Below are 139,585 nucleotides of genomic sequence, written 5' to 3'. Positions count from 1 at the left end.
AAACAAACCAAGAGTAACTGCAAATAAATTTTGCAGCTTGGAAAGTACAGAAGCCCCCTAAATGTTCAGGAGAAGACCTGGAAGAATCTGACTTAATAAGTTAAGCCAATCTATACCTGTATCATACTGAATTAAAACGCCCAAAAAACAGCCAGAAATTTTCATTTCCACACTTATTTGTTAAAGGTTTCATGAGAGGGTGAAAAAATAGGATTCACTTGATGGTTTGCCTTCTTCATGGAAGAACAGCTTTCACCTCCTTCCTATCTGCACCGAATGACTGGCAAAACAAAAGATAATAAGAATTTGCGTCTAGGAGTAGTGAAAACAAGAGCAAAGCAAACAAGACGGATGGTTAGATGCTCACACTTTTAGATACTATATCCAACTTAAATGGATAAAATAAGAAGCTACTTACGAGTGTACACAATTTTAAGCAAACTCAAATGGGGTCGGACCAGAATATTAAGCATAGTTGGATATCTAAATTTGACTCAAATAGGTGTAATACACATTGATACCATAGTTATTCCTAGTAAATAGGTCTGCGGAAAAAAAATGATGTCAAATGGATCGGACCTTGAGAGACTAACGTGTTAGCCCAAACAGAATTATCAAAACACCGGCCATCTCGGGTCAAGCACAGATCAGGTTGTGCTCGACCTCCAAGATGAACCGGGCACCGGTTGGGAACCTAGAATGATCCATAACCATTATTTGTTTAGAAAAAATTATGAGTAAATGAGATGGCATTGTGGGCTAGACAAGTATTGCTCATGCTAGGGCGAGTACTAAGCCTAAGCGTGCAGCTGTAGTTCATGCGCGAGCTCATACTAGCCTACTGTTTGAGACAATATGGGTCATATTCGGCACAATTCATGTGAAGCCATTGCAAGCCGAAGGAGACCTGATAGCATTATGTTTAATTCACATTAGATCACCATGCAAGTATTTCGGCTTACCTCCACACCGAAACCTTTCACGTACACATTGGTAAATAGCTCGGAAGGATCAGGCATAGGACTCTCCTGAAAATTGAGGGAAGAGAATGTCATGATCGAGAGGCAAATGCTATAACCAATTCCCAGTGCAGCAGGCATACCTTTGCTTCAGCAATGGCATCATCTACTTGCTTCCTGACTTCTTTCTCAATGTCCTGTTAAACATTTGTAATTTTGTTTTGAAAAAAGAACTACAGAGATTCATTGAGAGAAAATATGACTATTTTTTTGTCTGAAGTTCTTCTGGGGAAAAAAATGGAATACCTTGAGCTCAGAGGCTGTGGCTAGCTCGTGGGACAATATCAGCTTCCTAACTCTTTCAATGGGATCGCGCTCCTACCAGTGCAATCAACAAACTTGGTGAGGTGAAAAATAGATAATACAATGAGTAAGCAGTTCCAATAGATGGCTCAGATCTAATGAACCTGTCGGACACCAGAAATCTCGTCACGTGTGCGATAAGTGCTTCCTGGATCAGACATTGAATGCCCATGGTATCTGTATGTATCCATCTCTAGAATCTGTAGGATGAAAAAAGGAAGAAAGGAAAAAAAAATGTTAAAACAAGCTTATTGGTTACTATGAATCCTGATAGTAAATGTATAATTACAGTTAACTAATTCACATTTTTGGGATGAAAATAAAATGGATACCTGCAGTTTGTTCAACAGAATGGGCAAAATTTTATACGGCAATTACTCTTCAAAGAACACAAATAAAATAATGTAGAACTATTATGAAATGAGATTTTGATAAGCATTGTTTTGTCACAGAGATCCTAACTGCAAAACAACCAGAAAGGATGACAATGTCCAAAATCACATCGGTGTGCAGTAACTTGCATAAATAGAGGACATAAACCATTCAAATCAATAAGTAGATGTTGAGTCTACATACCGTCCTTGAACCTTAATAGGTAAGGTTCAAAGGATCCTGAAGGAGGCAGGAGATGCTGGAGTGGAACAAACTCAAATTTGATTAACAAAATAGGATTCAACAAAACTGTAGATAAGATAACAAGAGGTGAAGTGCCCATTCGCTTTGTGCACCAAAATGTCATATTTCCTTTATCAACTTCAAGTACAGATATTATTTTCATTGGGCTTAAAAAACAAAATGTCTAGAACAAACTTTAATTTCTAAGAAGACAGTATTTAATAGATGTGTGGACAAGAGGAATGGAAGTATGAAACAGGAAATATGTAACAAGTTAAACATACACATTATGGGAAATAAAAAGGCATGGTGCCAGCTTTCTAACGCAGTCAAAGATAGACTAATTGACAGTTTCATGTTTCATCCCTACGAAGCACAAAAGAAAAAGAATTTGATAAACAGATTGTAGTTAAATGCATCTGAAGAAAAAATTCTACCTCTATGCCATTGATGTAATGTTATTATACATCAGTTACAAGATTCTCTGAACGTATGACAAATCTTTCCAGCTGAAATTCGGAATGAAAGATTGATCTCAAAAGATGATACTCACCATAGGTCCATTTTTCAGAGCATACTCCTTTGCAAATTTGGCAGCTTGCTTGACAGCCAGAACATCCATTCCATCAACCTGTTCAGACAAGCATTGTATTAGAGTAAGAAAATCTAATACCAAAACATTGGGTTTTTATAATATATTCTTTAACTTCAGACTTTCACACGAATTATAAACATGAGATTCAATGTTTCATTTGCTAGCTTGCTGCTACATATAAAGTGACCCATTTCTTAGAAAAAGAAAGTTTGCAGAATTCAGAATCTGACCTAACACACTAAAAGGGCCTTCAGTGTTCACTGTGTAAAATAGAAGATAATCCTAGTCTATCATTAGGGACTAGTGCACTAAGGATATTATAAAAAAAATGCCAGTCTGCTTAATCATGTGCCACAAGGCACTTCCTTTTCCAAAACTACACCAAGGTGGGAACACAAACACAATTTTCATGAAATCCTATAATTGTTTGCTTGGTTCAGTAATCGGATGCTCTTTCCATGTTTCCTGAATCATTATTGCAATTTAATTTTGAATGGTTAATGTCTATAAAAAAAATATCTTTTTCAGTTTAATCCTGCCAGAACTTGCATAGCTAAAACAATTGGAGGAGATTTTGAACCACCTAGAGTGACGTTCAACATTTGCCAATTGTGTCTCAACTTTCAAATTTCAAGAATCTACATAACATCTACAGCTTCGACTCTTGTTGCAAAGCACCATGCATCTTATTATCACATTCAATCAGACCTAGAGTTGCTTCTTTCTTTCCAAATTCACAAACTCTCCTCCTCAAATCCATTTTCATTAATAAAATGAAACCTATCCAACTCTTTAAGAAGCTAAAACTAATCAACTTCTGAACAAATATATCAGAGTTAGACACCTGAATTTTGATAGTATACATATTATTGGATAGGGAAGAAAGTACAGATGGATACTTGTAAACAAGCACCTCCTGTAGCCAGCTTACATATCAAATAGTTCATTGCTAAATTTCATAAATTTCAATGCAAAGACTCAAATTATATGAGTATATAAAAAAAATCAATAGTAGGATAGCCAATCTACTGCTAAAAGATAGATAACTATGTATAATATGAAGCTGGAAAACTAATCAACTAAACCATTTCAAGTATAATCAAATAACCAACCAATAAAACTACTTTACAAAAAACATATCGTTGTTGCATCAAAATAGATAAATGTTGATTATTTGGCTATCATAAAACTTGGTAATATGAAATGAATGAATAATTGAAAAAAAAAATAGATTATTCAAAGATACATATGCATTTTGAGATTATGCATAGAATTAATGGTAGTAGAATCATGAGGGCTTGTTGGATATTAACATTAAAATAGATTCCAAAAATCAATCAGCATTATTATCTTTGATCTAATTCCACTTTAGTAACTTACATAGTTTCGATGTCGTATTTCATTATCATTCAGGAAATAACTTCTTGTTGTTTAAGAACCAATAATTCACAAGGCAGTACATAAAAAAAAAGAGGGAGTAAAAGATAGCACAAAATGTTTGTGAAATTGTACAACAGATTTAATTGCTACAATGAATAGAGAAATGAAAGGAAAATAACGGATTCAACGATTATACCTTCAGACCAGGGACATAATCGCCTCGTTTATAGTACGCGGGGCTCTTTGCAGCACGCCATTCAGCCGTCCCCATGCCATCTACAAAGAAACACAAGAAGCAGATCAGCCAAATCCAACAAGACGCATAACAGTTTTACTTTTATTCGCATATCATTTTCTACTCACAATGATTGTTCTCGCAGACCAAGATGGCCGGCAAATCCCAAAGCGCCGATATGTTAAGGGCCTCAAAGAGCTGCCCTTGGTTGGCAGCCCCATCACCATACAACGCAAAGGTCACAGTTCCCTCCTTCAAGTACTTCTGGGCGAAGGCGAGGCCGCATCCGAGCGGCACCTGGGCACCCACGATCCCATGCCCGCCGAAGAACCCGGAATCCTTCTTATAGAAGTGCATCGATCCGCCTTTCCCCTTGGAGCACCCGGCGCGGCGGCCCATGAGCTCCGCGAAGGCCTCGACGAGGGTCCCGCCGCGGGCGAGGTAGATGCAGTGATCGCGGTAAGCGGTGATGATGGCGTCCTTCTTGGTGATGGACGCCTCGAGGCCGATGGCGACGGCCTCCTGGCCGTCGTAGAGGTGGCAGAACCCGCGGATGAGCTTGGACTTGTATAGCGAATCGGCCGCGATCTCCATGCGGCGCATCAGGGACATCTCCCTGAAGAAGGAGAGGAGCTCGGAGGGGGTGGTCTCGACGGAGCGCGAGGGCGGGTCGATCTTGTGGCCCGTGAAGGGGACGCTGGTCTCGACGGTAATCGACGGCTCGCTGCCTGCGGACGAGAAGGGGCGGAGGAGGAGGAGGGGGTGGCAGCGCCGGATCGGCACGGCGGAAAGGCGGCGGACGGCGGCCATGGAGGAAGGTAGCGGCGGATCTGTGGAAAGGTCGATGCGATTGGAAAACCAGAAGCAGCAACGAAATTGAGATATTTTTTGCAATTTATTTAGAGAATAAAAAGAAATATTCAGTTTGCACACCAAACTTTTCCGAATTTCACTTCGACCCTTTTAATTGGCATATTATAAGAACTGATTCAACTCCGTAAAAAAATCCATATCGAGATTATTTTATATAAAAAAATCTTTACGAATTATATAAAAAATATTTATATTTAATTAATTCATTTTTAAATGATTAAAATCATCGTGAAATTATTATAATAACCATTGGCTGACTACTATTAATATTATAGCCGCTAATAAAATTTTAATTTTACATATTATAACCACTACAATCATAAGATGAGAGTGTTTTTGAAGCCAGGCAATATGCATCGTAACCAATTGCACTTTCGCGATTTACCTCCTCACAGATGGTCGTGGGACCGACCGTGTGGGGCCGCTAAGGTGGCGGATCCACATTTTTGTAGAAAAGTATTTTTGATGCCTCCTAAACATAGCTGAGTTGGTTACGACGCAGCATACTTGCAGAAGAGGACAAGAGTTTGAATCCTACAAAGTCAGTCAATACCCTCTTGCATCGTGACCAACTACAATTTATCGATTTACTTCCTCACAGATGGGCGTGGGACTGACCGTAAAGGACCGCTAAGATTTTTTTTCTACCTTTTAAAAGAGTATTTTTGATGCACCAAAATATGATTAAGTTGATTATTATAAGACAAAATTACTTAAAATGGATAAAGATGAAATATTCAAACTTTAATTTTAGTATATTTAAATTAAAATTATATAAAAATAATTAGAGTTTGATTCAAATTTAACTTGTGAGTAACTTGTGAACAATTAAATAAAACATTATAAATTTGAATCCGACTTGAAAAAATTAGTTCGAGTTTGATTCAAATTCATAATCTAAAATATGAATCAAATATTTTTTGAATTGTCTCATAAAACTCATGAATAAGCTCGATTCATTTGCACCCTTGTTAAAGGCGACATCTTCCATAACCTAATCCTTATGGTGTTCCACAAAATATATTCTAAAAATAGAGAGGTAAAATAGTATTTTCTAAACTCCAGGCTATTAAATGAAAATTTGACCAACTATTGTGATGCAAACTGGCGTCAAAGTACCCACAACACCACCCAGGCGATCCTGGCCGTTTATGTAGATTTCTTCGCCAGCGAGCTATGAGTTTAACATTGGGTATAACCGAAGGAAGAATCTGAAAAAAAAACTACTTTAAAATAAAATATTCAAATAGAAAACAATGGTTGGTGACGTTTGGGAAGCTTTCCAAGGTTTCTTTTTCTCCATTTATTGTGTTTTAAAATTATTTTTATGAAACTATTATTTTTAAAAAAATTTGCATATTTAAAGTTTAAAACAATCTACATTTGATACGTTCCTTGAATTCCTATATTTTTTAATATGTATGAAAGTATAAATTATATTTATAATATCATTTCATAAATAACTTAAAGAAAATTAAAGTAAATTTAGGTAGTTCGAGTATTCATGGTAGCAAAAGTGGAACCGGTATTCATAAACCACATGGCTAGCGCAAGGGAGGGTATTCATAAACCACATTTATGTGCAAGCTCATGCTATTGATCAAAGGCGAGCCGAATATTATTCTGTCCGAGTTTTAGTCCGAGGGAATGACGGATATAAAAAAGAACTACTATTTAAATTTATTATAGAAAAAAATAAAAAATATATGTGAGAAAGAAAGATAGTCCGGAGATTTTTGATCAGCTCAATTATTTTCAAATGATTCCAGATTCCATCTTTTATAGAAGAGAATGAAGAGTGACCTTCGGAGTATAATTAAATTGTTACGATGAAACAGAATTATCTCCTCACAGATGATCCTCGAACGAGGAGTGTTCGAATTCTCAAAAGACATATCTATTCCTTCTTCGCCCAGAAGACACTAATACCACTATAAATCTCAAAAATAAACCTCAGAATAGATTCTCATTCAATGCACAAACTATGCCATCAGAAAAATTAATTAATTATAATTACGATGCAATTTAACTTCTTCCGCGTAGAGCACGAAATCCGACCGTCCAAATCTCCACTCACGAATCTCCAAGCCATGGATCATTCCTCAGCACGACTCTCAAAGCACGCGGTTCAACTCGGCGAACCGGCGACTCCATTTCCCCACCATACCCGATCGGACCGGTTCGAGCGTCTTTTAATTAGCAAAGCTTCCTCTCGTGTCTACTGTTCTCCCGATTCGTCCGTCTCCAAGTCGAAGCCCGGCGACTAGGTCGGCGGTCGCCTCTCCGTCTCCTCCAAGATCCCGTCCGGTGTTCCTTTCTGCTTCAGATCTCCGTCTCCTCCTCCTCAATCCCCCCTTCTCTGCCTCGTCGTCTTCGATCTGCCGCTGGGGTTTGGATTCCAACCCCAGATCCGGATCTCGTCGCGGCGGCCGATCGGAGTCCCTTCCGGACCCCGCCGCGGCATCTGCCGGTATCAGTCAGGGTTTGACCCTTCTTAGCTGTCGAGATCCGTGCCTTGCCGCCGCCGATGGAGGCGTTGGAGGAGTTGAGCGAGCTCGCGGACGCGATGATGCAGGCCTCCGCCCTCCTCGCTGATGAGGACGTCGATGAGGGGTCGACTAAGAGGCGGACCTCCACGTTCCTCAACGTCGTCGCTCTCGGCAATGTTGTAAGCGCCTTCTTGACCTAATTGATTCCAATCGCTTTTATTCTTCCAAGAGTAGGAAATGGAATTGGTTCGACAGTCTGGCAGAAGCCCAGTTTCAAAATTCTATTTTAAGTATCTGATTAATACCTCAGGGGGCTGGTAAATCAGCAGTGTTGAACAGCTTAATAGGACACCCGGTCCTGGTATGTTGAGTTTGTAATTGCATCACTAGTATATTATTTCTTTGTTATCTCTTGCCTTCGACTTTCTGTCAGTTAAAACTGGTTTTAATTGCTTGCAGCCGACTGGAGAGAATGGTGCTACTCGCGCCCCTATCAGTATTGATCTGCAAAGGGATAGTTCACTGAGTAGTAAATCAATTGTCTTGCAAATAGACAGCAAATCTCAACAAGTCTCTGCAAGTAAGATTGCAAATCCTTGTAACAACATTTTCAATTTATCTACAATCACAGTTTGCATCACTTGCATATCACCTACTGATGGTTGGGGTTCAAAAATTAGATAATTCTTTACCATGTACTATAGTATTTGGGTTTTGACATAGTCTTGACACATTTCTATGTTGATCTAAGGTGCTCTTAGGCACTCTCTTCAGGACAGACTAAGTAAGGGAACTGGAGTTCAAGGTTCAGGAAAGGGCCGTGCAGATGAGATATATCTGAAGCTCCGTACTAGTACAGGTTATATATATATATATATAAATTTTTCTACTGATTAGACTTTCATGGTTTTTATGAAGGAAGCTTTAGGCATACTCACGGTTGTGTTTTCTTTCTTCCCCAGCTCCGTCTTTAAAATTAATCGATCTTCCAGGTTTAGATCAGAGGTCAATGGATGATTCTATTGTAAGTTGCAATTTATAATTGTGAAGTTCTATTAATTTAAATTGCATTCAGTCCCAATTTTTTTCTTCTATTTTTAATGTTTTGTGGATGTGGATGTAATTACCTCCCTTTTAGGTCAGTGATTATGGTGCACGCAATGATGCAATATTGCTACTTATAGTGCCGGCTGCTCTGGCACCTGAAATCTCTTCTTCTCGAGCTCTTAGACTGGCTAAGGAATTTGATTCAGAAGGTTTGTAATGTTTGCCTTTGAACATTTTCCTTTTTTACAAACATAATATATTGAAGATTAACTTCCATGCGCAGGTCAATGACAACTTGTATTTTTCTATTGACATCTTGTTGTAGTTCTCTTATGAAAGTCTTGTCTCCTCCTCTCATTTAGGAAGTAGAACCATTGGCGTTATCAGCAAGATTGATCAAGCTGCTGGGGACCAGAAAAGTCTTGCAGCAGTTCAAGCTCTTCTTTTGTCTCAGGGGCCACCCTCTACTGCTGATATTCCATGGGTTGCTCTGATCGGTCAATCTGTTTCTATTGCTTCAGCACAAGCTGGTTCTGTTGGATCTGAAAATTCACTTGAAACAGCATGGAGAGCTGAGACTGAGAGTCTTAAAACTATTCTTACTGGTGCTCCACAAAGTAAGCTTGGAAGAGTAGCATTAGTCGATGCACTTTCCAAGCAAATTCGCAGTAGAATGAAGCTGAGATTGCCAAATCTTCTTTCAGGGTAAATTTTATTTATTTTTTTTGCTTTCACTTGTGAAATATTATTCGAGTGTTTATTTTTGGGTGAAGTAATTAACTACAGATGCCTGTGGTGGTGGACAAATTTCCCTGTGTACTGTAAAAGAAGGAAAACTTTCATTACGGTGCTACTATTTTACTTGATGTATATCTGGTTTGCTTTGCTAATTCTTTGAATAGTTGGTTGGCACACCGAAGGAAGCAACTAAATCAATAGGGTCCAGGTGTGCAATGGGTTTGGCTAGAAGAGCTATCCTATTTTATCAAGTGCTTTGGGCTTTTTGAGTCTGACAGTTTTGGCACCATAGATCCCTGGGATCCCTAGCTTGTTTCCTTTATCGTGGCAATGAAAGTGGGCTGGCTCTTTTGACTTTCAAACACTTCACCTGTGTCACTGTGACCACTGCAGTTTTCACTTTCTTTACAAGCAGTACGACGTTTGAAGCTGTGATTGGGTGGGCAAGTAATATTTTTTTACCAAGATATCCTGCCTGACTTTGGGGCCACCTGTGACTCAACCACTTTCCTCTTTGGCATTACATGTAAAAAGCATGGTAGAACTAGTACACATTATTCTGGCATTACATCTGCATTACATGAACTAATGCAGATAGTAGGTGGATTATTTTTGATAATGATAAATTATTCCTGTTAGCCATCTCCTTTTGTTATTACCCTTTAACTACTACTTCCCATTGTAGATGTGTAATAACTTTTGAACTGTCTCCATTAATATGGTATTATAGGTTCGGCCAAAAAATGCACCAATTCTAATAACAAAATTGTATTTTTTTTTAATCGGATATTTGATACACAGTCCTCTGGAAACATGCCCCAAATTGTTTAACCAATATATAGTTACGGAACATTACTATAATAATTTATAGGCTATAATAATCATTATAAAATTAAGAAGACTTGACTTCATTAGAATGTGTTTGAGTTCCCTTGACTAACTTTGACTTTCTTAGCCTACATACTTCCATCACATTACCAGAAATGCTTGAGTTCATATTAATGACATGTATATCTTATTGTGCTTATCAAGTGTCACTTGAAGCATTTCTTCTGTGTTCTTGCTGTCATTAATAAAATTTCTACCTTTTTTTTTTTTAAAAAAAATCCTTCTACAATGTATTAATTTTAACATGATACTTGCAGATTACAAGGTAAGTCACAGATTGTGCAGGATGAGTTGTTTAGACTTGGTGAACAAATGGTGGAGAGTGCTGAAGGCACCAGAGCTATTGCCTTGGAGCTTTGTCGAGAATTTGAGGACAAATTTTTGCAACATGTTGCGACCGGTGAGGTCAGTAATCTTTTTTTTTTCTTTTTATATATTAGGTTGAGTCTGCTCTATGATTAGGTTTTGTCAGTTTTGTCACTAGGCCTTTACCTAGGTGCTCAAGCCTGTCCAAGTTTGAATTCCTCAATTGAAAATTAACTGTCTGCAACAAAGCATTATTAAATCTATGAATATGCATCTGAACATTATTATATCTATGAATATGTTCCCAATCTATTTGACTCGTCAGTTTCCTATCAACTTCTACTCCTTGACATATAGATTACTAAAGTGGCTTATGATTATTTATTCTAATCATTTTTTGGTGTTTAGTTAGTGTTATTAGTTGAAATATTTTTCTTAATAACCACATAACTTTACTGGGGCCTCAAGTGATAAAAGATCTCAGTGTTTTAGAGCAACTAGCATGTACAAGTGCTAGGATGCATAAAGGCTGGCTCATCATTTAGATATTTTCTTGGAATTTTGCAATGCTTTGAACCATGATGTTGTTTGTATCTTGAAATCTCCTTATCTTTTCTAAATCAAAATATGCCTATGCCCTTCATAATTCCCAATGCTTTTGTGATTTATTGGGAAAATTTTGCTAAATATCAAATTGGCTATAGTAAGTTTTCTTTACTTTGAATATGTTATTTGGGTTAAGCTTTCCCTACCAATTTTCTAGGAATTTAGTTATTGGGGACTACACTAACATGTGATATGAGTTTATCTGTGCACAGAAGCAAAACAACCTCAAGTTATGTTAGAATTAACCCTCAATTATGGATGTGGGAGCCGCCTTGTTAAACATGGTGAAGACATTTGATAGACAAATACAGAGTGCCAAAATTGATTAGGAACTTGATCTGGACGACTATATAACTGAACCCTTTGAGATAACACTGATTGCTTATCAATGAATGTCTTGCTACAAATGATTGTGAATCTCATGCCTCAGGTTGAACAAATAATCCAATCTCTTTTAGTAACTGCTCCTTGACATATATAAAAGCCAAGCCCTTGTACAAAATTGGTTATTCTATTTCTTATATTCCTTGTGGGAGAGAAGCCATTGCAGAAGAGATCCAAAGGGTGCCATGGTTAGATGTTATACAGTATGTCTTGTTGTTGAATCCATTTCCTAATGCCACAATAAGGGAAGAACATTGTGGGAGTCAAATTTTGTTGTTTAACACTCACATTTAAACTTTCTACTAATTACTGCAATGGGCAATCAGTTTTTATCTTAAAAGTCTATAGATACTAATACAATAACATTTTTTTAAAAAGCAATTTTTTTGATGTCATTTTGTAACATTATATGTTTGTTGTATAGCACCTTTGGGTTTCTTTTTCAGGGTTCAGGTTGGAAAGTTGTTGCAACATTTGAAGGGAACTTTCCTAACAGAATAAAACAACTTCCACTGGATAGACATTTTGATATCAACAATGTCAAAAGAGTGTGTACTTTTGTCCAGACTGTTAATTCTGTTTTATTCTTCAGTGTATGTGTTTCAATAAATTAATTGCTCTGTATTGACCATTCTGCCTTCTAGATTGTGTTGGAGGCTGATGGTTATCAGCCATACTTGATATCTCCTGAGAAAGGTTTGCGATCTTTGATAAAGGGAGTACTGGAACTAGCAAAAGAACCATCACGCCTTTGTGTTGATGAGGTAAATGGTCCAAGTATTTTATGCTTATAATCAAGCTATTTTTTCATTGAATTATGGTCAATCTCTTGTTGATGTAGTCTAAGCTTTTTGCTTGATGCTATATAAACCTCATGCAACTTAATTGAAATTTGATTTTTTTTTTTTCAAAATCATCCATGTGTTTAAGTTTTACTTTGTTTCCTTAGTATACTTTTACCTTTTTTCCCATCTGTTTTGAGTCTGGCATTTTCCTTCTTCGAACTGGTAATTACTAGAATTAGAAGCTTAACAACATTGTTGAAGCTCCTTGATTTTTCATACCCATGCTTGTTAGATTTGGGTGCCACCTTTGAATGTTAGATCATGAGCACAATGCATGAATTAGTACAACAGACTATTCCGCAACTTAAGTTGCATGTGATGCAGCTTAGATCTTATTATCATGATAGGCATCTATCATGCCATTACAACATTTGTAGTAGTTTAATCTTATTCTTTGTCTGAACTTTATGAAATAGGTCCACCGTGTTCTGTTGGATATAGTTTCTGCTTCAGCAAATGGTACACCTGGACTAGGTCGATATCCTCCTTTTAAAAGAGAGGTAGAGTGCTATTAATGTTGCTTTATTTGTAGACCAAAATGTATCTTGTAGTTCTTTTCTTATCGCATGATTCTCTTTCTATGGAAAAGGTGATTGCGATTGCATCAACTGCATTGGAGAACTTCAGAAATGAGGCCAAAAAGATGGTGGTTGCATTAGTTGATATGGAGCGTGCATTTGTTCCTCCACAACATTTCATTCGTCTAGTTCAGCGGAGGTATGTTTGTTTTTATAACGTTTCCAGTTCTTGCGTTTGGTTAAAAAAAATTTGAACCTATAAATGAAACAGGCTTCCATATTCAGCTTTAAATTTGTTGCAATTTTGTCTGATTCTTTTTTGCTTTTAGTTTTAAGACTTTGAATTTGATAATGTTAATTAAGGTTTCTGTATTCAACTATTTTTTCAATGATATGTTTTTTATGCATTTTTAAGCTGCTAGACTTTGAGTAATCATCTTAGCTTCTAAAGCCTCCAATTCAATTTCTGACTAATCTGGTACTAACAACTAAAGAGTAACACTTTGGCTTACTTGATTCTTAGTTTCTGGTTTTCCATTTTTCCTTAGATGGTGTTATTTGCATTCACATGATAACTGATAAGTCCAGACATATAAGCTCTTTTAGTCTGAAGTAAACACAGCTAGTCCTCGGAAGTTGGTAAATATGATATCTACAAGTTTTGATGTGTCTCAATCTTATAATTACTTGATTGTAACTGCGATCTTCTGATGCGTCTCAATCTTGTAATTACTTGATCGTAATTGCAATCTTCAAAATTGTTCCCAGAATGGAGAGGCAGCGTAAGGAGGATGAGCTGAAGAATCGATCATCAAAGAAAGCAAATGAAGCAGAGCAAGCCATCTTGAATAGAGTAAATAAATAAATAATTTTCTTAGTGCCATATCTTTTGCAATGTGTAATGAGTTTTTCCTTTTCAAATGTTTTGTTGTTTCATCATTGACTGCTTCTGTTGCAAACCAGGCATCAAGCCCTCAACAAGGAGCTCAAGGTGGTAGCTTGAAATCAATGAAAGATAAATCTAATCAACAAGACAAAGAAGCCAAAGAGGGTTCGACATCCACCTTACAGGTTGCTGGACCTTCTGGAGAAATAACAGCAGGTCCTTTACCCAGTTTCCTAGAATTTCTCCATTATGATTTGGACAGATTCTGCAATGATTTTTGGGCAAAAGGTTTTTCATGTGTACTAAATATATACTTGACATAATTTCATGTGTCATGACACAACTTTCATCATACTTTAAAGGTACGTTTGGTCACCTAATGGAATTGACAAGAGAATGACAATTAGTCATGGGCAATTGAACAGAGTAGGGATAGAATTTGTATTTAATAGTTTGATTTATGGAGAGAATGAATGCTTCATTCACATTCCCATGACAAAAATATCCCTACAACTAAAACTTGTATCCTAATAGACTATTTCTAATATAACCAGAAAAAAAATCACAGGATTGATTAAAGGAGTAGTTGAAACATTAAGAGGGAATAACAGTTCTGTAAAATTAGTATCAGAATTGTTTTATTTTGTAACTAAAGTAGGAATTACTATTCCTTGAGAATTTATTAGGAATCAGGTTATTCCTGCGAACCAAAAGTGATATAGATGTATTTCATTTGCTTGTCTAATTGGTAAAAAAATATCAGTTCATGGAGTTGCTTTTGTGAGCATTTGAATATAATTGGGTTAAAATGTTATACTTTCTAGCTGTGCTACCAGCAAGTTGTAGGTTCTACTGCTTCGATATTATGCAGGATTTTATTCAGGTTCAAGAAATTTGCATTCACAATTAATCTCCTACCACATTACCTTTAGTCTTACAACAATATGATATTCATTTCTCTGCTTTTTTGCACATTAATCTTAGTTATTGAAGCCCTTCCTCAAGATCCACTTTTTTATGGAGTCATTTAATTTTTTGGTTTTTCTCATTTAGGATTCTTACTGAAGAAAAGTGCCAAAACAAATGGCTGGAGCAAGCGATGGTTTGTCCTCAATGAGAAAAGTGGAAAGGTAAATCCTACTTCTTTTGTTACATAGTTTACAAATTATTTGGCATATTGGCAATTATTTATAATTGTGTTCTGCATTGCTTTATGTTCAGCTTGGATACACAAAAAAGCAGGAGGAGAAGCATTTTCACGGGGTCATCACTTTGGAGGTACTGATGTTTGCTTTATCCTTCTCTTTTACAGCTTCACTTACCAAAACAAGCCTTTCTACTATCACATTATTTTAGGGCCTGCTCACTGTAGAGAAATAAAAGAATAGAAACTAGAGAGAACAGAAATTGGGACAGCTACTTGACATGATGTTAACTTGTTTCTTCCTGCCATTTCTCATCTAGTAAATACACCCTTAATGGCATGCTATTTTTGACGAAGTGAGATGGTTAAGAAATTATACTTGTTTTGTGTCTATAGCAACGTAAGTTCATTGTTTATAACACCCTTATAGGGAATGTACTTGTAGCGTTTTTATAAATTGAATTACATCTGGAGAGGTTTGTGCCTCTATATTTCTTCAATAAAATTTGAAGCATGTTAGCACTTTGCTTTGACAAGTTTACAATTTTTTTGTATTTAGGGAATTTAACAATATCCATTTTCCCAATAAATTAACAACAATATATCTGATAATAAGTAGTAACTTGAATATCCTTTCAAGCACTCTCTTCTTGTATAGGATTGATTAGGAGAAATTGTAGAAGCAAAAAGGAAATTGGATCAGGTTGTGTGGGCCTACTGCCACTGTAGAACTGCTAATGGATGTGAAGTATGTCGTCTACTGAAAACTTTCATGTTATAGAGTTTAACGGGCAACTATCTTAGAAATATTTTCATAAAAAATATATTTGAGCTATATTACGAAAGAATGCAGTGAAATGGAGTTGTTTGTCAGGAGAGGTGGTTACTTTCAGCGAAGTTAAATATTAAGTTTGAATTGGATATAAAAGGTATTTTTGATGGTATCCACTTTTTTTAGATGGGCAGCAGGTTTTGTACTTGGAAGTCTATCTAGCATGAGTTCCCCACTGTAATGACTAGATGCTAATAAACATATATGTAAAAGTCTGTGCTAGATACATGTAGGACATGATGCTATATCTGCTTACAGTGTGAATCTTTTTACTCTGCAGTAATCCTTCCATATGTTTTGTTAGCATCCACATGCTTTTTGCTAATGAGTACACATGTTTTTTCACCTGCAGGAATGTAACCTTGAAGAGGTTCCAGATGAAGAAGATCCTCCCAAAAGTTCGAAGGACTCCAAAAAAGCAAATGGAGCAGAAAAAAGCCCAACTCTTGTCTTTAAGATAACTAGTAAAGTTGCATATAAAACTGTTTTAAAAGGTAACTTTACAATAGTAAGTAGTAGACATATAATCCATAAGTATGTAATACCCAAACTATTTATGACATATTGAATGGACCATTTTGTCAGCATGCCTTTTCCTTGTTATTGATTCATGAATCTGTTGCTCGCAGCTCATAGTGCTGTGATTTTAAAGGCTGAGAACTTGGCTGAGAAAGTTGAGTGGATGAATAAGATAGGAAATATCACTGGCTCAAAAGTTACTTCCTCAAAGGGTGCACCTGAATCTGGAGTTACCCCAATGAGACAAAGTCATTCTGATGGTTCACTTGTAAGTTCTCAGATATAAGCGTGTTCCTTCTTTACTTGGAGAAGAAACTAATGGAACAATATTATTTGGATGAAAGAAAATAATGTACTCATATGCTGAAGGCTATAGCATAACAAGCATAACAATGAATAGAAAGATATTCCATGCAGGAGTCTGTTGTGTATTCTAGCACTCACACACATTCTGAATCATAAGTAATTTTTGATGCCATTAGAAAAATACATGGTCAGATATTTATCATGACTAGTAATTGTCATCTTCGAGCTATGTTTTTCTCAACTATATGATTTTTGTTCCTCCATGCAAGACTTTAATTACTCATTCATTTTAGTATTCTCATCTTTGCTCTGTTAACTTTTTTTGTTTTTGCTTCATAATAGCCCGATATATCAAAGACATTTGCATGAATTTCATGGAGGGATATCTATCTTTGTGAAAGAGTCAGTCCCTGAGATGCTTTACTGTTGAACTCTTTTATTTCACTGAATTGACAAGTCTCACATAGAGTTTCCTGTAGATATTGATACATTCTATGGAGAAGATATAATAATGGTGTATGGTGATTAGGAAACTTCAGTAACACAATGCATAGCTGTGCATTGAAGTCTCCGACTTGATTGGTCATTTAAAACTGTACAATTTGTTGAAATCACTAGGAAATAAAATCTTTAGGTTCAGCCTGGTTTGTTACCAAGTTAAAACTGGAGTAACACTGTGAGTTAAATAGCAGGCAGTATTATCCCATATGGGACGGAACTTCACTGAGATAGAAACTTGCTGAATAAAGTTACACAAAGTATTCCATGGGAGGTGGAGCTATATATCCTAATAATACCTAGATTACCAAGCTTGCTGAATAAGTTTATGCAACTGATTTCTGTTATATAAATTGTGATAGTGATTACAATCAGGCAGATTGCTGAAATATGAAGGTTCATATTTCGCTATCACAATTTTTCATTGTTAAGAAAAATATGGATTATGATATGCCCTTTACAGTGCTTATCCATTTATGTGCTCACATGGCCATGTTCTTCCATTATTTTGTGCTTCAAATGCATATGCTGTACTCTTGATCTTGTTATATATTAGATCCCAAACTAATGTCAGACAATTTTAGGACACAATGGTTAGAAGGCCGGCTGATCCTGAAGAAGAACTTCGTTGGATGTCCCAAGAAGTTCGAGGTTATGTAGAGGCTGTCTTGAACAGTCTTGCTGCTAATGTACCAAAGGTAAATGTTGTCTATGGGCTGCTTTGTCTTCTTATTTGAGATATTACTGGTCCTTATCTTTCTCTTCTGATTGATCAGGCAGTTGTGCTATGTCAAGTTGAGAAAGCTAAGGAAGATATGCTGAATCAGCTATATAGCTCAGTAAGGTTTGTTCCTTGCCATTCTTCAATAATATGCTTGGAAACTGTTGTGCATATAAAAATTGATTTATTTTGTTGCCTTTAATGCTGGAGTATTTATCAGATGGTGGGTAAGTGGTATCACTTGTATACAAGTGTAGGTTGGTAGGCTACACCTTTTATTTCCATATTGATAAGGAAATGATTAGGTGGAAAGTTAACTTCATTACAGTGGTTAATCATGAAATATTTGGAAATTCTCACTAGTTATCTTGTTTTTCCTGATGGAAGTCTTGTTGTGAAGGTTGTTATGACCTAAGTAAACCCATTCTCATGGATGGAGCATGATTTGCTTAGCAAGGCGACAAACCCATGGTCCTATAATGTAATACTTACATAGTTCATGAACAAATAAAATGCTAATATAGAAGCATGGCACCGTCACATTGTTCTGATTGCAATACACAAGCTCTTGCAATATACATCGGAATGCAGATTCTCTTAGGTTTTAATGCACTTGTGATCAAGCATATTGCAGTCAGATAAAGCACAACTAAAACATGATCAGTGCCTTTTTCTGTGAATTTAATTTTCATAGTTCACAATCATGATTGAGATTATATAATATGCAAGTTTAGTGGATGTAATCCTTTTCAACTGATTTGTATTCTTTGGTCTAGTGCTCAAAGTAATGCAAAGATTACAGAACTACTCCAGGAAGACCAAAATGTGAAGCGTAGAAGAGAAAGGATTCAAAAACAATCATCTCTCCTCTCAAAACTTACACGTCAACTAAGCATCCATGACAACAGAGCGGCTGCTGCTAGTTGGTCTGATGGTAGCTCGGCGGCAGGTAACTTCCTTTAATGGGTTTCTAGGTGCATTAGTTAACCTCAACTAAATCATACTACCAATCCCAGGCTTCACAAGGTGTTAAGTTTCATCTTTTGGCTATTTCATATCTTGCACATCACTTTCCCAACATGTACTAGGTACTAGTGTTAAATTGAGCAGTTTAACATTGATTGACTATTTGATGGTTCGGTTGGTTGAACTAATATAAACTGGTTGATCAAAAAAATGATATCATAAATCATTTATATATTTATAAATGTCAAAACATACATTATTATTAAACTAATTCATCTATATAACATAATACATGTAATGATGTAAAGTGTTAAAACCTATATGAAATTCTGAATCATTGAAAATATTTATAAATCCAATTTAACTTTATTCTGCTTAAGATGAGATTTAGAAATAAATTATGTTCCTTGCAGTTCTACAAATTCCTGATTATTCAGCTAAAACAATCAGTTTTTTTTACCAAAAAAAATCGTAAATATTTTACTTTTTTTTGTTGCCATTTCCAATCTTAAGCATTGATTGTGACTTGCTTGGCTTCCAGCTCCTTGGTTAATTGATTGAATCTACTGATTCAATCTGGTGGATCCAACAAAAAACCATTGACTTTTATATAAGTTTAGAAAAAAATATAAAAGATTTTGATAATGTAAATATAAAAAAGATTATATGCAATATATATTCAATTGTATCGAGATTAATATTCACAGTACATTCATATTAAGCCTTATTCATCCTCGCAACACAAACTACATGTAGAGTCTTAATAAAAAGCTTACTAAATCATTGAAAATTAGTAAATGAGTCCATTTTAACCTATTGTGCGTCTGCTTACCATGATGTTTTAAAAACATAGGTTCCTTTCAGTTCTGGCAATTTGTGATAATTTAGCTGATTATTTTGGTTCTTATCATTTTGCAATTCCCAATCTTAAGCATTGGTTTGGGCCTGCTTGTCTTCCAATTCCTTCGTTAATTGATCGAACCAACAGGGTCGATCCGGTTCCCATGTAATTCATAGCTTAATCTATCAGATTCTTTCAAGATTTGTTTGCAAATGATCATGTTTGTACAAGCTGCAGAAAGTAGCCCAAGGACCAATGGCCCCGGTGAGGATTGGAGATCAGCATTTGATGCTTCGGCAAATGGATCAGTAGACAGCTCACACTCTGACTCATCGAGGTCCAGAAGCGGCAGCAGTCGGCGGCATGGCACCCCAACCCAGAATGGCGATGCGAATTCAGGAGCAAACTCTGGTAGTCGTCGTACCCCAAACAGGTTGCCACCAGCACCACCGCAAAACAGTTCAGCCGGATACAAATACTAGAGTCGAATGTCGTTAAGTATTCCTCTGTTACTTGATGAACGCAACATCTTGCAATATATATATTCGGAGTGGATTCAAGGCGCAGAGGAACAAAGTGGAGCTATAGAATTAATCCCCCATTTGTCGACAAATTGATTTCTATATTCATAAGCCTATATATAAGTATTGTACGTGTGGAAGGGGATCAATATACTGCATGGATTTAGTGAGGTTACCTTTGTTTGTGATGTCATTTCCTCTTCATCAACTTGTTGATTTGTAACAATTTGTTTTTGCCTGTCGTAGATCCATCACACATTCCATTGTATTTAGAAACATCCTTGTATGTAAATTGTTGTCCGCCTAGGTGTGTCGTCTGTCTTTCTTTTCTCATGTGCATCGACAACATTAGGGACAATACTTTGGACATGGTGCTGATTGACTGGACCGAGGTTGGTGCATTCCAGCCAGTGTTTAGTAAGCCCTTGGAAACTCTTGTCTGACCCAAGTATCTGATTTCATGACTAAAGTTGATATTGGTGCAGATCTGAGTCCTAGGGACTATTTCCCATTCCCATTGTAGATGGGGGAAATGCGTCAAAGAGAAGGAACGACTTGAAACTCCTTCACTACCTTTTGGTTATCGGTTACATCCAAAGGTGTTTGGAATGACAAAATTGAAATAGGTATTTTTCATTTTCTGATTTCCCTTTTATTTCTCCATGTGTGAGTACTCAGCATTGCTTCCTAGATATCAGTTGGTTATGATGGAGTAGAGTTGTTGAAGTGGACAATAATTGAATTTTGACAAAATCAATTCAATGTCTTCCTCTATGATGGTTAACTGTAATTTTTTGATTTATCATCTCAAGTCGTGCGATTGACTATGTGGGATTGTTGAGATGGTGGATTTATTTTTTACATGAAGAGTATTAGGCATTAAATTGTTGGAACATGATTGAGTTAGTTACTATGAGGTAGATTTACTATAATGGATAAGAGTCGAATCTCGATGAAGTTGAGACATTATTTTCCATAGTAGTGATTAATTGTAACGTTTTAATTTACTTTTTATAGATAATTATAGGATAAATCGTATTTATAGATAATTATAGATAATAGTGTGAAGCCAAATATTAAAAAGGTGAGTTTCACTGAAATAAGAAGTATAATAAAACCAAATACTAATAGAATTTTGTTCGAGTTTCATCAACCATCCCCCTCTCTCTCTTTTCTCTCTCTCTCTCTCTCTCTCTCTAAATATATATAAAACTTCTGCTCGATCTCCTCTTTCATTTCGGAGCAGAGATCAGTTCACAGAAGGTTCGGAGAGGATCTCCATGTTTCACAGACTTCATCTCTGCTTCATCCTATCAACTACCAGATTCCTGGACTGCACCAACCACAACCTCTTGTGTCATCTCGGGCGGTGCTGCGGTTGTGGTGCTCCACCCCATCCGTCGAAATAGGCTGTATCGTGCCGTAGTCGCTGGAGCTTCTCTGAATTCTTCGACATGAATGCATACGTCTTGCGCGGGCTGTGTGTCTGTGTTTCCAGTGGAGGTGGTTCTTCGTCAGGGACCGCTAAGCTTTCCTGCAAAGGCCACACATTGGCCTCTTGTCCCTGTTGTTGATTTCTGGGGTGTCTAGGCGTGTGCCTTCTCGATAAGATTCGACCAAATATTGGAGCAATAGAAGAAGCAGCAGATGCAGTGAACTCCTTTAGTGAGGTGAAGAAGCTTTCTTCTTCTTCTTCTTCCTGCCTTCTGGTTTCAGTTTCTGGTGGAATTAATGGTCTGAGTGATGATTCAAATGGCGACTGAGGACTCGCCGAATAGCTGCTTGTGGTAGTTTTATCTTCCTGAGAGAATCAAGTCAAATATCACAAATTAATACTAGATATGTAAAATAAAGAACTGAAAGAGAATCTTGACACAATGGTAAAGTTGTTGCCATAAGCTAGAAGTCACGGGTTCGAATTTCGAATACAACCTCTTATCAACTTTAACAACTTGCAATGAGCGAACTACATAAGCTCCTAGTCAGCCTAACCGAATTCATTTCGTACCCATCCAATTATGTTCCTGAATCTTGGTTTAAACCTAATGAACATATTTGACAGACGACTTTCAATATGTTATAAAATCAACCATAACATGACTATAATTTTATCCATATCATCACAAAGATAGATAGGCCCATGGAATATGATTCCCCAATAAAGCATATAGCACTCCACAGAAAGAATGAAAAAATAAAGGTTATGATTCTCAAAGAAAGGTTGACTTGTTCTTGGCATTCAATTTATTATCATCAACCGAAAGCATGTAGGGTCCCCAGTGGCTTTCCAAAGCTATATCGAAAGTATGATTTGCGCATGTACTTGCAGCATATACCTTAGTTGAGTCACTATTGTTTTGTGCCAACATCTAGTAAACTTGATATCCATAATTCACACATTCATAGTTAAGAAATGAAAATGCGAATACTAACATACATTTGAAGAAGATGCTATGGCAACCCATCTCCGCTGAACCAATGCAAGCATGTAACCGAAGAAAGCAGCAGCAAACAGCATTGCTATTCCTGCAACAAATTTAGTCGTCACCAAGTCATCTTATCGAAACCAAACCCTCCTAGTCCCACCATATCAATGTCATGGATCGATGAGTACTTACACATACTACATTGTGAAAAGAGGAAAAGATGACACTTAGCAATTGAAGCTCTACCTAGAGAAAGGCGAGCTCCATACTGGTCGGCACAATCGTCAAAATTCAACTGAATCTCCCTGATTGCCTGATTTCCTCTGTCAACCACCAGAAGAGAACAGCTGCTACTGACATACACTACCTCAAAATCCTCAGAGAACTTTGCATCTTCAATATGCAGACCTATTCGGCCCACTCCGTACGACTTCCCTATAGCTATTGTTGTAACACCTATCCAAACATACAATCCATTGTTAAAATGTAGTTTAACTCGTACTTCTATTTGTTGCTCTAGTTTATTCTTTTGGTGTTTACTATGAAATCCTGAACTCACCGGAATCACTGATTTTCCTAATTGCTTTATTCTTTGCGTCGGCAACATAAATGTTACCCTTGTCATCAACTGTGAGTCCTTTCGGATGGTTCATCCTTGCTTCGCGTGGTTTCCCATCAACATGGCCACTCGATCCGTAAGCTGAACCAGCAACAAGCTTAGGTCTGCTGTCTGTCCCGACGATTCAGAATAACACCAAAGAGATTTAATCAGTCAACACAGTATTATACAAATGGAAAACAAATAAGAGCTTATTTAGAAACAATCACATTCAAGAACATATCTAGAACAAAAATTTCAAATAACTAAACTACAAGATTATAAAGTTTTTGTCACATTCAAGCTCGACAACATGTTTAACTAATATTTTACTCCTTTGCTAATGGAAGATGATGGCACAATAAGATCAACAACCATCAGACTTTTTTGATGTTCTTCAGAACATTTCACATCAGCGAATTCACACACGAGTTTTACACAAACCATTTGGAGACTTCCTTACCTATGTTACTCGTACTTGGATATAAGAATCTAACACGAGTGTGGATTCGAATATTGAGTGTCCAACATATCGATGATGAAGAGTCCAAGTACCAGAGATCCTTAAGACAGTTCACATTGTAGGACATACACAAGTGCTTAGTGTTCATGTGGCTCTTAAGGAAGATCCACTTGCTAAGGACAATTTTTGCTAACTTCTTCGAGGCAAATTTTGCGGGCTATGCTGTAGTCGAATAGGGGTCTCATCGGCATGGAGTGAAAGTTGTTTGGCAAAATGGCATGGTTGCTCACTACAATTTACAACAAGTAAGCTAGTGCAATTATGAACCAGGTGTTTTAGGTGGTGCAATGGCATGCAAATGGTACTTGAATAATCTTTATCAGGATGAAGAACACTCACATTTCGACAAGGGCAAAGAAATTTTGTAGATGTTGCTGTTCTCGGAATCCAAAACCAGAAGCTCCCCTCCCGGCATGACTTCGACGGAGAACGGCTCGATTCCGTGCCGACTCCCATCGAAAACAGTCTCCACGCTGTATCCACTCTCAAACTTCACGTTCGGGCGGCTCGAGATCGCTGATCAATCCAAAACACCAAATCAAGCAAGAGCACACCCCCAAAAAATCAATATGAGAGGAGGCGATCCTACCGATCCTCGAATCCGTCGTCACCGACCAAAGCCGCCGCAAGAGGGCAGACAAGAGATTGGAGAACAGCAAGCTCGCAAACCCTAAAACAAGGCAAAACAGGACGATCAATCATCAACCGGGAACACATGAAACCCGCAGAACACCAGAATCGCACTCACTGGCTGGGGAAGCGGCAGAGGCGCAGCAAAACCCCCCGAAAAAGACGATCGAAAGGAGCAACACCAACACCTTCCTCCGCTCCATCACTTCCTATTCGCCTCGAACAACAGGATTTTTTTTTTCAAAAAAAAAAAAAAAACAAAATCAAAACTTGCTGCGATGATGAATCAAGGGACTCTCTCAAACGCTAATCGATGCATCGGTGCCTGTTGTCGATCCGCCTACTGCATCGCTAGCTCTCGGGCAATGAGACGAGGGTGAGGCCTCCCCCTCCCTCCCCAGTAGGAAGAAGACGAGGAGCGATGGAGAAGAAGAATCTTGGCTTGAAGGTGACAGTGAATGCGAAATTAATGGCGAAAAGAAAAATAAATTGTTTCCTTTTTTTTCCCATGAATACGCGATTTGTTATTGATAACACACGGCTCGAGGCAATTGGATTAATAATAATAATAATAATAATAATATTATTATTATTATTATTATTTTAAAATATAATTGAGTTGGTTATTACAGATTTATTGAAGGTGATGTCAACCTTTATAGAGTATAAAGATGATAAAACTCATGATAATATATTTTCTATCAATGATTAATTATTAATTTTTTAATATTACTTTTGATCTATTTCCTTTTTCATAAGCCATTTATATTCTATTAATTTTATGGATGATAATAAGGAATACCCTTGAATACTTCTTCATATTCTTTCTTTTCCTAACTAATCCAATTTTACTACTATATAAATAAAAATCCTTTCAATTCCTTCAATCAGTTTATATGATTTTTTTTGTTTATCTTACAAAAGATCAAATAAATCAGATAGTAAAATAATAAAATTCTAAAATATATTTCGATACTTCTGCGTAACTATTTCCCAAATAATTGTGAGATCAAACCATGAGTTGTGATTCCAAACCAAAGCAAGTGGTTGAACTAGTCGTAACCTCGTTGCTGTCCTATTCTTTTTGGTTGAATTTCATGAAGTCTTACTTCATTTATAATATATATTCTTTTGACTTCAATTGTATATATACACGATAAAGGTAATCCAAAAGAAAAGAAAAAAAGATCGAGTTCTTTTTTCTTTTAGTACTTAGGAGTCATGCGAGATAAAAGTCTCATGCACGATTTTAAATGAAAGAAAAAAGTGAATTTTTTTTTAAAATTGTGACTCTTTTATTTTAATCATTGCTTTTCTTTCTATTACTTCAAAAGTAGTTGCTTTAGCTTAAGTCACATAAATTTTTAATATTCTTTTTTATTTCTCATCAAACGAATGACATTTTCTTTTTAAAAATCCTAACTATTCTTAACATGATATTAAAGGGTCTCATTATTCAAACAAGCACAATTCCACGATCAAATGCAGATAGTAATTATTGAGTAATTCAAAGTTGACACTTTCTAATGGGTATAGAGTATTTCTAAATTTATAAGATATTTTTAATATTTAATTTCTCTCGTTTACTTCCTTTATCTATTCTATTTATCCATGAGATAATCTTTTAGCTCTAAATGATCTCCTATTTAACTTTTTTAATCCATTTTTAATTTTAAAAATATCAATTTATTATGATTTATAACGATAATTGGGATGAATATAATTATGCAATTAATTACAATCATGATAATTGATTGTATGTTATTGATATCAATTTGTTAATAATTTAAATAAAAATGTGTATATAGACAATTATTTTAATGTGCAATATTTTAAAATTTATAAAATTAATTTATTGTTAATTATAAACATTATCTGCACAGTAAAGTATGGTTATTAACGCTCTTTTAAACTATTAAATGAAATAAACAATAATATAAATTAACTATATTCCTTGTATTTTCACTGCATTGTCTAAGATTTGAACTAGGACTCGAATAAGATACAGAATTACAGATATAATGATATTAAAATAGATGTACAATCATATAAGAATAAGTAAAATAAAAAATAAAAATATTTTTAAAAAATCAAAATTAGACCTATTTAAAAAAATTATAATTAGATAAGCTATATTTAAGATAATATAAATATATATTTAGACAATCAATAAATATCCTAATTAGACAACCTAAAATTCTGATAAATATGTACATCAAATAAAATTAATAATAATAAAATTTAATTAATAATAATAAAATAAAATTTAAAATTTATTTAAATATAATAGAAAATAAAATTCAAGGACATAACCAGATATATATAACCGACCTCAACTAGTAATATAAAATTTAATTGTTATTGTTGTAGTATTAATAGACTAGTAGTTATTCACCAAAACACAAAAAAAAAACCTAAAACTTATATTTAAAACCATATCCACATTCTCAAAGGAAAGGTAGGCACATGAACATAAGGATTCTTCCAAAGTCATATTCACTCTTACCGGAATGGTGCGACTAAGAGACCCGATTAGGCGGTTCAATGACTCGAATGGTCCACCTTGATCACCACCAGTGCGACCCGGCCCAACCATAAGCAAGTAAGCAACATATGAAATAGTGATTAGTACCCCTAAAAATTTAAAAAGTTGAAAAGGAGAGGGAAATGAGACGACATGGATCACAAAGTAATATCTGTACAGAGTTCCACAGAGGGCCACAAAGAGAGGAGCAACAGAACTTGTTGTGGAAACAAACACTTCTTACCTCAAACCATATTTGAAGCAGCATTAACTTGTAGGAAAATCAGCGGCAAAACCCGTTCTATATATATGTGTAATGGGACTAGCCACATGCTCGAAATCCATGAACTCCTTTCAGTATGATCGTACTATGCCTCAACATGCAGATAACGAAATAACAGAGTGAAACTTCCACTAGAACTACAAAAACTTCCCTCGTAATGCTTTATTGCTCGTAATTATATTGGTGGAGAGTTTTAACACCTAATCAGTTGGCCGTGTAAGCACCTGTATAGCGTGTTTCATTCTTCACCATTGTTAGAATCAACATGGGCAGTAGTAGCTCCACGAATGAGGCGGCGAGGGTTCCTTGTTTGAGTATGATGATGTTCCTTGTACATCTGCCTGGGAGCATGGTGCCCTTGTGGTTCTTGATCTATGTTCGATTTCGACCTGTGGTATGTATTGCTTTGCTTCCTGTAAGGATCAACTGGCTGGTATTCAAAATATGGAGTGCTCCTCCGTTGGTCTTCTGTTCTCTGAGCATTTGATTTTCCAGAAGTATGCATAAAATCTCTGCCCCTATATGTCGGTTCCTGCTCTCTGATAAAACGCCCATTGAGATGTCCATATCGGCGTGGTGGAGAAACTTGACTTTCATACTGAGCATTCACGTCGCCAACTGGTTTTCTGATATGCATCTGCTCCACTGGTGGAGCAGAATTACGAGACTGATCTTTCTGGTCCAGAGTGTTGCTACCTTCATTGCTCGGGTAGTTAGTCCCAGTGCCAGGATAACTGAACTTCTCAACTCTTACATCATGATAGAAGTTTCTTTGCCCTCCAGTGCCCTTACCTTGGTGAGAAATTTGAGACTTGGGTTTCCAGCGAGAGTGAGACCTAACATGTTCACCAACAGCATGCTTACCATTTCTCACATCATTTTCACTTGTATCTAAATTGAGATGACTGTCACCATTTTTATCATTTGTTTCATTCTTGAAATTTTGATCTTCGGAAATCCCATAATTGCTTCCTGTAACTCTGTGAGTTTGATGATGTTTTTGCTTGCTTCTCATCCCCTGATCTTTAGTCGGGGCAGGAACCACGTCTGAATTTTTCTGCATGAAACTGTCACCACTCTCCCTGTCATCAGATCTTACCTGTTCTGGTAATGGTAGATGCTGATGGGAAGGTTTGTTGAAAATTTTAGTCCCATCAGAAGGTTGCACATTTTCATTTGGAGTCTGTGAAGGAAAAGCAGATTCGGCTGAACTCCTCTGACGCCAAGAGGCGTGAACCCTACCACGCCTGCCAGGCCTATTTTCCTCTGCCTTCTTTGTTTCAGCCCCAAAATCAGATGAGCCATCAAATTTGCACAGCCCGACAACTTTGGAATCCAAATGAGGTTTCTCGGGCATGTCCTCTGGCTTCATTGTTTCAGCCCCAAAGTCAGATGAGCTATCAAATTTACACAACCCAACAACTTTGGAATCAAAATGAGGTTTCTCAGGCATGTCATCAAACGCCATTTGATTGTCACGGGTTAAAGACTTTTGATTGTCTCCCTGCTGCAAGTATTCTTTGGCAACAGGTTTAGGAACATATCTCTCCATCTCAGCCCTCTTTGTTTTTGTACCACTGATATCATGTCCAATCTGTTGCGACAAATCAGAGATATTTCCCATTGTACTATTCTGCTTGACTTCCTCCGGTTGCTCAATCTTATTTGCAGGCCTTATAGGTGCCCAGACGACAGTCTCACCTCCATGAACCTTGTCAGTACGCCTAACCGACTGATAGTTTCTTGTCATCTTTCGAGATGGATGGGGTCTCCAGTGGCTGCTCATCCTACCCTGTACTTCATCAACAACTTTAGAAGACACTTGGGAGTTTACTATGCCATCCCCAGACTCCTGACCTCTACTATGGTCAGCAGAAATTCGGGCAGGAACTGATGAAGTTTCCATATCTGGTGGTACAGGAATAGTCGTAGGACTTTCACTTGGGCATTCTTCAATCTTTTCATTTGAATGTATTGCTATGCTAGAGCCAAATAAAGTATCATCCTTGTTTTTATTCCTCAAGTTTCTATTATTTTTCTTCTTCTGGTGCAGAGAAGGATCCCCATTATGCGGCAATATATCAACACTTAACACAGGTGCATTGACTTCAACAAACTTTTGTGAGCTCTCTTTCTTTTCACCAGTAAATTGCTTCTCGTTTGATTTACTCTCGTGTAAAGCCTCATCAAGATGCTTTGATCCTGCATTATCCCTCATCATTGACTTCTCACCTGTGTTTTTATCCAGTGAAATTTTCTGCCTTCTTCGGTGTCCCATCTGTCTATGCTTGGAACCACTGGAAGCATTAGACTGTGAACTGTCTTGGGCTGCAGCCACTGTGGTATTTGTATGATGCTCCATTGAAAGAATAGGTATAGTAGCAGATGAATCTCGTGCAACTGTTTCTAGAGTATGAGAAACAGAATTTGGAGGCAAAGAAACTACTGATCCAACGTTGTTATAGTCGTCATTATTTGCCTGTAGTAGCATATCAGCTGCAGGGAGGGTAACATTTGAAGCTGTATCTACTCCAGCATCTTCTGGCTGATGCAGAATATGACCAGCGGATGATGAGTCATTTGACTTAGGTTTTGTGCTCGGTGCTGAGCGTCTGTTCTGTTCTTCCAACTTTGCGGGAGCTTTGGCATTTTGATCCCTTGTCCTCTCCTCCTCTTTCTGTAACTGCTTTGCACGTTGTGCAGCTAACTCTTTCAGTTTAGCACGCTAAGCAAGGAAAAGGATATCAAAAACATTTATCCATACACCAATACCATTTTTCAAAAAGACAGAAAGAAAATACAATGTTAACTTTTGATCAAGATTCAGACATGATATTCTATTCATACATAATATATCTAATATCATATGGTACTGATGACTCATGAACCAACCAATTTATTAAGATCTTCCAAAGTACATCACTTTTACCTTGCAAAAGTCTGGGGACACAGGAACAAGATGAACATAAGCATAGTTACTATAAATAAAAATGGAACAAAAACTAGAGAATTTATCAAAATGAATGTCATCTAAAAACAACATACTCAATTGTAATGAATAGTTTCACCTACAGTTGTAGCTTATGTTCTTGCAAATGCCTTTTATTTCGCATGGGATTTCAAATATATACACACCCAGAACAGAATTTCATACTTGCCCTACGAATTCATTCATAAAAGTATTTTCTGAAAAATAAATGGATACGAATTTATCTATTTTATTTTGGAACCAAAGGTGCTGAACTATATAAAATTATTCATATGAGCACACATACACAAAATTTTATAAATGGCATCTAATTTGTACTTAACAATTCCAAAAAAATGGGGAGAAAACAAAAGAACAAGAAAGATGGGCCATTTATGGGAAGCATTTAGCAGTTATTTGTCAACTATACATGGAGGCCATAAGTCACTTTGATAAATGCACTATGAGTCCCCTTCATTATGCAATCACAACATCTAACCAAATTAGAGAAAGACACTGACCTGGTTTTTGTGATCACGTGAATCTGAATAGGCATCTTCTGTGATGTTTTTTTCCATAGGAACAACAGAAGAGTCTTTGTCAGATAATTCTCTTGTTCGACCACCATCAATTTGATAATCTAACATTGAGTTGGAACGATAATCACCCCTACCTGGAGTGGAGTGGGTTCCTTTTGAAACATGAGAACCTGCTTCAATTGGAATGAAATCAGAGTCTGACTGCCTAGAAACAACTGTTGAATCGATGGCATGCATTTCCAAAGAATTCCCTTCCAAAGAATCTGGGATAGAAGTACTCCTCCCTTTGATAGAATGTTCAGGCCTTGCATTGGCAACTTTTGGTTGTTTTAATCTCTCTTGTTTAGATAGCAGTTCTCCAACTATGCTATGGTTTTCAGAACTTCTCACTTTGCTATTTAAGCCTTCTATTTTTTCAATCAGTGCAGTATTCTTTCTTGAACCTGTATTATGCTTCCAATCGTGAACCGCTCGAATTGCAACAGTTGGTTCTCTCTTCAATATTCCTTCAGATGTTCTACGGGAATTTTCTTCCAAACTAGAGATAACAGGATTTGAAGGCTGAACCATACCATCAACAGCTACCTTCAGTGATGCTTGGTGATCAATTTCCAGATTCATGTCATTGGCCATGTCATTCTTTTGGCAACCTGGAGACAACTCGCTCTCCTTAGATATGGATTCTTCAGGTTTTTCAACATGGCATTGTGTCGAAGTAGGTGATAGAGTTCCACCGTGCACTTTCACTTGTGGACCATTTTTTGCTATGTCACCTTGTTGTTTTAGCAAAACCTTATAGGGCCCTTGAAAAGGAGTATGAGCTCTGTTAGATGGTACTTGTACCTCCGCCCTTTGTGTGACATCTCCACCAAGATTATTTCGATACTCATCTGAGGTTATGCTGCTATTGGATTTAGGATTTTTGAAGAAACTTGGTTGAGTAGCCCCTCTTGTCGAAGGAGTCTGTTGTTCACCAGAAGTGCAAAAGCTTGCTTGATGATAGCTATAATATCCATCATAAGGAACAGGTGTATGATAGGGCCCAGGTAAGGCAGGAATAACAGGTTGACTAGAAAACATGTATGAATTAGGCAGCAGTTGAGGGTGATACGCATCTCCAGATGTAGATTGGTACTGACCAGACCCAGCACCTGGCCTTGGAACAGCCTCTGAGTTGGATGGCAATGGATGAGGATAGCACACAAAAGATTCAGCAGGAAAACCACCAGGAGGCCCTGCTGGGCCATAAGGACCAACTAATGCCCCTCTGTACAAAACTTTGTCGGGAGCATGAATTCCAGGACCATGCCAAGAATCGAACAGAGCAGGTGCCAATTTTAAGTTTTTATGTGGCTGTGCCTGCTGAGAATTATTATTCAATTCTGGGTTATGTGAGGCAGCAATTCCATAAGAAGTCTCTCTCCCAGTTCTAGGAGCATCAACATCCTCTTGATCCATGCAGGCATCTTCTCCTGAGTTCACAAAGCATATCTTGAGTCCGATTATGATAAGAATAGACCACTTAAAAAACAAGCAAGCTAATGCATCTTCACCCACCATGAGGAGATTTCAGACTTTCATTGGATCTCAGAGGACCAGAAGATGCATCAGTATGTTCTTGGAATGTTTGACCTGCTAATCAGAGTTGTAAAAGATAGTATAAAATGTTGTTAGTAAAAGATACAAAATCAGTAATATTTGTTTTCAATTGTATTTTTGCATCGAACTAAATTGAGGTTGGAATAGAAAAACAAAGCAAAATCTGCTATCAGCCAACAACAGAATTGATTAATTTTTTTTTTCAGACAAAAAAAAAACAGAATAAGATTTGATGAAGTATGATATGGCCTAATTTATAAGCTATAGAACATTTCAATCATTTGCTTGAGTCAGCAGAGTTAACCTGTTAGGCTGTCAAGGTATTATTACTGTACCATCCAAGACAGCTTTGTGAAATTATGGAACACACCTAATACCAGCCCATATAAAAAGGTTAAAATCTCAGTATGTTATTCACATCAGTAGGAACTGAATCAGTATGGTGCTGGAGTATTTAAAATTTCAGAACAACACCAATCTGAAAGATCTGTTGGATCAGTAAGGTATCAGTACCGTGCTGCAATTTCACTTAATAAGGCCCAGCATAGGCCATGGCATTGGGATGGCAGATTACATCCTAGACCGTGCACCTTGCAATCACCCCATAACCTCATCAGCAAGAATTTGATCAACAACAAAGAAATACTGCTAACCTGGAACGAGCTAACAATTTTGATGAACCAATTAACAGGTAAGCTGTTATACTTTCCATCATCGCTTGATCAACAAGGATCAATAAAGATCCCACAACAATGACTGCTTCATCTACTTCCTCTTCACCTTCATTTAATTCTTCTATTATATTAATTGCTAAGAAAATGATGTAACAAAACGATAATAAGGTGTGATAGTACCTTTCTTGTCCATTAAAAAGGCAACCATTCAAGGTGCCCATAATGGTTTCTGTGCATGGAGGTAAAATTCAAAGTTGGTGAAAAACAGATGAGCCGGGAGAGAAACTCTTCTACTTTATCATTTGTAGATCAATTATACCTTTTATTACTTTCACTTCTACAATAACTTTAGCAAACTCCAAACCAATTAAATCCTTCTTTAATTTTTTCTGGTAGTTAGCAGCTTAATATCACAAGAATACCCAATTCATATACATGTATTATTTACTTCAAACACCTTAGTTGCTCTTGAATTATCAGTCAAGAAATGAGTAACAAATCTGAACAAGAATCACTATTCTAAAAAGCAGTCTAGGCATTTGCCTAGACTGAAATGTAAGGGGGCCGCTTTGCCTAGTGATTGAGCAGAGCAGTCCCTTTATGCGACTCCAAATAGTAGTCTGCCTAGTTGGCCCAGGCAGGCAGTCCAGGTGTGTTTATATATATATATATATACCTTAATTACCCACCACATGCCTCTCCTCGCTTGTTGTGTTTTCCTCGTAGCAATGTGAAATACAATGTATTTAGTTGCTGTTATGTGTTCATTTATTAATTATAGCTTGTTTACTTGTGATTGTAACTTTTTTAGATTGATTAATGCACTATATTAGAGATAATACATACAATACATTTGATGGTGTCTCATACAACTACTTGATAAACATGGTCTGAAACATTGTAAAAATCATTAACGAATTCGTACCCTCACTATGTTTAAACCTTTGGACCAAAAAATTTGTAAAAAAGAAGTCAATTTAATCAAATGTTTGTCCACATATATACTCACACACATTTACCAGCCTTTTTAAACCTTGATAATAATCTGGTAAAACCTAAATGAATATAAAATAAATTGCACTTCACTACAGAATCTATCACCAATATTAGGATATAAAATTGGTATAAATAATATAATCCCACAATGATAATTATAGTAAATTTAAACAACTAACCAATTATTCTAAAAGCTCCAACAGTTAAAAAAACGTGAAATTTTATGCATTTACATTTGTGTTACTCTCTCTATTATGTGTGGGTCGCTCAATATGTGGTCTAATGGGGTATATTTGAGTTCAACAGAACTCAAAGTTAATCATCATCACAAAGTTAGTCACCACTGTCAAGGTTGACTGCATAGATCTTCTCCCTCCATTAAAGTATATGCAAGGATCATCTTCATCATTCAATCGTATTTGTTCCAACTATTTGAGTTTGGCTGCAAGTATCTTGTCCCCATTCTATGCAAGATATATTGCTAATGACATGGACCTCTTAAATCACATAATTTGATTGGCTAACCTCTTGTCTCTAAAGTGCAAACTCATAAAAAATAATCTTATATTTATATTGTTGACACTTGGATTATGAGATTTAAAGACAACATAGAAAAAAAATACTCACCTTGCTGACCATGCAATTCATTTCTTTTCTCAGAGCCTAGAGTTGGAAAATCACCAGAACATAAGGAAAATTCGTGATTTATTGATGATACAATCCCCTAACACATATAAAATCAAGTTGAATGTCAGAAGAACAAAAAATAAATTTCAAATGAAGAAAAATTATAATTTTTAAAGCACATTAAAGCATAAGTACAGATGTAACCAGAAGGTTCATAGAGACATGTGCAAAACAGATTGGAAGAAAGGAGATAGGGAAATACCAACTTGTCAGCAGTTTTTGTAGAACCCCATGCAACTGCAGGTTCTGGTACATTTTCTGCAAATCGAGACAACTGGGAGCTACCTGGCCTTGTTTCTGCACTTCGAGGGCGAGCTGCAATAATTGGCCTTGTTTCTGCACTTCTGGGACGAGATGTAAGCACTGGTCCCTGGTGTGAGGGTGATAATCCAGATGCAGTTGATGGGCGTGAATTTGAACCCCATGCATATTGGGAGTCTAGGGATTTATCACTGCCCGCTGTCGATGGCCTCGTTCCACTTCCACCAGATGATGGGCGGCTATTATAATGACTGGGTGAACCAGTACCTCCATCTGTTTTAGGTGATAGTAGAGTTGATGAACTCCACACATTTGAGGTTGATGAAGATGATCGACTTCCCCAACTAAGGGTGCCCCTGAAATATCAATCAGCAATCGCCATGCAAGTAGAATAAACAGTGCATCCCTCCATCAGTTTTAGAAGGGGAAAATACACATATGAGGAAGCAATAGGCTCACCTTGGAACAATCTCCACATTTGGGTCGAGACCATTGTTCTCCGACCTTCAAAAGTGGCCAAAATTTAAATAGAAAAAACTATTAAAATATAAGTACACAAATCTAACCAAGATACATAAATAAAATTATAAATTATAGTGATAATACATTGTTACCTTTGGCTAGGTAAATTGATGGGTTTTGGCACTTTGCCTAAAATAGTCATGCCTGACTTTCGTCCAGATGCCCATCTGAAAAGTACCATTAAAAAAATTTGCAATGATTACTGACAAGTAAAAAAATCATAATGTTTTGAAAATAACTAAGAATATTAGATCATCTTGATTACCATGCCAAAACTACAAGCAAGACTTTAAATGCAAGATTTCAACATGCATAGTCAACAATACACAAAGATGTTATGGTCAATGGTTTTGTCTACTACCCTTCTCTCTCTCCCCAAGTCTTTCCCAGAGACTAGAGGCTCATAAATTTTCAGAGTGAGGGCCATATAACTCAATTAGGTGGTTGTCCTCCTATCAACCCTGAAACCAGAAAAAAGAGTGAGGAGGTTGGAGGAGAAAATTAGGGAAGCAGAAGAACCAAAGAAAAAAGAGAATAAGCTTTTGTGAGGAGATTCTTCATCTCCAAAAATTACCACTTAAGACATTCTTGGTACACCACCTTTGGAGCATGAAAAGAGGAAAGGATGGAAGGAGCGGGAAAATAAAGTAGAAGGTAGACACCATGGCAAGAAAGAAAGCATATCAAATGTCAAGATAAATGATCTGGACTACGTAAGATCTCTCTTCAAGTTTATCTCTTACATTTATAACAGTGACCATTGAAAAGCATTGAGACCATCATAACGCCTACTGTCATTTTTCAATGTTCCATGGAGATAGTAAACGGGGCTACACTTACATACAACAGTTACAATTTTCTCCAAATATTACAAAAAGTTTTGCACAAATTTGCTAAAAGTCTTCTATCAAAGATGAAATAGAAGGAAAATGTTTGAACTTGAAATGGGAACTTGTAATCAAGAACAAAGATTGAATTGAAATCACAAGCAATCATCAACCTTCGATCTCCTGACAGGATATTTGAAGCCATATGGTAATGGGCACTCCTGGATCATTGAAATGAATGCCAATCACTACCTGAAAGCCAAAAGTCCAAAATAAACACTTATTCTAAGAATGCATCAAATGGCTTGATTCTTTAAGAAAATTAGTCAAAGATTCAATACTCAATTGCCCAAAAACTTATGTAGGTATATTATAAAGATATTTGAGCAAAGTAAACCCATCAAACAATGATGTGATATTGAAATTTTTCTATATTACAAACAATTGAAATTGAAGACGGGACACTGGTGCACCATACTGCTAATAACATAAACGGATGCACTCTGTACTGACACTAAACTCACTGTTCATGATCACAAGATGGATAACAAGAACAGCAATGGGTCACCTCCCTATGTTTGCTTAGGATAGTAAATGCTGGCATCATCAACATCAAGTCATTTATATCACCAATTTGGAGTCGGTTACATATCACATCCCTCCCTTTAACTCTGAAAAGTCATATCATTAGCAGTATTCAAATAAATTAAAATATTTTAATTGCATTAAAGATTTTTTTTCATTTACCTCTATGCCTTACACACTAATAGATTACACTCTTCTAACAAAATTGCTCACTAACAATACCTCTCTAAAAACTATTTTACTCCCGTATAGTTTCCAATACATGATAATGCCAGTAAAACTAAGCCTATCTGCAAAGATAATTCACATCAGTAAACCAAAAACTGTAACATTAGAAAAGAAACTTACCTGATAAGTAAGCTAATTCTAAACATTATGAAACAAAGAAGAATAAGGCTTTTGTGAACTTTTGTATTGACCTATAAAATAGCCTATTTCCATATTTGCTTAAAATTGCATGGGTGAGATGTTCTCATTTATCTTCTCCCAATCCAAGATCCATGACCCATGTAAGTACATCGTGAACTACAATGCCATCCTATGCTGAGGAAAGAATAGTATGCAAGTAAAATATATAACAAAAGTGGTTAAAATCTGGTTTAAGAATTACACACACAAATGATATGTTTCAGTACAGCATATAATCCTGTAAAAGTTGTCTTCAGTAGTAATGAACTAGAATAAATATTTTTAATATATATATATATATATATATATATATATATATATATATATATATATATATTCATAAAATAAACCAAAGTGAAATTAAAACAAGAGCAATATGTATTAAATCTCACACTCTCAATCAGGGTTTAGAATGTCCCTGCTCAGCCATTATAGGTGGGTAACTACAATGCCATCCTATGCTGAGGAAAGAATAGTATGCAAGTAAAATATATAACAAAAGTGGTTAAAATCTGGTTTAAGAATTACACACACAAATGATATGTTTCAGTACAGCATATAATCCTATATATATATATATATATATTATATATATATATATATATATATATATATATATATATATATATATATATATAAAATAAACCAAAGTGAAATTAAAACAAGAGCAATATGTATTAAATCTCACACTCTCAATCAGGGTTTTAGAATGGCTCAGCCATTATAGGTGGGTACTGAAGGGATCTACATAGCTACCACGTATGTATATGCAATCTATAAAGTAAAAAAACTTATTTGGATTATTTAAACTAATATAAATTACATTAAATTGATATAAAACCCTAAGCTACCCAAGTTAGTAACTCGTATCTTGTAACTATTACTTAAACATTTATTTTTCAAGTGATAAAACTCAAATATCAATATAGCCATTTTTAATACTTTAAGGCAGTGGAGATAGGTCTAAATTTGGGCATATCTTTTGCCACCAAATTGTTTTATTTGGATAGTACCCAAAATATTTCATCCTGTAACAATGGTTAAATAGTGGTTTGGGCAATCTTTTGCCAGCAAAATTGTTTTATTTCGATATTACCCAAAATATTTCATCCTATAACATGGGTTAAATAGCAGTCCAATGCCAAACTCAGTGATATGTTTAACTGATACATATCACATATTGTTTAGATCCTTACAAACAATAAAAAAAATCTTTTCAGTGCATGTAGATCAAAATTGAACAACAAAGTAAATATAAACTTAGATCGAGGATCGTAGGCGTCAAATAATACGATCCCCCAAAATCGTTACGGAACTAAACTTTTTTGGGGAGAACCCTAGAATAGAAAATCGATACCTCCTTCGCGTGACGGAGTGCGTAGCGGGCTTAACGGGTTGGTTTCCAGAGGATCGGAGCGGCGGCGGGACGACAGTGGCTTCAGAGCCGGCGGAAATCGCCGCCCGTGGGAACGAGGAGAGAGAAAGGTGAAGAAGAGGAGGCGAGTGGCAACGGAGAAGAGGAAGGAGAGAGAAAGCTAGGGCAGAGGATGATATAAAGCGACTGGACCACGTGGGCGATTTTAATTTGTAGGAAACCTGTTTGGTGATCGGAATGTAACAGGCGGACGAAAAGGTGTGCTCTTTGTATCGACGCACGAAAGCTGCGTGTTTTGCGCACTCCAAGGGACTCGTCTGTCGCCACGTGGCCCGATCACTGAAACGTACTCTTTTAATTTTCTCTTTTTTTCAAATTATTATTTTCAATGAAAACTTATCGATTCGTAGCCTTTGTATTTTTTATTTTTATTAAAAATAAAATCTTCATATTCTGTTTTTTTTAAACGCCTCTAATTTAAAATAATAATAATAAACTAATTTATGAATTAATTTACATAATAAAAAATACTGGATAAAAATTAAAAGAAGTCTCTTTTATTGGAATCAAAGACACCACACTTTCATTTATTATTGAACATTTCATTCTACCATCGTTTATTTTATTTTTTAAATTATTTTTATTTTTTTATACTATGGTAACACCTGCAAAATAATAATTATTATAAAATTATAATGGTTATGATATTATTAGTATTGATAAAAAAAATATGCACTATAACTGTTAAAAAATAATATTATTAATATTATTAGAAAATTATGCATTATAACGGTTTAAAAAATAATATTATTAGTATAGATGAAAATTGAATTATCTATATTATATCAGTTATAAAATATTAGCTACTATAATTACGTAATAATTATTAATAATTGTGTAACGATTATAAATTTATTATTAGGATTACAATCAAAGTTCAACATTTTCAATACATAAAGAAGATTGTAGATTTATAAAATGAGAAATATATCTATTGGTATTAGATTTTTTAGATTAAATTTAAAAATAAAATCATATAATTTAGGCCTAGTGGATAGAGATGTCAACATGTTAACCTCTTCACAGATGATCATGGGATCGATTGTGTGAGACCGTTAAGATGACGAATTTTACTTTTACATAAGAGAATAAAATAGGGATTAAGTCAAGGAAAACTGATTGTCAAGGAGTTAAAATATTAAATGGATACATGAATAAAATAATATAATGAAAATTAAATAAATTAATTCAAAATTACAAGTGGAGAGGAAATTCTATCAAAGAGAATTGGACTGCTCGTTGGCAATGGGATGGTGAGTCAAAAGATCTGGAAGGTTCTAAGACTTTTCAAAGAAAGAAAAAGAAATTGATGAACATAATCGTATATGCTCAGGTCAAAGCTCCATCCACTTGGACAATTGATTTTTTTTTTTTTAAATAATGACTACATGAGTTGAGAAGTCTTAGGTTTCTGAACGATAAAATACAATAAATTATTTTTTTTAATTTTCATCTTTATTTATTATATTTATTTGTATCCTAATCCATATCGAATATTTAACTTTCATCCTATTTTTTAGGATATGATATTGTCCACTTTAAATCTAAATTTTTATTTAAATCTAAATTTTTATGATTTTATTTTTTTTAAATTTTATCTAAAAATTTCATATTAATAAAAATATCTTCAATTTTCTTTTTAAAATAACGACTACATGAGTTGAGAAGTCTTAGGCTTCTGGACAATAGGATGATAATAAATTAAATTTTTTAATTTTTATTTTCATCCTTATTTATTATATTTATCTGTATCCTAATCCATATCAAATATATTAACTTTCATCTTATTTTTTAGGATCAATGGAATCAACTGTGATATAATATTGTCCACTTTAAATCTAAATCTTTATGATTTTATTTCTTGAGTTTTATCTAAAAAATCTGGTATCAATGAAAATATCTTCAATTTTATAAATTCATGATGTTCTTTATATATTTTCTTGTTGAAAATGTGAATGGAAACAAGGAAATGAAAGGATGGAGAAGACCCTCATATGGAGGAGTTTAGTCCCACATTGGTAGTTGAGGGGCAATTTGGTTGGTTTATAATGTATCATAAGCATGGATGTTGTGAATAAATGCATCGGGAGAGGCTCTCTTTCACGCGTGGATGTGCAGAGGTGCAAATTCAGGGCACAGATTGCACTAACCGCAAGACGACTCGTGTGCATGTGTGACTTGTGCGTGTCAAATGTACGATCGATCAAGGCATAATTTGCTCAAAATATCTTTTATTTTGTAACGTATAAATTAATGGACAAATTAATTACCTAGCGTTGTATATAAAATCGATATAACTGTAAATAACAAAAATGGAATTTATAGTAAAATATTATATATATTTTTTCCACCCACCAATTTACTCCCCTACATTTAAGGGAATTTTGGATTTAATCAACCTCATGCATTAGTGATTAGACTTTTCTAAGTGGACTTTGACCACCAAACTTTGACTTAATCAAGTAAGTCAACGGCAATCACTTAAACACTATTCTAGAAAGGAGTCTCTCGAGTAAACCAAATCTCTAATAGCAAATAGATCCTCGAAAACTCTTCTAAATACCCTTTTAACCCTGAATTGGTTTAATTTGTTTTGATAATTTGTTGGAGTTAAATTTAAATTTATAATATTTTATTTGATTGTTCAAATTAAACTTAACTTAAAATTATTCATATTAATATCACATGTATTTTCAAGCTTTAACTCCAAATATAGAGGTGTTAATTTAAATGAATCGGATGAATTCAACCCAGGTTGAAGTAAGAATATTATAAAAAAAAAAAAAATTTAATCCGAACTTGACCTGAATCCAACTTGAATAACTCGATTGACCAAATTAAAAAATAATAATTATTTTTTCTAATAAATTTTTATTTTTATCTCAAATATGGAACTCTATTGTATCCCAACAGATCCGTCCCACATAGCACCGCATAAACTTACTCTGATATCACTGTTAGATCCGATGAAATTTATATATATTTTTACAATGATACGATATTGTCAATTTTGGATTCACACTCTTATGGTTTTATTTTTAAGTTTTACCCAAAATGTCTCGTACTAATGAAATATCTTTCATCTTATAACTCCAGAATATTTTTCATGTATTTTCAATATAAAATTTTGAGTGTATCCCAACAATACTAACTTCCATTATTGATATACATAAAACATCTTAATTTTTTAAATAAAATATATCATAAATTTAGGTCAAATCAGATCCATCCGAATCCAACCTAACTCAAAAATAATCAATCCGAACTCAACCCAAACCCAAATCAAAAAACTCACAATCCTAATTCGATATTTTTCACATCGACTTAGATCTGATTGACGGATCAGATTCATTTTTGACACCCCTACTCCCATATCGTTTGCATGCCTATTTCTTCCTCCCCTCCTTCATTTACTCGCATCCACCAAAGTAAACACGCCGTAAAGCGTACGAGAAACTCATTGCCCCCTGAAAGATCAACCGTTGAACCTCCTTTTCTTGCCCCCGGAGCATAGCTGAGTTGGTTATGACGCAGCAGAGTTGCAGAAGAGGGCAATGACAAATCTTGACAAAGTCCAACATCCTCCTGCGTCGTGACCAACTGCAGTTTCTCGATTTACCTCCTCACATATAGTAATGAGACTGACCGTATGGAGCCGCTAAGGTAATGGATTCCATTTTTTTCAGAAGAATTAAACCTCTTTCTTTTCACCCTAACAACCATCCACTTCTCGAAGAAAAGAGGAAGCAGACGAAAACAGAGGATGAAGTCAGCCTTCAACGCCTTCTTTATTTGACACGCGCACACAAATTCCAAATCCCTCTCGTTTCCACTCTGTTTACTTTTCTTTGCTCTGCGTTGCCATCAGCGTGGAAAGGAGGAGGCGAGTCGCTCGGTGTTGGAAAAAACAGAGCACGAGCAGCGGTCCTTAAAAGGCTGCCGCTGGCCTCCGCCACAGATCCACCACCACCACCGCCACCGGGACCAGGAGAAGATGGAGGAGGAGATACGGAGAGGGCAGTGGACGGCGGAGGAGGACCACTTGCTCGTCCAGGTGGTGGCGGAGCACGGCGAGGGCCGGTGGAACGCGCTGGCGAGACGCGCAGGTGAGTCGACTCGCTCTCTGTTTTAAACTTCAGTGAAGGGTGAATATTAATTTTCGATAACTTTGAGGAGCAAATCAAAATTTATTTTATGTTGCCCCTCGCCGTATGCATATCTTCAAAATACCCCTGTGATTTTAGTTTTTGCCAACAACCTCCCTGAATATCACGGAGAAGAACAGCTGACGCCCCCGGGCATAGCTGAGTTGGTTACGACGCAGCAGAGTTGCAGAAGAGGACAAGTGTTCGAATCCTGGCGAAGTCAGGCAATACCCTCCTGCGTCGTAATCAACTGCAGTTTTTTGATTTACCTCCTCACAAATGGTCATGGGGTTGACCGTGTGGGGCCGCTAAAAAAGTAGAAAACGGAGAAGAACAGTTGACTCCCATGATTGAATTGATAATTATGAGACAGATTTATTGAAGTGGACAAGGATTGAATCTTAGTGAAACTGATATAATACAATCTCCTAGTAGTTAATTGTAGTTTTATAATTTATCACTTCATAGATGAGAGTCAATCCGGATGATTTACTCAGGTTGATTTCGGACTGTAGACTACACTGATATAGTACCCAGCTATTTTCTTCGTTCATTCAAAATTTTCTTTCTTTTGCTCATAAATCTAAAATTTTTTTCTTCTCTGACGTTGTTGAGCTTAGCAAGGGTGGTTCCGCTTTTGATCGTGGGACCGATCATGTAGAGCCGTTCAGTTGACGAACTCTGTTTTTTTTTTTTTTTGTTGAAACAGAGAAGAACAACTGAAATTTAAATTAGAAACTAAATGAATAAGTTTAAAATTGAACAAGTTTAACTATTCACATAATCATATCATTTATGACTCATAAATATTATATTTCTCGCTAGCTGGATTGAATCCTAAATTGATAAAATAATGGGAATGTTTTTAAAAATGAGTATTTATAAGTATTTCACTTTAAATTCAATAATAATAATAATGTTTTCCATTTTTTTAAAAATTTGTGTTATTTTTATTTGAACAGGATTGAAACGCACCGGAAAAAGTTGTAGACTTCGTTGGCTCAACTATCTCCGCCCTGATGTTCGCCGCGGTAACATCACCGCGGAGGAGCAGCTCCTCATTTTGGAGTTACATTGTCGCTTGGGAAATCGGTAATTGTAATTTATTATTTTCAAAAAAATAAAAAATGTTTACTTTTACCCTTCAAATTTTTATTCCTTTCATTCACCTCTCAAAATTTTTTTAAATCTTATGATAGGTGGTCGAAAATAGCTCAGCACTTACCAGGAAGGACTGATAATGAAATCAAAAACTATTGGAGGACTCGGGTGCAAAAGCATGCTAAGCAGCTCCGCTGTGACGTCAACAGCAAGACATTTCAAAATATCGCGCGCTTTGTTTGGATGCCGCGGCTCCTCGAGCGCATCCAGGCGAACAACAATCGCACCGCATCAACGGCCTCCGTTGGCTCATCGTCGATAACTTCATTAGAGGAGCACTCAAACTTGACTAGCCCTAATTCGACCGTTGTGTCGGTTCGAGAAGACCAACAAGACGATAAAGTAAATAAGGAGATGACTCATGATGATTTCCCTATCGGTTACGAAGAGGAGATTTGGGACATCGAACAAGGTGGATGGACCCTAGATGATCTGTTAAGTGAGTATAATACATGGGGCATCGAAGATTGGTAGTGTTTCGTGTGACATAAGACATCGTTCTTTGTTATCTCTCATCGCAAATCTCAGCAAATCTCAAACGAGAAATTTAGGGTTTGATTATGATTGATCACTTTCAAAATGTAATGACGAATTTACATCGAGTTTGTACTGATGGTCTCTTTGATTAGTAGTAGCCACTAGACTTGGCTTTGATCAATAATAATAAAATAAAATTTATTTAAATATAAATAATAATATGGTAAAATGTTTCTTTTATTATTAGGGTAAATTAATGCTTGCTTTATCCAATTTACCAAGTGGTCCTTCACATCCTCAATATTCACGATTAGTCCATTTTACCAAGTGGTCCCTCACATCCTAATATTAATTTTTGGTCCTTGGATCGAATAATTAACACATCAATTTTTACCTATACGAAAATGATATTCATGAAAATAACAAATTATTGTTTCAAAATGATTCTTTTATTATTATGGTAAATTATTACTTGCCTTACCCATTTTACCAAGTGGTCCTTCACATCTTTAATATTAACTTTTTGTCCTTTGATCGAACTAATCAACCCATGAATTTTACCTAAAGGAAAATGATATTTTTTAAAATAACAAATTATTATTTCAAAATGATTCTTTTATTATTATGGTAAATTATTACCTGCCTTATCCATTATCCATTTTACCAAGTGATCCTTCACATTCTTAATATTATTTTTTGAGACGGATAATCTTTCTCTGATTCATCAATAAATCCAAAAGTATGAGTAATTTTTTAAAAGGTAGTCAACGTGTTAAATTTTTTATTTCATTAGAAAAAAATATCATATAGCGTACTATAATTGGGGTTTAAATCGTAAATACTTGATATCCTATTGAGCACATTATACATTGTTCATGTTGAGATCGCTTGGTGGACGTATCACCTGTCATGCAACACCACGATGGATGTCGTGAGGAGGAAGAAGATGGTGACTCCAAGATTTGCAAATACCAACATCGTGAGAAAAAAAGTCAGGGGCATCCTTGGCTCAACCACTCTGACACTCAAAATGGTTTGACACCTAATCCAATATAGACTATCTCTTCATCTCTGACCTAGTAATCGTATTCAATCTGTCATACATGCGGTCTAGTCAGTCGACTGATTTGCTCCTTCGACTAGATTTGAGGGGAGACCCATGTTATGGGTATTATGATTTGACCCGTAAAGATCAATTTTAGATCGGGACATTTGTCAAACAGAAATATCAATTATTATTAAATCCCACCAATATTTCAATTTCAATTTTTTCTTACAGTGATCTGAATTATTTTCTTTACTTATTCAACTAATTAATTTAATGAATATTTCATTAAATTAATATATTTTAAAAAATATTTCATTAATTTCTCATAACAAGGAATCTTATATTTTGTTTAAAAAAGAGTTCAAGTTATTACATAAAACATAAACAGCAGCAGTTGCTTTTTCAATTCCCTCCATTAATTTTCTTAATTTTAATTTTATTCCCTGAAACATATCACAACGCTTCACTTCACTTGTTGGCAGTGGCCACCACCTCAGAAGCTTGCTCCGGCGCCGGCGCCGGCACTACAGAAGAAAGCTTCATCTTCTCTATCTCCTCCTCTATGTTCTTCTTCTTCTTCTTCTTTTCCTCCTCGTCCTCCTCGAGCTCAAAGGCCGACCTCTCGAAGGTCTTGAAGAGCCCGGCAGAGACGGTGAAGGTAACCTTCTCCGGTGCCTTATCGGTGACCGAGATCTCCTCCAGCGTCAGCCATAGCAGAAGCTCCTTCACCTTCACGCCGACCACCTTCTTGATCTTGTTCTTCTCGACGTAGGCAGTGATCTCCGGCGCATAGGTCACCTTCCTCCCGATCTTCGTAAAAACATGCTCGATCTTTCGCTCTTGCTTCAGCCACACAAACCCGGTCTCCTTCTCGTATCCACACTCAATGATATCCCTATCAAAACACACAAACATACGACCACAAAGGTTAAAAGTCTTGCGTTCTACCAACTGAGCTACATGAATTATATTATTTCAATACCTAAGAGGAAGGAGGCCGCGGGGGAGGTTCACCTCCTGAAGGAGGAACTTAGACTTCTCCCGGCAAATCTCATCACCGTAATAAACCTCCGACTTCGCCTTCAACTCGTCGGTGATGACAACCGCCATTGTAGTCTCTATAAGCTTAATTTCCTTCTTTGTTGTGTTTCAATGTTTGTGTGTAGTGAGGAAGGGAGCTCCATATATAGAAAAAATATATATATTAAATAAAATTTAAAAAAATATTTATTCGAAGTAAAGAATTAAATATGCTTGGATTCCTTCCTCTTAAATGAATTGGTTGGGAAGCAATAAGAAGGTCACTTAAACGGTTGCCTTATTAATTATTTAATAAATAAATATATTTTTTTATTTTCGAGAATCTTCTAAATAAGTCATATTAATTCATCTTTTCGAATGAAGTTAACTTAAACTCGACGATTATGCATTCCCTCGAAGAAGATTGAAGAAAAATGGTGATAAATAAAAATGGAGGGGTAGTTATGCAATTAAGGGGAGTAGTTCGCGAGGTGTCCTCATAAATGAACGACACGTGTAATGTTTTTTCCCCTTTATTATTTTCCATCTTCTCTCGAAGTAAACACAAAATGTAGGCTTGGAAGTAAATGCAATCGTAGCAACTCCACCTACCCAAGCTACCAATTATGTTTTACTTATTTTTTATTTTAATATTATATTTTAAAATATAAAAAAATTATTTTTAAAAAGTAATTTATATAATAAAAGTTTTGGGAAGTCTTTCAAAGTCAAAATTAGCTCAAGTCAAGATAAACTAAACTTGAGTTAGGTCAAATCAATTTAAGTCAAGCTCAGGTTCAGTCAGACCAACTTTGAGTCATGTCAGTTATTAATACAATACCTCAAGTCAATTCTATCCGAGTAATATTTAAATTTAGCTGAGGTGGTTACGACGCAACAGATTTACAGAAAAGGGTAAGAGTTAGGGATGACAACGGGTTTGGGGGTTCGCGGGGAAGCCTTCTCCATCCCCGTCCCCGAAACCGAAACCCATATACCATCTCCGTCCCCATCCCATCGGGTATCATAATTTAAATACCATCCCCGTCCCCGTCAGGTTTCGGGTATCCAGCGGGTTTCGGGGATCCCCGCGGATTTCCGAGATCCCCGCGAGTTTTGGGGTGGTTTTTCCAGTAGATATTTTCATTGGTATCCCCATATCCATACCCATCCCCGTCTTATTTTTTTAAATATTAATATATATATATAATAAAATCTTTACAAAATAACATTATAAAACCAAACATTAAACTCTAAAACAAAACATTATTTCTAAAGTAATATTCCCCGTCGGGTTGGGGGATGGGAAAGGAGAATATTTGAAATACCATCCCTATTTTTCGAGATTCGGGAATTCCCCATCTCCATCCCTGCTTTCTCGGATTTGAAGATTCCTCGATCAAAATGGGTTCGGGGAACGGATTCCCCATCGGGTCCGGGTCTAATTGTTATCCCTAGTAATGGTTCGAATCCTGGCGAAATCAGACAATACCCTCTTGCATCGTGACCAACTGTAATTTCTCAATTTACCTTATCACAAATGATTGTGGGCTCGATCGTATGAGGCCGCTAAAATGGTGGATTCCATCTTTTGTAAAAAAGTTTAGTCTTTCCAAATAGGAATTCTGATTTGACTGAGTAGTCACTGAAGCGTCCATCACCATGAGAGCATGGTTGTTAAAGCGCGGGAAGGAAAGTCCAACTGATGAGAAAATAAATTAAAATAGATTTAATAGCCATCTTCATTTTAATTTTATATCAAGTAAATTAAGAAAATAATTTCATTTTCCATACTAATTGAGAGGGTTAGAAGGGCAACGAATTTTGTATCAGATGTGATGTAGTGATAACATATTTTAGTAAATAAAATAATTAATTAAAATTTAAATTGTAATAAAGATAAATATTTTAGAGATCGATTTATATAAATTAATGAATCTACTTATAGTAGACATTACCTCCAATCTAATAGAAACCTCTAAATCATTTTTTTTAATATTCATATTTTTATTGAGATTTATATCGTAATAAATATTGAAAAAAAGACTAAAAATATTTTTAAAAACATTTTTTTAAAGCCTTCTCATTTATCTGTTGCCTCCACAGGAACCTGTTTTACCCTATCAGTTACCAGCCTACGATTAGAAGTAGCAGTGGGGCTCACATCCGAATCGGACTGGATAAGAAAGCTCCGGTTGCGGAATGCCGATCTATCCGCACGCACCTTTTCTACGCGGTCGTCCGCAGCGATAATAAAAAATAAAAAAATAAAAAAATTTTTTTCCTTATTTATCATTTTTTATAAAAAAATATAATTTATACAAATATTAAATTGCTTAATCGATTAATAGATTAATAAAAAAATTATCAATTAACTTATTATAATTTTTTTTTTAATTTTAATAAATTTTTATGAACTAGTAAACTAGTTCTCTTTTATATAAACCTACCTAGCCCACGATGCGGTCGCTTCCTCACTTCGAATCCTCCGCCTCCTCCAACGGACTCCTCGAGGTTTGCTTCCGATCTCCTCTACAAATCTCTCCCCGATCTCTCGCCGGCCCCAAAACCTTCCATCGCCGCCTTCTCTCCGCGAGTTCTTTGCTCTCTCGATGGCAGCGTCGATCTCGCTCTCCCTCTCCCCGGCCTCCACTACCAGATCCAGTCCCGCCGCAGCCAGGCTCGGTGCCGCCTTCCGCAGCAACAGCCGGAGCTTCTGCGGTCTTCGTAGGGAGGTTTTGCCCCTCCGGTCGGTTGGTTCGGCGGCCTCGCGCCGGATGATCGTGGAACTCGCCCGACATCGCGCCGCCACGATCGTGGCTGCAGCTACGAACAACGGGAAGCCTGCCAAGTTCGATTATGACCTCATCATAATCGGAGCTGGCGTCGGTGGCCATGGAGCTGCGCTTCACGCGGTCGAGAAGGTACTATAGTCTTCTCTGCTGATCAATTGTGAGTGAGCGTTAGTTGTTTGTTACATTCCATCTGAGGCACTCCGTATGTTTTGAACTTAGAGTCTCTTCCTCCGAGCATTCGGTGCTTTATCTCTCAATGCATCGCCAAAAGTAGCTTGTCTTACCTGCAATGATTTCGTTGTGTGATCTTATGTAAATCGACGCTTTGACATAGTCGATTTTTCTGACACCTGTAGTGTAATCAATGCGCTTCTTTTCTGTGTTTATGACCTTTTACCCACTGATGATGGTGTTCCATGTTTGGTGAGTTGTTGCAATTCATGGTATTTGAATCACACATGAATAACCCGACAATTATTTTCAAGTAGAAAATAGTCTGTAGAGAAAATTACCAGTAGTAATGGTTCTAATTGAACTTCTATCGCAGTATCTGATTCTGCTGCTTATTTCACGGCCAAATGAGGATTCTTAACATCTGTGACTGTAACTGAACCATCAAATTTATTTGTGTTCTCTTGAAATTCCGTAATGACACTTATTGTTGCTGACTCACTCATGGAGTTCTCTACATATGCTTAGCAACGTGGGTTATTACCTTTACTAGGAGTGCAAAATAATGTATTTGTTTTGCAGGGTTTGAAAACTGCCATTATAGAAGGGGATATTATTGGTGGGACCTGTGTAAACAGAGGTTGTGTCCCATCTAAAGCTCTACTGGCAGTTAGCGGTCGCATGCGTGAATTCCAAGATGAACATCATCTGAAGGCACTTGGTCTACAGGTATTACAATGTTTCTTCTCTCAACATGGAACTGAAGTCCCCTTCAACAAGAAATTGACATAAATGTGGTTACTATTGTATAATATCAATGTCATGTCACCTGAATGCATTCAAACCTACATTAACTTTGTAAAACTTTTAATAAGATTGTTCCTTTATCTTTTGAATTTATAGTTCTAGAGGTCTTCATTTTCGTTTGCTTGAAGCTTAAATATCTTAGAGAGATAAATGGTGTGACAAAATTTATCTGTTTTTCACCTTTTTATGTTAATATTTTGCTGATGTCATCTCACTTCTCTGAAAAAGGTTGCCTCTCCTGGTTATGATAGACAAAGTGTTGCTGATCATGCAAACAATCTTGCCTCTAAAATCCGGAGCAACTTGACTAATTCATTGAAATCTTTAGGCGTTGATATACTGACAGGCTTTGGCACTATTGTGGTAAGTTTCACATGCTCAATGTGAAACCTTGTGTTTTTTGAGTAAATATTTGAACCTGTTGTTTATTAATTTACCTACTATTTTCACCTTCCATAGATCTGTTGGTTAACTTAGAACAACATATCTCAACCTTACTTTGTTTTAAATAGATAATCCTGCTTAGTTACATAGCAAACAAACAAGTAAAAAGTGAGAATTCTTTCAATCGAAGGAACTATATAAATGACGAAAACATATTTCCACTTCTCTATAATTTTCATCGGCTTAATATTTTTATTCATTTTCTATAGAAGGTCTGTTATTAATCTCTCATCAATTTAGCACCATTATCTAAAAGAATATACAGAAATCAAATGGTTTGTAAAATTTCAATGCCTATCCCACAAGCACTGTAAAATTATGAGAAGATATATTTACTTCACTAAATTTTTATCGGTTTGATATTTTTATTCATATTGATTAGAAGGTCTTTGCTTCATCTGGACATTGTGGTGCCATTAAATAAAAGAATATGAGAACCAAAATCAAGTGTCCATTGTTATTGATATCTAAGGGAAATCATATAATATTTGCTCAAACTGGCCTTTTGGCATATATTTGTTTTAGCTATTCATTGCAATAAATCTTACAAGAGACAGCAGCTATACTGCATTTCTGCTCGCATGCTGTGTTTGTTATTTGTCAGCTTTGATTAACTTACATAAAGGTTCAGAACACAAATATCTTGTATAGAGATTTAGATTGGCAGTTACAAACTATATTATCTGTTATATTGATAGCAAACATGGTAGTGTTTCCTTTCTAGCTCTTATCTTTCTCGGTGGTTTGCATTGTTGCCTTCACCAGAGAGTTGTAAACTAGGCTTACTGATGTTCTCAGGGGGCACAAAAGGTGAAATATGGAAAAGTTGGGTTTCCAGATACAGAAGTTACAGCTGAAAACATAATAATAGCTACTGGATCTGTTCCTTTTGTACCCAAAGGCATTGAAATTGATGGTAACTCCTTATCTTCTATCTTTTTTGTTGGTAATTAGCCAATCATATCTATACACTCAGATTATAACATGTTGTTCGGTTGGAGAATTTCCAATGAGATGTTTACTCTATGTTCCTTTTTTCAGAAGTGTTGAACTGATTCTTTTTAGTCACTTTGATTAATCTTGAATATTGTTTTTACTGTGGAAGCAGCTTTTAATTGCTGCAACGTTATGATATTCCTTAATACAACTGGTGAACCGTTGCTCACTATTTCATTTTTCAAAAAAAAGCTAGTTACTCAGAAGTTGTCATTAATTTTTAACTTGCACACTTGCACTGCTTTTTCCAACTCAACTAAAAGAACATCTAGTAGACTATATCTGCAGATTCTTTTCTGCAATTCATGACACTATGATAGCAATTAAATGCCACTGTTTCTTGATGTTGAACTTAACTTGTATAACAACCTTTCTTTCCTTGTATCTTTCCTTGTTTCTTGGCTGATATGACATTTCATTTTCTTAAACATCTTTCATCTTCAAACCTACTTCAATGGTCGACTTGGTAGTGCTTGGATACACTGTTCAACTAATTTTGATCTTTGGTAATATGTGCAGGGAAAACTGTATTTACTAGTGATCATGCACTCAAGCTGGAATGGGTGCCAGATTGGATAGCTATAGTAGGAAGTGGTTATATTGGACTTGAGTTTAGTGATGTCTACACTGCCCTTGGTAGTGAGGTATTTGCATTTTCAGCTTCCCCTTTCTATGATTTTTATCAGTTGTTTCTATTCCTTGGTTGATTCTTTTAGTCCCAACATTCATCAGCAAACAAGTCTTAGCATACCCTATTCCCACATTCCCACATTTACATGCTCTTTGTCTGAATTAAGGTGGTTCCTTAGTACATGACAGATGCTTCTTAATGTTGTTGGTGCTTCTACTAGCATATTGTCTTTAATAAGAAAGAGGTTCATATCATAATTCACCGGCCACTGTTAATGTTTCTTCACTCAACTAGACCTTTGTATGTAGTGGGTCCATCAAACAACCTAAGATTTTACAGATGATGTGTGCTATTAAAGTTTATTCCAAGGTTTGTTTTATTAGTGAAACAGCTAGATTGACCAAATATTTATGTACTTCTATACAGTCCTATCAAAAACATAACCTCATCTTTATTTCTCCTTTGGTGCAATGCTCCACCTTCATTAGTTCCATCAAACTTGTATCAATTTTAGTTTTTTTTTTGCTTGGAACACTTCTGATTCAGTTTTTATTTGTATAAGGTTACTTTTGTTGAAGCTCTAGATCAGCTAATGCCTGGATTTGATCCTGAGATAGCAAAGCTAGCTCAGAGAATTCTCATTAATCCTAGGAAGATTGATTATCATACGGGTGTATTTGCAAAAAAGGTTTTGGTTCTCCTTTCTTAACCTTTGTTCCGTTTGATTGGAGATTTTCATAGGGTTCTTTTGGTTGGAAGTTAAAGCATCAAAATTTTGGTTTTATATGTTCTTATAGATCACACCAGCAAAGGATGGGAAACCTGTTCTTATTGAACTTATTGACGCCAAGACGAAGGAACCAACAGATACTTTAGAGGTGAATATGTGCACTTTCAGTTTTTTTTATTACTTTTTCATCTGTCTCTTTATCATAATGTAAAAAAATTTCAACGCACTATCAGACATGGGCTTTACATATTTCTGGATGAAAGTAGCACTATTATGGACTTGATTGGTAAAAGAGATCTCAGTATTTTCGATGGATTGCCTTCTTTTTTAAAAAATAAATTCCTCTAGTTTGGATGGTCGTTTAATATTAGACAGTTTTTACTCAAGCTATATGTTACATGAGAGTCCTCAGCCCCTGACTTAGTAATAAGCTAGTCCATTCAATGGTTATATCCTTACTTGGGAGTCATGATCTTAGCAATAAAGCAATCGCACGACGGGGAAAAGGCCATGACCAAGGAATATCATTAACCAAACTCATAAAATATTTTTTAATTGATCTTCTCCTTTCACTGACTCATAATAAGCATCTTCCTTTTTTCCCAAGCTAACATAGATGGCGTTGTAATACTTATATGCACTCCAAAAAACAGATTATTGTGAGTGTTGGCTACCTTCATGTCATACCAAAATAATACATATCCGAAGAGAGGGCAAATTATGCAGAAAGGGATATGTACTATGGCATGAGTTTTTAGGGGCGAAAACAATGATGGCTTTTCAAGGCATACCTACCTTTATCCCAAACAATTACTTGATCCATTTAGAGGTTGCCTTTGTTACTTAGGAAGTCTCTTTTCAGAGTAACAGATATTCTATGTATAACTTTTGCTTTGATGTTGTAACTAACTTGCCTTTTCTGCAGGTAGATGCAGCAATGATAGCAACTGGAAGGGCGCCATTCACAAAGGAACTTGGCTTAGAAAACGTAGTCTTCAAACTCGTTGATCTTTATCAAATAGGAGGTAAAATATGTGGTTTTTGATGTTCTAGTATGATTTCCAGGTCAATGTAGCTACTGTACGTGGGTTTGTCCCAGTTGATGAGCACATGCAAGTAACAGATGCGGATGGCAATCTGGTTAGTTTAGCATTTCTTCCAGAAGAGTAATACATACACTTTTAGATGTCTATAGTTTCATATTGCATATAACCCTTGGTCTGCAAAATTCTCCATGTAGGTCCCTCATTTATATTGCATAGGAGATGCCAATGGAAAGTTGATGCTTGCTCATGCTGCCAGTGCACAGGGGATATCGGGTACCATCTCCTTTCAGAGTATAATTATTGTTCATAGTTTTTAAACTCTTGCAGTTTGATATCATTATGCTTTGAACACAGTTGTTGAGCAAATATGTGGCAACGATAATGTGCTTAACCATTTGAGCATTCCTGCTGCATGTTTCACCCACCCTGAGATCAGTATGGTTGGACTCACAGAGGTAAGCACAACTTAGATATGGATTTGAAATAAGATTTCAACATCTCATCAGTGTCTCTGGTAGATTAAATTACATGAGATTTATCATAATAGAAATCAACCAACTGTTTACTGAGTAGTAGTAGCACCTGGCCAATGCCTTTCCCTGATATCTCTAGTTCCCAACTATTACATTGATGCTGACATGTGGAATTTCAAAGAACAATTTGCTTGCTTCGGTAAAACACCAACGAAATGAACCATAAAAACACAGAAATCTAGATTTGCCAGAAGGTATTGGACCTAGACAAAGGAAATGTTGAACTGTACCAGTTAAGTTAGCATATTCAATTTGTGGTTTGTGAAAATTTAATATTGCACGACTTACTTTTGCAGCCACAAGCAAGGGAGAAAGCTGAAAATGGTGGTTTCCCGATCAGTGTTGCTAAAACCAGTTTCAAGGCGAACACCAAAGCTCTGGCAGAAAATGAGGGGGAGGGGCTTGCTAAGGTTACCTTCTGTTCCTTTGTGAATTGAACACTCTGTCTGTATTCCGAACTTGTTCCATGTTAGTAAATGTTTCCCTGGCTTCTTCACATTTTGATTCCGCGGAATCGAGCCGAAGTGTTACTGCCGACACAGTCCATCTGATTTGCGACCTAATTTTTTTTTTCATAAACCTCTTAACTATTAACTTTTTTTTTTGTGTTTTAAACAATCAACTTAGAAAATTAGAACTTTGTTTCCTCTTTCTCACATTCCAACAAATTACAAACATGGAAAATTTGCTGTGGATTCATGATTAACTTGGAGATCTTGTTTGCTTAAATGCAGTTAATATACAGACCTGATACTGGGGAGATTCTTGGAGTACACATCATAGGGCTGCATGCTGCTGACCTCATCCATGAGGCATCAAATGCTATTGCCTTGGGAACAAGATTACAGGTAATCATATTTTCATAATCTGACTCATGATTTTAATGATAACATATTAAATTGCTCTGATACAATTATTTATTTTAGATGTTCAATGCATCTAAATAACTAACAACATGCCATTTGGTTCGACTATTTCGACAAACACATCATTTAAACAGCTAAATAATTAGTTCACAGTTGAATGAACCTTAAAGATCATTTTCCTACAATGTAAGGACCACCAGAACTCGTACACTAACACCACTGTATGTTTCGAGGATTAATTTACTTTCATATGTTTGACAATTAACAGCCAGATCTTTTGCGAAATGGTTGTGAAGGTTTGTTGATAATCATATTGTATTTAAATCTTAATATTAATCTAGAATCCATCTTCTTGAAATAACTAAGAGTTCTCCGAAAGTGCAAATGTTCCATTTGAAGGTTCCCAAAAGAACCGCCGCTTACAGCTTGCTTTATCATAGCGACAAACATAGAAAATCCTCACATGTAGCCAGTGAACAATCACACCAACTTGTTTTCTTTGTTTTGTTTGCAAGCCAAGCCAATCCGATTTACTCAACTAAATCAAACTATTATTCTAAATCCCAACAGGACATTAAATTTGCTGTTCATGCACATCCAACCTTATCAGAAGTTTTGGACGAACTCTTCAAATCTGCCAAGGTATGTATCCCAACTTGTGATTCAATTATCCAAACCGATGAAATAAAAAAAATTACTCTTTGATATTTGCATGCGTAAATTCTGAAACACTATTTTTTCAATTTTGTTATGTCCAATAACACATTTCCTTAGTCTTATGGATCATGTGTTAATCTTAGGATCCAGAATCTCTGGTAGATAACACACTTATAGTTCAAGAGGTAGAAAATTTTGTTCTACTACTATTAAGACTAATATTATTTATCAGGTTAGTATTTGTAAACCTAAGATGGAGATAAATAAACCAACAACAATAAGAAAAAAAAACAAAATGGCATCTATTTTCCATTTATCATCAAAACAATGTCCGTCTCATCCTACTTTTATTTTAAAAAATATTTTTATTTTTGGCGATGTTATGCCAATTATGATAATATTATCTTGTAGCAATTATGAATTGTAACCACCGTAATATGGACATTTCATCCCTGATCAACATTGATTAAGATTATATTATAGCAGTTACAATAATATAGACATTTTATCTTTGATCAATACTAATAAATATTATATTATAACAGTTATGGTTCATAGTTGTTACAATTGTGTAATATTATATTTAAGTCATTTTTGTTAGCCGTTATGGTTTAACATTGATTAAGATTGTATTATAGCAGCTACCATAATACAGATACTTCATCTTTGATCAATCATCTTTTATCAATATTAATAAATATTATATTATAACAGTTAGGGTTCATAGTTTTTATAATTGTGTTATAATGACTTGTAATTGCTATAATAATGTCGAAAATAAAAATATTTTTGAGAACAAAATTAGGATGAGGTAGGATGATGCATTCTGAATGTTATGATAGTTCACTGCTGAATCCAATCGGGTTGGACAAATCTTACTGAGAAACATTAGACAAACTCATTCGTGAGACATTTAGTTCCCAAAAGACTGATTCAAAAAATTAAAATAAAAAAAAACTACTTCGAGCTTTATTAATATTTGGGTCCTTGTTGCTTGCTTTTGCAGGTTAATTCTGGTGTTCTACCTTCTGTAAACGAACCAGTTGCTGTATGATCGATGCGATGGCAGGAGCTAAAGAATTTTTCTTGATCACACTTTTTTTTTTTCAAAAAAAAAAATTAACTTGATCCAAATTTTGTCTCTGGATTCTATTGTTGGCATCAAGGCAGCTACGATGGTTTCATTAGTGTTTTTTTGTTTCTTTTTTGGGTTATTTTGCTTCTATTTGATTTACTTTTCAATGGCTAAAGCTGAACATAACTGCGAATGCTGATAAATAAAAAAAAATAGAAAATTAAATCTTTGATATTGTTTTAAGTTTTTTTCCTTACTCTTTTCATTCGGACTTAGGATCGAGATATTGGTGGATTTAAAATTTTTATCATTTACACATGTATAAAAATAACTCAATATAATCTTTAGAAAATGATTATCACAGAAAATTAAATGAGGTTTTTTTTTAGATGTCGTCATCCATAGATAGAGGTATTTAAATCATTATTATTTAAAAATAATAAAATCTTCTATTTTTGATAGGATATATATAATATGGTTTTATTTTGATCGGATATAATATGGATGAATGTGAAGGGGAGCCTTGGCGCAACGGTACGGTTGTTGCCATGTGACTTAGAGATCACTAGTTCAAATCCTAGAAACAGTTTCTTGCCAAAGGTAAAATAAGACTGCGTACAATGGATCCTTTCTCCGGACTCATGGTGAGAGCTTTGTGCACTGGGCTGTCCTTTATAATATGGATGAATGTATCAATATTTAAATTTAATTGAGGAGCATAGTAAGTTTTTCTTTCTCAATCTTAATGAGCGAAGAAGCAGAGAGAAAGTTAGCAAAGGGAAAGAGTGGAAATTTGGAAAAAAAAAATTAATATTTTTATTTTATATTGTATGAATAAATTTTTTTAGTTCATATTTTTATTGACGAGAAGAAAATATCACTAGAGAAGATTAGGATTGTAAGATATCAGAGAAAAATAAATTAAAAATTTTATAAACTAATATACATAATTAAAAAAAAACCTTTTTATGTTTCTATTTATTGGATAAAATTTAAATTTTTGATTAGAGAATGAAATGTTTTATCATACGAGTCCTATTTTTTTTTATTCTCTTAAAAAATACATACATAAAAATATATTTTAAAAAAAGCCAATAAAAATTAAAATCCTAGGAATAAATAATGATCTATGTCTAAATGACGATCCGTACACATGCCAACCATCTGTTTGGGTTTCTTTTGTTTCTGTCTGCTATCCTCGGGATAATGGTGCAACGGTAGGACATTCGGGTTGTGACTTAGGGACTTACGGTTTGATCCCCAACTACGATGTATTTGCAAGAATTTTCTTTCAAATGGAGAACGCAATCAAAGGATGCTGGGCATCTGGATTGACCGCCGTATGCGCTTTCCGATTTACCCTGGTGGTCGATGGAAAACTTCCGTAGGATCGGACCGACCACCCCAGGGATTGAGTCCATGAGACTGACTAGAATTTATCATTTTTTTTTTGTTTCTGTCTGCTCATTATATTGCATTGGATGCAAATGCTTTTGGGCAAAAATTAAAAAAAAACTTTTTCTTTTCTGAATCATCATATCTTATGCAAAAACGTAAAATTCATCATCCAACGACTTCACATGATCAGTCCCACGATCATTTATGAGGAGTCTAAATCATCCGATCGAGTCCTAAAATTCATCATCCAACGACTATTCAATGTCATTAATTATTTGAATACCACGTTACTTTCAGGATATAGTTGAGTTGATTACGATAGAGCAAAATTATTAAAGTAGACAAGGGTTGAATCTCGACGAAGCCGATATAATGCTCTCCTCTATCGTAGTCAACTGTAACTTTTCGATTTATCTCCTCATAAATAGTCGTGGAGCCGACCGTATGGAACCGTTGAAGTGGTGGATTCCACTTTTTGCTAAAATGGATTTCGAACCTTGATTCTCGAAGTAATGTTTTTCTCCATAATGGTCAATTATAGTTTTCAATTTACCTCTTCATAAATAGTCGTGAGATCAACTATGTGAAATCGCTGAGATGGCAAATCCTATCTTTTGTTACAATAGATTTCAAACTTTAATTACCTAAAAAAAATTACTTTACCTCCTACCACTATATTATATCTTATGAGACGACAAATTCATATTGTAACAATTCACAAAGGGGAGCTTGTAGGCTCGATCGGATGATTTAGACTCCTCATAAATGATCGTGGGACTGATCATGTGGAGTCGTTGGATGATGAATTTTACGTTTTTGCAGAAGATATGATGATTCAGAAAAGAAAATTTTTTTTTTGAATTTTTGCCCAAAAGCATTTGCATCCAATGCAATATAATGAGCAGACAGAAAAAAAAAATGATAAATCCCAGTCAGTCTCATGTACTCAATCCCTGGGGGTGGCCGGTCCGGTCCCACGGAAGTTTCCCACCGACAGGGTAAATCGGAACGCGCATACGGCGGCCAATTCAGATGCCCAGCATCCTTTGATTGCGTTCCCCATTTGGAGGAAAATTCCTACAAATACGCCGTAGCTGGGGATCGAACCGCGGGTCCCTAGGTCACAACCCGGATGTCCTACCATTGCCCCGGGGAATTAATTTGGGCGTCGAAATATGAATTAATTGAAGATAATAACATCGAATCATGTATTTGAGCATAGTTATGTTAAGGAATTGAAGAAGGAATCCGAACATCATAATATCGAAAAATATATTTGAGGATTGTTATTTTGTTTTACAAAAGAAATCACATGCAAGCACCATCCTAAGTTTATCCCGAGCCACTAATTACAAAAGAAATATTTTTGATAAAAAAAATTAAAAGACGGGTGCCATTTTGATGATAATAATAATAAAAAAATACACAATGTTTTTTTAAGTAGAATATTATCCCATTTAATAATGATAAAAAATAACATATTTGTTGATAGTATTAATTTGTATATGTTAGTATCTAATGGGGCATTTGTATAATTAATAAATATATATGATCATCGAATATATTAAGTCAAAATTTATGATCTAAATTTTATTTAGAATTTGACTTAAGGGCATAAATGTTATGAATTATAAATGTGGATATCATTTATAGTATTTCTAATTTGATGAGGGGTCAAATTAGAAATATGTCAATCCTTATAAGGGGTTATGGTCCCCAAAAGGTAGAGCGACAGAATTGTTTCGCTGAATCCCCATCGTCAGAGAAACCTAAGGAAACCTAAAGAATTCTGCACCTTTTAGAAGATCATCCTCGACTGCTATCGATGGATTCCGGTACGTTTCCGAATTTTTACTTCTTGTTGTTTCTTAAGAATTGGATAGACAATGCATGCGTTGAAGATTTCTCGACATTAGAGAAATAGCAAAACACCAACAGTATATTCTAAAGCAATTAATTTTGGAAATTTAAAATTCTATTTTTCCCCCTCATTTGTTGGGATGTTTTTCTTCTTTTCCTAGTTTGCTTTCCTGCTCTAACAGAAAATTAACTACTAAAGCTAATAAATATTAAAATGATTTGATAATTATTTTGAAAATAATTAATATTAGATAAGATTCAAAAAATATAACTCAATTTCACTATATAAATCTTTTGGTTGGGAAAAAATATTTTATTTTTTAAAAGTTAATTATTTTTGTACTTTATATTTGAATTGTAAATTTTTTAAAGTTACTTTTTGTGTTATATTTATTTTTTTTCTATAATTAATGTAATAAAATACCATTCTAAGTTTATCCAAAGCCACTAATTTCTTTTTCAGGTTAAAACTCTTGTAATTATGAAAACAAATAATATTTTTTTATCAGACTAATAAAATGCAATCAACAATTAATTAAATATTTTTATACAATATATACTAATAGATTATTTAACGAATTTAGAACAATTTTTCCCATTTATATGAAAGATGAAAAAAAATGGATCAAATTATTTTACACACTCCAAAAAAAACCCTAAATATTCAAATTAATTCCATTCACTATAACTTTTCAGTACTAAAAACATACTATTGAAAGCACCATCAAAAGTATCTTTTTATTAAAAAAAAATAAATCCACTAATAAATGTAAAAAAAAATAAAAAAAAATCATCTATCTCCAGAATTAATAGATAAATTCGATTATTAAATTCTAAAACAAAATTCTTTTATACATCTATCAATGTATTCCTCCATTTACTGGAGGAGATATCTACAGACAACAACAACAACAACAAAAAGGCCAATGATACAACAGTTAAGAGATGATATTTTAATAAAAAGATTGTTTGCTATTATTTAAATTCCTCACCGAAAAGGATGGAAAATAGGAGAACTCTGAAGATCAAACAAAAATATGGATTGAAATTATTCGACATCGCCTGGAGATGCTAGCAAAACCTTTAGAAGATGATGTGCAAGTTACATTGATCACTTGAAGTTGTATGCCCTTTTGGCAGATTCAAGTGTGTTGGATAGAAGCATAGCTATCGTCATTGGACCAACTCCTCCGGGGACTGGCGTTATAGCAGATGCAATTTTGCTAACCTCCTCGTAGCACACATCGCCCACCAATCGGTAGCCTCGAGGGCTTTCCGGATCCTAAAAAACAACATAGGCAGAAAAAAATGAGTATGATGATTCTAGTTTTTATTTCCACTATAATTTCTCAGATGAAATAGTTCTAGCATAAGAATGTATTCCTCTTTTGTCAACACAATCTAATGGTTTCTAGTATAAAGATTACACTCATGTCAACACAACCAGATTCGATTCCGACAGGGTTATGCGCAAGAAATCAAATACGAGGATATATAGATCAAGTGAAAGTATTTAACAGATAAAACAGTGAAACGGCATATAAATATCAGACCTACCAATGATAATAGCAATGACAAACAACTGTTTGGTTTTCATCATCTTTGGCAAAATCAAACCCCTAAGCACTCTTAAAATGCTCATGCATTTTTTTTTTGGTTTTAAATTATATTCTGATAGTTTTGGTTATATATTTTAGTTTCGCCTATGTCCTTGCATCCTGGCTAAATAGCCCAGACGAAAAAATGGACCAATCGAGTGCTAGGCAGGGCTATTCCTCAAGTAGATTATACGGATAATACATTGGTTTAGTTAATAAATAATTTGTTCTATGAAGTTTCATGAGCCAAAGTTGAAAATCATTCGTCATATAAAAGATAGTCGAATTGACTCAAAATATGTGAGCATCAGTCACAACACGCAAGGCATAACAGAAGCTAGTGAATGTATAAACAATGTTGCCGATAAAAGTTCATGAAACATCATAGATCACATACACTTCAATTACCAACTAACTGTTTCAGCTAAATACCAATATATAGGCAAAACAATTCAAATAGGCAAGAAATATTGACATGAAAAATAGCTGATCATTGATCTAGGTATTTGTAGCCAAAAATATAAAGATTAAATATATTGACATGAAAAATAGAGAGACAGAATCAAACCAACTGCGAAAGGGAATATTATTTCTAGGCTCAAACAATATAATTGCATACCTAAAGAACTCAAAGTTGTCACAAGTTCAAAGGTATATCAAGTTCAGAATGCAAAAAGTAAATAACCAAAATTTAAAGTATCTTACGTCAACAGGGTTTATTCCGACATCAATCACAGTAGCCCCTGGCTTTATCCAGCTGCCTCTTACCAAGTTAGCAACCCCAACAGCTGAAATAACAATATCCGCTTGCCTTGTGATTTCCTCAGGATTTTTAGTGTTGGAGTGTACTATACTAACAGTTGCATTGGCTTTCTGTTGATTTGAGAAATAGAACTTTAGTAAGAGAAAAAATGCAAGATACAAAAAGAATCTTAACAACAAACACAAGGATGTTATATGGTATTCTGATATTAGTGTGAAATGCAGTACTTGCAAAAGCAATGCAGATGGCATTCCAACAATGTTGCTCCTGCCAATTACAACAGCTCTCTTCCCCTTGATTTCGACTCCATACCGGTGCAAAAGCTCCATGCATCCCTTGGGCGTACAAGGAACAAACAACGGGTACCTACGTTGCATGGCAAGACGACCTATATTCAATGGATGGAAACCGTCCACATCTTTCTCAATGTTTACAGCACCCAATATAGTCTCCTCGTTCATATGCTGAAAAATTCAGATTCCCATAAGCACAGTAGTGCGAAAACAAGAAAAAGTGAACAAAAGAAGTACTTGATAAAGAAATGTGTCAAGAATTATGCAATCATGAATTGTTTTATCCACATGAACAATTAACTTTTCAAGGTCTATCAAAGAACTGGCATTGCCTAAAAGAACATTGCAGAGTTCACAATATTTAGTGTATAAAAACTAACAAACAGTTAGCACTATATTGTAAACTGTAGATCATGAAACATACTTTTGGGAAGGTCATTCAAATGCATACAAAAAAAAAAAAAGAGAAGCGTGGCAACAAGCATTAGTAGTTCAGAGAGCATACACGGGGAAGGGGCAACTGAACGAGAATCCCATGAACAGATGAATCATTGTTGAATTCTGAAATATGCTTGATCACTTCTTCCTCAGTGGCATCTTCAGGCAAGTTGACCTCCAATGATTTTATGCCCACCGCCTCACAAGCCTTCTTCTTATTGCGGACATACGTCTGCGAATCCTTCCTCGAACCCACAAGAATGACAGCCAACCCTGGAACATGGCCGGTTGCGGCCTTCATCGCAGCAATTTCTTCAGCGACTTCATCTTTTACTTGCTTCGAGATCAGTTTGCCATCAATGACCTTAGCAGAAGCACCAGAATCCATCGCTGCTACTGCCCCAATCAAGGAAATATCAGCCTAAAAATAAAGACAGAAAAATGACATTTTTGAGGCAGATCACGAACCGAAGTGATCCAAAATTTACCTCCGAAGACGGAAGATGAACTCGATCGCCGGCACAAGGTCAAACGAGTAGGGATTGATTTGGAGGGAAACGGTGGGAGAGAGGGCGGCGGATGGCAGCGGAAAATCCTGGGGGCTGCCGCCAACGCACGGAACGGGAGAAGGCGAGCTGTGGCGGAAGAAGAGAGATCGGAGAGCAGTGACGGCGGCGCCATGGTGCGCTCCAGCGAGAATTTAGGGCTTCGCTTGTGGTCAATAATCAAAAAACGCTCCCTTATTTATCATTTCCGGCCTTTATTCAAAATCCCCCCTATAATCCTAAAAATTAAAACTTTCAACTTAATTAAAATTATTATATTAAAATATTTTTTATTAAATTAATCAAAATTATTTAAATTTAATTTAAATATAGTTACCTCTATAACTACTACAATAATATTAGAATAAATATATAAAAAAATTTCTTTTACGAAAATGATAATAAAAATGTAATTTTCATTTTTGCCTAAAAGCTTTTGTGGCTAATTAACTCGACAAACTCTCAAGGGCTTCTATAATTCATCTTGCTCTTTCTCTTCGATAAACAATCTGTTTCTGTTGAGATCTACACCAGGAAGCTTCGACCGTCTTCTTCAGCACCAAGGCCCTGAAGGACTAGGATGAGATTAGAAAGAAGGGCTTTGAAGGAGTTCCTGCAAGAACGGAGATCGTGAGATGGAAGGCCAGGGGTGTCCTGGCGCGACCACTCCGATGCTTAAGTCAGTTCGTGAGAGGGAGGAAGGAAAAAGTGAAAATGGAGAAGCTTGATATGTGAGATTGCCTACCTCTTTCTGATAACCAACTGACCTTTTATATGGTTTGATGACGTTAGGTCACATCAAGGATGTGACTAAAGTCCCATCAAGGATGTGACTAAAGTCCCATCGTCGTTATGAATGTGTCAGATAATAGAGTATAGTCAGCACTGATGTCCCATCGCTGACTTGCATTTAAGGAAGTGTGTTCCAATATCTTTTAGAGATTTGCCATGATGAGCTGCAGCAGGGTCAGGAGAACATTCACAACCGTACGATAGGGGAGTGATCTTTTCCAGGACTAAAATAAGAATAAGAAGGGGTGATGGAAGTTGATCCGGCTCGGGTATGGGCCATCAAGAAACCGAGCCGAAGGGGTAGATCTCCCGTATGCCGTCTCAACCCGGTTCTGGAGGCCATTTACCCTGGAGGGAGCCTATATCCGACAGGACCCCTTTGAACACCGAGAGAGCAACCCCAGAGAGGAAGGTCCGAACCGCATAGAATCAACTCGAGCTATAGAGACCGCTCCCAAAAAGAGGGTCCGAGCCGAACTCGAATCTACTACAATAATAGGGTTAGAATAAATATATAAGGCTCAAATTTCTTTTTTAACGGAAAGGGGATGAAGCCGCGCTAATAAGTCCAAGACCGTCAAGCATTTTTCATTTTTGCCTAAAAGCTTTTGTCGGGCTTGCAAGGTGGCTTCGGGAGGCTCATATGGGTGGTCAAGGGCTTCTATAATTCAAAGTCTTGCTTCTTTCTCATCCGATAATAACAATCTTATGCTAGTAATCGTTGTAATGATTGAATGTTACACCTATCTCACATTCATCACGATCAAGGACGAAGTCAGAAATTTCATATTGAACAACGACGACAGATGTATGAGGTGCAAAGAGGTCGATGGAAATGATAGACAAGGTTGATACATAATTGGTGCGCTAACAAAGACAAATGCAAGTAAGGCGAGTAAGGAAAATGAGAGTATTCTTGTCTTTTCGATTCTTCTCGCTTCTAAATCATTATTATAAAAATGACATATTTAGATTATACTACATCATAATTAAACTAAATAATTATAAAGGACAGTCTAATGCATAAAATTTTTATTATTATAAAATCTTAGAGAAGGATCAACTCACATTAGAACGAGCTCCCTATTAACCATAATAGAGAGTCATTCCTTTTTATTTTTTATTAAAAAAATGAAATTATTTTATCATTTGATAATGACTTTTTTTAATATATATATATATAATGTAAAATATAAATAAAGAGTGGAATCATAAAGAAGTTATTGCAAGATTTTTTTTATAGTAAAGGGATAAATTAGATTTTTTACTTTTTTGATGTGACATATCAAGATATGATATTGTAGAGCCAAAAGACTTTCTCACTATTGAAGATGCTGTTAGATCAGGGTGGACCGAGGGGCAGGAAGTATTGTACACAGTCTTATCCTATATTGTAATAGTATATTTTTATGAATCTTGAATTCATCCTTTAGACTACAAAGTCACACGTTATAAATAATTTTATGATCAAATTAAACTAATTTATATTTTTTTAAATTAAAATATAGATTATTTTTATAATTTTAAGAGATAAAATTATTGTTCACGAGCTATTTAGGTGGGGGAGGTGAGGAAAGAGGGGGGATGAATCACAATCATGAATAACCTAACTGACAAACTCTATAATTGCAACACATGCAAGGGGAAGGAGGAGGTTGACAAAAAATAGTGACATAAGTCAAAAAGATTGCGAGGAAAATATAAAAAAATATACAAAAATAATAAGTATTTTCGCTCGAAATATCACAATTCGTCGGCTCTTTCGACCTCTCAATTGGTTCTTCACCTCCTTCATCGCATCACTTTGTCATACACGAGCCACCCATGAGGTGGCACTTGATCCCTACTCGCATCCTCCCCTTTCGATGCAAAGCTCGATCCTCCGAACCTAGTATTGATTGAGTAGTCGAAGCTCGAACCAACGAAACAAGTAGGGATCGAGTAGGTAGGCTAAGTGAGAACATTTCCCCGTTCCATACTCTAGCAATAGTACTATCACTATAGCGATGTCGATAACTTTAGCTAAGGTCATTTTCGAAATTAGGTCAAAAAATGAAGGGTATGCTCAATATAAGACATTGAGGAAAAGAACATTACCACCCCACCTTCACTTAAGGGTTTTGGATGAGTCATCACTTTTTTCGTGGGTCGGGAGTGGGCGATCGATCGTTTGAGAGAGGAACTTCGAACTCCGAGGACATTGTGCGGGAACAATTTCATGTTACTCACTTACGGAACAATGTTCTTGGGTGCTCTAAGGAGGGAGTTAGTTTAGGGTTTTCAACTTGTAGCATAATGTGAGTTCAAAGGAAAGCAACTCGATTCAATCTCGCAACAACATTTGAAACACATCGGCCATCGAGTTTGATTCTTGATTCATTGTTTGATGAATTTTGAACTCTTCCTCGGTTGGTGTTGACGGGTCAATCAAGAATATGGTCAAGTAAATCAGTCGGCCCCAATAGATTAGTTGATCCAACAGACTAGTAGCTAGTCCAAACAAACGAGGCAAGTCGAATAAGACAATTAGTTTTAGGTTTAAGTGGATCGCATGTTATCGTTAGGCCAATCAATCTGAACAAGTTGGTCTAATAGAGTAGATCGATCAATCCAACGGACTAGTGGATTTGAGTAGGTTAATTGGTTCGAGTGGACCAACCGAATTAAACGGAGCGGTTAATCTAATAAAAAATTGACTTTCATTTCATCTTCAAATTGAAAACTCTCAAAAACTAACACAGTGCATGTATACGATGTTTGAATAATTAATGATCTTGAAGTGTCATATCAAAAATCACCTCTCTTTCTGAATTTATTTGATGGATGGAATCGTTCATACCAAATTAATCGATATAAATTGAATAAAAAATTAAATATTTTAATTGAGATTAAAAATATCTAGACTAAGTTCATGATGATTGAGTATTTTATTTTATTTTTTTTCTGATTATTTTTTTCAGATTGAAAAATAAAAAAATCAATAAATTTTGACGGACCAAACATGACCACAATTTTTATATCACAACAGTTTATTTTCTGTTTCTTTTTTTTTTAAATTAATAAAAAATATTATCCGAACGAAAAAGACTTGTCAAAGAGCATGTGTTCCTCGAGGACCATCAAGCTTAATCAACTTCTCCAACTCAAATTTAATAAATAAAATTAATTAATTAATTAACTAATTAGAAGAATTTTCAAAATTCCTCCACCGTCTATCTTCTAGTAGCTTTTTCAAAATAATCCTTCATATTTATTGGCTTGTTAAAATGCCTCTCAAAATTTGATTAATGTCATTTTATTGTCAAAATGGTTTACTTTTAAACATGTAAATGAAATGTTCATAAGTAAGAATTTATTTATAATAAATTATTTTAAACTCAATTTAATTTATGTCAGTTACTTACCTTTCTATTATAGATGAATAATTAAATCACTCTTGGGACATAGTTGAGTTGGTTACGATGAAGCATAGTTACTAAAATGGACAAGAGTCGAATTTCGACGAAACTGAGATAATGCTCTTCTCCGTCGTGGCCAACTATAGCTTCTCGATTTATCTCTTCACAGATGATCGTAGGACTGACCGTGTAGGGCTACGCTGTCTGGAAACGGCGTTTAGACTGCCGTCCCCGTTTCTGAAACGCTGGGAAACGTTTCCATCCATGGAAACTTACAAGAAACGGCCAATGGACGCCGTAGCGGCGTCGGGGCCAGGCGGCGCGACCGCAGAGCGGGCACTGGCAGCGCTAGAGCTCCTCTGCACAGTCCCGGACGGCGCCGCGGAGGTGCGGAGCCACCCCGCGACAGCGCCGGCGCTAGCCGGAGCAGTAGAAAAGATGACAAGGAGGGGGCGGGAGTACGCCATCGGGGTGATGGCGGCGATATATGACGGTGCGGAGGCCGGATCAGCACCGATGGAGGTGGGAAGAGCGGTGGTAGAGGCGATGTAGGGGGATTGCAGCGCCCGTGCACGGCGGAAGGGGGCGCAGCTGCTGCGCGCACTGCATGAGAGCGGACGGCTGGTGGAACGGTGGGTGCGACGGAGAAGACGAAGGGGGTTCTTGTACGTTTCCAAAATATGGAAACTTCATTATTGCCGTTTCTCCGTTTCCGTTTCCGCATTTCTCGTTTCTCATCTCCAAGTTTCCAGACAGCATAGGTGTGGGGCCGTTGGAGGTGGCGGATTTCATAAAATTGATGAATAATTAAAGGCATTTTAAAAAGGTAAATAGCAGAGGGTATTTTTAAAAATGTTCTAATTATTTAACTAATTAATTAAATTACAGGTATAAAAATGGATACTTCCCCTTCTTCTTCACCTTCCTCCTCCTCCTCACTTGGCAATGGAATCCGAGGGACTTCTGCGTTCCACGGAATCCCTTTGGGAGCCCCAACTCTCCCTCCACCGCCGGACGCCCACCTCGCCGCCCTCTCCCGCCTCCTCCCCCTCCTCCGCCTCCCGCTTCAAGCGCGTCTGCGTCTTCTGCGGCAGCAGCTCCGGCAAGCGCCTCAGCTACCAAATCGCCGCCATCGACCTCGGCAACGAGCTTGTACTCACATCCTCCTCCTCCTCCTCCTTCATCTTTCTCATCCCGAATCGCCTCCTAAAAGAACGGTCGATTTCAGGTGCACAGGAACATCGACTTGGTGTACGGCGGCGGCGGCGCCGGCCTCATGGGCCTCGTCTCCCGCGCCGTCTTCAGCGGCGGCCGCCACGTCTTGGGGTCTCTTTTGAAATCCCATCTTTAGCTTCAAAATCCGATCTTTTCCATCAGAAACTGATCCTCGCGCCGAAATAGACTAGTTTTCGCCCTCAAAATCTAATCTTTAGCATCCAAATCTCACGTTTCGCTGTTTGTTTCCAATAATGCAGGGTGATTCCTAAGACTCTGATGCCCAAAGAGGTACCCAATCTTGTTTCTCGAACTCGAATTCCGGTGGCGTTTTCTCTCGTTCGCTTTCTGATGTTTTTTCTCCGGCGAGTTCAGATCACAGGAGAGGCGGTGGGCGAAGTCCACGCGGTGGCCGGAATGCACCAGAGGAAGGCGGAGATGGCCCGGCAGGCCGACGCTTTCATCGCCTTGCCCGGTGAGCTCCTCCTAACACTCTTCTTGCTAATATAGACCGTGCACTATAACTGGACCGGGCCGGCCGGTTCAAGTGACCGGAATTAAATTATCCTTCATAATTAATAATTAATTATTATTATTATTATTCACTAATTTGTGATTACTCTTGGAAGAGTAGGTGGATATGGAACCCTAGAAGAACTACTTGAGGTGATAACTTGGGCTCAATTAGGGATCCATGACAAACCGGTATGCGTTTAATTTTCGATATGCATATCAATTGTTGTTTGAGTTACGATAAGTAATCTCGATCGCGTTGGCTTAACAAGGTTGGCTTGTTGAACGTGGACGAGTACTACAACTCTTTGTTGTCATTCATTGACAAGGCCATTGACGAAGGGTTCATTGCTCCGACTGCCCGCCACATCATTGTCTCAGCGACGACCGCCCAAGAGTTGTTGTCCAAGCTTGAGGTTAAGTTATAAAAGGGCAACTACATAGATTCATAGACCCCTTACGACAAAGAATTCTAAGTCTATGCCGTTATTCGATTTGTTTGCAGGATTATGTCCCGAGGCACGAGAGTGTGGCACCGAGAGTGAGGTGGGAGATGGAGCAATTAGGGCTTTCTAGTAAGATAGGTATTGCCCGATGATCGATTGAAACTATATTCCAAGTATTTTGACAAGTACAATCTATTTGTCATTTTGAAAATACTATATATCAACATTGTAGAAAGCTAGATCAACATATCTTTTCACGATACGAGCCAACAGAGCCAAGATGCTCACCATCGAACCTCGAGTGGCTCTGCAACCTTAGGATCATCCATGACCACCATCACCACCACGACTATTGTTTGTTAGATGTGTTACAAGATTGAGATTCTCCATGTGGATCGAAAGTCTCTCCGTTGTGAATGATCAAAATCCTACTCGAGGTTGATAGTCCGATCTCATGTGCAAATCCGATAAGTCATGGCAATTGCTAACCCTTAATTGCAATAATGGTGGCTACATGATTAACTGGAAAAATCTGCCACAAAAATCAAAAGAAAAGTAAGCAACAAAAAGAATCTATCATGATTTTGTCGACTATCAACTAGACCTAATCAGGGGCCGAGTCTTAATCGGACCCGATCTGGGCCCGTAACCGGGTCAACTAGACTTAGATTGACGGTCCAATCTCACATAGTGACGATTCGATCTCACATATAAATCCAAGAAGTCATGGCAGTTCATAACCCTTAATTGCAATAATGGTGGCTACATGAATGACAAGAAAAATCTGCCACAAAACTCAAATGAAAAGCAAGCAACGAAGAGAATCTGTTTGCCGACTATCACCCAAGAGAGGTGCTTATTTATAATCTTTCATGGATAAATAATTTCATGCGTTAATTAATTATTTAATAAATTTCTTTATTATATGATTATTTTTAATATATCATGGTCCAACAATTGTAAATAATTTTATGAATTTATAAATTTAAATTTTTAATATAATAATTTTGAATGGCAACAAATCGTGAATCGTAACTGTCTTAGACTGTTAAGATTAAGAATCGATCAGTTAGAAATTGTCGAACTATCGGTTCCAAATCGTGATTGAGATCTACAATCAACCTTTACTCTCCCATTTCAACAAAAGGTGGAATCTGCTATCCCAACGGCCCCACACGATCGGTTTCACGATCGATCATCTGTGAGGAGGTAAATCGTAAAAATATAGTTGACCACGACGGAGGAGGACATTGCCTTGGCTTCGTCAAGATTTGACCTTTATCCATTTCAGTAACTTTGTTTCGTCGTAACCAAATATCAAATATGTCCCTAGGATAACTTTTACTCTCTTAGCTAGATAGTTTGATGCATAAAATTTTTATTAATAAGAGATTTAGAAAAAGAGTCTAGTGTATATACTTTTTGAATTAGACTCAAATTCATGATTTATAGATTACACGATAATAATTTTATTATTGTATCGAGACTCCAACTATTAATAAATAAATAAATAAATAAAAGCAACATGAATGGCAAAAGATTTTTAGTAAGCTTTAAATCTGTAGGAAAAGAGAGCATTATTGAAATGCAGGCCCCATAAAACGTTTTAAATGCCAAACAAATTTGTCTGTACCTATGAATAGAGCTATCACTCATTCAAAAAATCTGAAGCACAAGTAGCATGAACACAATTTGACTAATGAAGTTGATGTCGCGCCGCGGCCGCACCTCCTGCCCCGTGAATTCCTCGACCAGTAGAGTCCTTGCTTGTTACCATCCGAGTCATCTCTGACACGGACGTCGATGATGACCGACATGACTCGGTCAAGTCAGCATTAAGTTGAGAGATGAGAGAAAAGAAGAAGAGCTTATGTGTGCGCATAAAAGAGCTTACCTTCATCTAAGGATTTGTGAGGCTGATCGTATGAGACCGTTGAGGTGACAGATTCTATCTTTTGTTAAAGTTTTGAGGACATGAATAACTTTAACAAAAGGATATTTTGGATATCAAATTAAAAAGTTGCACAATCTTAGAACAACTTTGTAGAGTACAAAAGTATATTTCAAGCATCAAATTAGGGATGAGTATTATTTTGATAATTTTTGAAAGCAGAGTGTATTTTTGACAATATGGATAATTAGGGTACCCTTTTGATTTTCTGTCAAATTTTATGGCATGCTTACAAATGAACCCTTCGGTGTTCATTCAAGCATCAAAATGAAGTAAAATTTAATCGTTTTGCCCCATTTATCTATTTTTATTTATCCTTCAAATCTTCTGATCCGACTAATCATGGAGTTGATCGGTTTGGTCCGACGAAAATTTTTCATCGACCATCAGAATAAGTTAGGAAGCACAGATGAGTCCTGATGGACGATTGACGGGAAAAACTTATGTGTCTACCACGATGTGCATTCTTTTTAGTAGTTTTTGAAAGCTTGAAAGGGCACACCACGATGGTATTATTTATCGTTCTCGCTCCATAGGTGGTAGGGACTTATGGATATGCGACTCCAGATTACATAGAGACGGGTCATCTCATGACTAAGAGCGATGTTGGAGTTTCGGAGTAGTCCTATTTGAAATGCTCATGGGTAGGTAATCACTAGAGCAAAAGAGATTACCGAACAAGTAGAAGTTGTTGGAATGGGTGAAGGAGTTTCCGGTGGAAACTAGATAGTTTAGCATGATCATAGATCCAAAATTGAGAACCCTAAAGAGCGTCCAACGATGGACAAAGTCGTGGAGTGCTTGAAGAGAGCCACACGAATGGAGTCAAAGGAAGAGCTTAGTTTTACCGATAACTCAAACAAAAGTAGAACTAGTGCTCTTTCAACAAGAAGATAAATGAGAAATATAGCAATCGACTAATGTTCAAAATAATACTTTTGAATATTTAGACAACTTCATAAGTATAGAAAGAATTCTATAAATTCTTAATTAGAAGGGGTCTAAGTGAATATTTACCCACCAATGGGTAATTGGGCTCATTTTCACTTATTGGGCCGGCCCAACTCGTCCGGTTCAAGAGTGCGCTGAGTCGACTGTGTTGTTGCTTTCTCGAAGACTCGCGACATCTCACGCGTGCCCTAGCGCCTTCGTCGCGTTGGTCGTCGCCGCTGCGATCCTACCGCCGGCGATCGATCGCCATCCATATTCGACCGTGCATCCGCATCAGCACAGGTACCTTCTTTTTATCCACTAGAAATTTTCCCCATCACAAACTCGCCGGATGACGCGGTCGCAGTTTGTTCTCCTCTCTTTCCCTCTCTCAGCTCCTCTGTGCTTTTGGAGTTGAACTAATCAACTGCAGATTGGAATGTTTAATGTGGATACTGTTCTATCTGAAAATGTTATTTGCTATGACCTGGAATGCACTTTGGTTTTTGTGTGTTCTTGTTGTTACTGTTATTAGAAAGCATTGAGAAGGGTCATTTTGGTGGAAGATTTAGTGTTTTTAGCTATGTTACTGCTGTCACTCAACAAAGATGATAGTTTTGCTCACATGTGAAGGTGCGAGGGTTCTGAAGCTCAAAAAGGGACCAATTTGGATCAGAGTTGGGCTTAAATAGAAGTTCGACTTGGAAGAAATGGTTCGCTCTAGAATACACAATTGACATTTGAAGGAAAGAGGTTTGCCTGTGGCTCATGGGGTGACCTCTTGAACGCCCTCCATCTAGAAACCAACCATAGGAAGGAAGCATGACCTATTAATAAATGTAAAGGGGGTATATACTGGGAGTTTGAGGGAGTGGCATGGCATGGCAGATACTGGGGCTTTGTAAAGGGAGGTATATACACCTAAACAATGTATGATGGCATGGTGATATGAAATACTCGGACTCAACCCATGTGGTCATGACAAACTAAAGTTCTTGCTCTGGAGCAGGAACAGTAGTTGGTCAGCAGCTCTTGTGGCCGGTGGCGACCCTGCAAATGAGGCAAAAAAAGTTGCAGGGGCAAAAAACTGCAGTAGCATCTGGAGCAACAACTTCAACAATCTAGACCGTGCATTGGAACTAGGAAAATAGGTAGCAAACCTTTTTCAGGTGCTGATTGTCGGGCTCGGAGCCAAAGATAGATGGTATATTCATACTCATTTACAAGGACCCTGAAAAAAATTCAGATGCACCATCAGGTTTTCTTGATCTATTATGTGTAAAATGTACAACATCCTCATGAGATGAATCTAATTAATGACACCATGCACCATCCACATGTATGATCGCAATAAATGAAAATGAATTCTCCCACATTTTATTTTTTAATAGAGAACACTGTTATATTTCAAAGTCTCTGTTATTCTGAGTATCTGTCTTACGAGCATCATCCTTTTTAGTCTCAATATGCCTATGTAACTGGAATATTTGATCGATATCAACGTCGCTATATAACCATACTTGTGTATGCTCTATACATTAGCTTGATATTTGAAAGAACAATTATCGTATCTAAAATTCAAATGCATCCTTTCCCATTCCCCATCATCCTTATGCCATACTCCACTATTTTATCCTGAATAACTAATTGTGGTCCGATAGTGCATTTAAATATTATTGTTGTAACATATCTTCTATATCATGCATTGTAATTCTTTCCAATAAAACTAGATAGCAATCATGAAGTAGGATATCATTTTACACGCTTGAAGTACAATACTTGATACTCTAGTCTTCATATGAAAGTTGTCATCAGTAGGTTGCTTTGCATCTAACATTAAGTGCATGCTATTGTGTGTTTAAGGTAATCACAACTTGTGACACAAGCTTTGGCCAAGTTTTTTTTTTTTCCACACCAACTATAGGTTTCCATTGAATGTTTCTGGTCCAATCAGGCAATCTCTTATTTAGTTATTGTTTTGTGGAACATGGAGATATGTGTTCCATGTCTTTACTGGCATTTATGTATGCATAACAAGTATGGGTTTGAGGAAGTGGAAACCATAACATTAATGCTATGTTTTCAACACCAAATTAGCCATTCTTGTTTGATGACTCATTTGGATTCTGATCTATACTTTGTGATTATTTCTCTGGAGGATACAACCCGACACTCCTTTCTCATCTTGTTTAGTTTGAGAACACTGACTATCTTTCATTACTTTGCCACTTGCTTTCTCATTTTCCATAATCCTATATTCAAGAATGACTTATTTATTTGTTAAGTCCCGAAAATTTCATTGGAAAACAGAGCTACATTTGTCACCCTGTTGATGTTATTATTACATCTATCATTTTCACGTAAGCTTTCCTCTGAAGATTTGCATCTTTATGCATTTTAACCTTTTCTTCTAAGTTTTTTAGAAATTTAAATATGTCTGGAGTTGTTGAAGGCCAGAATCGGCAAGGCAGACCTGCACTTCCTCCACCACCCAGAGGTCCTCCTTCAATAGCTCGCCTACGAGAGCCTGTGGACCGTGAGAAGGTATAACCCCTTCTAGTTGATCAGGATTTCTTCAATGTTGATGGCTCAGGGAAATTATACTAACAAGATTATCCTTCATGTATCAACATAACATTTGCCACCAAAAAAATATATCTACGAATTTGCAAATTTTATCGATCGTTGGACCTCATTTATTATTAAATTGTTTGATACTAATACATTTGATCTTTCTATTCATATCCAAGTTTTATGTTTGTGCCACTGTTCAACTAAGATTTCCTCCCATTTTATTCATTGCAGACATGCCCTCTTTTACTTCGAGTATTCACGAAGGTACGTGAACATTTGTGCGTATATATGTATGTATAGTATGTATTAGAAGGCATACATTTTACTTTTGTCCATCCATTTAAGATTCACACAATGAAAAATTTTCTTGCCAATCTCTCTGATGAGCGTTTTGTAATGTGCAAATGGTTCTGGCAGAGTGGTGGCCACCATCCGGCAGAAGATTTTGCTGCGCGAGGAAAAGAACCAAAAGATGAGGTCCAGATTTATACATGGAGGGATGCGAATCTCCGAGAACTTACTGACCTTGTAGTGAATTTTTCACTATTTGATCTGGTTATTGATTCTTAGTCAGAAACTTAAACAGTTTGATCAATTTGGCTATCACTTAATAGGTCAAGGAGGTTTCTCAAGAAGCAAGGAAAAGAGATGCCAAGCTCTCATTTGCGTTCGTCTACCCAGATAAAAATGGCCGTTTCGTGGTGCGACCGGTCAGGAAAATCTCTCCATCTTCCTTTTGTTATCCTGAAACATGTCTCGTTGATTCAATAGATACATCTTGAATTGTTCGTACTTGTTTTCGTTTTCGCCATCGAAGGTGGGCATGACCTATTCCCACGGGAATGGCAGGCGACTGGACGATGCAAAGACTCTCGCCGAACTTGGCTTTCAGGTTTGTTGGTTCATTCGGCAAAGTGTTCGAATCACTGACTTTCTTCATTGCTAATCTGTTTTCGGTTGTTTGCATGTTTTGAAGATTGGAGACTACTTGAGTGTTGCAATCCTTTAGAAGAGACTTTGTTCCCCGAATGGAATTACTTGTCTTAGCAGATGAACTTCTTATGGTCTTGTTGATTGTTTACTTGAATTGCTCGCGTCGGTGATGTTTCGTGCTCGACTTTCAAATTCTAAGGCTTGTTCTTCGGCCTTTAGATCGCAAATACCTTCTTGTGAAGGGAAATGAATATCGATAGTTGAGGCTATCAATGTAACCCAAGATCAACCAGTTAGGTCAAGCCAGTTCTTTGGTGATGCATGTGGCATTGTGAGCAAGAGATATCGCGAGGCCGGTACTTGTTGTGTCGGTCGACCGGCCGGTCCCTTCCCGGTTGAACTCGGAGAAGTATACATGTTGTGTTCGGTCCAACATTGGCAACCTTGAACAGGTAGTTGCCCCCCTCTAGTGTTTATATGATAGGGAATTAAACATAATTAATTAAAACTATAAAAAAACATAAATCTTAATAAAATTTATTAATTGCCTTATAATTAAGCAAAACATACACGTACGGAATGATAATTAAGACGAGTTTATTACACATTGCTTCGTAACTGCAATAAAACACACCAAATTGCAACTTCCGTAGCCAAAATAATGGCTCCATATCTGCAATTAAAACATTAAAAACAGATTAAATTTGGATTAAAAACATTAATCACACTAATTAAGTTTTGGTTAGAATCTTTCATGTGGTGGCCCATAACGGAATCCAATGCCAAGCACCATTCCCCGGCCCCACTCTCTCTCTCTCTCTCCTCCGTTCATATCCGACAATATATTTCAAACTTGTCAGGAAAATATAATCTTTTTTTCAAAAATATTAAAAAATAAGTTATAATATTTATTAATATTTAAATTAATTTTCTTATATATTAAATAAAATATAACATTTTATAACATTTTCATAATATCTAAATCAAATATTATATTTTAAAACATCAGTTTCATCCGAAATTAAACAACTTAGAGAATTTCATATTCATTCTAAATCAAAATTAATATACTTTTAAAAATTTCTTTAACATTTATTTGAAATTGATAGCGAACAATAAAATTTTAAATTAATAGAATAAAAATTTTAAAATATACTATCAATTTAATTTATTTTTCTTAATTTAATCTATCAAATTTAAATTTATGAGAACATAAATATATTAAAGAGAGATTCTCAAAATTCTTTAAATTTATCAATCAATTTTAGACAAAATATACTAATCGACTTATAGAAAAAAGGAGGAAAATTTTGGGAATATGATACGTGATTTGAGTAATATCGAAATTTACTTATGCGGTTAACTAAAATACCGAACAAAATATATGGTTAATTACCAGTAAATGGAGCTGCTCCTTTGGACATCTGCCTCGGTTGCCATATTAATATTCTCTGGGTGAATCTTCTTCTTCAGCATGCTCGTCATCAGCTTCTCACAATCCACCCAAAGAAACATGAGTAATTAATCAAAATTAAATGCCAAATAATCTAAAAAATCACAATTATATGATTAAATAAATATAAAAAATACTTTCTGTAGCTTGTTGTTCTTGTTACTGCTGTTCGTGCAGGCTTCTGTTTCCATATTAATATTCTCTGGATGAATCTTCTTCTTCAGCATTCTCGTCATCAGCTTCTCACAATCCACCCAAAGAAACACGAGTAATTAATTAAAATTAAATCGCAAATAATCTAAAAATAATAATTATATAATTAAATAAATATAAAAATACTTTCTGTAGCTTGTTGTTCTTGTTACTGCTGTTCGTGCAGGCTTTGATAGTGTCTCGTGTCTTCTTCTTCTTAACATGGTGCAATCCCTTGGTGCTATTGTTCTTGCTTCCTTTGTGCTCCTCCTTCACAATCGGATCGGCCGCGAAGAGGTCAGCCAGAGTCGTCCTCTTGCGCTCTCCTCTCTCTTTGTCTTCCCTCAGCAAAGGCCAATCTTCTCGCAACAACTTAGCCTCTACTTCGATAAGTGTTGCCACCTTTTGATTTCCTTTGGCTTCTCCTTTCTTATTCATCGGCTGCACTGGTTGTATGACCGGTGTGGCTACTTCTTCTTGTTGCTCTTTCTTCGATATCGGTTGAATTGGTTCTTCGATATCGTGGGGTAGATCATGAAGGAAGGGATCTTCAAATTGCCCGAGTGTGCCTATGGAGAGAATGCCATGGAGCATGTCGTGGAGGAGGAGAGCTTCCTGCTCCTCCACCACCATTCCCTCTATCTTCTCATCCTCTTCATCTACAACAAGTCGATCGATATATATCGTGATACCGAATAAGTAGGATGCACGAGGGGACGAGAAATGAACCTTTTCTTTGAGGGACTTGGGAGTATTCGGCGACGACAGGGTGCAACTTGCGATGCATCCAATCGAATAAGATCTGTTCATGAAATTTATGTGATTGTTAATGCAAAAATGGTTGGAGAAATCGATAGAAAATCGATAATCACCTTCATCGATAACAATGAATGAGGACGAAGAAGAAGTAGTACGTGTATGTAAGACTGTGCTTAGGTTGGAGGGGGGCTAAAGGCCTAAGAGGGGTTTTTAAAGGAGGTAGTGAGGAGGGGGGCAAATCATTGAACCGAACCACCTCTTCGGTGTGAGGAACTTATTCCCTAAGGAAATGAACCCCAGATGATTCGAACTTTACTCCTGTGTGACAATTCTACCACTCGAATACTAACTCAACTACACTCGTGAATACTATTTTTTTGAGAAGAAAAAGGGATATATTTATTTTTTCTATTTGGATAGTCGAAAGTGAAATTCTTCAAAAGAAAAGAATAGTTGATCTATTAAATTCATTTTACACCATTTGTTTGATATGTTTAAGAGATATTAGGTATGATGGTGGTCATTGGGTTATCATTTCTGAACTAAAAGATGATAGATGAGATGAGTGGACGAGTTGATAGGGTGGCTCGATTGAGCTCGATCGGTTAGCCGTGCAAATTAGGTTGGCCAAGTGGATAGGTTAGCTTAGGAGTTGAATAGTGAGGTAGGCGGTTAGGACGAGTAGGAGGTCGGTCGAGCAAGTTGGGTCGTTTGTGCCGGAAGGATTGATGGAGATGAGCCAGCCACCTAGCTTGCGCAAGCAAATCAAGCAAAGATAATGAGTAGATCGAGTTGGTTTAACATGTTGAACCAAATGTGTTAATTGGTCACCTTGCACTAATTATACTAATTGTGTTGATTAAGGTTATCGAAGTAACTAGATATCGGCGAGACCATTAATCTAATCGAGCCTAGATTGATTAGGCTCAAATCAATTAAGGAAGGAGGGTTAAGTCTATAATTAGGTTTGTTGAGCCAATTTATCGAGTTTTGTCTAGTAAGTCTAATACACCTAGGTCAGTCGATTTATTCGGTTTCGTCAACCATCTTGATTGTTTCCTTTAGCCAAATTGGTCCACATAATCTATCGACCACTCGGTTCAACTATATACGCGAACCCGAACCTCTAACTTTTGGTCGAAAGTCCTTTAGATGTAGGCAAGCTTTCGTGCTTTAATTTAAAAGTACGAAACAAGTGTAATGAGAAGAATAGTTCTTAGTAGTGAATTACACTCGGTTTCACGAACTCAAACATTGGAATGGAATCACTAACGACACGATCGATTCCTACATCGCGTAATATGATTCTACCCAATCGAACTCATCACTAGACGAGATATGTGCATTATATTGTAAGTCGTTGTCTCCCCGTAGAAAAGATTGGCGAATGAATTATTAGTTTTGTCGAAAGGCAAGCAAGTGCTAGGTGTGAGGGAAGGGTGGTCCTGGCCCTTTTGGTTGGCCTCTAGTTTGGCTCGATCGACCGGTCAAGATTCGAATAATGATAAATGGGGGAGGTGACTAGAGCCATGTGATTAGGTGGGACCTGGTCAAGTCTAACTAGCTCGTACTACTTTAATGTTTCTTTTGGTGTTTACAATTTTAAAATCATCTAAATGTTCAAACCTTGCGATTCACTAACAGGCCATACACTGGTCACCCAATGATTTTATTTTAAAAATATCTTTTATCCAACGTTATTATAGCAGTTATTGGTAGCTACTACGATGTGTAAAAGCTACTTAATAACTATTACAATATGTAAAAGTCACTCAGCAACTGATATAACGTATTTAGGGTGAGTTTATGATTTATACTATGAAGAAATTATTAAATAACTGTTATAAGATATAGAAACTACTCAGTAGCTGTTACAATTTATTTAAAATGAGTTTAGAAGTTAGGATTGTAAGAGCTATATACTATCTTTTATAACTGTTTTATAGAGCTACTGAGTAGATTCTACAAGTTGTAGAAGCTACCAATAGCTGCTATAATAGCGTTGGGCAAAGGATATTTTCAAGATAAATTCTATTGTAGCAGTTACTGGATAGTTTCTATACGATATAAATACTAAATCATAAATTTATTTTAAATAAATTGTAACAGCTATTGAGTAACTTCTATACATTATAGCAGCTATTTGATAGCTTCTATACATTATAGTAATTACTAATAGCTGCTATAACAACGTTGAGTTAAGAAGTATTTTCGGGATAAAATTATTGAAGAAATGTCCATTTAATTTTAATTAAAAATGAGATGCTCACCATTTGATTTTTGCCCTTGCTTAAATATTGTATTTGAAAATTTTAGGGTTCATAGAGTTTTAAGGAGCATTTTTGAAAAATAAGATAAATTAGGAGTGACATCAAAATTTTCCCATTAATTAATCACAAATATCAGTCAAATATGCCACGTGTCAACTCATGCCCATGCAAACTAGGGCCATTGTCCTCTTCTCATGGGAACCTAAAAATCACTAAATTAGGTTAAATAAAATTAATATAATAAATTATTATAAATTTGCCTCAAATTTATATAAAAATAACAACTCTTTAACCTTAAATTCTAATGCTCTATTTACCCCGAAGGATGAATACTAAAAGAATGAACCTTGGCTAGCTTGGTTTACGACGAAATGAACGAAAGAAGAAAGAAAGAACGATGAAATGAAATGATGACATTTGGCTGAATTAGGGCAACAATATGCTCGATAGGTCCATGGCGTTTAGCCACTGTCACACTTTTGGTTGCAAGACACAGGTGACCACTCCACTACCTTGATCAACAAAGCCTAAAGTGAGATATCGCAACAAAGAACTCTAAATGAGAAGGGACGATCGGCCACGGGCCCAACACGATCGGTCTCGGGCCAACATAACACATAAGTAGGTCTAATAGACTTGTGTCATGCCTAACTTGATCAGTTCATTTAACGCCACAATGACCTTGTGTGGCAAGGTCATAAAACTTTAATCCCACATTGCTACTTCTCTAGTGCAATTGAAATCTTTTAAAAGAATGTTCAATATGTAAAGAAGCTTATCTTTTTCCTAAATTTTCAAGCTAAGATCAAGTGTAGTATTGAGTCAAGTTAAGTTGCTTTAGATGTTATTTAACTTTTAATTAGATAGTTTAAAATTTATTAATTAATAAAAACGATAGATATAATTCATAAATTTTATTTTTAGATATTATTTGTATTATTCATCGAGTTCATAGTTTATGTTTATTAACTATCATTTTCAATTTTATTTATTAGGTTTAATAAATTGATTAAGTTTTTTTTTTTTGAAAAATAGTTCAAATATAGATCAAATAAGAGAGGTTAGACCTCTCAAATGTATATTCAAAAGACCGATATCATAACCCAGACAATACTAGCTGTTGAGCATACACATGACCTATCACACAAGAAATTACATCAAATCAATGACACCACTTACATCAAGACATCATAATCCCACATGTTCACACATCACAACACTTGCATGCACATCTACGGGCCATACAAAGCACCATGGACCACAAAATCAATTTCATCTCAGGAACCAATGGCGGAGCCAGCCCGGGTGATTTACCCGGGCTGATCTCCGACGGTGGGCTATGCCGACGAGCTCTGAGTTATTTTACCTGGGCTGGCTCTTCTATTTTCTTTAAAAAAAAAATTTCTTACGTAAATTTAAACTGTTTCACCGTGGAGCACCCGGGCTATAGCCCGGGTAAAGTAAAACGTGGCTCCGCCCTTGTCAGGAACAGAGCCACCAGCAACTTGGATGCTACTGTGGCTTGAGATCTACAAACTGATACACATGGACCTACACCTTATAAAAAATCCAATCAAAATTCGGGATAATGCCTTGATAACACCTTCGATTTCATACCTCTCATATATAGTATATCAAGCTAAAGATGTTGAAGTAGCACGTCTTGATTTTCCATCACCTATTCTTGTAATGTAGTCTAAGACATGTTACATCTCCTCAAAACAAAACAAGTAAAATTAATTAAGCCCCCCCCCACCAAATCTTACATAAAATTTAAGTTTAAATTTTATTTAATTAAAAATTAAATTAGCTCTGAAAAATTACATGCACTTGCTAATTCTAACAAATAATTTAAAAATATACTAATAAAGTAATTAAGATTCATATTTTTTATATATTAAATTTTAACTAATTTTATATATTTTAAGTTAATATATTTCAATCATTTTTTGAAAGGGATTCTAAATAATTATTTGGCAAAAATCTTAAGATCATTTCTTTTATTAGAATCGTTAAAGAGCACTTCCTTTTAACGCTCCATTCCGTTTCAATATATTTTATTTTTATAAATATTTTTATTTTTATATTATATTATTATAGTAATTATAAGATTACAACGGTTATAATATAAATATTTTAATTACAATCAATATGGTAATAATATTAAATTATATTTTAATTAATATAAATAATTTATTTATATAAATAATTTATTTATAATCACTCTTTCCTCTCAATTCCAAGTATTTCAATTACAATCTTCCGTCCTCCGCCAAGCCTCTCCTCTCGATTCCTCGCCCTCTACCAGACTACCCTTCCCGGCACAGTTAGGCCGAAGGGAAAGAAAGGGTAAATAAGGAGAGGGAACTTTGAATCTTATTTGTAAAGAAGTGAACGAAGAGGAGGGAAGGGTAAAAAAGGATAAGTTTTCACCTTCCTTACTTATGAAAAGAGAGATTTACTTACATTCCAATTTGAGGTATAAGGAAGGGAAATGTAACTTTAAATATCATTTATTCCAATTTTATTACTGTTTTAATATACTAATTCTTAAATAATTTATTTGGTTTAAAATTTTTAAATTTCTCTACATAATCTTTTCACTCCTTTCTTACGCTAATAGATTTTTATAAAAATATATGTAAAAATACGATTTATCTTTTATCGTACCAAAGTATATAGATTTTATATTTTATTCTTTTTTAAATTTTTTATTTAAATTATATATATTTATTTTAGTTGGTCTCACAAAATAGTTTTGATTAAAAAAAATTTATATTAATTTAATGAATTATACATATTTTTTTATTTATTTAAAAAGTAAAGATATTTTTATAATTTTATATATTTAACTTTCATTCTCTTTCCTTTCCTCCCAAACAAGATAACACATATTACGTTAAACCTTCGCTTCCTCCCAAACAAGGAACCATCGACCGTGTCGTTACCTACTAGACCCCTGCCCAATGGATTTTTGCTTTCCCTAGATTAAAACTCTAGACCTACAGGCTAAAGTACTAAAGTTCCTTAAATCTGGTAACTTTTATTGTAACGACCCGGCCCGTCCGCTCAATAATTTTATCTCGACTCCTATTTTTCTGTGGATCATGGGCCGTCGATCATCGACCGTGTCGTTACCTACTAGTTAGAAACTTAGTTACCAAATTCAAGGAACTTTAGTACTTTAGCAGGGGTGGAAAGATCTAGTAGGTAAGCACGGTCGATGGTCAATGGTCGATGGTCGACGGTCCATGATCCACAGAAAAATAAAAGTCAGGATAAGTAGAATTTCCACGGCGCCCTTCCTTTCCATCCCTTCCCCTCCCTTCCCCCTTTCCCTTCCGCCAGGAGGATTCGGATGCGCGGCTAAGGTTAGGGTTGTTTTCATGTTCCTCGATGGGGCCGAGGTTTCTAGGGAGGGAATGGGCGGCGCGAGAGGACTCGGGGATCTCCCGGAGGGATGCTTGGCGTAGATCGGCATGCTGGCGAGGATCTGCCTCACCTTCCGCGGCGCCCAGTAGGCTGACCTTGTTTGGGAGGCAAAGTTTCCGGCCGGGGGACCAGAATTCTCGAGGAATGAAGCTTTTCAAGAGGAAAAATTCGCTTTGCTTTGTCGTCCCAATGCTTTCATTGGCTCGAACCTGGTACGAGAATTTCAACTTTTTCTTTCCCCATTTTGATCCTAATTTCGTTCAAATTTTAGTTTGTGCTTGTTCATGGGAAAGGAGTGTTTTTTGAAGTAGAATATGAAGCAAAAACTTTATCTGATATGCATTGGCACAATTTTGTTGTTTGGCAGGGTTTGTAGGATTCTTTTATGAAGAAAAACAGATGTTTGATTTGTATGTCAGTTTCTTCCTAGGCATTGTTAATAACATGAACCAATTAATGGAGACAATGGAACTTTGCCCCTACTCTTAAATCTAAGTAAATGTCTCACTTGCTTCCTTTGCTTTAATTTGTACATTTGCTGTGTTATCTTATGTTCTTATTTCAAGTATTGCCAACACTATCTAACGCTCTGTTTGGATGAGGTGAGAGAAGGTTCATTAACGAAAGGGGAAGGAATGGAAAAGAAAGGAAAGAGAGGAGAAGTAAAGTATTTATGTTCTCCTTGTTTGGAAGGGATTTAAGGTAACATGTGTTACCTTGTTTTGAAAGAAAGAGAGGGGAATACAGGTTAAATATATAAAGTTATAAAAATATTCTCACTTCTTAAAAAAGACAATGCATGTAAAAAAAATTCTATTAGTATTGCATGTAAAAGCTGGGATATGGAAGGTCCTAAAATAGACAACAACATGCTTGGAGGAGGAGGAGGAGAGAAGAAGAAGATGATTAGAGTTACCTGTCTTTGTCCTCTTGAGCTTTGTCCTCGAAGAGATTTGCAACGAGAATTGGCGCCGACGTCGTGAAGTACGAGCGGTTGAACATTGAGCGGTGACGGCATGGGTTGTGTGAGGAGCGACGGTGCAAAAATGAGATACCTAAACAAATGAGTTAATTTAGGAATTAATATTTTAAAATAGGGATAAAATTAGAATAAAATATTTTTTTGGTCCTTTCGCTTCCTTACATTATAAATCAGAGTGTAAGAAATTATAATAATTTATGAGCATGCAAGGGTGAAGTTTATCTTTTTCTTCCCTTTTCCTCTTTAACTCACTCTATCCCAAACAAGTTTAAAATTCTCCTTTCCTTCATTTATCCTTCCCTCTCCTTCCCTAACCTCTTCCCAAACAGAGCGTAAAGGTTGCGTTTACTTGGAGGAGAGAAAGCAGGATGGCAATGTAAGAAAAGAAATTTATTATTTTGTTTTCACTCTTTTCCATTCTGCTAGTTTGCTTAGATGATTTCTTTCCTTCCCTTTCTAATTCGAAGTAAACTCGGCTTAAGTCTTTCTTTTACTTTAGGATATCCACAAAGTTAATATACTCTTCTTGGTAGCAAAAAGGTGGAACCGCCACCTTATGGTCCCGGCCCCACAAGTGTGAGGGAGTACTTCATTTTGACCTTTTTCTCATCATGGCTAGCGCAAGGGAGGGCTTTTTAATTCACGCAGGAATCGAACCCAATGCCTCATGGTAGCAAACTGCCCTGCGCTAGCCATGTGAGCAAGCCCGCGGGGGCGAACTGGATACAATTGTACTTCAACTCGAAATATTATCGGAGTTTTCATCATGGATTTCATTTGTAAAGTTTAATACCAATACAGCCTGAGTTATTTATTCTGTGGTTTTTTTTTTGTATATCTCGCTTTCTCTTCGTTCGTCCATGTGTTTTTAAAAGATCATTTCAACTGTATGAAGAGTTGGAATTGGTATTGTTCCTGTTGAGATCCGCTTCTGGATGCGCCGACTCTTCTCAGCACCTCGCTTAGACGAGCTCAGACGAGAAAGGGATCGCGGAGCTTCTAGGACCTGCGCTCACAACAATCGTGAGAAGGAAGGCCAGGGGTTGCCCTGACATGACCACTCCGATGTCTAAGTTAGTTCGTGAAGGAGGAAGAAGAAAGCTAGGATGAACAGCGAGAATTGTGAGATTGCATACCTTCCTCCAATACAGAACCAACCTTATATATAAGTCTGGGGAGTCATGTCACCTCATGAGTATGATTGGTGTCCTCTCACCGGTATGAACTTGTCAGAAGGCATGATACATTCAGAGTATATATCCCATCATTAACTTGTATCTGAAGGGTCTTATCACGTACATCTGTCAGAGCATTACCATGATTAGTTGCAGAGGTAGCAAGGGGGCATTCATAACCGTATGATGGTGGAGTGGTCCCAGGGTCAAGACAAGAAGAGTCGAAGGGAGTTGATTCGGCTCGGGCGGATGATCCCGAGTCGAGGACCTGAATCGGACATTGGCGAGAAAGTTGACATAGAGCCGAATCGGTTCGGGAGATCCGTCTCCCTGCCGACTTGATTTGGTTCAATAGGGTGATTCCGCGTTGAGGATTCGAGTCGGCTTGGTCGATTCGAGAGTTGAGGGGAACCCATGCGAGAGGATTCGGACTCGCGCTGCGGAGGGCTTCCCTCAGATACCGACCCGACTCCCCCGACTCGGCCCACACAACTCGACTCGGGGAGGTCCACATTCTGGGTAATTCGGTTCGATTTGGGCTCCGTGAGTCAAGCTGTATCGGGTCCGATAAACTACTCTCGGACTTGACTAAGTTCGACCCCACTCTTTACGACCATAACGGGTATAAAGCTTTCGTGTGTCCTTTGATGATTTCTATAGGCTGCATTTGCAAAACATTATATTTTTGCGAAATGTTCCATATATCAATGACAACTTATGTCGTGTTACTTAGCTCTTCATTCACTTGGTCAGTTATTCGAAACCAAACAAAAAATTTTCAGTTTGGACAGGATCAAACTGAAACAAAATCAAAACTGATAATTTGTGTACTAAACTGATAGGCTGTTCTTATTTTCTGGTATCGATAGGTTTGGTTTTTCGTTTTGCCAGTTATCCATGTCCACCTCTTGTTCCAGAGACTAAGTAATGGAGGCATGTCGCGCGTAGTACTCTAAAGAACCACTACAGAACCATGTTTTGCTTGTTTACTGATGCTCTAACTGAAAGACACATTAGTTTCAGTTGAAATGGTGTAGGTCCGATTCGACGACACGTCAGACAAGAGACATGACTCCAGGACTGGATGGCTTGGTCTCATGTCTCTTACTCAGGAACTCCGACTCAGTATTCGGCTTAGGTCGGGATTCTATATCCGATTCGGCATTCGGTTCAGCTTGGGATCTCATGTCCGACCTCTCTGAAAGCTTAACTCCAGTTCGATATCCGCCTTCGAGCTCCGCGTTCAAGCTACTCCACCGAGTCTCCTCTCGATTGTATCATACTCTGTCTTGGCCTTGAGGCTCGAGCTCTCTCTATCGCTCATGCTCCACCCCCTTAGTGTCATATGCCACTCTCAATCGACTCCATTTTGTTCAGTCCCTTATTTAGTTGGACAGGTTGTCGCCAGAAAGACGCATGCAATCATACGGTAACTTATCACCCCATTAATGTAGCATGATAGCACAATCTGATATCATATTGGTATGGGTGATAAAATTTTCATTACTGCAGCAGCGATAGGATATTCTCCTTACTCAGATGAGACATCTCTTCTGATAAAATCTCCACTCAGAAATAATCTCCTTAATTGAGATAAGATATACGTCTATAAATCTTTCCCTCTTCAAACGAATACAAGTATGCACACAGAGACTCACAAACGCTCATTCTCCCCATATTTTTCTTCTCCTTTTCTAGTTAAGGAGCTGACTTGAACGTCAGAGCCACTGAGCCAGGACACCTCTAGCCTCCATTCTTACCGTCTTCTTTCTCTTGCTGTGCAAAGTTTGGGGGCGCGTCAAAGTTCATCATCCTTATCCTTTGTTGCACGTTGGTACTACTTGGCTGTCAACCTACAAGTCAGGTGGTTGGTGACTCATTCGGGAGACGATCTCAACCGGAACAATAATATGATCGATTATACACAAGTAGTTGGATATCTACGTGGGCATACTGATCTTGCTAGCTTTAAAGAACCCTTTTTTCGAGTGTTTGTTCCACAAGCTGTCACTCTGTGCCTTCATCAGTCGTATAACTAATGCTTTCTTCACTTTATCAGTGGTTTTGATGGCAATGCTACTTCTTCATTTGTATTCAGCAACAACTACACAGTGAGTCATCTTTGTGGCGAGGGATTAACCTCCGGAGGAGGATGATGATGTTGACCTCTCGACTAAGATTTTGCGATGGCGAAGGTGAACTTGGGAGTATAGTTCTAGAGCACCCGCTCAAACTCTCGAATCCCTTCGTGACTAGGGACTTGCCACATGAAGGTATGAAGCTAGATGCTTGAGTTATTAGAGTACTCATCTAGTCTGAGATCTAGGGATGAGTTAACTCTTGTCGGATCTGTTTTTTCTTTTCTCAAGTTAGCTTCTAATGAGTCAGCTTTTGGCGGGTCAATTTTTGGCAGATCGACTTTTGACGAGTCAAATTCTCTGAAGGAGATTAATAGGAGGTTAAAAGAGAGGTTAAGGTGTATCTTGGCATGACCTTTCTGATGCTCAAGTCGGTCGGGAAGAAAAACAAGATAAAAAAAATAAAGAGATGAAAAAATAGGGAAGTTAAATTTTTTATGTATATTTTTTTCTGATTTATACTATTAGGGATGAATAAAAATTCGATTAAACGGAATAAATTTAAATTTTTAATTATTTTAAAATTTTATTTTTATTTTTTTAAAAAATTAGTTATATTAATTAATTTAATTCAATTTTGATTTTAAAATTTTTTTATTCAAATTAAATTGAATAAATTAAAATAAAAGAATAATTAATAAAATTTTAATTAAGTGAATCTATCATATCTTAATTGATAAATTTTTCATAATATTTAAAAAATTGATTGATTTAATTTTTAATTAGATTAATTGATATCTTATCAGTTGTGTTTATTTATTTTTTATTTAAAAATTTAATTGGTTCAATTAATTTAAAAAATTTTGATTTATTTTATTATGATTAATTTAGTTTGAATTAATTTTAATCGATGCCTCTTAGATGCCGGGCCGGTTACAGTTCAAGCCCATTGGAACCGGCGGACCGCCGGTTCCAACAGTAACAGCCAGTTTGGGTTTTTTTTTTTAATTTTATGATTTTTTTTAACTTTAATACATTTGTATATATTATCAATACATTTTTATATAAAATATATTTATTTTTATTTAATTAAATTATAATTTAATACGTCGTTGCTGGAGATCCCGGGACACAAGCGCATATACTCACCACTGTTCTACAATGCTTTTTGTTTATAAAATTAATATAATTATATATATACTATATTTATATTTATTTAATTCAAGTCAATTTTAAGACCCCGTTGATGGAGAACGAACACGTAATTCTCACCGATCAAAGACGTAGTCACTCACTACTGTACCCCAATGACTTTTATACATAATTTCAATACGATATTATATATAATATAATTATTTCAAATATATTATAGTACGCGATTGGTGGGGATCAAACCCAAGAGTTCCGCATGAGAAATGGATACAGAGACCACTATACTACAACATTTTTATTAAACTTATTCAATAAATTTATTTATATATTTATTTCAAAATTATATTTACATGTCGTTAGTGAGGATCGAAGCAGAGAAAGGAATACACACCATTAAACTATATCAACTTTTCTCTCTTTTTTCAATATTTCTTTTATATAAATTTTAAATTTTAAATTTTTTAATATAATAATCTTGAACCGTCGCGAACCGTGAACCGGCGGTTCCGAACCATGAACCATAACCGTCTTGGGCGGTTAAGGTTAAGGGTCGACCTGCCATGAACCGTCGAATCGGCGGTTCTGAACCGTCGAATCGGCGGTTCTGAACCGTCGAACCGGCGGTTCTGAACCGTCGAACCGGCAGTTCTGAACCATCGAACCGTCAGTTCTGAACCATGGTCGGGTCTAGTTGTAACTACTCCGTTTTGTCTACTCTTGATTTTCCTTGGGCTTATTTAGTAGATGACTCAGAGACACTTGTTACAGACTCGATCATATTGAACTTGGGTGAACCAGCTTCATCTACACTGAGTTCTTTGTGAATCAGACCGACTTAGATGAAGTCCCACCATGAGACAAATTCGACAGAACTGGTCTGACTCGGTTCGAGCTCGTCATGAGTTAAATCAACCTAACTTGAGCTCCGTCTAATCAAGGCCTATATTAACGACCGTCGGTCATGCCACATGTCATCCATACTCTTGTACCTCTTGCATCTGTTGCAAAAGTTATCTGCGTTAGGATACATAGATTGTCACTTAGGTACTTATGATTTAATCCTCAGATACGATGTATTTGTAGACTTTTCCTCCAAACGAGAAACGCGATCAAAAGATACTGGGCGTCTGGGCTGGCCGCTGCGTGTATTTCCCGATTTATCTTGGTGGCTGATGGGAAACTTTCATTAACCTAATAACCGGATCGGTCACTTCCAGAGATAGTCAATGAGGTTAACTGGGATTTATCTTTTTTTTTTTTTTACAAAAGTTATCAAAATTAATTTAGGTTTTCGTAGCATCAATTGTGTGTGAATATTGTTTAGTTGAAGATCACTATCGAACCATTAAACATTGATGACTTTGAAGTTGATTGTGCGTTGTCCACCTAACTAGAACTTCTATAATATTATTATTTAATTTTATATATATATATATAATTTAAATATTCAGACTTCGTTCCACAGGTAGATGGAGTCAAGGGCGATAACACCGATGATCCCTCTCCTTTTCTTTAATTTTTAATATAAGAAATATAAAAATAAAAAATCAATCAAATTTGAATATTTTTTTTCAAAACTTGAATTTGAATATTAATATTGATTTTGCATATCCCTAGTTCTTTGAGTATTATGGAAATATATTTAAAAATTAGACATGCCACGTGGCATTCATATTAAAAATGTGTTTTTATATCAACGTGTCGCAATTTTAACCTAAGTTATTAAAATATACAGTAGTTTGACTTTAAATTTTACACGAAATGATTTTTAAGAATTAATAATTTTATGATTAAATTAAGATAATTTTATTTTACATTATAATTATTTTTAAAAAGAGATTATTATTTTTATAGTAATTTTAATTAAATTTGCGAAGATTTTATTTATTTTTGCCGACGAGGTAACGGAACTGCCGACGGTGGGACCCGACCATTCAATAGCGAAACAATGTAGAGGTACCCGAACTGACCCGATGCCACGGTGTAGATCACGTGTTCCTCGTTCTGCCGTCGCTTTTACTCTACTGGATAGGACGCATGGGACCCAGAACACGTGTCAAATAATGAAGCCGCCTTATCAGGTGGTATTGTTACAGCAGTAAGTACGCATACGCCGGATTATTTGGATTTTCCTTTTTTAATTTTTAGATAAAAATATATTAATTAAAAATATTCTTAAAATTATTCTATACATAAACGATTTGCTAGAAAATCGTTGTAGTAACCATTTTAAAATAATTTTAATTAAATTTAAAAGATAAAAATTATTTTAATATGATAATATTTGATATTTAACAATTGGATAAAAATGAAAGGAGCTTTTATTATTAGATGACGATTTTTTTTTCTCCTTGTCCAACTCTACTAACTACTTTTGTACAACTATATTTTCTTTTATATTATTATCTCCTGTGTATTAAATTCTGAATTGATTGTGCATTTGTATAAATATTTTAGTAAAAAAGTAAAATCTGTCATCCCAATGACCCTATACGATCATCCCTACGATCATTTGTAAGAAAATAAATTAAAAAACTATAGTTGGCCACGACGGAGGAGGACATTACCTCAGTTTCGTCGAGATTCAATCTTTGCCACTTCAACAATTTTGCTCCGTCATAACCAATTCAACTATGCTCTAGGGGCAAATAAAACTGACGAAAGGAATAAAACTGGCGAAAGGCATTTGTACGAACATGATAGTATTGTACCTATTATAAAATTGTAATTTTATAACAATTACAATTTTATAGTTACTGATACACTCGGATGATGATACTTCATCAAGGATAAAGTCATAAGACCGGTTCATTTTTAATATTAAGAAATCTTAAAACCGATTCACCCAAAAAATAAGAAAAATATCTCAAAATATTTCTTAAATAAATATTTCGGAATCTTCCTAAGAAACTGGAACGAATATCTTATAATATTTCCTAAACAGATATTAATATTTCGGAGAACTACTATAAAAAAAGAAACCTATACCCATGGATACAGGTACGTGCACATATCTATCCTAATTTCCTCAAGTCATAAAATTTCTTCCTCATGCTGAATCATAACTTTAACGTCGGAGTGACTTACTGAAATCTAAACCTTAAATCAGCATTATAATCACAATCCACGATATATTAACCGAAACAGTTACTATAACATGAAATTATCTTGTTCAATAATATTAATAATTATAAAAACTGTGTCATTTTTCAATGGCCTGGAAAAAAAATAGGAGTGATCATGCGATGGGATGATAAAAATTAAAGAGTATTTTTTTTTATTTTTACCCTTAATAAATTAAATTGATTTACTTTAAATTTAAATTAAATTGATTTACTTAAAAAAATGATAATCCCAATAGTCACATTTCTGGGGGTGGGTGGCCGGTCCGATCCCACGGAAGTTTCCCACTGACCATCAGGGTAAATCGGGAAGCGCAGAGCTAATCCAAATGCCCAGCATCTTTTGATTGCGTTCCCCATTTGAAGAAAAATTCCTACAAATACGCCGTAGCTGAGGATCGAACCACAGGTCCCAATCCGAATGTCCTACCATTGCACCATTGCCCCGACTAAATTGTTATAATTCGGATATCTTACCGTTGCACCATTGTCCCGGGTTGATTTACTTTAATACATTATAGTAGGTGCCTGCATAACTCATAACAACTACAAGTTCTAATAAAGACGCAGGGGTGTAAATGAGAGCAGAAACTTCGAATTCATCGCCAGTTATAACGTGGTCCAGGTAGTTGGGTACGCACGTTAACAGGGAATATTCCACTAGGGGCAGCAATAATTTAGTTATTCAATTTTTAAATAAATTCGATGGAAAATAAGAATTGACTTTTGAAAAACTATGCAAATACATCGACTTTTTAACGTATTTGTCAAAATACTTTTAAGGTTTTAATAATATCATTTATGACAAGGACAAAAAATTTATTATCATTTATGATTTTTTAATGATTTTTAATTTTTTTATTAATTCAAATATTTAATTTTTCTAATTTAATTAATTTTAAAGATGATAATTATTACTAGATAAATTTGAAAAATACATATAAATATTGACATGATACTTTAGCGTCATAAATAAAAATATCAAATGTCATCCTTATCTCTTATTACTAAGCTGTCAATTTGAGGGTTCAAATTACAATTTTTTATCAATTTATTTTAAAATAAATTAAGATAGGTTGATCCGCCTAGACCCACGGGCTATGTGGATTGCCTGTGGCGAATTGGGATTGAGTCCGCGTAGTTAGAAAAAATTTTTTTATTTAAAATTAAAATAGAAAATTCAATAACTAGTGGTCTTGATTTATTTAAATTACAATTTAAATTTAAAATTTTTAATTTGACTTGTTTAAATTGTAATCCAAATTTAAAAATTTTTAATATATTTTTTTAATTTTTTAAGAAGCTCTGTATATTGAACCGTATAATCTGCAATCCACTTTCAGTTGGATTAGGTTGGAGATTTTTTAACCTACTAAGTTAGTGGATCAGCTCATTCCATCTTGCTATATGATAGATTTTTTTATGGATTGATCCACCTCATTATGAGTTGATCGGTTTGACTGTGCCAATATCTTTTGAAAAATATCAAAATAACACTGTGTATTAATATATTTTTCATCATGAAATTAATTGATTAAATATTTTTTAAAATTTAATTTAATTAAAATTATAAGAAGTTGTTTTCGATATATTCGAATACGTGATCTAACTTTTTAACGTATGCGTCAAAATACTTATGAAGGTTTTAATAATGTTTGTTAGTTTTTATTTCGTTGATAAAATATAATTAAAATGTCCATAGAGATATAATTTAATATACAATAAAAAGGGCAAAAAATTTATTATCATTTATTATTCTAACATTATGTAATAAATACGAGCTAACTACACAACGTGTGAAAGTTAACGAACTAAATATTTTTTTAAAATTTAATTTGATTAAAATTATTATACATAAAGTATTTTTATATTAATATAAGATCAAAAAATTTTAAATTCGATTAAAATAACTTTTATTCGATTAAAAATGCTTCACTTTAAAATAATAATAATATTATAAATATTTTAAAATAAATTTGATCATATTAAAATAATTTTATTATATATTAGAGTAGAAATTATAATAATATTAAAATGTTTAAAAAATATTTTAATATTAATAAAATATTAAAGGGTAGTTTTAAGAATTGCCAAAATTTTAGAGGTGTTTTAACATTATTGCTAAAGAGGATTAGTAGATAAGCTGCGACGATTCGCGTGACTCGCCTGTCTCGTCAAGCCCACGAAACCCTTCCCGTTCCTCTGCTTCTCCTTCGTCGGCCGGCGACCATGGCGGTGGAGATGGCGACCATGGCGGCGGCAATTGGGGTATCCATCCCGGTCCTCCGGTTCCTTATTTGCTTCGTGGCTACCATTCCGGTGAGCCTCTTATGGCGGCTGGTTCCCGGGGTGCTCCCGCGCCACCTCTACGCGGCATTCTCCGGGGCGGTCCTCTCCTACCTCTCGTTCGGCGCCTCCTCCAATCTCCACTTCCTCATCCCCATGGCTATGGGGTACTCCTCCATGCTTCTCTTCCGACGCTACGCCGGCGTCATCACCTTCTTCGCCGGCTTCGGTTACCTCATCGGATGGTTGGTTTTCAAGCCGATTTATTCTCGATCTGTGCTCAATTTTGGTTTTGGATCTGTTTTTTTGTTGTTGTTTGTTATTACTGATAGAAATTTGGATGATTGGGAGTTTGAGATTTGATTTCACGAAAAGTCTCCTCTGACCAATCTTCTAGAAAGGGGGGAAAACTATTTTGTGTGTTTGTCTTGGCACCAGATTGAAATACGATCTGAATTATTAATTTTCGATTTTTTAGCTAATTTATTTCTCAATTTCCATGCAGCCATGTATATTATATGAGTGGCGATGCGTGGAAGGAAGGAGGGATTGATGCAACTGGTAGTTACTCATTTGATTTTAGTTTGACGCTTCATTTATCAATCATATGTTATATAAGTACTCTTTACTCTTTACGCTATAGGGAAATCCAAATTGAAAACTTCATTTTTCTAAACATTAAGGAGTGTGGTCATCTTTGGCTAACATTTATTGGGAAATTTCCTCGAGTGAATATAGTCTCTTTTTTGAGATAGATAAGACCCATATATGTGGAACTTTTCAGCTATGAACGAAATGTTATATGCAATAGCAGACAAGAAGCTTATTGCAGTCAGTCTGGCAGTGCCTTGGACTGTGAGCTTACTTTATTTTGACATTGTTGTTTTCCTAAAATAAGATGCCAACATGAATGCTAATAAATGCTCTCAATTCTGCACCTCCTTTCTTGTACGGATGAGAATTGATAGATGCATCCAATCTTATTTTCTCATGAAAAACAGGAAACAGACATATATCTTTGTTTATGCTTTTTTTTTTCAACGTCCAGGGATTATCAATGATAAATGCAAGCAAATTTAACCTATTAGAAGCTAATCCACTTGAAAATTGTAATACTGATCAAAAGCTTTGTTGCTCTGGAAGTGTACTTTGAAGTTTGGTTATCCCTTCTTGCAATATAGAAAGTTCACAGCACATGCAGCAGTAATTGCCGGGAAACTATGATGATGGGCTCTTTTTACCTTCTTCTTATTTTCCTTTGGAGTAAATGGTGTAACATTTCCTAGCTAAAAATAACATTTGTTAGTATCTATAACTATATGACTAATTGAAAATGTGAAGTGACATAGTTTTTCAGGTAGAGGAATCACCAAGGTTCACGCTTCTTATCTTTTTAAGAGAAAAATTCTGGGATACTCAAAAACCAAATTAGTGTTTACATTCATATATACCAACTTAGCTTTTTACAGTAAAAAAGGAAATGACACTGTTATGTATTAGGCATAGTTAGGATTTAGGATAAAATAAAATAGAAAAAAGAAAGAAAAAATACGGCGAGAGATGGAGAATGGCCAAAGAATAACCCAAAATTTCCAAGTCTGAATGTAGCTACCCCTATAGCTCTTCCTTCTCAACCTTCTCTTGAACCTTTATGTGTTGTAATCCACCTTGTCTACTGTTGATACTGGTAAGGACACTGTTATCTATGACAGATCTAGGAAGAAATTCCAGTACCATCTTTAACAACCTGCTGAACTTTGTGATACTTGGCACATGCTTTGCCTTTTGTTTCTTCTTCTCTATTATATTCTATTCTAATCGAGCTATGGAATTAAAATATCATGATTATCAAGTTCTTAGTCATCTTTTTGTTAATATTTTCTGGAGTATTAACGTTTTGTCTGTTATATAGATTTTGACGAAAAGTATTGTGTTTATCATCTATTTTTCTTTATCACACACCTCTACTCTCCATTGTAGGAGCTCTAATGGTGCTAACTCTTAAAGTCATTTCATGTGCAATGAATTATAGTGATGGGCTACTTAAGGAAGAACGCGTTAGTGAGGCTCAAAAAAAATACCGACTAATACGTTGCCCTTCCTTGGTTGAATATATTGGTTATTGTCTCTGCTGTGGAAGCCACTTTGCAGGGCCTGTATTTGAAATGAAGGATTATCTTGCATGGACAGAATGCATAGGGGTGAGGACATATTTCATTTTCCTTCATATATTCTGACAGAGATAAAATGTACCTTTGTTAGATTATGTTTTCCAGTCGATGATATTTGAACTTTTGCAAGATCTGGGCTCCTTCCCATGACAACCGATTGCCATCACCTCTTGGTGCGACCTTGCGTGCTTTACTGCAAGCTGCAATTTGTATGGGTTTATACTTGCTATTGGTACCAAAGTTTCCTCTTTCTCGGTTCAATGAACCCATTTATCAGGACTGGGGTTTCTGGCAAAGGTTGTTCTACCAATACATGTCTGGTTTTACTGCCCGGTGGAAGTACTACTTTATCTGGTCAATTTCAGAGGCAGCAATTATCATATCTGGTTTGGGTTTTAGTGGATGGTCAGATTCCTCTCCACCTAGACCACTCTGGGATCGTGCTAAAAATGTTGATGTTCTTGGTGTTGAGTTTGCAACAAGTGCAGTTCAATTGCCACTAGTATGGAACATACAAGTCAGCACTTGGCTACGTCACTGTAAGTTTGTAGACTTTGGTTTCTTATGGAATTCAATACTTTTTGTTTATTGAAATATTCAAAAGCATAGAATTTGCCATGCATTTCCATATTCATAGCCTACCTTATTCATTGGGGCATCTTGTAAAATTTGTTCTGAATATTATCTCCTAAATGCCTCTGGATAATCGTTGTTAATATGAAAAACATCCATGATATTGTTCATTCCCTGTGTTAACACATATGAAACCATATATATTTGTTTCGCTGCACACTTTTTAATGAGGTTACTGTTGAAGTACACAAGTATAGTTGAGATTGAGGAGCTTTAACAATTGTTATTGTTGAAGCTAGGATATACTACATCCGTTAGTCTCATATGAACAAGTGTCGTGAAACATTTGATCCAGTAGTGTCATATGGTCAAGCCCAGAGAATCATTGTCGTATGTGAAACTCCTTGAGATTATTATGGTCATTGGATTTACACTTTCCTGTCTTAATTAGATGGTTAGTTATAGACAAATGTGTATGTATTGCCATTGCATAATGCCAAAAATGCTCAATTTAACTGTTACTAGCCTGGATAAGATAAAAGGTTTTCTAGGATTGGAGGGATTGGATTACATATCCATTCAAGCAGTGTTACACTATTGCTAGACATTAGGACATTACATCTAGAACCCACATTACAATGCAGAGAAAACAGGCTGTAGCAATGGTACAATCATTATGAAGAATCCTATTGTTGAGTTGATGCCAAATTGGCTTCCAGACAACTGGAAACAAACCCATGTGATTCCATCAATCATTCTTGCTAGGAAGATCCTATAATCCAAAAGACATAGCTTTCCTTTGCTGTGAAAATGGTTGACAGTGTGCTTGAAGAAGTTGCTTCCATTCATATATTTCAATTTCACAATTGAAAAGCAAATGACTAGTTTTTCGATTAGAGGATGAACCAAAGAACAGTAATCATTTTAGAGAATGCTCCATGACTTAGAAAATCCCAGTGTATAATTTTCCATAAGGATAATCCTGCTAAAATATACAAGACTAGCTAATCAAGTTCCACGCCATTTGCATAAGGAAAGATGTGCCTGTTAATCAAGCTCCACTCCATTTACATAGGTTGTAACCAAGACAGATTTGAAACATTCAGTATCTGCAACTCTATAATTTGTTACGATACTCTTTCTTTTTATCGACCTTAAGTTTTTTTAAACTTCTAGTTTATAATGATCAAATCTTCTTTGGTAATAATGATATTTGTGTGAAGCATGCAATCTGAGAAGCTATGTTGTTGCAGATGTGTATGAAAGGCTAGTTCAGAAAGGGAGGAAACCTGGATTCTTTCAGTTGCTGGCTACACAGACAGTTAGCGCTGTTTGGCATGTAAGCCACTGATGAAATTTGTTCTTAAGATTCTGCTCAACTTAACGATACCGTATTGTCTTTCCTGCTGCAACTTTATTAAAACCTGATTTGATTTCTAGCTTAGTATTTTTCACAGAGAGAGTTTCCTTGGACCAATGTAATATATTTAAGATATGCAGATTTAAGTATATTCTTTGTGCAAGTTTACTTCCAATAACCAATGAGATGGATAGTAGTTCATATATGCAGTTAATCGTCATATCTATGTACATCATGGATCACTTAAAGGTAGTCCTTTGATTCCAACAAAATCCAAAAATTGTTATTTCAGGATAAACACAAACATTCCTGTTAATACATTCACAAAAAGAAGACCAATCATGTGTTAAATTTTTTTCTTATAACTAATAATATCTCTCTATTCTACTCAGGGATTATATCCGGGCTATATTATATTTTTCGTTCAGTCGGCATTGATGATTGCAGGTTCACGAGGTAAAGAATTACCAAAGCTAAATCTATTACTCTCTTATCATATTATACTCGTGCCCACAAATTTAACTACTTGAAGTTATCTTTTTCTAATGTTGCTCTTTCCTTGAATTAAACAGTGATCTACAGATGGCAGCAAGCTGTCAATGCAAAGAATTTTTTGCTGAGAAAGATGTTCACGCTTGCAAACTTTGCCTACACTCTTCTTGTCCTTAATTATTCCTGCATTGGTTTCATGGTTAGTTGTTGAACAGCTTCTTTCATGTTTGTTCATAATAATATTTCTTGGTTGACAACCATTATAGTGTCTGCTCATCCGATCTGGTCCTGTTTATAGCTTTAATATGCTTGGCCAATAGAGTATCCTTAAACAGGGCAGTTTTGTACATGAAGCTCTTGTCAATGTGGGGTCTCAAGGAAGGGTCCGACCACATTGGATCTATTATATGCAATCTTACACTGTATTGCAAGAGACTATTTCTACGACTTGAACTTGTGATCACAAGATCACATGGTAGTAATTTTATCGTTGTGCCAAGGCTCCCCTTGCAGTAGAGTATCCTTCCCTAGTGAATTATGTTTGCTTAATCTAGCAATGGATGTTGACCCTTTTTTTCCCCATTATTGAGAACAACAAATGTGGGTGGCGTACAGCATTTTACCTAAATAAACCCTTAACAATGAGACTTGGCCAAAAGGTGTTCTAGTGTATGTTTTTAAACCAAAAAGCAATCGAGCTTTTTTTTTTCCTCCAAAAGTATCCTAGATTTATTATTTCCCTAAAACCAAATATTTTCTTGCCCATTTGCACAGCTTGTGGCCATTATGTGGCATTCCATTGTTTTACAAATCAGCTTGTGTTGCCAAAATCACCACACTGACACCATTTCGAACTCTGAAATACCTCTAGTTAAATATAAAACGCTTCTATCTGACCTAAATAATATTTTGCTTGTATTTTCATAGTGTAAATCAGCTTGTGCCTATTTTCTGGTAGTTTTCCAGGCTTCAGGATGATTTACATATCAACTTGTGCTCCTGAATTTGAGCTTTGAGATACCGCTAATTGAACATATCAAGCTTTCATATGCCCACAAATAGTTTCTCTCCATTTTCATACTGCAAGGCAAATAAGTTTTTGCTGTTAACCAGATTTGGTTTTTAGGGAAATAACAAATCTAAGGGGTACTTTAAGGGGAAAAAAAAGCTGAGCCGGTTTGGGGTAAAAACGAACACTAGGTCGCTTTTGGTAAAATCTCATTATCAAGAGTGTGTGCCAATAAAATATCAACATTGGTCTAAGTTTTATTGCATTTGGGAAACATGAAATTGTATGCCTGGAGTTTTCTTTCATCTGTAGCAAATGTTTATCCAACATTTTCCTTGTTCTGTAGGTTCTAAGCCTCAAGGAGACTCTTGCATCCTACCAGAGTGTATATTTCGTGGGAACCATTGTCCCCGTCGCAGTTATCCTCCTCGGTTACGTTATTAAGCCTTCTAGGCCTGCGAGATCGAAGACTCAGAAATCCCAGTGAGGAACATCCTCCTATTCTGTGCTGGCAAAAGAGGTGAAGAAACTTAGCAAACTTCCAGTCTCTTTTAGAGTTTTACCTGATTGAATCCTATTTCTGTAGCTCGTTTACCTCTTTTTCATCTCTAGTTTATCTCGTCTAAGCAACAGTCGACTCGACGCATTTATCAGCTGATCTCTGCTACTTTATTCAGCATTTCTTCCCTTTGATGCTTGTTTTATGCTTTTGGTATGACTTAAAATTGCTTGATCCATCTCTAGATTGTATTTTTATATGAATGCATTGTATTATATTTGAAGAACATTTATCCCTGTGGACAAAGAGACCACTTGAATCTTCATAGTTATATCCTTGTGCTACATCAACTTGATATTAAAACTTTTTGTTCGAATTTCGATATCACATTCCCACAACCTCTCCTCCATGAGATTTCCATTTGCTAGGCTTCAATTGCAACAATTTTTTTCCTTTGGAAAATAGGAAAATAAGAAGGCATTCATCATGCTCTATCAATTTATGTTCTTGTTTGTTGATTTTGGTTTCGTTACTTGACTTACAAACAATGTCGATTAAGTGATTTATCTTTATTGCTTAATGATCTAATTTGATCCCATATAAAGTTTGGTTGTTGTTGTTACTTAATGATCTAATTTCATCGACAGTGAATACTCCGTCATGGCTTGGTTCTAAGTCGGAATAAAGGAGGAGGGTTATGTTAAGTTAAATAAATATTATGTATGAATTTATTTGTGTAGCTCAATGAACTGATTTGAGAAAACACAAGTAATGAAAATAAGTTGAAAAATTTGTAATAATTGGTCTTATTAAAAAATAAATAAATTTTATATATTTATCAAATAAGTTTTTACAATTTAAATTTCTTTTTTTTCTGATGAAATGGGACATCCTTCTATTGAAGTACCAATTCTACGGCTTCTTCCACACTGCATTACTAGGAATCTAAAACATTCATGCGACAGAGACTTCTATTGAATGCTCCTTTGCCACATAGTATTCTGTAAAAGATAGAATCCGCTACCTTAGCGGCTCCACACGATCAGTTCCACGTCTATTTGTGAGGAGGTAAATCGAGAAATTGTAGTTGATCACGATGCAGGAGAATATTGTCTGATTTCGTTAGGATTTGAACTCTTGCCTCTTCTGCGTCATACTCTTCTGCAAAAAGATGGATTCGCCATCTTAGCGGTTCCACACGATCGGTCCCACGACTATCTGTGAGGAGGTAAATCGAGAAATTGCAGTTGATCACGACGCAGGTTCTGCGTCATACTCATAGATTATAGATATATCTCATTAATGTTCTTAATCAGACTAGAGTTCGAATTGAAGATTAAATTTAAATGTGTATAAATTATATTTCAAATTTATTCGTAAATTAGAATAATCTATTGCATTATTAAAAAATAATAATATTCTTAGCAGTATTTGCAGGCATTTATTATACTGCCTCCTTTCTGTTGGCTTTGTTAAAATTGAGTGGAAAAGGAAATTAAATATTTTTAATTTATTTTAAAAGACATTTTGACTATTAAAAGGGATTTGTTCGCCCATCATCAGCTCGGATAACGTTACCCTCAAATATAATATTTAATATTATTATTTTTCATCACATGCATTAAATATAATATTAGACAGATTTAATTTATTTAATAATATTATATTATAATAATTATAAAATCGTAATCGATACAATATAGATTTATTTTATTTAATAATATTTATATTATTATAATATTAAAATAATTATAATTTATAATTATTATAATATAAATTTATCTTATTGATTAATAGGATATCGGCGCGAGCAGACTGCGTTGTCGACGGCGGCGACGTTTAGTCCTCTAAAGCTGTCGCCATCGCCGACCCGGATGGTCGCCTCGTCGGCGTAGACGCGGCCATCCTTGGTCTGCGGATCTCATCTTGCGCTCGATTCGATCGAATGAGTAGTCTTGTGGTAACTTGAACGGAGATTTTGGGGACTAAATCGCGGAGCAGATTGCGGTTGTCGACTGCGGCGGCGTTTAGCCTGTAAAGAAGTCGCCATCGCCGGGAGGGATGATCGCCTTGTCGGCGTAGACGCGGCGATCCTTGGTCTACAGACCTCATCTCGCGTTCGATTCGATCGAAATGAGTAGTCTTGTGGCAACTGCAACCGAGATCGGGGGCTAAATCGGAGAGCAGAATGTGGAAAACTGCAACATTGCGAAGACTCCAAGTGGCATATTGCGACTGTCGACGGCGGCGGTGTTTAGCCTGTAAAAGAAGTCGCCATCGCCGGGAGGGATGATCGCCTTGTCGGCATAGACGCGGCGATCCTTGGTCTACAGACCTCATCTAGCGTTCGATTGATCGAAATGAGTAGTCTTGTGGCAACTGGAACCGAGATCGGGAGCTAAATCGGAGAGCAGAATGTGGAAAACTGCAACATTGCGTAGACTCCAAGTGGCAGATTGCGGCTGTCGACGGCGGCGGCGTTTAGCTTGTAAAGAAATCGCCATCGCCGGGAGGGATGATCGCCTTGTCGGCGTAGACGCGGCGATCCTTGGTCTACAGATCTCATCTCGTGTTCGATTCGATCGAAATGAGTAGTCTTGTGGCAACTGGAACCGAGATCAGGGGCTAAATCGGAGAGCAGAATGCGGAAAACTGCAACATTGCGTAGACTCCAAGTGGCAGATTGCGGCTGTCGACGGCGGCGGCGTTTAGCCTGTAAAGAAGTCGCCGTCGCCGGGAGGGATGATCGCCTTGTCGGCGTAGACGCGGCGATCCTCGGTCTACAGACCTCATTTCGCGTTCGATTCGATCGAAATGAGTAGTCTTGTGGCAACTTGAGCCGAGATTGGGGGCTGAATCGGAGAGAAGAATGCTGAAAACTGCAACATTGCGTAGACTCGAAGAGGCAGATTGCGGCTGTCGACGGCGGCGCGTTTAGCCTGTGAAAGAAGTCGCCATCGCCGGCCTAACACTTGCCCGAAAATTTTCAGCTTGATTTTCGAGTTAGTACTCTCCCCACTTCGAACAAGCATCAGCTGCGTTCAATTGAGGAGAAGCAGAATACGGCGGAGGACGGCGACGACGCGAGATCTGCTGGTTGACCTACTTCTCCTCTTTTGGTGGGTGCACGCAAGGTGTTCGATGAATTGCCCGTGACGGCAGGGGATCACAATTCTACACTTCTCAAGGCAGGAATGCGTGCTGTGGAAGAAGACTCCAAAACCATTTAATCCTATGAATCTATATACAGATACATAGCAGAGCTGCAGTGAAGAGGAGGACGGCGACAACGGCACCGACATCACTGGAGTCACCTTAGCATGAAGTGGCTCTCTGTGTTTCTGTTGGTAAGGTATGCTACTTCTCTTTTGAATGTGATTTTGTATGAGAAATAGAATAGTTATAGAGGGTTATTTGAGCAGTTTCAATCTTGGCCATTGCCACCAAGATTGAATTTGATGGCTGAGGTTGAACCCGATCGGCCTTTCTCGATAGAGTATGATGCCTACTTCCTTTCACACACAATTCCTATGGAGAGGCCTGCTATGAACATAGTAGTAGACCGATATTTGAGCAATTTCGATATAGTCATTGTAACTAAGATCATATCCTATGGGTCCTTTTGTTGGTAGAGTATGGCTTTTACTTCCTTTCTAATGTGATTTCTATGGAGAGACCCTCTACAAAACCGTGTTTTCGATCTCAATCATTGTAACTAAGATGAAGGCTAACGATTGAGATTGAGTTCAATTGATCTTCCTGTTAGTGAAGTTTGACATCTAGTTTGTTTCAATGAAAATAGTGATTTTAAGAGTGTATGAAAGGTCTTACCAACCAACATGAAGGCTGCATTTCTTTCTTCCTCTGTGCTATTCAATTCCAATCTTGGCCATTGCCACCAAGATTGAATTTGATGGCTGAGGTTGAACCCGATCGGCCTTTCTCAATAGAGTATGGTGCCTACTTCCTTTCACACACAATTCCTATGGAGAGGCCTGCTATGAACATAGTAGTAGACCGATATTTGAGCAATTTTGATATAGTCATTGTGACTAAGATCATATCCTATGGGTCCTTTTGTTGGTAGAGTATGGCTTTTACTTCCTTTCTAATGTGATTTCTATGGAGAGACCCTCTACAAAAGCATGTTTTCGATCTCAATCATTGTAACTACGATGAAGGCTAACGATTGAGATTGAGTTCAATTGATCTTCCTGTTAGTGAAGTTTGACATCTAGTTTGTTTCAATGAAAATAGTGATTTTAAGGTCAAATTCGATAGTGTATGAAAGGTCTTACCAAGATCATATCCTATGGGTCCTTTTGTTGGTAGAGTAGGGCTTTTACTTCCTTTCTAATGTGATTTCTATGGAGAGACCCTCTACAAAAGCATGTTTTCGATCTCAATCATTGTAACTACGATGAAGGCTAACGATTGAGATCAAGTTCAATTGATCTTCCTGTTAGTGAAGTTTGACATCTAGTTTGTTTCAATGAAAATAGTGATTTTAAGGTCGAATTCGATAGTGTATGAAAGGTCTTACCAAGATCATATCCTATGGGTCCTTTTGTTGGTAGAGTATGGCTTTTACTTCCTTTCTAATGTGATTTCTATGGAGAGACCCTCTACAAAAGCATGTTTTCGATCTCAATCATTGTAACTAAGATGAAGGCTAACGATTGAGATCGAGTTCAATTGATCTTCCTGTTAGTGAAGTTTGACATCTAGTTTGTTTCAATGAAACTAGTGATTTTAAGGTCGAATTCGATAGTGTATGAAAGGTCTTACCAATCAACATAAAGGTTGCATTTCTTTCTTCCTTTGTGCTATTCAATTCTTCTTTTCATTTTGTCAAAAGAATAATACCTTTCTTTGCTTATAAATTTAGAAAAGTTTATTCTTCGCTCTTAATCTTTCTTTCTTTTTTCATTCTTGTTCCAGAGAGATTCACTTCAACCAACTAGAAGAAGAAATCTAATTGTTCCTTGCTAATGATCACATTCAAACATGAAAAAAACATATCCCGAAGACTCAACAATGGTATGGAGATAGACTTGGGTGTGAATGTAAAACGATCCGCTCGAGATCTCACTTTTATCTCCGTAGAGAGTGAAACTGTGCTCGTTCTTCTTGGACATCTTCCAGGTATCATGAAGTAGCTATATCGTAAGTTTCGATTAGTTATGACTAACTTGACTTGATGATGATAATGATGTTCAATTCTTATTGATGTTTTAGGATATATGCAAGATAAGATTGAAACATCAATAAATGAAGTGAGGCAAGAGATTTGCATCAGTGGTGTAGGAGACAAAGCATCCTTGGATATGGCGATCGGAGGAAGACTGCGGTTGAAGAACGAGCTCGAGACCAATTCTTTCGAAAAGGTATTCGGTATCCCCAACGGTGTGGCATTGGATCAGATTGAGGTTTGTTTCAATGAAGAGGATGCCATCCTAATGATTTTGATGCCCAAATCCATCAACATCGAAGGTGAAGTCGATGAAACAGGGACTCAAGAAATCGGTAAGGAAGATGAAGCTCTAGTTGACGAAGATGAATTAAACCGAAATGGGTTAGTGACCAACACTCATCAAGAAGGAGATGAAGAAACTAAAAATGAAGAAGTTGATGAGTCAAACAAGAAGATTGAAGCTCTGAATGTCGGGGAACAATTGCTCCCTTCATTTGGTGTCAAACCGAAAGGAGAACAACAAATCGAGGAAACACACAATGGCCAACCATTAAAAGAAGATGAAAGTTCAGAAACTTCAGAAGTAGAACAAGCTCTCGACCAACCCAAGATATCTCAAAATATAGATAAGGAACAAGAAGAAGAACAAGAGAAACAAGAAGATAAGAAAGGCAGTGTCGGTGAATCACATGACATAAAAGAGGAAGACGAAGAGCAAGTACATGAATTAGACAATAAGCCAATATATGAAAAAGGTCTCCCACAACAACTTATTGATAAATTGCCAATGGAGGAAGTGAAGGGTAAGGGAAGGGAAATGGAGAAAGGCGAAGTTGGTGGAAGAGAGACTCAAGAAATTGACAAGGAAAGGGTAACTTCCGAAGTAAATCAAACTCTAGGCCGCCCCAAGATATCCCAAAATATAGATAAAGAAGAAGAAGAAGAAGAAGAAGATAAGAAACACGAAGATATGAAAAGAGATGTGGGTAAATCACAAGGAATAAAAGAGGAAGACAAAGAACAAATTCACGAACCGAACAATAAGGCAATGGATAACAAAGGTCTCCCACAACAACTTATTCAAGAACTTGAGACGAGCAAGAAGGATGAATTGTCGACCAAGGAAATGAAGGGTAAAAGAAGGAAGGAGCAAGGAGGACTTGGTGTGCCACCACCATCTCTAGCAGTATCGGCTTTTCTCTTATCTCTTGCGGCATTGATCATCAAACTAGTGAGGAATCAAAAGCGAACGTAGACTACTTCGATACCTTGTAATGTTTTATACAAACACTAATGCATTGATAGATAAGGAGTTGAATTGGATAATTAGATGTTTGTGGGTATATGAAACATTTAAGGTAGGTTCAAATTCTCTACTTATTGATGCAAAATATGTTAATGTTCGCGTCTCTCCTGTCCCATGGTTAGACTTAAGGAAGGTGGGGACTTCAAATTCTCTACTTATGGTTATATGCTTAGGAGTTTGGTTCTAATATACCTTTCCTCTAAAAGTTTAGGGATGATAATGGATCGGATTTGGGTTGGATTAATATTTTCCGTCCTCATTCCTATTTATTAAATTCATCCTTATCTTATCAGATATTTAATTTTCATCCCTATATACATCGGAGAATTGAATATTCATTTTCATTCTTATATTCAACTAGCACCACAACACCATTATGATGTTGATATTTGAAATCCTAATTGTGGTATTGAATTTTGAAATTCAATATCAGTGTATATTTGAAAATTAATGTTAAAGTGGTGTTGATTTTTGAAATCCAACACCATGATGTTGAATTTTAAAAAATAAGTATCACTTATGTATATTATTTAATTAGGTATTCAAATTGGATATGAATCAGATTTTATCAAATCAGCCTTCTTATTCAAATTAAAAAATTTCTATATCCAATTACCTAATTATTTAATCGGGTCTAAAAAAATCCTTTTATACTCTTCTCCATTCTTATTGGATATCCAATCGTCCATCTAGCAATAGCATTGATTTTTTAATTTTAAAAAAATTTAATATTATATATATATATATTATTTAATTAGATATTCGGATGGGATATGAATCAGATTTTATCATTCTTGTTTTCACATTCGAATCTAAAAATTTTTATATCTGATTATCTAATTATTTAACTAAATTAAAAAAATTCTTCTATATTCTCCTCTATTCAACTAAAATATATTAGATTTATATATAATCATCAATTAATTTAGTTAAATTTTATTAATTACATTAATATGTAAATTGAAAATCGAATCAAAATTTTAAAATTTACTACTTTTTAGTCCAAAATCAAATTTAAAAAAATTGAAAATTTCAACGTGGCGTCCACCCCTTAATCCATTGGCGGGCCCCATTCTTATCAGTTATCGCCTTCTACGAGAAACACACGACCTCGACTAAATCTACACCCTTCACCAAATCGCACCGTACACCTGGACGGCCACGATGATAAATAAAAGGCCTCGATCCGTGTGCCTGCTCTCTCCGCCAATAGCCTTCTTCCTTTACAAACTTCCCCCTTCCTCCTTCCTTCCACGATAAAGAGCCTCCTTCATCGAGCGGAAGGGCTAAGCGATCGAAGAAGCCATGGCCGTCGTCGAGGTTACAGAGCTCACCGCCGCGGAGGATCCGGCCAAGGAGAAGAAGGCAAGGGCGCCGAAGGTCCCCAAGGAGAAGAAGCCCAAGGGTTCCAAGTCCGCCGCCCCCGCTCATCCTCCTTATTTCCAGGTTAAACATTCAAATGTTCTGAACTTTGGGGATTTTGGCATGCGATTGGATGTTTGAGGGTTTTGATGAGCGTTCTGTGTCGAATGTGTGAGTAGATGATCAAAGAGGCGATTTTGGCCTTGAACGAAAAGACCGGATCGAGTCCCCACGCGATCGCCAAGTTCATGGAGGAGAAGCACAGGGGAGTGCTGCCGGCGAACTATAAGAAGGTTTTGTCCGTCCAGCTGAAGAACTTCACATCGAAAGGGAAACTCTTGAAGGTGAAGGCTTCGTTCAAGCTGTCGGAGACGGGAAAGAAGGACGAGAAGAAGAAGAAGAAGGTTGCTAAGAAACCTGAGAAGAAGCCGAGGGAGACCAGGAAGAGAAAGAAGGTTTCATCTGAGCCTCCTTCGAAGAAGGCTCCCAAGGCTTCCTCAAAGCCGAAAAGAGCTCCGGCGAAGAAGGCAAAGTCGCTGGCGGTTTCTCCGAAACCCAAGCAGCCGAAGTCGATCAAATCCCCCGCGGCGAAGAGGGCCCGGAAGGCCGCAGCTTGATGGCGTCACCGTGATTTCTGCGACGATTTTTGTTCTTCTGGTCTCAGATCGTCTCAATCTCCTCCTTCCTCGTAGCTTCAGGCATCTCTCTACCTTGTGGATAGATAAACTCCGATCATCGTTGCGGCTTGCAACTTAGTGACTGGTGCTTGTACATGGTTCATGTAGTTCTAATCTCGTTTCAAGTTACGATTTTGATCAGCGCCTGTGTTTTATTTGGTGTAAATTCTACCAGAAATCTTATCAAAATTCGATCTTGAGATGCACCTTAATGGAATGGTTTCGATAATGTCTTCCTTTTTCTTTACCGTTCTCCTCTGATCATATTCCTCCTCTTCAGTTCTGAAAATAAAATTATTTAATTTTTATGGTTTAAATTTAATATTGTGATAATTAGAGAAATGTTATGTTGTGCCATGAGGAATTTGCGATCCGTGCGCTACATTTGTGATTCACTGTTGCTATCCTTCTCATCGTGTTGTCCGGTCATTGTTGGTCATCGATCGATGTGTCGCTTATTGGCGCTCTGTCTGATATCAGATTTCGATCGAATAGTGGTCGAAATTTGATAAAATTTAGTTAGAAATAGGATTGCCAATGGTAGTGTCGTTTTTGGTCAAATCGTGATCGAAGATCGATCGAGGAAGGACCCTCGATCGGTCTCTTACGGCGATTCTGTTGGAATCCGATCCGATTGTTGTCGACAGTAACTACACAGTGGGGGGTGATTGTTTTGATCAAATTTCGTCGAATTCAAATTACTATTAGAACGGAATCCGTCGTCGGAAGGAGCACCGGCGAGTGGCGCGTCGATCGTGATCGAGACAGCGGACGGCGGTAGCCGGACGGGGCGGCGATAGCGGCGGTAGGTCAGGGAGTCGCTCACGGGTCGCTCATGGGTGCGCACGGGTCGCTCATGGGTTTATCGCCAGATGGGGCGGCAATAGCAGCGGTAGGTCAGGGAGTCGCGCACGGATCGTGTATGGATTTACCGCGCAGCAATCTCAGTGATAATTATTGAAAAAATAAATATCGTATAAGATCAATGGGTTGGGCCTTGAAGGGAGCTGGGCCTTGAAGGCCCAATTAGAAGGGATTTAAACTATGAAGCGCGGAGATTTGGCCGGGAACTGAAGGTGGAGGGAAAGGAGGAAGGCGATGAACTCGCCGGCCGGAAGGGACGTCGGCGATGGCGACGTGCCGAACCTCGTCTGCCAGCTCGACTGCGTCCAGGGCATGGTCGACGCGCTCTCCTCCGTTCGCTGGAAGCGCAATCAGGTTCGTGTGCGCCACTCGTTCTCTCCTCCCCTTCTCGTTAGGGTTTCGTCTCATCCTCTCCCTGCGATCAGGATGCTGTGGTCGAGATCTCCGAGCACGGGCTCGTCCTCGTCGTGGAGGAGTCTGGATGCCTCCAGGCCAGGGTGTATCTTAAGCGTGAGGTACCCTAATCGAGGGCAAGACGAAAATTGCTTATTCTGGCTTGGTTTCTAGGTTTTCTGGAACTGAAATCGTGCGTTTGGTTCGCCGCAGCTGTTTCTTGCGTATGAGTTCTCGGCGGAGGGGCGACCGAGGTTCGGCTTGAGCTTGGGACTGTTCGTTGACTGCCTCAACATCTTCTCCACTCCTGGACATGCCCCTGCCATTGAAATCCGTTATCCCGGCGCTGACATGCAACTGCTTCTGAAGTAAGCTTCTTTTTTTCCCCTTCTGGGTTCTTTGCTCCTTGTTCTTATCAGGTTGAAGTTAATCCTATTGATTTACCATTGCTAGTAATCCCTTTGATGTGAGTTCAGATGCTCTAATCTCTATAGTCAAGGTGTATTAGTAGAATATCGATCAGTTCTAGCGATCTACATTTCTATAGTAGTAGTAGTGTAGAACTTCCTTTTGGTATAACATGAGATTCTACATGAGTTCAAAATTGTGGAGGAAAGGAAATCTATCAAAAACATTCTGATGATGTTGCCTTAATCGGAGGAATCGTAGATAGATGAGTATGAGCAGTTCCTATCTGCGGTTAGGGAAGGTTGATAACTCAATGAGATGTATTAGTGATTATACACAACAAGATGTGTTCTGATGAAAAAGGTTTTGAGGTGGCAAAACATGTTTCGAATGATGAACCTGTTCGTAAGATCTGTATCTATGCTACATTTTACTGTTATTAACAGTGATATCTAAATTTAAACATCACCTAGTTTGATATTTCAACATTCTTGATGATCTGTCCAAGTTTCCTTGAACTTGAAGTAGTGCCAGTAGATTTATTTAGGTCGGAAAGATTCCCTCCAACAACCCCACAATTTTCGTTTTTGATTATATAAACTGAGATCTTGTTGTGATTGGGAAACCAGTGCCCTAAGATCTTGGTGAGTGTTTAATTGTTCGATTAGTCAACATTCTCTAGTTTTTCTGTCAACACTTATAGGATTGTTAGAAGAGAAAACTTGTTCCTCCTACTATTACCCGTACTATATTTTACTATTATCGGCGGTTAAATTGATGAACAATACATTGGTTCTAACCTTAGATGCTCGATTGTTTTAAATCATTCGATATAGATCTTTAAACTCGACAATGTATGTATGCCTTGACAAATTTGAACTTCGGTTACATTTTCAATAAACCATCTATTAACTGTTAGTGTGTGCCTGAAACTATCTTTTGGCATTGTAAATCACTACTACATTTGTTCTTACGAAAGTTGATATCTTGAAAGTTCTTATAGGTCGGTCGACTCTCCAGACGCCTGTATTTACGCAGAGATTAGAACAAGAATTCCTGACACCATTTCTTGGGACTGTAACTTCGAACCGACCGGAAATGTTCCTGTTAGTTTTACAGTCAAGGTAAATTCTGGTTTCCCCATCTCCTTTGTTTGGGTTATTTTCCACCTAAGAGTCGATCCAATTAATCGTCTATTGTTATTAGTCTGCTATTCTAAAGGAAGCTATCGACGATCTTGAATGGCCTGGTTCCGACATCCAGATAAGCCTACGACCTGACCCTCCTTCAGTGACATTTAGAGGCGAAGGGCATGGCGACTTGCAGGTTAGAAAGGTTTCTAAATCGAACTTATCGTGCTGCTAAGAGCTTCTTTTGGATAATCTTCAACTTATCGACAGATAGAATTCCGGTATTACGCAAATACTGATCTTCTAATTGCGTTCCAGTGTAATCGATCCGTCTCTAACAGGTATCTACTCTCCTTACCAGATTCTGCTCGACAATGGCAATAACTTTGTGCTGTTCTTTTCGCCGTGTGTATACACAGGTACAAGTACAAATTTCTCCAAGCGATGACATCGAACATTCCAAGCAGTGTGTTGAAGGACAACAGAGGAAGCAAAGTGACTGTGGGGAGAGGAGGGATGCTGAAGATACAGCACTTGGTATCAGTGAGAAGATCATCGGTCCAACATTCGCGAGGCGATCAGCAGCCCGGCCACATCGCTTACATCGAGTTCTTTGTCAAACCCGAAGAAGAAGAAGAAGAAGAAAGCCCTATCGGTGACAATTAGCCTCTTGGAGGAGTATCTCAACAAACATAGAATGTGTTGCAATCCTTTTTATGCATCTTTAAAAGTTTAGAGCAATATTATGCGAGGCGATTACATCGAGTTCTTTGTCAAATAAGAAGAAGAAGAAAGCCCTATCGGCGACAATTAGCCTCTTGAAGGAGTAGCTCAACAAACATTGAATGTGTTGCAATTTTTATGTATCTTTAAAAGTTTAAAGCAATATTATGCATTGAATTGTGAAATAATCTTGGATGTCTTGTAGTAGTTTAATTGTAGTTTTTCGATTTATCTTTTTAATTATGAGAGCCGTCTTGTGAGACTGTTAGGATGGCAGATTTCAATTTTTTTTTTTGTTAAAGTGAATTAATCTTGGATGATATTTATTTCAAAGTTTGAATTTCACAATGGTGTATCTGTAAAATTGAAAGTCTCTTTCTCATTATAATAAAACCTTTAGGACCATTTTAAAATATTTGTTAAATGTTGGGCTCATTTGAAAATCACCCTCAACGCTTTCCCATTTATAGTCTCTCTCCTTGAGCTACTTCGTTTCCTCTTCTCTTGCGGCATCGCCGAGTCCTCCTCGATGCTCTTCGCCGGAGCTCTTGCGCCGCCCCTCGCTCCCCTGCTCCGCCTCCCTCGCGTGCCTCTCCATCGAGGCCGCTCCTTCTCCTCCGTCGTCTTCGCTGCCAACCTCCCGACGGCCGATGGGCCGTCGGAGAACCCTTCCGCCGCCCGATCCAACCGCGTTTCCGCGCGCAGGAACCCTCCTCCTCGCCTTCCGGATCCCGCGAGCGGATCTCCCTCCGGAGGAGCTCTAAGGGGATCCGACGTCCTGCTGGCGCTTCAAAGAGCCGTAGCCGAGAAGGAGGCGCGGAGGCTGAGCGAGAAGAAGAGGAGGAGGGGGAAGAGGAGAACGTCGACGGCGCACGGAGGAGGAGATGGAGGAGAAAAGGGCGTCGATTCCGGCGAGCAAGTCCGGCCGATCGAGATCAGGAGCGATTGGGAGACACGGATCGAGGAGCTGGAAAAGCGAATCCAAGATCTGCGATCGCAGTACCAATAGGTTCGATCCACATCTCTTCCCCTTCTTTTTCCTCTCGTAATGCTACATTTTTCTGGCACAAAAAAAAAGAACAAATTTTCTTCATTTTGTTCGTATCCATCCGGATCTTTTTCCTTCTTAGAATTATCAGAAGCTAACGACTTGTTAAAAACGTGATCTTCATATCGTTCGAAAAAGGGAAGTTGGTTACGAGACATAGCTGAATTAATTATGACGCAGTAGACTTACGATCGGATAAGGATTTGAATACTGACGAAGCTAGACAATACCTTCCTGCGTCGTGATCACTGCAGTTTTTCGATTTATCTTTTCATAGATGATCATGAATCGATCATGTAAAACCGCTAAAATGACGAATTCCACCTTTACAGAAGAAAAAGGGAAGTTGTGATTAATTGCACCTTCTGCTTCTGTTTCTTACCAGAAATTGGAATATAATTTTTGGGTAATTTTTGCTCTCTCAATTCTCATTCCAGATTGGTGTCTATCGGACTTTTGATGGTTTTGATTTAGTTCGAATTTATTTATATTTATTCAATATACACGAAATTAATTAAATAAATAAATTTAAATAATTTATTAAATTAAATGAATAAAATTGAATTCATTAATATCCTTAAATAATATTCATGAATAAATTTTATAAATCATATTCATTAATAAAATTTTTATCAATATATTAAATAAATAAATAAAATTTTAAAATGTATAAATAAATTTATATTATCCTAATTCAATAATCAATCAAATAAATTTAAAATATAAAAATTTTAAATAATCAAAGAAATCAAAAATTTGAATTGAAAGTTCAATAACATCTTAAATAAATCAAATCATAAAAAAATCAAATTAAATTTAAACAATAATTTCAATAATTTAAATTTTAAATTTGATTCGTTTAATTATTTTATCAAATAAATTTAAATATCACAAAACATAATTAGATTTGATTTGTTTACAACCCTAAGTCCAAGCCTGATCAAATAGGTTTGTAATCAAGAAAGAATATAAGCTCTTGATTGTTTATAGACTAGTCCGAGATGAGAAATTGAGGTCCCAACCAATGCTTCCCCTTCTTGTTTTACCCGAGTTCGACCCACATCCGAGTGAGCATTCCAACACACGGGTCAATCCAAACCGATCGAATAGGTTTGTAATCGAGAAAGAACATAGGCTATTTGCTAAGGATGAGAACTACTTGACTGTTTATAGACTAGTCCGAGAAGAGAAATTGGGATCACAACTAATGCTTCCCTCCTTGTCTTACCTGAGTGTCGAATGCAACAATCTAACAAGGCCAATTCCATTGAATGCGAGAGATCCTCGTGCTCGTAGTCGAAACTATCTTTAACCGAAAGAGCTTCTTTTCGATCATTCGCGTGGTCCCCCTAGTTCGACCGGCCGATTCCATTGAATGCTTCATATTAAATGACTGAGCAAGAGCATGGCCAAGTTGTTCATCCCCTGACCTCACATACCAAACCCTAGCTTCAATCTCACTACACAGAAACAACAGCTCATGTTCGGCACTAAACCTACTTTCTTAGGGTCAGTACTCCATGAAACATCTATACAACTATACCCATTTCATGGTCTTATGTTCCAATGGACCTTCGCAGTATGGCAACTGCATACCCGACCGATTGCAAAATGCCGGAGGTGACATTCCAGCATGTTCCCGTCGCTGTTTGCTAGAAAGATGGAGAAGTTTGCATCCTTCCGAGCGAAGAATGAGCATGCATTTTGGGATATGGATTACAAGAGCTTTGTCGATGTTTTAGAGAGTCATGACAGGGAGGTTCTTCTGTCCATGCTCCCTCATGGTGCTCCAGCATTCGTTCGATCGAACATCCTTCATAATCGGATTGAAGCTCTCTACTATCTTTTGTGTGCCAAGAGAATCATAGGCTCAAACTCTCTGCAAGATTTCACCAGTAGTCGTTGCAGCTGCACAAGCCATTTTTGAAATGATGAAACCGGATGCGATCGCGAACAACTATCTCTCGATCATATATCCTGGAAGCAAACTTTGTCAGAGAATGACAATCCTTGCACACCCTCAGATTCTTCGTGATTCGAAGAGTCATCCCTTTGGGAGTTCTGAGCAGCCCGAGAGCAATGGCTAACATCTCGCTATGGTAGTCAAATTCGCGGTCTGCGTAACTTTGCTGCCCTCTGCCACAGTCTTTCTCGAAGAGCTTGGATTGCCACTTTGCGTAGCCAAGAACAGATGCTTGGCTGATCATCTCCTTCACCTTCATAAATATATCTCCACTCTCCGGATGTGAAACATCACCGACAACAAATTTTCGAACTTCTCCATTGATCTCTATGCAGCTCCAGCCAGGAGTAGTTTTGATTCCTTGATCCTTCACCATCTTTCTCATTCTAGAGATGCCTTCCTGGTCGCCCGATTGCTCGTAAATCTCCGCAAGAAGAGCACAATCCCCTGCATTATGAGCTGACATTTTGACAAGGTTTCCGATAGCAGTTTCACCAATCTCCACATTCCCATGGATCCTAGATGCATTCAGCAGTGTTCGCCATAGCACCGGGTCATCCTTGCAGGTCAAACCGTCGATAAATTCGAGCGCTTGATCAAGCTTACCGGCTCGTCCAAACATGTCAACCATGCATCCATAATGCTTGAGATCAGGTTTCATGCCATAGGCAGAGCTCATCAAGTGATAATATCTAACACCATCTTCTACTAAGCCATGGTGACTGCAACCCATCAGCAAACCGAGAAATGTGACGGAGTTCGGTCGGATTCCGGCCATCAACATCCTCTGGAAAAAGGAGATGGCTTCATTAGCATGGCCATGGATTCCCAGTCCGACGATCATCGCATTCCAGGTAGCATGGTCTCTCCTCGGCATTCCATCGAAAACCTGGCTTGCCTCATCCAATCTGCCGCATTTAGCATACATGTCGATCAAGGCATTGCAGACGAACAAACTCCGTCTCAAGAACCCATTTCCCGCTGCAAATCTGTGGATCTGGATGCCAAATTCTAATGCGCCCAAGTGAGCACAAGAGGAGAGCAATCCGACGGCGGTGTACTCATCGAGGCCGACGCCGGCGAGCCGCATCCGGTCGTGGAGCAACAAGGCGTCTTGGTGGAGCCCGGCGCGGCAATAGCAGGAGAGCATCGAGTTCCAGGACACCAGGTCTTTGTCAGGCATCTCGTCGAACAGCTTTCGGGCGTCGTCGATGGCGCCGGTGCCAGCGTAAGCGCGGACGAGGTTGGTGGCGACCACGACGTGGGCGGCGAGGCCGCGGCGGAGGATCGACGCGTGAGCCTCGCGGCACTTGGGCCCGGCCTTGGCGAGGGCGCAGGCCGTTAGGAGGGAGGAGAAGGTGAAGGCGTCGGGGCGGGAGGCGGAGTGGATCATGGCGTTGTAGAGGGAGGCGGCGTGGAGGGGCGAGGCGGCGCGGAGGAGGGCGTTCCAGTGGCGGGTGGAGGGGGGAAGAGGGAGGTGGGAGAAGGGGGTGCGGGCGTAGGCGAGGTCTCCGGCGGCGGAAGTGGCGCAGAAGGAGAGGAGGAGGAGCTTGTGGGCGAGGTCGGGGCGGCGGCGGCGGTAGCCGTGGAGGAGGACCTGGGTGTGGATCTGGCGTAGGCGGTGCATGGTGCTGCAGCCCTGGAGGAGGCGGAGCAATTTGGATCCGTGGCACATCGCCGTCGCCGTCGATCTCGATCATGCTGCTGCTGTTACATTTGATACGACAACACTGCGTCCATTGCAATGGTTAAGTAGCCATAGTGAATATAAATATTAGGGTTTTTTTATCAAAATGATATTCCACCCATTAATAATTCATATATAATTATTCTCCGGGGCAATGATGCAACGGTAGGATATTCTTGTGATTCCGTATATTTGTATAAATGAGGGCAATCAAAGGATATAAACTAATTAAAGGATGTTGGGCATCTGGATATATGATTCCCGATTTACCCTGGTGGTCAAAATTTAGGTACCGGCCACCCCAAGGATTGATTCACTGCAATCAAAGGATGTTGGGCATCTGGATTGGCCGCCATATGCACTTCCTGATTTACCCTGATAACCCAGGGATTTGACTGATTTATCATATATAATTATTCAAACTATCTCCGAGCATCTTAATAATTACAATTTGATAGATGATATAATAATAATTTTAACTATAATTTCTATAATATAAATAATAAATAAACATATATATAATAGTTATAACTATATATAAACATGAGTAATTCGTCCTCATGACATAAATTGAATTAGTTACGATGAAATAGATTTATTGAAATAAACAAGAATTAAATCTCGATGAAACTGAAATAATATTCTCCTATGGGCAACTATAACTTTTCAAACCTCTTGTCGTGAAATCGATTGTGTAAGACCACTGAAATAGTGAATTCGACCTTTTTATTGAAAAATAATTCACATAGTAACAACTACAATTTTATAAATATTTTTTAAAAAATTAAATATATATTATAATAATTATAAAATCAAAGTAATTATTATTATTATTTCATTACAACATCGCACGCGATGAATTCTAAATTTAAATAGAAAATAATAATAATAAATAATATAAAAAATAATTAGATAATTATACATAAAATACTCTTTTGACTTTTATCCATTTTTAAAATACAATATTTTCATCCAAAAATATCCTTACTCTTTTGACTTTTATCCATTTTCAAAATAAATATTTTCACTATTTATTTATAAAATAAAATTACTTTTTAAAAAAACAATCAAATACAAGCATTATAATTTTCCCATTGCATCAAATTTTCCCTTTGAAAAATCAAAATCATACTATTATATCATTTATCTTCTTAATTAATCCATCAAAACTTGAACACTTCATTTTTTTTTAAAAAAATCATATTATTATATTAAAATATTATTTTAAAACTTAATTAAAATTATTCTAAAATAATTAAAATCACTTCAACAAAATAAAGATACTATATTAAAATAAAAATATTTTAAAAAATTAAAATGCTCTTTTGATAAATACAATGACAAAGAATACCCTTAAAATTTTCACCTTTTTCTTTTATTTTTGTTCATAGTGGATCGATCTTTATCTTTGAGAATGATTCATCCCTCTTCTATTCGTAATAAAGAGGTCGATGAGACCACACAACAGCGTCTTGTGCCCACAAAAATCATAAATATGTGCGAAATAATATTAAAACAATTTAACTGATAAAGCCATAAGCCAATACAACTACTTATATAATTATTAAAAGAACCAACTTGTAAGAAAAAAATAAATAATTATAAATAGATTGTTTGTCAAACTGAAGGAGTATTCTAGTTTGAGTTAAGAATTAAGGCATTTTTAGTTGAAGGATTAACTAACTGTTCTCATTAACTGCTCATACTTTACCTTAAACATCCCTCAGAGTAACACGAGAGTTAATTGTAAGGAAGTGAAATGATTTATAATTCTGAAGAATGTATTAGCCATTTTGAATTCTGAGAAGCATTTCAAAAAGGAAAGCTAAATTCCGATCAGTGAAATGAAAAATTTTCAAACTGGTTCGTATTCGGTCAAGAGTTTGCTTACCGGAATTCAGAGTCTAAGACCGAGATGTGCAGGCGTCGAGCTTGGCAGTCGCAGAGCTCGAACAGGCAGCAACCTGTTCATCTTGGAGCTACAGATCACAGAGGCATCAACAGCAGTCATGAATCCACATTTGATGAGTGCCCTGGGCAAGTGAACCCAGCATTTCCTTTCCTGTGAACCATGCATTCTTAAGGTTTAGACTAGTTAACTACACTGATTCTAGGATTGAAGTTTAGACAAAATTCTAGTTATCTAAAAGTAAAAAATTAATTTAAACCATATTACTGTTATGTCATGTGCTCATTTTAAAAAATCATCTATCTTATACACTCGATACTCGTATTCGAGTCTGTGTAACATAGGGCAAATGAACTGTTAAAAGTCTAGTTCAGACTTAGAGAAATGAAACTGAATTTATAGATCTAAACTAGAGAACCATTATCAACTTCAACATGGACTTCAAACATTTTAGATGATTTTGTTGAGTTGCAAGGGTGCAAACATAGTCCCACATCTAAAACACATGGGAAAGATCATGAGTTTAAAAGGATGAAAAGTATCTCCATTGGAATGAGACCTTTTGGGTAGAGCCCAAGAGCAAAACCATGAGGGCTTAGGCCCAAAGTGGACAATATCATGCTATTGTGGAGATACAGACATCCTTGGGGACCCTACAATTGGTATCAGAGCGAGGCCGCTCTTCACCGGACTAACCGCCGGATGAGCTATAATACAGATCTAACCATGTGGAGACCCTCGGGGAAAATAAAGGAAGTAGGGGAGGCTCGGACCATGAGGGACATGGCAGCCGGACCATGAGAAATGGTAGCGGAGCTTCCAGTGGTCCTTTGTTTGAGGGGGGGATTGTTGGGTTGCAAGGGTGCAAACATAGTCCCACATCTAAAACACATGGGAAAGATCATGAGTTTAAAAGGATGAAAAGTATCTCCATTGGAATGAGGCCTTTTGGGGAGAGCCCAAGAACAAAACCATGAGGGCTTAGGCCCAAAGTGGACAATATCATACCATTGTGGAGATACGGACATTCTTTAGACCCTACAGATTTGAGTCTAACAGAATTAATGGATCAGTTATCGGGGCGAGTTGTGACATGAAATAATGATAAATCTTCACATTGTTCATAAAGCGCAGGTGGAGCTTTGCTTAGCTAGAACTACATGGATTAATTATGAAGCAATTCACTTCGAACCAGAGATCTGAGCGGTCTTAAATCTCTAACAAATTCAGCCACATTACATAATAGAACGAAACATACCTTCGTTTTCAGAGGCGAAGATGCGCTTAGAACTGGCTTGAAAAAAGTCTCTGACCTGAAATGGAACATAAATTCCTCATGGAATAGCTTATACATGGTGATGTACTGGGCCAACGAGGATGTCAGCTCTCTTACTTTTCTTGATAATGCAAACTCTTGACCCCTTTCATCCTTTCTATTGCCTGATTAACACAGAATCAAGTAGATATCAGAATGCACTCTTGTGGACATGAAGGTGGAATTTGTGCAAAATGAAAATGTATGCAGTGCATGCCTTTGCTACCCGATTTTTGTTGAAGCTATTTTCATTCACCAGAAAATTCAGAAGACCCTAAATGGCGAAAAACAGATAGATGTCAAATTTGTAAAATATTTCTCAGCACTAACTTAATGTCGATACATATACCTCCTCATCTGGAGCAGTTAATTTCAACTCAGGGGTTTCCAAAGAAACTGTTGGCTCTTTAAAGAGTTGTCTAACTTCTTGATAAGGCCAGTCCTTCGGTATGTGGTATCTGAGATTGGTGATGGAAGACAAGTTGAAAAAAGATGCTGAAGATTTGCAACATGCAACACCAACTCTAATGAGGTTAGAAAAAGCAACAAAGCAGCTATGCACACCATGAAATATAATGAAAACATAAACAGCTAGTGAAGGAAGAGCAGCTGAAATTCCAATTAAGCAACAATTGGAACTCAAGATAGTTTAAAACTTATTACCACAAATCCTATTCTCATTGGTTTTCCAGATTCATATATTCTGATTCCCGAGAGTTAGATCAAGATGAGCATTAAAGTGTTTCGTATCAGAAATTTATAGTCTAGAACAGACATCATTGTGCTTTGTTTAGGAATGACAATGCCAGCACCTTTCCTTGTTTATGTTCTGCAAAATGTTCTCCAGGCAACCATGTCGACGAATAAGCTTTAAAGCTGTTTGCCCCCCTATACCTGTTTCAAAGGCATAGAAGACCAACAAAAAAGAGGAATGATAAAATCTTGTCTATGCAAACATATGAATGTGGATTAGGCAAGCATCCATATACCTACACTTGAAGAATGTAAAACTACATTTTTGTGAATGGCGAGTTTGGTTATGCATCATGCAAAAGCCAGGGAAATGTATAAATTGGTAGAAATTTAATTGGTCTATAAAGAAAAATAAAACATTTATAAATGATTGAGCTAAGTGTATGAAGTACAAGATAGCATAACCACAACTTGGCATGCCACAGCCAAAGGTATTACAGGAGGCTTAATTAAGAATGCATGAAGTAATTTAAAAAGCTACCTCTAATGCTGTCACAGTAGTCACATCCAGAGAGAATACATAAGTCAATGAATTGTTCCATTGTGAGTTCAAGCTCCTCGAGAATCTGAGAGATTAAAAATGATAGAATGATTTCAGAACAAGGAATAGGCTTTGCAGGATTAATGCATCTCTGAGAGTTGAATCCTGTGAAAATAAAAGAATTTCAGAACAAGAACTCAGTATTTTAGCTTGAAAATTAGAGGACCTTAGAGACTTGGAACTCTATCACAGGTATCCTTCTAGAGCTTGGGTCCATTAAATGGCGAACAAACCTAGGTGCTCCAAAGGTTAACGAATCCATATCTTCTGACGCTACGGCATAGACCTAAAGAGCAAAAATGGAATGGTATATGTACTTTCTTATGGAATGGTATAATTAGACTTTTAAAGAAAAAGCCAATGAAGAATTTGATTTACATGCCTTCCTGGCTTTGCAAAGAGCTGCACACTGAGCTTCCGCTTCACAAGGTGCCTTAGCATAAACATGAAATTTCAGTTGATGTGGAACAGAACCAGATATCTAAAAAGTAGCAGCATGCTAAATTTCTAATAACTGTTTTTGGTAATAAATGTAATGCCAAAGAGAAATAGCTTTAATTAAGGAAATGTCAAATTTAAATATGCATTTCCTTGGTACAAATCACAAGTATTTAACACATCACCTCAATCACTGGAACGCCCATCAGTCTTAATAGCCTTTTACAATCTTCATTATGCCTCTTGGTCATCTGTTCAGATGGAAAAATGATCAAAAAAGGCAGAAAAAATCATCCTTCAAATGTCATTCCCTTTTATTTGAGATACTAATCCTAAAAGTTTCTTTGGTTTCCAATTCCATTAGAAAAAGAGGAAATTTTAGTAAGAAAGAAAAATAATCCCATTGTAATTAATTTAGATCACCTATAGGATACTAGATTGCTACAAACAACATAGCTTATTCATTCAACTTCTGATGCATTTCTGCTAGAACATCAAAAACACTGGAAGTTACCTTGATGGTCCTTTTACTAAACTTTTTAATTCCGTCTTCATCTCCATTCTAAAATAATGGAAACTTTCTCACTGAACATTATTTGCAAAAATGCAATAGGAAGGAGAAGGGCTGACAAGAATTCACAAGAAGCTTAATGTAAGAATAAATCTTGATTGCGTATATGACTTTACCTCCATTGCTGTTGTTAGATCTTTCATTGCATCCAATCTCTTCAAATGCCTACAGAGTTAGATCAGATAAAACAAGTATCATCAAAAGATCATTAAATTTGAGGGGGTGTCAATTATCTTTTTCTGATGCATGCCTTTTTACCAGCTCTTTCTTCTTTAATTCTGGTGGTTGGCCGTCAAAAATATATCTAGAATTAAGACACATGAGGGATCAATGAGAATTATACGAACGTAAACATTGAGATTGGAGAAGTAATGATCACTGATCAGTGATATATGAGTTGTTACACCAGCATTATTTCCGCCTGCAGCAATCTTGTTGTTCGGTTGAGCATTCCTTGCAAATGGCTATACATAAATCAATAATTTACGTAACTATACATTATCACAGGATTGGGAACATAAAAGAGATACGCTATCCAACTCAGTATGTAAAGTAAACCCTTATTTCACCTGGTCACTTCACCAGCCTCATTAGTGAGGGTCTCAACCCCATTCCTTCCAACAACCACCTGAGAAATGATCGGTTATACAATCTTTCAATCATACAAATAGCAAAAATTGGAGTTTCCCAGTCCATTCCGGAAAGAAAAAGCAGTCAGGCTAAATCAAATAAGTTAATGATGTTGATGATCTATTTTGATCTTTTGCTTATGAAATGGGTAACAAACAATAGGTCTTAGTATTCCCACATATTTCATTAAAACAGTAGTATTCCTTGCTATCTTTTCAAGTAAAAGGTGTGTGCATCTTGCTTATACTTAACCTTCCTTACACTATCAGAAATCATATAATAATAATCACATGTAGATTCACTGAATTGAATTGGTTCACTAATAGCCTTAAGTTGGACTTACAGTTTGACCTTCTTCACATACTTCCACTATTGTTATTGCTGGTTGATGAAATACAGGAGACACAATTCATATGGATTCCGACTATCAGTAACCCAAAAACCATATAACCCCTTCAAGGAAAACGGAGATTCCATTTCAACATCCCAATACACCGAACTAAAACACATTCAACTGAATTGTACACAAATAAGAAAAACATGAGAACAAAAATTAATTCAAAAGTCACATCTAAAGGGATTAGGCGGGATGAGTAGAATGAACTATTTTAGTCATTGCTAGTTCAAGGGAGGCAACTAGGGAAGTGAACCGATGAAAAAGGGTAACAAATAATAGGAGGGAGACGCAATTCATACGGATATAGGCCATCGTTAATCACGAGGAACCTACGAATCCTTCAAGGAAAAAAAAGGAGATTCCATTTCAACATCCCAATACGTCAAGATAAAATCGAGCAGATTGTTCAGAAACAAGAAAGCCACGACAACAAAAACTGATCGAAAGTGAAATCCAAAGAGATTATCCGTGCCCAATAAAGCCAGAAGAGCAGAACGAACGATATGAGGAGGCCATTAGGGAAGTGGACTGACGAGGAACTGGTAGATGCTCATGCTGGCGTCCAAGGTGATCCACCGGCCGGAGTAGCTCTCGAATGTCTGCTCCCGGATGGCGCCCGGTGCGTTCTCAGCGAGGAGCTTCGTCAAACCCTAGCAACCAGAGGGAGTTAGAGAAGACGAGATCAGGAGGAAAGAACCGCAGACAGAGAGCGAAGATTGGGCGGCGGAGGGAGACGACCTCACCTTGATTCCCATGGCTGCGGCGGAGGCGGAGCTGAGAGCTGAGAGCTGAGAGGGGAGGCGGGAGTCCAATCGAAGGCCGATGCGTGGTCGTTTGGGTCCGAGAGGGTTTTATTACTTACTACGATCCAAACGAAATCGGGACCGTTCGTTGGATTCATGGTGCGATCGTGGGCGTCCATCACATCGTGATGTCACAGTTTAACAACCGGTAATTAATTAATGTAGCGTCATTTTTGCAATTAACCTCCGACAGAAATTTTATTTACCAGATTGAATCTTCGAAGAAAGATGCAAAGAGCTAAACAAGAGTGTATTAATTTCGAAAGTAGATTTTTTTTCATATTCAAAAATTAATTTTAATATATTTATCTTATTTAAAATTCAAATTTTAATATTTTTATTATTTTCCCAACTATTTATCATAAATACTTGTGTGATTCCTTTTGAATTATATATTTGGGAAGTGGGTGTGGAGTAAATGATTTCTAATGGATTCATCATTTATCATATAGAGAAGATTGTCAAAATTTTATTTACTTTTTTTATATGCACCATAGCACCAATTTGTATTTATTTATTTTTTAGCTAGCACCAATATTTAGCTCTTCTGGCGACTAATTGGGCTCCACGAAAATTTCTCATCGATCATCAAAATAAATTTGAAAATACTTGCAATGGACAACCAACAACCCAACATTCTAAGTTTGTCATCCTATCAGAGAAAATGCTCTACAGTGCACCATAATTAAGAATTGAAGCATAAATGCTTGAGAGACTGCATGAACATCTTACTACTACTCTGGTTCAGGGGCCAAAAATTCTTATTTATTTGAATGTGGTTATAGTAGCTATTGTAAAATTTACAAAGTTCCATCTAGAGGTATCAAAAATGGACCCAATCCACCAACTCGATCCGACTCAAAAAAATTAGGTTAGGGTTCAGGATTTTCGAGTTCGAGTCAATTTCAGGTTGGGGTTTTGAATTAGATTAAATTCAGAAAAGAGCTCAGGTCAGGTTCGAGTTGATCGGAGTTGATCCAGATTTAAGGGTTAAGAGATTTCTTTTAGAATTAAATTAAATTTTATTTTAAAAATTAAGATGGTTTATGTAATATTAATATGAAAATAAATAATTAGCAAAAAATAATAAAAAATTTTCAAGTTATCCAAGTCAAAAGTGAAAGATTGATATGCAAAGGAGAACGACTTGAGTTCTTTTACGAAAAATCATATACGAATTCTTTCCAGATGGTCGTAGTTAGTTCGAAGTGATCGATGAAAAGGGGCATTTAAAATCCCCTCTTTATCCCTTTCTTTGAAATAAACACAACATAGAAGTTTAGCCAATTCCTTTCTTCATTACAAGCTAATGATAAAAAAGGCTAATGCTCAATTTATTACGAAGGACAAATCATTAAAAAGGAAGATTACACAACAATTAAGATATTATCCATCGTTTACTTGAGTGGAATTACCCAAAAGAGTAAACACTTTCTCCTTACTCATAAAATGCCCTCCATCTTCATAGCCTGCCATCTTCCTTCCTAGTAAACAAAGTATAATGGTAAAAAAAAAATAAAAACTAAAAAGACATCCTTTTATTTTTGCAGCAAAAAGTAAAATTCGTCACCTCAGCTGCTCCACAATCATCTTTGCTAACTACTACGGAGCAGTTTTGCCGAGGTTCAACTTTTGTCCATTGTAATAAATTTGGCTCATAGTAGTAACCAACTCAATTGTGCTTCAAAAGCTACATTCTTTTATTTCTAAATCATTAAAGGAGTATCCTATTTTATTTTATTTTTAATTAAAATGACATCTCATTTTATTAATTTACAAATATCTTCTAGTAGAAATAAATATAATAGTTTTGTAGCTGCTATAATTATAATAGTTATAGCATTATAATTATAAGTTAAAATAAGTTGTAATAATTATGAAATTATAGTTGTCACGGTGTTAAAATTAGATGAGAAATTTAGATAGAAAATAATAATATTAAATAATATAAAATAATATCGATAGATATTTGAATAAATATATTTGACATGATAACGAGATATTATTTTTTAAATAAAAGGATGCACTTTGATTTTTTTTTTTTAAAAAAACCCTAAAAGCCCATTTTCGAGTCGAAGGTTTATTATTAAGTCACTGTTGCGAGCCTTCATCCATGTCTCCTCGTCCCTTCCCCTCTTCGAGGCTCCGACGCGATCGGTAATGGACGACGCCATTGGTCGAAGTCCACGGATCAGCGTCGCGTTGTTGATGGATTCCAATGCCTCATACTGATCCTTAGCTGAGCTGTAGAAGAAGAGAAATCCAAGAACACCGACGGCGTTTTCCCGCTCCGTGATCTGTGAGTATCTCCTTTTGAGTTGAGTGTTCTTGAATAGATCGTAGTATAGGATTTCTCCAAGCAATGCAGTTTCCCATCAAATTACACCGGTATTTTCATCTCTTTTCTATGTCCTTAATCTTTGGCCACTGTCGAATCTTTATAACAAAAGGTTTCAAAACATGAAACAGTTGATATCCTTCAGTGCACAGAGCGTAGCTATAGTAGTACATACATCAGGAACCTTTGTACAAGTTCTTGATTTTCCTCTCATGTCCCCTCCAACATCACATTATCCGTTTGGCTAATGAACTTACATGTTCATCTGTTAGCCTTCCTTTCATCCTTTTACGCATAACATTTTTAGCAATGGTACATGCAATAACCCTTATGGAAGTTCTGTGATTATGTATCTACTCTCTCATTCATTACACTATTCATTTGGCAAATAAACTAACATGCTTATCTGTTCTAGCATTCAATAACCAAAAATAAGGGTATATTGCTAGAGAAGGGAATTTGTAGATGCTGACAGTGACAAACCATCTCTTAGTCAATTACATAAGAAATTAACTCCCAAAGAAAAGGCCTGTTAGGATGGGTGATAAGTGATGTTTTTACTAGTTACATTTGCCGTAGACCTTGTTTGAGACTAGATCTGGCAATTTTATGCACCATCTTTTCCATGGAGTGTACATGTGAGATCCACAAGCAGTGTTAATTGCAAATGACTAATGACAGGAACCTGTTAACCACTGATGGAAAATCAATACATATGATTTATATCCTCATTCCTAGTATGTTGCTCAAAATCTCTTATTCCAAGTTTCTACCAAGACATACCTTTTGCATGGCCTGAATACTCCATCTATCTACTAGGATCCAGCCGTGGTGCTTTTTCTCTATGTGCCAATACTGATCATCATAAGCAATCTTTTGTTACCTGGTTGCAACATTGAATGCAGACCAATTAAAATGGTTGATAAAGGAAAGAAGAACTAAGCATGATTGCTTTATGAAGTTCAATAATGTGACACTAAGTGAGATGAAACCTATAGAGCATGATATATCTGGATGGAATAACTGGTAAACTTGGTGATCAAGAATGTGGGTGGATACCTGAATATGTGTTTCATCTGTACTTGCGTTTGGTTCTACATTTAAGTTCTGCTGCTGCTGATGATCACTAGTAATTCCAACAGCATTGTTTGTATGTCCATCTGGCTCAGCATTCATATTCAGAGAAAGTCCTGCTAATGTACCAAACTGAGGGGGCCTGGGCATCAGAACTGGAAATCCCTGACTGTGGACTCCAAACATTGAAGGATTTATAGGTCCTGGTATTCCATTCATGCAGGATAGCCCTGAACTTGGAGTGCAAGGAAACTGTGGTGTATGCATCGGTGGAATTGGAATCATTGGACAACCTGGGGTTAATCCCATGCTGGTGCCCACTCCAACACCTACCGAGGGGAAATGAGCCACCATTGGTCCGCGCATGTGTTGCATTGCAGGGGAGAACATCATAGGAGGTGGCATGTACAGCCTGCTCCCCATGGACATGATCTGCTTTATATGATAGAATTGTTGAGTGGCAAATCAAACTTGACAAATCCATCTAATAAAGTATTTACCTGAACTTGCATCTGAAGTGTTTTAAGATACTCAATGGCCTCTTCAAGCATTGAAGCTTTGTCCACCTTCAAAAAATGATATATTTGAATTAGATCATACTTATTTTAGTCAATGACACTGTTACTGGAATAAATTAGGTTATTTCCCCTTGGTAGTCCCCTTGTACTTATGTATGGTATTAATTTGCATAAATATTATAGTTATGTCCTCAAGCTGATTTAAATATGTTATAAGAATCTAGATTGTTACAGATACATTCAATTCTATAGCTCCAGATTCAGTTAGGAAGTTGACTGACTCAATCGAGTTGACAAATTCATTGATCTAATATTTCTCTTTAATGAAATAACCATCGATCCCAATTTATTTTGGTGTCTCAGGAAATACCGAATTAGAAGCTATGTGCACAACAATTTAGTTCACAGAGCAGAGCTCCATAACTCTAATGGGATCATGTCCCACTTTGGTCATCAATTATTTCACCTAAATAAGTTTGCATGTTATTAGCATCATGATTCTATACTCTACTTCTGTACATAACCTGATAGTCCACTCTGCTATTTAAGAAAATAAGGTTACCTCCCTAGACAGTTAAAGCTCAAGCAAAACACAATCCAACACAAATTCATACATGAATGGAATGGTGTGCAATCGGAATGAGATTAGAAATGGAATGGATGAAATGAAAGGGGAAACATCCATTACATTTCTTTATTTGGTTGCAATTTAGAAGGATATAGGTAGTCAAATTCTTTAATCTATGTTTTACTCTTTTATTCATCTAATTCTTCCGACCAATTTAACTTAGATGGTCCATCTGTTTCGGAGTTTCCAATTAGCCTCGTCCATTTGACACATCTAGTTTCATTGATCTACATGACATTCTTGACTTAGTTGATCCACTATAAACTTCTAACTCCCTCAACTTGCCTGGTTCATTAGACATCATTAGCTCAACCAACTTGATTGGCTGGATCTATCCACCCAGCTTGATTGGTTTAACTAAACTAACCATCTACTTGGCGCAAACAATTTGCTCTAACTGATCACATGGCTTGGCTAGCTCAACTGGCCTGCCCAATTCACCCACTTTATTTAACTATTTTTTACTTTTGAGATGATAGTTTGTTAATAAGAATTATATTTGATTGAAGTGGAATGTAACTTTTCCCTTTTAAAGTATGTAGTACAATTAGTAGAATGAGTCATTTCTTTGAATACATCAATTCCACTCAAAGTATCCATCCAAACATTAAAATAGAATTCTAGAGGGAACAAAACATTCCGATATTGCATTCATGTGTACCATGCTCAACCTTAGGTGGGAACTCTCTTGATATTTTAAATATATTTAAAGACACTCATTTTGGCGTTTTATTTTCTCTTTTTAACTTTCTATTCACTATATATTGAACCAAGGGGATCAACATTGTTACAGGTAGTAAAAGGGTTAACCCTGACACCAGGTTATAAGGATAAAATCAGATTATTTTTCTACATATGTGTTATTAATCAACATAAATACTACAAGTAGGCCTTTAATACTATTGGCATTTTACATTTAGGTACAAAACAACACCAATAGCATTGCTTTCTACAGAGATTGAAATATAGATTACCTTGTTACAGTTAGGTATCAGCTCTTGTAGTGCCCGCATCTTCTCATTAATCCTGTTCCTCCTCCGCTGCATATAGAAGCATTCATTTTGTGATCAACCCAACAAAAAGAAATAGAAAGCATCTTACCTAGTTTTTTCATTTATTAATAGAATTTTTTAGAACATTTGTGACTAAATATGCTCGAGTACTCACTCTTTCTGACAAGTTATGAACTTCTGCAGCCCGACCTCGCTTTGTTCTTTCACCACGTCCAGTTGGCGGCTTCCTTATGTCGGCAGACTCGTCTTGGAGATCCTACATGTATTTGCCTTGGCCAATTTAGAAATGGAAATCCAATAGTCTGATTTTTTTGGCAAAACTAGTGTTATCACTGACTTACTTCGCTGTGGCTGAGGTAATCAGAGTCTTCTGCATCATATTCTTTTCTCTTTTCACCATGTTTTGGTTCATTAGATGCAGCTACATTGATATTCCCTGAACACATAGACGAAGATGGCATAACTGCTTCAGCATCTTTTCTGTTGTCATGCCTACAAAGAGCCACACTGGCTGCGAAGCTTGAACTTGGAAGACCATCTGGCAAGTTAGTACAATTCTTACTGTTCCTCAGAGTATCTTCCCCACTGATTTTGTTGGAAAATTCAACTGAGCCTCCTTCTTGAAGAGTCTTAATGGATGATCCCAATTCCAACCCGAGTGGACCACAGCCTGATTGCCCTGGTACCTTGTTAACATCCTTACTACCACTATTACTTTCAACTGGTCTCAAAGTGCCAGGATTGCTGCTTGGAGTAAATGCCTTCTCATTGCTTCGCGATCCAGCAGAACTATGGGGGTTTGCTTTAGCAAGTGTGGCGGGTCTTGCAAAATGTGAGAAGTTCATCAGAGTTCCCATACCGCCTTGTTGCTGCTTCTGCTTGGAACTCGCTGGTCCCTGATTCTGCAGCCTTCTGCTGAGTTCTTGAGCTACATTATTATCGTTACTCCTGATGTCAACTACTGTTGACTTTGAATTAAGAGCTGAAGCTTGGAATTGCTGTGGATGGCTGGTTCTGATTCTGCTCGAACCCAAATTGCTCCATGTAGGTGCTTTTGGAACATGGGCGTGTTCCTCATTGTTTGAGCTTTTAACTTCTTGACTTAACCCGACAGTTCGCCCAGTTCCAACAACAGTACTCCTCTGGGTTGATAGAGGATTCACATCAAATGCCGAGAACTCATTCAAGAACTCAGCGCAATAATCATTCTGAAGAGTCTCACTTGGCAAAACTTCCTCGATCGGATAACTGATCCATGGCACAATATCATCATCTTGAGCATTCACTCCATTGTGGGCGGAATTTCTTGACAGCTGATGGTCATCAACTGCGCCAGGATGAGGAAATTTACCAACTTTTTCCCTGGTCTCCTTTTCTTGAACAGTGCCACACCGGGAGGAGAAGGCACCGCTTGGGAAGGAGCCCTTTCTTGCCTTACTGTATTGGTTCTGCATCACAATCTGACCATTCTCCCATGCTAACTCAACGAATTCATCATCAGGTCTTATCACAAATCCATGTAAAAACAAGGTAAGATATCATTTCGGAGCATGCAATGAGAGACAGCAATAAACAAGAACAGAATTGAACCAAATAATCCAGCAGGTCAACTTGGGTAAGATGTACACTTACATAGAGAACAGGTCAGATGAGCCATTTATCATCCTTGATTGTATGGTTTCTTGTTTTTGCCTCATCGTCCAGGGAAGGAGTTCATGATAGAAAAACGGAGCCTATTTTTACTTCTCAAGAGATGCAATGTTTCAGTTCAGCTTCCAGATCTCACAGAGACCTGCAGAAACACACAGATGTTTCAGCCAAAGATTCAAATTTTCTTACTAGAACAGAAGAAAGATCCAAAATTTCTTGCCACAAAACAGCAAATGGATCACAAATATTACCCAAAGGTGGAAACCGAGCACACTCAAAGGCACTAACAGCAAGTTAAGACTCTTGATCCATACAACAAGAAACCAATTTCTTCAAAAATGTTTAAAAGGTTAAAAAAAAAAGATTCAACCCAGCAAAAGTGGCTAAAGGGAACAAGAAGCGACCTCAGGTGCTACAAATTCCCGAAAAAACTCTTTCAAATGTTGATATATTCTGAGTGCTCGGCAGCTGGATCTAGATGACAACACCATCAACTGGCAGAGCAGGGCACAAAGGCACAAAGCGAGGTAATTGATCTCTTTTTCTATCTTTTTTGCTTATCCACGTCTTGTCTTGGTTTCTAGCACATAGCGCGTATAGTACTCAAGGTACCAACTCAAAGTTCTTATCCTACCATGAAAGTGTGTGTGACAACTGAATTCTAGAACTGAAGATTAGGCCTACTGTTAACTTACTGAAAGCAACGTAGTGGTGGACCTGGGAGATATTGAATACGCTATAGTTAATACACAACCGATACCTATCCGCCTAATTTAACAAGTTCAATTGAGAACCGATTCAAAGATCAGAGTTTCATTTATTTGTTGTTTTTTATAGTTTAAATGTCAGACTTTTGTTCAGGAGTATAATTTATGTATATTTAGAATTTGACCTCTAAAATATTCATATTATTTAAAATTAAAATCTTAATTCCCTTATTGCTTCGTGTATGTTTTCCTTTTCATATAAGTTTTGTGTATTTTGATAAAACTCTGATCACCAGCCGGTTGAATCGTTTGCATAAACCAAACCAGGAACCCATTGTCCAGCCGGTTCATCTAGTTCTTTTAGGTCCACTACATTTTAGATTGAGTGTGAACATTGACTTCTGATTCACCGGAGAGGAAGGAGGCAGTGAGAGGGACACGTTGTCATCTTTCTCCCTCGCCCATGATGTTGTCAGCTCGCATTGTGGAGCAAATATCGACCACGAATCAATGCTCTGACATCCTTATCACCTCTGCTAGGCCTCGTACTGTAACAATCTTTAAGAGATTTGACTTTCAATTAGTTGAAATCTTAAACTAACCTCCTTAGATTTTCTCAGATTTTCCAGACTAACTAGATTTGTAATGTTTCTCATCTGGCTGCTACTCGATGTCATCATGGTAAGCTTTCAAAGTTAATCTTTTGAAACACATCACCAAGACGACCAGTTGCTTCTTTCTTTTGTAGACGTGGCAACAGCTGATTCGTGCAGCGAGTGATGTTCCTGTGGCTACAATGAGCTGAGACCGAAAGGACCTGTGATGGAGACTGTGATGGAATAATACTGCTACAGATGAAAATGGAGGTCACCGACTTTTCTCTCCTATCATTTGGTTTTATCTATTTTGTCCCTTGCTTTGATAAGATTTTGGAAAGTAGCCTAAGCAATTCAGCTATTTATCTTGTGAGTACTTGGATATTATAGTTGATGCTTGATCCTTATCCACTAGAAATTTATTGGATTTGTGGGATCGCGACTAGAGTAGTTTCTCATAGAGCAGAGATTAACTCGCAAGTAATCTTGACTAAGATAAGTTCTCCACTTCCAACCAGAACATTGACCAGTAGAATCTACATGAATGGGAGTTCTTAACTCATTATGTCTCTATGATCAATAGAGACATTAAATGTGATTGGTTAATTGATGGAGCAATTGATGCCCTACAGATTATATGCACAGTTAGTGGAGATTTAACAAGGAACATTAAATGTAGCGAGTCATCCACATTTAATGGGATTCATTACTTGAGCAAGTTGTTCATCAATGGATGCCATACTGGAACAAACTACTTGAGCATGGGGGATCTTGAATTGAGTCCCCGCTGACCGTTCTACTGGAAGACGCAGTCAGATCACATAACTCCCCCAATATTTTTGCCAAGTTATCCATCCAGATCACTTTCTCATTTAATCACTGAAGTGTTCGATTTGAATCATCCATGAATCTATAACTATTAATCTGTCTAGTAGTTTAAGTTATTTATGATGCATTATGTAGTCTCACTCATCCATGGAAGAAGTCTTATCTATTAGCTGTTGATAATTAATGTAATTGACTGGCTAAAATATAAAAAAGACAAATAATGTAACTACTTCAGCATGGGTTCTCCTGAACTCTGTAGCCTTTATAGTAGTTGATTGAAACAATAAGTGCAACAACTTTGCCATCTCAACTATGCCTGCTTGCTAAAATAATAATCTTTGCCAAAGAATTTGCTTATTCTTATCTTATTTCTGTATCTGTATTGTATCAGAATGGCATAGGTGATTTGTATGGTTGGTTTATCCACTCTACCTGACTCATCTCATCTGATTCAATTAGCTCGACTCAATCTTAAGTAGCTTAAGTTTCAGTTGACTCATCATATATGTTTATTCATTTAGTTAATTTATTTAGCTTCTTTAATTTGTAGCTCGGTATTGCTTGGCTCTTCCACCTAAGCCTCCATGTTTTTTCCTACTCGTATGCTATCTTTGCTTAGAAGGTAGTTAACTGTTTGCTATTTTTAAATTTATTTTCTTTTAATTAGTTAAAAAGTAAAACTTGTGAAAATCAATAATGGTAAAAACATTTGTTTTTGTATTCGTTGATAAATTAGAAGAGAAAAAAATCATGAACCATGGAAACACAAATTTATAGGATTTGGTGAGCAATCTAATTAGGGATGATAATTTTTTTCGAATTCGAACAAAATGAGATATGTGATCCGATTAAATAATCACTTATACTCTAGGTAGTTATTAAAATAAATTATATTATTTCTCGTGTGCATATATAAGTGATGTTTTTTAAAATTCAGTATAATTATGGTGTTAGTTGGCATTCATAGGCAGTTGTTGATTGAGAAATAAATTGATAAGGATGTAATGATGAAAATTATTAATTTAAATAATATTTAATTCTGCAATTAAAATTGAATATTTAAAATGGAATAGAGTTGATGACAGGGATTCCGATTCAAATCCGACCGTCATTAATAGGATTGCCAATGTTTGCAGGTGGTGCTTCCGTAATGTCACAATACGTGTCGTCCTCTCCTTCGCCTTCCACAGCGAGTTTACGCGGAGGGGCCGACGCAACGGATGGCGGGCACGTGTCCTTCACGCGATATCACGTGGCATGCACCGTATACCCTGATGATGAATGACAATAAGGAGGGCCCCGCGTTGGCTAAGATGGATCTACCGAACTAGACGAACGGCACCCGAGGCAGCGATGGGTAACGACTGGTGCAGGTTAGTTCCTTCCCCCCACATGCTCTATTATCAACGGCAGGCGTCCCATCAATCCCCTCCTCTTTCTTCTTGACCATTATCTCCTAACTTTTTCATATTTAAGTAATAGTTCTATTTTTCACTTTTAATTTTTTTCTTATTTTTAAATACTTCCTCCAAATTTTTTTACCTTATTTCATTATTTATTTATTTATTATATATTAAAAATGCTTTAAGAACATATATTATTCTTCAAAAGGTTTTCTTTATAGCCCATGGGCTTATTACTATTATTGTCCCCCTACCGGTGCAATGTAGTATTAAGGTACTTGACGGTATTAAAAAAAAAAGGATAAATTTTAATTAGTTTTATTGATTATCTCTAGAGTGATTGGTTCGGGTGATCCGGTCCCATGGAAATTTCTTATCGGCCACTAGGATAAATCGGGAAGTGCACACAACAGCCAGTCCAGACACTCAACATCCTTTGATTGTGCTTTCCATTTAAAGGAAAATTTCTGTAAATACGTTGTAGTTAGGAATCGAACTGTAGATACTTGGGTGATAACTTGGATGTCCTACCGCGGTATCATTGCCTCGGAGACTACTTGACGGTATAAATATGAGCAGCATCGGAGATCAATTCTAATCATTATCTAACTTAATTGATTCTCAAAAAATTCGACTGAATGTCGGATCGTTTGTATTTTCAAATTTATTTAATAGATAAATCAGAAGAAAATTATCCATCTCTAGGACTAATTAAGCACAACTCTAAATACCTGAATTATTAAAAAAAGTAACACTAACTATTATTCTTTAAAACGTGCTGTTTTATGTACTTTACTAACAAGTTTTAAATAGTTTTTATGTTTTAGAACGAACCATTTAATAAACAATTAATTTTGTAGCTAAAAGCTAGTTATGGAATATTATTATAAGTCAAGTGTGTTATGCAAGCATTATGTAATATTGAAATCAAATTGAATTTTTGACCTTTTCTAGAAAGTTCTGGAAGAAGCCTTTTTTTTAAGTTATAATGTTTGACTTCTGACTTTTGACTTTTGCTATATGAATGTCAAACTTCCACGAAACGCGTAGGCTTAGTGTCATTAATGTTTCAAATTTTCAAACGATGTGTGCCATCTACACAAAATAAATAACGAGTCAAAATTATTTAAATTTATTTGGTTGTTTGCTTAAAAATTAATAGACGCGAGTCCATAAACGTCCACCAGTGTTGTATTATATACATCAATATTTTATTTTTAAAATATATTAAAATAATTTTATATGATCTGATATTAAAATACTACTATTACTTGAGGAGCAGTTGCCTAGAAACAGCTGTAGGTCAAGGAAAATATAGTAAAATAATTTTATAGAAAATTAATTAGAGCATCTATCTAACACGGTCAATTTTACAATAAAAAATAAATCAAAAAATTATAATTAAGATATTATAACTTTTAATATAGAAGTGTTATAATACCTAGACATTATCACCCTTCAATTATTTGAATGTAATTAATGATAGATTTATTTAAAAAATTTAAAAATAAAAATAAATATGAATGAGTATTAATGTTAACATCATTCAAATTAATATAGATATGTTAATAAAAGGGATATGTTAATATAATACGTATGTGACATGTTGATCTTATACTATTTGAAAAGGTCATATATATTAACATTTAAATCAATAGGGATGCCCTTGATATAAGGATGTTATAATAATCCATTGATATTTATAATTAATGTGAGTGGTTATTCTAGCACATTAAACATTGTTAATGAATAAATTTTATAAAAAATTTAAAAATAAAATAAATATAAATGAGTGTTAATATAAAAATGTATGTGAATGAATTAATATTTAAATTGTGTTAATAAAAGATAGAGATTAATATAATATGATAAATATGTGATGTATATATTCTATATTTTTTTAAGAAATGATATATGTTCTTATAAAATATCTAATTATTTATTTCATAGAATGCAGTAAAGAGATTTTACAATTTTATTATTTATTAAAAATATAAAAGGGATTAATAAATATAGATATAAAAAATTAAACCAACTTTTTGTTATTTTATCCCTTCGTCGTAATCCACAATTTTGTTGGGTCCCACGAATATTTCTACACTTTTATCTAACTTGAGATTCAGATCCAAAATCATATGGAATTAAATCAACTTAATTGAATAAAAACAATTAATTTGAAATCATTAACTTTGCTACCCAGTGAAATAACAAAAATATTTAATGACATAAAATTTATGGTAAATTACTTTAATAATTAATTTTCTTTACTACATGAAAATTCTATTAAAATCCATTTAATTTCTTTAAAATAAATTAAAAAAAACTGTTTTGGTCACTTCAAATTTATTCACTTTGAAATGTTTCCTCTAGTAATTCATGTCTTTAATGATTTAGAGAAATATTTTCATAGACAAATCTCTCCCACTGTAGAAGGATATTTCAGTGATGATTAAAAATCATCGGACATAAATTTATGCTCGGTAATTTTTATTTTAATAATAAAAAGTTAAAAATAAATAAAGTAATATAAGTTTAGTGATTGTTATCTCTTAGATTTTATTTGATAGGTGAGATTCATAAATATTTAGTTTGTGGGATATTTTATTATAGAAATTGAGATATTTAAGAGATAAGATATTTAGTTGATGATGTGAATGTGGGGATCATAAATATTTGATGAAAATATCTTCTACCACTATGGATGCCCTGAGGGTGTGTTTGTATAAAATAAAATTTGCAGGGTTGAATTGGAAAAAGAATAAATAACTGATTCAGGCGTTCGATGTTGACCGGTTCCCACACCACGTTCCGTTTCTAGAAGAAAAGCCTTTGAGAGGAAGAAGCGTCGGGTCAATTACGCCGACGGCAATTCTGTCGCTTCCGCGAAGGCTAAAAAGGGGGGGA

General features: G+C 36.5%; 17 protein-coding genes and 3 pseudogenes across 30 annotated transcripts in view; 11 read left to right on the top strand and 9 right to left on the bottom strand.

The window, feature by feature from the left end:
- Positions 1-78: 78 nt before the first annotated feature.
- LOC141847784 (pyruvate dehydrogenase E1 component subunit alpha-1, mitochondrial-like) lies at positions 79-5,001 on the bottom strand. Its single transcript, XM_074735869.1, has 8 exons — positions 4,276-5,001; positions 4,109-4,188; positions 2,491-2,568; positions 1,427-1,522; positions 1,266-1,337; positions 1,103-1,156; positions 963-1,028; positions 79-280 (listed from the first exon to the last, which is right to left on the bottom strand). The coding sequence occupies exons 1-8, from the start codon at positions 4,955-4,957 to the stop codon at positions 236-238; spliced, it is 1,173 nt and encodes a 390-aa protein (XP_074591970.1). The 5' UTR covers positions 4,958-5,001; the 3' UTR covers positions 79-235.
- Positions 5,002-7,256: 2,255 nt separating this feature from the next.
- LOC141847223 (dynamin-2A-like) lies at positions 7,257-20,375 on the top strand. Its single transcript, XM_074735209.1, has 22 exons — positions 7,257-7,688; positions 7,820-7,870; positions 7,969-8,089; positions 8,261-8,368; positions 8,472-8,533; positions 8,648-8,765; positions 8,919-9,261; positions 10,440-10,587; positions 11,925-12,026; positions 12,123-12,242; positions 12,740-12,823; positions 12,913-13,040; positions 13,610-13,694; positions 13,805-13,943; positions 14,781-14,857; positions 14,949-15,005; positions 16,056-16,197; positions 16,333-16,490; positions 17,611-17,724; positions 17,803-17,870; positions 18,524-18,696; positions 19,792-20,375. Exons 1-22 carry the CDS (start codon positions 7,548-7,550, stop codon positions 20,034-20,036), a joined length of 2,784 nt encoding a protein of 927 aa, XP_074591310.1. The 5' UTR covers positions 7,257-7,547; the 3' UTR covers positions 20,037-20,375.
- A 908-nt stretch (positions 20,376-21,283) lies between these two features.
- LOC141847652 (uncharacterized) lies at positions 21,284-24,643 on the bottom strand (annotated as a pseudogene).
- Positions 24,644-26,910: 2,267 nt separating this feature from the next.
- Positions 26,911-38,616, bottom strand: LOC141847734 (protein MODIFIER OF SNC1 1-like). 3 transcript variants are annotated; one of them, XM_074735806.1, is made up of 9 exons: positions 38,483-38,616; positions 36,306-36,384; positions 35,398-35,472; positions 35,243-35,287; positions 34,725-35,139; positions 34,463-34,559; positions 32,124-32,201; positions 30,549-32,038; positions 26,911-29,784 (listed from the first exon to the last, which is right to left on the bottom strand). In XM_074735806.1, exons 2-9 carry the CDS (start codon positions 36,335-36,337, stop codon positions 27,298-27,300), a joined length of 4,719 nt encoding a protein of 1,572 aa, XP_074591907.1. In that variant the 5' UTR covers positions 36,338-36,384; positions 38,483-38,616; the 3' UTR covers positions 26,911-27,297. The 3 variants fall into 3 exon arrangements, with proteins under 3 accessions (XP_074591907.1, XP_074591909.1, XP_074591908.1); XM_074735808.1 differs by having other exon boundaries at positions 26,911-29,742; XM_074735807.1 differs by having other exon boundaries at positions 32,124-32,198.
- A 3,853-nt stretch (positions 38,617-42,469) lies between these two features.
- On the top strand, positions 42,470-44,340 carry LOC141847085 (transcription factor JAMYB-like; annotated as a pseudogene).
- Positions 44,341-45,790: 1,450 nt separating this feature from the next.
- LOC141847736 (uncharacterized) lies at positions 45,791-46,530 on the bottom strand. Its single transcript, XM_074735810.1, has 2 exons — positions 46,374-46,530; positions 45,791-46,286 (listed from the first exon to the last, which is right to left on the bottom strand). The coding sequence occupies exons 1-2, from the start codon at positions 46,499-46,501 to the stop codon at positions 45,860-45,862; spliced, it is 555 nt and encodes a 184-aa protein (XP_074591911.1). The 5' UTR covers positions 46,502-46,530; the 3' UTR covers positions 45,791-45,859.
- Positions 46,531-48,898: 2,368 nt separating this feature from the next.
- On the top strand, positions 48,899-57,353 carry LOC141847735 (dihydrolipoyl dehydrogenase 1, chloroplastic-like). Its single transcript, XM_074735809.1, has 15 exons — positions 48,899-49,335; positions 49,960-50,106; positions 50,413-50,547; positions 51,427-51,544; positions 52,144-52,268; positions 52,818-52,943; positions 53,053-53,133; positions 53,911-53,973; positions 54,051-54,125; positions 54,226-54,304; positions 54,386-54,486; positions 54,861-54,974; positions 55,299-55,412; positions 56,001-56,072; positions 57,094-57,353. Exons 1-15 carry the CDS (start codon positions 49,024-49,026, stop codon positions 57,139-57,141), a joined length of 1,710 nt encoding a protein of 569 aa, XP_074591910.1. The 5' UTR covers positions 48,899-49,023; the 3' UTR covers positions 57,142-57,353.
- A 3,890-nt stretch (positions 57,354-61,243) lies between these two features.
- On the bottom strand, positions 61,244-64,211 carry LOC141847132 (bifunctional protein FolD 4, chloroplastic-like). 2 transcript variants are annotated; one of them, XM_074735111.1, is made up of 5 exons: positions 64,001-64,211; positions 63,580-63,908; positions 63,009-63,245; positions 62,724-62,891; positions 61,244-61,702 (listed from the first exon to the last, which is right to left on the bottom strand). In XM_074735111.1, the coding sequence occupies exons 1-5, from the start codon at positions 64,191-64,193 to the stop codon at positions 61,532-61,534; spliced, it is 1,098 nt and encodes a 365-aa protein (XP_074591212.1). In that variant the 5' UTR covers positions 64,194-64,211; the 3' UTR covers positions 61,244-61,531. The 2 variants fall into 2 exon arrangements, with proteins under 2 accessions (XP_074591212.1, XP_074591213.1); XM_074735112.1 differs by having other exon boundaries at positions 63,580-63,933; positions 64,001-64,137.
- A 4,980-nt stretch (positions 64,212-69,191) lies between these two features.
- On the top strand, positions 69,192-70,660 carry LOC141847134 (cytokinin riboside 5'-monophosphate phosphoribohydrolase LOG1-like; annotated as a pseudogene).
- A 2,835-nt stretch (positions 70,661-73,495) lies between these two features.
- On the top strand, positions 73,496-77,129 carry LOC141847653 (histone deacetylase complex subunit SAP18-like). 3 transcript variants are annotated; one of them, XM_074735708.1, is made up of 7 exons: positions 73,496-73,605; positions 75,726-75,846; positions 76,108-76,140; positions 76,294-76,404; positions 76,491-76,586; positions 76,694-76,768; positions 76,853-77,129. In XM_074735708.1, exons 2-7 carry the CDS (start codon positions 75,736-75,738, stop codon positions 76,883-76,885), a joined length of 459 nt encoding a protein of 152 aa, XP_074591809.1. In that variant the 5' UTR covers positions 73,496-73,605; positions 75,726-75,735; the 3' UTR covers positions 76,886-77,129. The 3 variants fall into 3 exon arrangements, with proteins under 3 accessions (XP_074591809.1, XP_074591810.1, XP_074591811.1); XM_074735709.1 differs by having other exon boundaries at positions 73,499-73,605; positions 75,718-75,846; XM_074735710.1 differs by lacking the exon at positions 73,496-73,605 and adding an exon at positions 74,352-74,506.
- Positions 77,130-78,201: 1,072 nt separating this feature from the next.
- On the bottom strand, positions 78,202-79,332 carry LOC141847084 (protein TILLER ANGLE CONTROL 1-like). The gene is made up of 4 exons (XM_074735068.1): positions 79,327-79,332; positions 79,184-79,256; positions 78,602-79,113; positions 78,202-78,297 (listed from the first exon to the last, which is right to left on the bottom strand). The coding sequence occupies exons 1-4, from the start codon at positions 79,330-79,332 to the stop codon at positions 78,202-78,204; spliced, it is 687 nt and encodes a 228-aa protein (XP_074591169.1).
- A 16,277-nt stretch (positions 79,333-95,609) lies between these two features.
- LOC141847996 (lysophospholipid acyltransferase 1-like) lies at positions 95,610-102,621 on the top strand. Of its 3 annotated transcripts, none has more exons than XM_074736108.1 (9): positions 95,610-95,955; positions 96,216-96,271; positions 97,691-97,911; positions 98,012-98,420; positions 99,708-99,793; positions 100,207-100,270; positions 100,387-100,505; positions 101,662-101,835; positions 102,462-102,621. In XM_074736108.1, the coding sequence occupies exons 1-8, from the start codon at positions 95,654-95,656 to the stop codon at positions 101,800-101,802; spliced, it is 1,398 nt and encodes a 465-aa protein (XP_074592209.1). In that variant the 5' UTR covers positions 95,610-95,653; the 3' UTR covers positions 101,803-101,835; positions 102,462-102,621. The 3 variants fall into 3 exon arrangements, with proteins under 3 accessions (XP_074592209.1, XP_074592210.1, XP_074592208.1); XM_074736109.1 differs by lacking the exon at positions 102,462-102,621 and adding an exon at positions 101,902-102,102; XM_074736107.1 differs by lacking the exon at positions 102,462-102,621 and having other exon boundaries at positions 101,662-102,102.
- Positions 102,622-104,514: 1,893 nt separating this feature from the next.
- LOC141847953 (uncharacterized) lies at positions 104,515-108,371 on the top strand. Of its 2 annotated transcripts, none has more exons than XM_074736060.1 (3): positions 104,515-105,161; positions 106,756-106,959; positions 107,053-108,371. In XM_074736060.1, exons 2-3 carry the CDS (start codon positions 106,806-106,808, stop codon positions 108,261-108,263), a joined length of 1,365 nt encoding a protein of 454 aa, XP_074592161.1. In that variant the 5' UTR covers positions 104,515-105,161; positions 106,756-106,805; the 3' UTR covers positions 108,264-108,371. The 2 variants fall into 2 exon arrangements, with proteins under 2 accessions (XP_074592161.1, XP_074592160.1); XM_074736059.1 differs by having other exon boundaries at positions 104,515-105,166.
- Positions 108,372-109,591: 1,220 nt separating this feature from the next.
- Positions 109,592-110,559, top strand: LOC141847578 (histone H1-like). The gene is made up of 2 exons (XM_074735635.1): positions 109,592-109,760; positions 109,856-110,559. Exons 1-2 carry the CDS (start codon positions 109,620-109,622, stop codon positions 110,291-110,293), a joined length of 579 nt encoding a protein of 192 aa, XP_074591736.1. The 5' UTR covers positions 109,592-109,619; the 3' UTR covers positions 110,294-110,559.
- Positions 110,560-111,451: 892 nt separating this feature from the next.
- Positions 111,452-113,972, top strand: LOC141848044 (uncharacterized). Its single transcript, XM_074736155.1, has 7 exons — positions 111,452-111,571; positions 111,643-111,732; positions 111,824-111,978; positions 113,022-113,142; positions 113,225-113,344; positions 113,419-113,489; positions 113,568-113,972. The coding sequence occupies exons 1-7, from the start codon at positions 111,452-111,454 to the stop codon at positions 113,812-113,814; spliced, it is 924 nt and encodes a 307-aa protein (XP_074592256.1). The 3' UTR covers positions 113,815-113,972.
- A 415-nt stretch (positions 113,973-114,387) lies between these two features.
- Positions 114,388-115,073, top strand: LOC141848047 (uncharacterized). The gene is made up of 2 exons (XM_074736157.1): positions 114,388-114,880; positions 115,058-115,073. Exon 1 carries the CDS (start codon positions 114,401-114,403, stop codon positions 114,878-114,880), a length of 480 nt encoding a protein of 159 aa, XP_074592258.1. The 5' UTR covers positions 114,388-114,400; the 3' UTR covers positions 115,058-115,073.
- A 952-nt stretch (positions 115,074-116,025) lies between these two features.
- Positions 116,026-118,602, bottom strand: LOC141847256 (pentatricopeptide repeat-containing protein At3g56550). The gene has a single exon (XM_074735248.1). The coding sequence runs from the start codon at positions 118,555-118,557 to the stop codon at positions 116,809-116,811; it is 1,749 nt and encodes a 582-aa protein (XP_074591349.1). The 5' UTR covers positions 118,558-118,602; the 3' UTR covers positions 116,026-116,808.
- On the bottom strand, positions 118,557-125,937 carry LOC141847257 (flap endonuclease 1-A-like). Of its 3 annotated transcripts, none has more exons than XM_074735250.1 (18): positions 125,867-125,937; positions 125,657-125,773; positions 124,666-124,724; positions 124,501-124,560; positions 124,347-124,400; positions 124,213-124,261; positions 124,040-124,087; positions 123,711-123,776; positions 123,470-123,520; positions 123,254-123,373; positions 123,028-123,112; positions 122,606-122,687; positions 122,143-122,251; positions 122,011-122,067; positions 121,872-121,918; positions 121,737-121,791; positions 120,461-120,631; positions 118,557-118,612 (listed from the first exon to the last, which is right to left on the bottom strand). In XM_074735250.1, exons 1-17 carry the CDS (start codon positions 125,876-125,878, stop codon positions 120,467-120,469), a joined length of 1,236 nt encoding a protein of 411 aa, XP_074591351.1. In that variant the 5' UTR covers positions 125,879-125,937; the 3' UTR covers positions 118,557-118,612; positions 120,461-120,466. The 3 variants fall into 3 exon arrangements, with proteins under 3 accessions (XP_074591351.1, XP_074591352.1, XP_074591350.1); XM_074735251.1 differs by lacking the exon at positions 118,557-118,612 and adding an exon at positions 120,254-120,369; XM_074735249.1 differs by lacking the exon at positions 118,557-118,612 and having other exon boundaries at positions 120,254-120,631.
- Positions 125,938-128,653: 2,716 nt separating this feature from the next.
- On the bottom strand, positions 128,654-133,725 carry LOC141846883 (transcription factor PIF3-like). Of its 4 annotated transcripts, none has more exons than XR_012603381.1 (9): positions 133,552-133,725; positions 133,130-133,289; positions 131,839-133,000; positions 131,652-131,753; positions 131,459-131,524; positions 129,839-129,904; positions 129,324-129,770; positions 129,048-129,147; positions 128,654-128,959 (listed from the first exon to the last, which is right to left on the bottom strand). XR_012603381.1 is itself a non-coding variant. In XM_074734906.1 (8 exons), the coding sequence occupies exons 2-8, from the start codon at positions 133,192-133,194 to the stop codon at positions 129,127-129,129; spliced, it is 1,929 nt and encodes a 642-aa protein (XP_074591007.1). In that variant the 5' UTR covers positions 133,195-133,289; positions 133,552-133,725; the 3' UTR covers positions 128,654-129,126. The 4 variants fall into 4 exon arrangements, 1 of the variants encoding a protein (XP_074591007.1); XR_012603379.1 differs by having other exon boundaries at positions 128,654-128,949; XR_012603380.1 differs by lacking the exon at positions 133,552-133,725 and adding an exon at positions 133,399-133,529 and having other exon boundaries at positions 128,654-128,949.
- Positions 133,726-139,567: 5,842 nt separating this feature from the next.
- Positions 139,568-139,585, top strand: part of LOC141846892 (uncharacterized protein At1g32220, chloroplastic-like) — a 5,345-nt gene continuing 5,327 nt past the window's right edge. The window contains exon 1 of the mRNA XM_074734925.1: positions 139,568-139,585. This exon is cut by the window's right edge and continues 127 nt beyond it. The gene's annotated coding sequence lies outside the window, so the exon portion shown is untranslated.

The sequence above is a fragment of the Curcuma longa genome, chromosome 16, assembly GCF_044706935.1.
Source record: "Curcuma longa cultivar G26 ecotype Majalengka, Jawa Barat chromosome 16, ITB_CL_G26_1.1, whole genome shotgun sequence".
Lineage (NCBI taxonomy): Eukaryota > Viridiplantae > Streptophyta > Magnoliopsida > Zingiberales > Zingiberaceae > Curcuma > Curcuma longa.
The sequence above is the reverse complement of the archived record's forward strand: the minus strand, read 5'-3'. Positions and strand labels throughout refer to the sequence as shown.

Coding starts and splice junctions, on each gene's coding strand:
- LOC141847257 (XM_074735250.1), bottom strand. Junction 124,088..124,212: donor ATCTAACAACAGCAATGGAG/GTAAAGTCATAT, acceptor CCATTATTTTAG/AATGGAGATGAAGACGGAAT. Junction 123,113..123,253: donor TAGAGTTCCAAGTCTCTAAG/GTCCTCTAATTT, acceptor TTAATCTCTCAG/ATTCTCGAGGAGCTTGAACT.
- LOC141847223 (XM_074735209.1), top strand. CDS start 7,548: ATGGAGGCGTTGGAGGAGTTGAGCGAGCTCGCGGACGCGATGATGCAG. Junction 9,262..10,439: donor TTGCCAAATCTTCTTTCAGG/GTAAATTTTATT, acceptor TGATACTTGCAG/ATTACAAGGTAAGTCACAGA. Junction 18,697..19,791: donor TGATGGTAGCTCGGCGGCAG/GTAACTTCCTTT, acceptor TACAAGCTGCAG/AAAGTAGCCCAAGGACCAAT.
- LOC141847996 (XM_074736108.1), top strand. CDS start 95,654: ATGGCGGTGGAGATGGCGACCATGGCGGCGGCAATTGGGGTATCCATC. Junction 95,956..96,215: donor TTCGGTTACCTCATCGGATG/GTTGGTTTTCAA, acceptor ATTTCCATGCAG/CCATGTATATTATATGAGTG. Junction 97,912..98,011: donor CATGGACAGAATGCATAGGG/GTGAGGACATAT, acceptor AACTTTTGCAAG/ATCTGGGCTCCTTCCCATGA.
- LOC141846883 (XM_074734906.1), bottom strand. CDS start 133,194: ATGAGGCAAAAACAAGAAACCATACAATCAAGGATGATAAATGGCTCA. Junction 131,525..131,651: donor TTCATAACTTGTCAGAAAGA/GTGAGTACTCGA, acceptor TTCTATATGCAG/CGGAGGAGGAACAGGATTAA. Junction 129,771..129,838: donor CACTTCAGATGCAAGTTCAG/GTAAATACTTTA, acceptor CATATAAAGCAG/ATCATGTCCATGGGGAGCAG.
- LOC141847653 (XM_074735708.1), top strand. CDS start 75,736: ATGTCTGGAGTTGTTGAAGGCCAGAATCGGCAAGGCAGACCTGCACTT. Junction 76,405..76,490: donor TCCGAGAACTTACTGACCTT/GTAGTGAATTTT, acceptor ATCACTTAATAG/GTCAAGGAGGTTTCTCAAGA. Junction 76,587..76,693: donor GCCGTTTCGTGGTGCGACCG/GTCAGGAAAATC, acceptor TCGCCATCGAAG/GTGGGCATGACCTATTCCCA.
- LOC141847784 (XM_074735869.1), bottom strand. CDS start 4,957: ATGGCCGCCGTCCGCCGCCTTTCCGCCGTGCCGATCCGGCGCTGCCAC. Junction 1,523..2,490: donor CTCTGAAAAATGGACCTATG/GTGAGTATCATC, acceptor TTCATCCTACAG/ATTCTAGAGATGGATACATA. Junction 1,338..1,426: donor AGATTTCTGGTGTCCGACAG/GTTCATTAGATC, acceptor TTGCACTGGTAG/GAGCGCGATCCCATTGAAAG.
- LOC141847735 (XM_074735809.1), top strand. CDS start 49,024: ATGGCAGCGTCGATCTCGCTCTCCCTCTCCCCGGCCTCCACTACCAGA. Junction 50,107..50,412: donor TGAAGGCACTTGGTCTACAG/GTATTACAATGT, acceptor TCTCTGAAAAAG/GTTGCCTCTCCTGGTTATGA. Junction 54,487..54,860: donor GTATGGTTGGACTCACAGAG/GTAAGCACAACT, acceptor TTACTTTTGCAG/CCACAAGCAAGGGAGAAAGC.
- LOC141848047 (XM_074736157.1), top strand. CDS start 114,401: ATGCTCTTCGCCGGAGCTCTTGCGCCGCCCCTCGCTCCCCTGCTCCGC.
- LOC141847953 (XM_074736060.1), top strand. CDS start 106,806: ATGATCACATTCAAACATGAAAAAAACATATCCCGAAGACTCAACAAT. Junction 106,960..107,052: donor TCTTCTTGGACATCTTCCAG/GTATCATGAAGT, acceptor TTGATGTTTTAG/GATATATGCAAGATAAGATT.
- LOC141847736 (XM_074735810.1), bottom strand. CDS start 46,501: ATGGCGGTTGTCATCACCGACGAGTTGAAGGCGAAGTCGGAGGTTTAT. Junction 46,287..46,373: donor CGCGGCCTCCTTCCTCTTAG/GTATTGAAATAA, acceptor GTGTTTTGATAG/GGATATCATTGAGTGTGGAT.
- LOC141847578 (XM_074735635.1), top strand. CDS start 109,620: ATGGCCGTCGTCGAGGTTACAGAGCTCACCGCCGCGGAGGATCCGGCC. Junction 109,761..109,855: donor CTCATCCTCCTTATTTCCAG/GTTAAACATTCA, acceptor ATGTGTGAGTAG/ATGATCAAAGAGGCGATTTT.
- LOC141847132 (XM_074735111.1), bottom strand. CDS start 64,193: ATGGCGCCGCCGTCACTGCTCTCCGATCTCTCTTCTTCCGCCACAGCT. Junction 63,246..63,579: donor TTCAGTTGCCCCTTCCCCGT/GTATGCTCTCTG, acceptor TGAATTTTTCAG/CATATGAACGAGGAGACTAT. Junction 61,703..62,723: donor TCGGAATAAACCCTGTTGAC/GTAAGATACTTT, acceptor GTTGTTTTTTAG/GATCCGGAAAGCCCTCGAGG.
- LOC141848044 (XM_074736155.1), top strand. CDS start 111,452: ATGAACTCGCCGGCCGGAAGGGACGTCGGCGATGGCGACGTGCCGAAC. Junction 111,733..111,823: donor GGGTGTATCTTAAGCGTGAG/GTACCCTAATCG, acceptor GGTTCGCCGCAG/CTGTTTCTTGCGTATGAGTT. Junction 113,490..113,567: donor AATCGATCCGTCTCTAACAG/GTATCTACTCTC, acceptor GTGTATACACAG/GTACAAGTACAAATTTCTCC.
- LOC141847084 (XM_074735068.1), bottom strand. Junction 79,114..79,183: donor CCAAGTCCCTCAAAGAAAAG/GTTCATTTCTCG, acceptor GACTTGTTGTAG/ATGAAGAGGATGAGAAGATA. Junction 78,298..78,601: donor AGAACAACAAGCTACAGAAA/GTATTTTTATAT, acceptor GATTGTGAGAAG/CTGATGACGAGCATGCTGAA.
- LOC141847256 (XM_074735248.1), bottom strand. CDS start 118,557: ATGTGCCACGGATCCAAATTGCTCCGCCTCCTCCAGGGCTGCAGCACC.
- LOC141847734 (XM_074735806.1), bottom strand. CDS start 36,337: ATGGCTTCAAATATCCTGTCAGGAGATCGAAG. Junction 32,202..34,462: donor TGAATTGCATGGTCAGCAAG/GTGAGTATTTTT, acceptor AACTCTGATTAG/CAGGTCAAACATTCCAAGAA. Junction 32,039..32,123: donor AAGTCTGAAATCTCCTCATG/GTGGGTGAAGAT, acceptor TTGTGAACTCAG/GAGAAGATGCCTGCATGGAT.